The sequence below is a fragment of the Brachyistius frenatus genome, unplaced genomic scaffold (assembly GCF_029030835.1).
Source record: "Brachyistius frenatus isolate BFR_SWC_R1_liver_20210118 unplaced genomic scaffold, ASM2903083v1 Contig_34, whole genome shotgun sequence".
Classification (NCBI taxonomy): domain Eukaryota; kingdom Metazoa; phylum Chordata; class Actinopteri; family Embiotocidae; genus Brachyistius; species Brachyistius frenatus.
In genome coordinates this window covers 1,395,619-1,534,092 of record NW_027210633.1, presented here as the reverse complement: position 1 = coordinate 1,534,092, position 138,474 = coordinate 1,395,619, and the positions used below count along the sequence as shown (strand labels likewise).

At 39.9% G+C, this 138,474-nt stretch overlaps 1 protein-coding gene across 2 annotated transcripts; it reads left to right on the top strand.

Moving 5' to 3' along the window:
* The first annotated feature begins 55,552 nt into the window (after positions 1-55,552).
* LOC138622077 (roundabout homolog 2-like) lies at positions 55,553-131,838 on the top strand. 2 transcript variants are annotated; one of them, XM_069700562.1, is made up of 27 exons: positions 55,553-56,092; positions 59,646-59,972; positions 98,103-98,260; positions 98,423-98,543; positions 98,678-98,816; positions 101,367-101,503; positions 103,412-103,536; positions 104,690-104,855; positions 107,873-108,078; positions 109,858-109,939; positions 110,062-110,227; positions 110,710-110,876; positions 110,959-111,080; positions 112,393-112,624; positions 117,511-117,635; positions 117,728-117,899; positions 118,976-119,152; positions 120,353-120,379; positions 120,548-120,587; positions 122,152-122,279; positions 122,965-123,219; positions 124,132-124,294; positions 125,388-125,645; positions 126,394-126,593; positions 128,962-129,123; positions 129,266-129,520; positions 130,296-131,838. In XM_069700562.1, coding segments are annotated over exons 1-27 (4,167 nt in total). In that variant the 5' UTR covers positions 55,553-56,037; the 3' UTR covers positions 130,298-131,838. The 2 variants fall into 2 exon arrangements, with proteins under 2 accessions (XP_069556663.1, XP_069556662.1); XM_069700561.1 differs by having other exon boundaries at positions 122,947-123,219.
* The last annotated feature ends 6,636 nt before the right edge of the window (positions 131,839-138,474 follow it).

Genomic DNA, 138,474 nt, shown 5'->3' with positions numbered 1-138,474 from the left:
TCTTTGTCCATTTTTGTAATTTTTTTTTTTTGTCTGTAATTTATCTCTTTTATTTATTTATTTATTTATTTATATCTTAATTCCGTTTGGCCGGAAATAAAGTTCCAGTTCAGACCTCCTGGTAAGTCCACTGACCGAAAACATATGCATCAGCAAGGAAATGGAGAACTTGGGATTTATCTTTCAGTCCTTCAAGAAGAGCAACACCTGGCGGATCAGAATCAACACCTGACTGAGCCCGACGGCCCGGAAATGCTAACTAACAGCAGCACGTGCAGTGGAAAAGCAATTTGGCGAACTGTTTTGCCATCAAGATCAGCTGGAGCTAACTGTATCTGTCTGGAGGAGCTCCCCGCAAACAACACCCACATGCAACAAGGAGGCAATGAGGATGTCACTCACACGTCAAGGTAAGTTTATTTGTGTAGCACATTATACACGATCAAGCTGCTTACACAGGGCATACATGGACATTTAACCCCCCGGAGACCCCCAGTCGATATTGCTGAGTTTCAGAGGCTGCAGCTGCCTCTGTTTTAAAGCCAGACTGAAGTTACTGGTACCAACCAGGTCACGCTAACTTGTCGCTAAGGGGGCTAAATAACTTGACAAGCAGTGCCGAGTTGCATCTAAAATTAATCTTCAGGTTTCCAGCTTTCACATGATGTATCCCACCTGTACGTGGCATTTACTGTTGAGCTGCTGTCTCCCTCTAAAACAGAAACTGGTAAATGGTGGGTCTCTAAGGGATGAAGGTATAAAAATAAATAACAAATATAAACTAAATAGCTATAAATATGCACAGGATGCCACCTTACATGCACATTAGCCCAGCTGTTTGATGATCTGATGCTCTTGCTTTGCCTGTGAATACTAAGTCTGTCAGCGGCCGATGCTCTCACCATCAAGATATCTTGTAAATCTGGCTTTCATAACAGTCAGCGCAGAGCTGCTGTTGTATGATATTTGTGTTTACTTTGTGTTTGCTCACTATCAGATCATGGCCTGCTTTGTGAGTAAATAACAGTGTTTCAGTTTTATCATCAACGTTTATTGTGTAAATCTGGCTTTCTGTGAGCCAGTGCAGCTGCTGTTGTATTTATGTGTTTAATCTGTAATTTGTGTATGTTTTCTTGCATGATCATAAATCCTTACATTCGGAAAATATTGTATGTTGAAGGTATTCAACATTTTTAAGGGCCATAATCATGTACTATATGATACCATCCTGCACAGCCAGTGTACATTTTACAGCATTATTTATACAAATGCTTCATATGTTGAGGTTTGTGCCCCATACTTCCCTGTCCCCTAACTCGCATATATTATGTCATACAGACAACATCCCCCACTTCTCGCAACCAGCAGGTAAACATTTTCAAAATGAAAACATATTTACATATTCATAGCTCCTTGACTTAATAATGAGGAAGAATGAGTAGATATCATTGTAATGTTTTCTGACTTTTTAGTTTACTTCATGAAAACCGCCATACGAGACAAATTATTATTCCAAAAAGAGTAATTCTTCATATCTTCAAATATCTCTGGAGGGAATCTTAAGTGAGCAAATTATAAAAATACTAATCTTTGATTAGACTTATAAGAGAAAATAAATGCTGAAGCAAAAGTTTAAAGGTCATTACATTTAGGTGATTTTAATGAAGATTTAACATGCCAGAGTTTAACAATACTTGTTCCTGGGGCTTGAACCTTGTCGCACAGAAAAACAGGGTTTGCTACATTTGAATCAGTGCAAACTTTAATAGCACCCATATAACCAATTGGGAGTGATGTCTGAGCGATGATGTAGCTAAAGAGTCAGAGTCAGCTGAGGGCATTTAAAACCTCAGTATATCTCTATTATCATCCACGGGACTTGTCAGTGGCAGGATTGGAACAATGAGACAAAGACAGGGATTGTAGTGACAATTGGTTGTGTGTGAAGACGCACAGAATGAGCAGAGGACAGAATAATCTTCCAGTAAATGATAATGGTAATGATGCCACATGCCAGGTCACTGCAGAAATGCTGGGACAAAAATTAAATTAATGTAAAATGGTTCATGCTTGTCAACACAGATGCGGCCTCAGGATAATTAAGCTGCCAACAGGTTCATCACGCCGGGCCATTAGTAAATTATTTTGGCCACTATGGTACAGGAATGAGATCCCAATGATTTTAACAGCAGGCTGCAGTCAAATTGCTAAAATCTGACAGAGAACAAAGGATCAACTGATGCTGCGTGAAAGGTTAAAAAACAAAACATAAAAACACTGTGCCAACTTTGGATAGAGGCACACATAACTTGCCTTTTTAACATGAGAATTGATTGAAAAAAAGATAAAACAAGACCAAGAAAGTACAAATCTGGCTCCCTACAAAAGTCGAAAAGACCTAAAGCATGCTCTGAAGCGCCACATTAAACAGCTACAGTTCAGCTGTCTCCGATGGCTTGACCTACCTTTGCTCTCGCATTCAAGCGAAGCAAACTTTTGTTCACTTTTTCCCGTTTGAGGCTCTTTTAAACTATTCCTGTTTACTTTGACATCTAAGCTCTAAGAAGCAGTTACTGTATTGGCTTTAGTTGAAACATGTCCAGCTGTTCTCATCGCTGTTCCTTCAGCAATAAACGGATTATGTCACTGTGGTTTCCATTCAGCCGCAGCCGGTGACCCTGGCAGCAGATCTATAACGGGTCATTTGGTAAGATCAAGGGTGAGATCAGCCAATGATCAATAGTTTGCTTTATGGCTTATGATTCACCAAGGCAGTCCAATTACCAGTAAAATATGGAGAGCCTTTGGGTCCCCTTGTTGGTTCTGGTGCAAATGTAAAATATATTTTTCATCTCGCGTAAACCAATCATATTATTTGATATTTGCTGAGTGAACTGGCATGTAGGTTCCTCTGTGGATAGCATAAGGGAAGTCTATGTACCAGAGCCATATTGTGCAGTACATTACAAGCTGCTATTTCATTTTGCAGAATTCCTTTTCCCGGTGCTGCGCCAAGACACTTTTGACTTGCCTTCAGTCATTGCTGCGGTCTATGATGGACCATATCAATGCATTTTTTTCCCCCACTAAAGGGCAGCTCCCTGGGTGATAAGGTTGGTGAATAGGGTCATCAAGCCACAGCTTCAGTGGGTAACCTCTGTCCCCTAAGGACAGCATTAATGCAATGAAAAGTTGACAGCACACAGGTACGGAGTTACGAGATGTCAAACGTATTGCCTACTAATAAGACATGTATTCTTGAGCCTTATTTCCCAAATGGCCGTTGGATTTGATTTCATCCAGTTTATAGTATTTACTCCACTTAACCTATGTCCAGTTGGAGTAATGTATCACTTAATTGCATATTTCAGAATTTTTTACTTCTGTTAATTCACTCAAAGCTAATGTAATTCAAATATATATGCTTTATTCACCTGACAGTGGCTTTTTTTTTTTTTTTTTTTTTTTCAATTTAACAGTTATTGTATAGCTTCATCCCTTATGACAGCTTTTGCAGAACAGTCACAATAAGCTCTCTATAAAGTGTGGCAGGTAATCTGTAGAAGTCAGTTTAAGTATGGTCTAATTGTGATAGATCTGATTTATGATTCTTGATTAGTGAAATTATTATTTGTAATTTGCTTTAAAAAGTAAGGATACAGGAAATGTGTGAGTTAAAATGTTAACGATAAGGAAAAATAGTAATAGTTATGTTCTCGAATTACTTGATATTCATATTTTGTGGCTGCTTAAAGGTTACCCTATTTGACTAATAGTGTTTGTTTCAAGTCAATAGTTGATTACTTGACTCATGTTTTGGATATTCATGTTTTAAATATATTTTTGGAGCATCAGAAACATGTTTAGGTTCGAGGGCTGACACGAATGTTAACACTGCTACATTAGAGAAATACAAAACTGTAATAATGAAATTTCAAACTATAACTTTTACAAGCACACGCATGAATTGAGCTACCTGTTAACAACAACGGTAATGGCAAAAGCCGTAGTGATTCTGAATATGTCTGAAACAACCAGCAAGAAGACTTAACGTTTGGTTAATTCATGTCAAAACAGTTTTGTATCATAGTTTAATAGTGCCTGTGTACAGGATACTTACAGATTATTGACAGCCGGGGCATAAGAGGACCTGCACCCTCTGGTATGTTTGTGTGTGTTTGGTGTTGGTCTGCAGTGATGAGTAAAGACAAAGACGCTGTCATAATGTAACAAAAACTGGGCTTTTATTTTCTTTTCTGGAGCAGTGAACATGGTGCACAATATTTGGTTAGCTGTTATACTGGAATTTTAGCTTATCTGGACACTTTATGGCTCATTAGAGGAACTTAATCATCACTGTCACCATGCGCTTCACAGTGGCTGCAGCTACATGCTGCTCATGTTACGTCTCACATGTGAGAGTCGCTTACTTCCCACAACAAGGACCCACTGAATACGTCACCTCCAGGTTACCCACAAGGCCACCTTCTTAAAGGTAAAGGGTCGGCTGGTAACAAATGTTTCATCATTTGTGTTTCAGTTTTGGATTTTGATAAGAATCTGAGTAATGATGCTTTGAATAAATATTCCAAGATGCATCTGAGATGTGGAATTATTCATTGTATGGTTGATGTTGTGGAAATGAGTCTCCCTAACAACATAAGTGGCATTTTCAAAAATTAATATAGAAAACTTGTCCTTTGATGATCTATTACAATTATTTTAATTAAATTAATTGTAGCCGAGTTTAAAATACAAATTGAATAATTGAATTAGACTTTTTCCTAACTGCAAACACTTAATGAGTTGTGTTAATATTTCTGATCACTAAACCTTCTTATTGATTTATATGAGAAATTACTTATTGTAAGTCGCTTTGGATAAAAGCGTCAGCTAAATATTTTTTTTTTTTTTTTTATTTCAAGCAAGTAAGTAACTTAATAAAAATGGTTTGATGATTGATTTTTGTCTTTGTTTGAGTTCCACCTACTTAAGATTACAATTAAACAATGACAGTGCACATATACGGATCTACTTATCTCCTCTAGATGCTCAAAAAGGTTTACACTATATTACACTTTATATTCAATGTACTCCTTTTTGGGAGTTAAATTGGAGAGTGTAGTCTGAGGCTGTAAAGCCAAATACGCTTCCATTACGTATTCCATGATACAGATTGTTCATGTAACACTCAAACCTGTCTTTGAATGTGTTCTACAAGGCAATAAAGGAGTTTGAGGGAGCACTTGATATAAAGGTGATGAAAAGCCAAAGTCCTGGAGGGAATTATTGTCCCAAGGTGTTGTACTGTGCTGATAGGCACAATATATGCTCTCAATCTACGAACTCCCAAAGTACTAAAATGTACTTTATGTACTTTAGAAACATTTTGAATGCTGTAAATGTAAGTTCAGGGGAAAGACTTATAGAAGACTTGTTTAAGTGTGGAGATCCAAGTTGTAAACTGTTAAATGAAAAAGTGGCAGATTATTGAGAAGACAAGGGGATGATGTACTTGTAAATGTTGCTTGCATTCCATGTTTGTATGCATGCGGTGTTTGTAATTTTGTCAAATTTTGTTTCCGTAACTTTATCTTGAAAGGTCAATTTACTGAAAACTGGTTGTCAACTTAAAAACATTACAATAAGAAAGTAAGCAGCATATGTCTGAAATACATACATTCTTCTTCGTGGTTTGCTTTTTTTAAATGTTCATCTGTTAGAGGACAATCTGACTCCTTTGAGACACGTGTATAAATAGACAGTCCCTTTGGTTTTGTTTTTTTGTTTTTTTCATGTGATTAAAAAAAGACAGTTTCAGGGGAATTTTAACATTACTGCAATCCATGCTGGGAAGCATCAATCCCTTGGACATTTAGTCAATTGTTCTCACGATTTATATTTCTCAAATTAATCATTAAATAATTTTAATCTGAAGCAGTAAAATCTACTGTATCTTAAGTTTTTACAGTTCAGCGTTACAAAACTAAACAATACTTGTTGTAGAATTTATAGCCTGTAAGTTGCTTTGTTGCTATTATGAGGAAAAGTCCATTTTGCCCTGTTTGCCATTACAAAAAGTTCTGGTTGTAGATATTATCACTAATGTTAAGGGATGTAGCTGATCTCCACGATTGCTATGGTGACTGGTCAAGGGATTAACTGATTGCTATCAGCTATACTGAGTTATATTTAGCCTGATCCTTTGGTTTACGGTCAACTGTTGCACGGGTGTCATACATGGAGAGCCCATTTTGTTGCATGATGCAGAAGTGTACTTTGGTATGTGGCATATGTGCGGCTAAAACATGGGCAGTGGGAAAAATATTTTTAAATTGGAAAATAGAGCAGCACCACAGCCATTTGTAATGACTTTAAGGTGGTAGTAACAGAGCTGCGTTCAGTACTATTAATTTCATACAGCACCTTAAAACGTAAACACACAATGAAATCCAGGGAGATCAATCAGGTGACGATGATAAAGCGTAATTGTGTTAAACTATTACACCGATTCCATTTGAAATTCTGATTATAATAGTTATCTTGAGTATGTTCTTTCAAAAGTGTAATTGTGATTAAAAAATGTTTTTTTACATTTTATTTCGTAAACAAAATATAAATAAAAAAAAAACAGACAAAAATAACAACCTTATAGATTTATTCAAATGTCACGCATTTACATTGGATTGGTTTTAATCATTTTAATTAAACTTAAAGTGTGCACTCTGCAGCTTTATTGTGTAGGAAAACATTGTAACTATTATAATGATGCTCGGCATTGGTAGATATTCAATATTAAATTACTCAGCTCGGGGTCGAGAAAAAAAAGCTTGATTGGGACATTCTTGTTAAAAGCATATGATCACAATTGTGTCATACCTCTCCACTGTATATATCCCCATTTGTACAGCGAGCAAGTTTCTCCTCTCCACTTCAAACTTTTAAATATCTCAACCATATTAAAATGTAAAGAACTGATAAAAAATGCTCACTGTGTGTTTTAGTCACTTAGAGCTCATGAAAAATTTCCCAGAGTGCAATGAAGCGACCAAATGAGGCGAGTGGATGACTTCTTCCAGGCCTGGCCACAGCTCTTGCATTAGACAGCCCATCAACAGCCACATTTGCACAGGGGTAGGGGCACTAATGGTGTGATTAGGCTGGAGGTGAATCTCAAGGCTTTAGACAGCAGTTTACATCTTGGCGTCCAAAGACCATAGAAAAATGTATTATAGTGTCCAGCTTACTATTACACTGACTTTTATAATAAACACACCGACGGCAAGTCAGTATTTGATTAAAAAAACAAAAAAAAACCTAATGTCTGAAATCACATTCATGCCAACATTAGAGTGTCAGGAATATTTACAAGATAAGATCTTGAAAGAAGGCCACATGGCAAATCTTTTAATCCTTCACAATCTGGACTGCAACGTAAACCAGGGACAAAAGGATGAAGATGCAGTGTCTATCCATCTGGGTTCAAAGATCCAGTGCAGCTGTGCACAATACATTTACAATTTGTGCCTGATGGTATTAAGGTAGAAAAAGAGAATTATCAATAATAATAACAATAATAATACCAGCTCAGGAAAATTATCTTGCCTTAACCTTGCTTTTTACAAGAGGAGTTACAGTAATATAATTTTTATTGAATTGATTCAGCTACGCGAGTACCACAGCAGGTCAGCTTTATTAGGGAATATTGCTGAGTGTGTTCTCATTACCGAGCCAATAACCAGTATTGTTTCATGGTGAACCGCCCTGCTCTCTATCAATTCCAGTCAATGTGAACCATGTCCAGGTTGATAAATCTGAAATACTTAATGGAATCTGACAGAAAATGTGTAGGATTACTTATAGTTTATAGCTTAAAGGTTAAAGCCTTGTAAAAAAAAAAAAATCAACAACCATTTTGTAAAAATAATCAAGCATTCCTCTGCTCCTGCTTCTAAATTGAATGCTTTTGTGTTTAATTTCATTGTAATATCTTTGAAACAGCTTGTTTGGGCCAAACAAGCTGTTTAAACCTTTGCTGTGTCTTAGTTTGCATACTTCTGTTACATGTTAGTAGACGTACTTGAGTAGTATATGAATTTCGACAGGGTGGTGTTGTCTTAAATCCCACTCTTCCGTTCTGCACTTACCGGAAATGGCCGCCACGTTTGAGCGCATCACCTGCCAACACATCGGCCAGACTCGTGTTTTCTTCCTTTTCGTTTAACACAATTGAAATACTGATAGCTTTTATCCAACAACAGTATTTTGGTACTTCATGATTAACACTTGTGTGGACGTATACAACTTGTGTAGAGTGATGTTCGCCGCAGCTCCCTCGGGCACCACAGTTTGAAAATAGGTCAGTGGTCCATCTCTTTCCGCGACGTGGTGGTCTAGGCTGAAAAGTGTTCAACGTTTCACACTCAATTTATTTATGAGAACACCATCTGGGTGCTCATGGCGCACTGCATGTTTCCATACTTGACATTGTAAATGCACTTACACACTAAAAATTGCAAGTGTAAGTATCTGCGTGCACAATTTCCGATCTCTTGGCTCTGGTAACTTGTGATAAGCATGCTGGTTATTTAACTTTATTGTCTTATTATTATTATTATTATTACCATTATTCATTAACTTTATTGGCTTAGCATGTGAAGGCATTTAAGGATTGCATCATCCCACATGAAAAATTGCACAAAACAAAGTGCCTGAGGACATATTGCCTCTAAGTCATGATACAGTCTTAAAGTCCTTGTGTCCTAAAGTGTGAAATGATAAAAGTGAATTTCAAGATCTAAGGGAATCTTTCATTCCTATTCCTTGCTGATCTAGATCTTTCCTCTTATTTTGCATCACTATTTCCATGTGGGAAAAAAAAGCAGGTAAGTTACCCATTGTTTGAGAATTCATGGTGCAGTGCAAAAGCTGTCGACAGCACTTTCATACAATAATAGCTGCGGGGAAGAGAAGAAATGGATGTAAGGTGCCACACATGCCTTTGTCCATTGTACTCACTTTTCACTCCCCCACAGGCCCTTCAGCAGTCTCTGGCATGTGGCACACAAAGTCCTGGCTGGAGACAGAGACTAACTGGTGGAGAGCACTTTGATGATAATCCAAATACTCTTAGAGAGGAATCAATGTTTGAATATTGTTTACTAAACATCTCTTTTCACATCGAAGAGTAACATGTTGTATTTTGGGAAAACAAATTGTGTAAAAGCATGTAGTATGAGTCATAGAAAGACTTAAAGCCACGCATTGCAAAGCAAAGCAGTGGTCAGCGTTAAAAATCTGAGATTGTGCTTTAAAAAAAAAAAAATAAAGCCGCTTCAGCAGCGGCAAATATGGCCAGGAACCTGATAGAGGGGAGACCTGCCCGTTGTCATCCACCATAGCTGAAATGCCCCTGAGCGGGGCATTAAACAAGGCATGGAGAAACTGCAGTAGTAGATCTGCTTTGAGGCCAACAAAACAAAGGCTGTAGTATTTGTACATGGAGGCTTCCAGCTGTGACTGTGTGGGTACACATAGCCTATAACTTGCCCCCACAGCTATTGCTGTAAATAGTGATGTATTTTTTGTAAACATGCTCTATTAAATCAGGTCTAAGAATTCACATCTTTTGAACATTTCCTCTGCAGTGACAGTAGAGTCAGTAAAGTTCTACAGTATCTGAAAGGTGTATGGTTCTCTGCACCCCAGGCAGTATATTTTTCTGTGTATGTAAGCCATAAGCACAAGTTTAGTCAGCAGTCTTGTAAATTTTGCATAATGGAGAGTGTCACCATCCCAACATCTTGTGCTCAGCAGGAAGTAACTCGGCTCCCTGGTGCTGGTCTTGTTTAGTTTCCATGCTGGCATGCAATATAATGACTGATATGCTTGTAGTTTTTCCTTATGAGCTGGAATAAATCGAAAGCATATATTTGTGCAGTGAAATACTTCTACTGAGACTGTGTGGGAGGAAGAGATGGAGAGGAATGGGAGATGGGGGTAATTGTTTGAGAGCTTGTTATATCATCACTGGGTAATAATTGCTGTAATTAGTGAGAACATAGATCTATCTCCTTCAGATCGGCGCTTGGAAAAAGGGGATAAATCTGACAATAGGGCAAACAGATTGTTTTGTTGCAAAAGATTATTTAGAGTTTAAAATCATATCAGATGTGGGGCAAATCTCCTCTGTATTCAAGCAGTAAGTGATAAGGGTCTCTGGCGATCCATAATGTTTGTCTGCAGTAATTAACTCGAGGTGAAGATTATGGGAGATTTCTTCTTTGGTGTGTACACATCATGCAGAATTCATATTCTGACCTAAGCCCAAAACAACGAGCCTCGTTTATAGCTGCTGCTCCAGCTGACGAAGGATGGGTTTGACAGCGATCAAAACTGCACACTAATCTACCCAGCTGGCATTTGTCATTGATACGCATTTATGGCAGCTGCACCATGCATTTTAAAGCACTTTTCCACGAGTCGCGGTGGAACAAAGAGAGATTTGCATTGCTACTGCCAGAAGCAGGTTAACAGAAGTGCATATTGCTGGCTGCCTATATTGAGGTTATCACAGTGTGTCAAGGTGTCAAGGCTGTCGCTTCTATGTTGTTTGTTTGCTCATTGTCACAGCTCCATCTTGTCTGTCATGTGACTGACTCAGCAGTTCAAATGTTTGTCAAAAAACATCGATGCAGACCACAGTTTGGTGTGTTTTTGTGCCTGAGAATTTCCAGCCCGGTAATCATGTCCTATAATGGACTGACGATGCATTACATACTTTGGTGTGATACTGTGTTGAAATTTCAATAAAATAAACAATAACATTTAAACAACAAAAGAAAAAAAACACCTAGCCAAAAAAACTAAGAAAAAATATTTGCATGTTTTTATTCTGTATTATATTATTCTGAAAAGTATTTAATTTACAATAATTTACTGGTCTATAAACCCAAAGGAGACATCGTAAGTGATATCTCACTATATCATTTTGACTTGTCAAAAAAAAAAAAAAAAGCTTCTGATGTTAATAGTGCTATGCTGGAAGAGATGCACTCATTGCCGGAGTGCAGTAGTGTTGTTGAATAGCGTTTGGATTTAAATATGAACAGCCAAGTCCTTTTATGATTACACATTAGCAGCTTGGAGAACAACTGTAAGTTGTATGTGCCACTTTCCAGTTAATCCATTTTACATCCATCACCCATCTTACCGAAGCCACCTCTCTCGCTCTCTGAGCTCTGCCCAAGCCAGCGAAAAGGTTTGACTGTAGAAGCTCCTGCTATTAACAGAATTAACTCCAGCCAGGAGCACAGCTCGGGGAGAACACACCAATTCCATTATCTCAGCTGGACGGAGGCCATTCTCTCTCCACCACTCCGCAGCCAAAGTGCTCCAAGCATGGAGTCCACCAAAACCCATTGTACAGAGACACAACATGCACCGACTCTCAAATGCACTCTATCAAAGCCTTTCTGCTTGAAATATTCATCTAGCTAGAAAACCACATTTGAATCTTTTGGAAAAAAAAAAAAAAAAAGGTACAAATATTTAATTCGTTTTTGCTTTTACCGAGTGAGTCATTTGAACTACAGTGAAGCCAGTAATATTTGGTACACTTTAGTTTACATCAATACCCTTTCCCAGGACACTCTAAAAACATTTTTCTCCTCAGCTGTCCTTTCTGATGAATAAATATGAGGAGCAGTCTAAACAGACAGTAGTTTGAAAAGTCAGGTTATATAAAGGAGGAAATATTGTGGAAAGTAATTATTAACACTTTACTGTATTGCTCAGTAATAATGCAGTAATAGGGTAGTAATTTGACAATGAGATAATATGCTAATTATAATAATAATTATAATGGAAATACATTGGTAGTTGAAGGTTTTTGATGGGGTAATAATGGGGCAAAAACTGAAGGGTAATAATATAAAAAGCTAAATATGGGGGAGAACATCAGACAAACTGTAACAATGGGCAGTGATATTGTAATGAGCTCATAATAATGTTAAATTCAAATCATTTTTCCACTATATGCATGGCATAATATTACCTTAAGGAATATATTTGGCCTCCCACCTGGCACATGCTGCTAACAAAAACCTAATTTACACTCTGTCTCTCTACTGTTCAGTGCCCAACCTAGTGAGCATCACGTACTGCTGATAATATGTTTGCTGTAGGTCTGAGTGTGAGATATCTTCAATTATTTTAACTGTATAAGGTTCAGAGACAATTATTTTTGTGCAGGAAATGAGTGCAGTAATGCGCATACAGCAGGGCAAGTGCTTTTGTCACCACTGGTCCAACTGCAATTTTACCATGGGCCTAAAAGTCCAGTGAGTAGGGGGTGTTGGGAGCGACGATTGTGTTGTTGCGGGCCAGAAACTCGCACGTTTTCGACACACGTAGTGCATGCCATAGTTCAGATCGTTTACACTGAATGTTTCCCTCTGATGGCTCAGGACGTCGAAGTAGAGCGCGCTGTTGACGAATTCCCCGTGTACACCCCTGCGAATGTAAAAGAAAAGCACCTATTTGCGCTTGGCCTTGTTAGGTCTTGGACCAAAATGTTCTGCCCCTCTTGAAATGCAAATGCCACTCAAAACCCCTCTTGAGGCTTTTACAAGGCTGTATTGTTGTAGGCTTTCTGAAGCAGTGCAAACGTCTCTGTTGCCGATTTTCTGACTCTGACACAAGGTTTGATGTGCGCTCTCTGCTCATGTCCATGGTGAAATTGCAAATGCACATCTACTTGTGGTCACAAAAAAACTTGCGTAACACAGGTGCTGATGTTGATCAAGCGGCATGAAATAGAATACTGACTCATGGAGGTTTTTCCTCCCCCTGCTCCATTCACATCACTGCTGTTCTCCATTCATGTGCAATAGGATTGTGATCGCACCTCACATCTATAAAAGAATAACGGGACTTTTCAATTGAACCCGAGGCGGGGGAAGGAATTGTTTGTACTTCATAGTCAATAGATATTGAAGACACTGAAGTGTGTAATTATTCTGATTACTACTTTGGACAAATTGTGCAGTTCATACTGTAGCAAGCAGTAATTCCTAATGAGGGTGTTCATAATTTAATTTGTTTAGGTCTAGTCCTAGTGGTTTCCTCTATGGCAGAGGTGGTTGGGCTCATATAATTTACAAAGCAGTTCCAAGTGAGACGGAGGAACAGACATTTTCAAACACATTTTTATGACTGGGGTGAATGAAAAAGCTGCCAGCACTTTCATTTTATTTGGAGAAAGCTGGCCAGCTGTTTGTGAGGGCACTGGCTCTTCCATTTACAGAACAATAATTATTGGAATTAATGGATTTTGCTTTCATACTTAAAGGGATGTGATACCTTCTCAAAAATATCCCCAAAGACTGTGTGAGCAGGCTCTGAGCGCCTACAATCTGTTACATAAAGTCACAAAACAAGATCACTAGCTGTGCATGGTACAGTGACTGCATTTAGATCTATTGTACCTTTCATATTATTTGTAATGGCAACTGTAAAAGTGTCAAAAATCAACTCTGTATATTTTAAATTTACACGACTGCATCAAGGCCAAAGAAAACCTATTGTTGGTTGCTCCGTCTGTTTTAGTTGCCTGTTTTCGCTGCCACAAATGCTTGTCAGTTCAGACTAGACCTGCCCCACTTTCCCGCCGGTTGCATCACCGGCTCCTCCTTGCCCCCCCGACTCACCTGCTTCCCCTTCCCTCATTAGTTCCCTCATTACATACAGTATACTGACGTTTCACTGCATTCTTGGTCAGATTTACTTTGTGCTGGAGCTTTCCAGCTTTCTATAGCCTATTTTGTTCTTGCTTGTTTTTCTTTTTTTCTTTTTACCTCTGGCAAAAATCTAGATCCAGAATTATAGGCAAACAGGTTTTGCCTCTGCCTGTCTTGTACTTGAACATAACAGTACATTACCAGTTTACTTTCACCTGCCTGTACACCTGAACTAGGAATATCACTCTAGAGACATGGGAGCTTTTTGAGACCCTTGAGAAGTACGTTGGAAGTCACTCGACACGGGATCATTCCTGGTGAAAAAAGAAATATGCTTGCTCCGAAGATAAGGTGAAATAGCCCAAGTTGGTTAGCCTTGCCAACGTTTTGTTATATCAAAATGTGTAGAAAAGTAGTGTACAAATAATATTGAGCTCCATTTCTTCTTCGTGATGGTTTATACGAATGATGATGAGCTTAGTTGTCACTGTGTGTATTCTGACAGCAGAAATACAGCAGGTTGTCTGGGGGTGGCCATGCTGCCTGTTTGTTCTCCTCATGTGAGCGCTCTCAACTCGGAAGTGGGATGCTCCCACATGGGATCTTTCCGAATTCCCAACTGCCTGAATGCACAATAACAGATGATGGTGGGGTTTTTGCAGCTCATGCCACAGTAAGCTAAGGATGGACACTTACTGTTACGAGTTGCTCATATATTCCTTATGTTTTGTCACTGCAACTTATTCTTGATTTGAGTTACTGCTGCTAGACAAGAAAATAAAAGATAGCTGTTAATTGCGTGTGATTGTCCATGCCGGTGAAGTCGCTTAAATGGCGTAATTTTCATTTGTTGTTCATATATTGTTCAGTTTTACCACAGTTGAACACTTCAAGCCAAGACAGCTATAATGAAAATTATAAATTATAGCAATTATAAATGAAAAAAAACAAGAACATTCATTGTGATTTATTGAAGGCTATATTTGCACTCATTTTTTGCCATCTGATTAGAAGTACTATGAAGCAAACCTTTGTGGATGTTGTCTAAATATTTCTATTAACTGCCCGCGGCTGTGTTTATTAGGGTTGCTTTATCATTTCTTTGTCATTTTGCATTCTCCATTTTATGAATATCCTTGAATGCAAATGTCACATTTAAAAGTGAGGTAGACTCTGTTGAGACAAGAAAGTTGCAGCATTTTACCTCTGATGGTGGTTTACTAATGGAACCCACCGCCCGCCCACCTTTTAAAGGCAAGCCATTTGTCAGCCAAATAGCTTACTTTTGCACTTTTATAAACAGCCCATTGTGTCCTTGTAGGCATGCAACAGCCATTAGCATACTTTAATAAGTAATATTTATGTTCAATCTTAATGTTTGAATTTAGAACAAATACAGACTTGTTTGCTTTTGCTCCTGGCTGTTGTTAAAACAGGATCAGATAGAGTTTGAAAGAATGATGGAGCCTGCAGGCGAGGCAGGGAGAATGTAGAGAAGACCAGGTGAGGAATAGGAATCTGGGCTATAATGAAGCATTATCACATAGAACATGCCATTAGTATTTGTGGATTGTTTTACACAAATGTGCCTGCTGGCAAAGAATGAATGTGTAGTTGTCTCCCCCACAGTTAGCCATTTGCAGGAAGGAGAAAAGCTCTCTGTGTGCAGTGGTAAAGCTGGAGAAACATCGGAAGCAGCTCAGTGTTACTGTTGCACTATGACTTGTTTACAATACCCAGTAATAAGCCACAAATTTATTACCATTTGTTTGACACATAACAACTGTTGTTCTTTCCGAGACGGAGAGGAAAATAAGCATTCTGGTACATTCTGTGAACACCCCCCTCCGTCCCCCACCACCACCACCCCGACTCTTTCAATGCTCAGAAACAGAACAAATTTATGTCTTAGTGTTTTTCAATGCAGGCATCAAAGATAGAAGCAGACACAACGAGAGAGCCAGGCAACAAGAGGAGAAAACAGCTAAGACTGCACACTGCGAACTGCATTGTTATTTCATACAGCACACTCCGGTGACATTTTCTGCAACATACATGGGTAATTCATAGCAAGTGCAAGATCAAAACAATAAAATAAATTGTCGGAGAATCATATTGGGGTTGTCAATACAGGGATCCCAGGGGAAGGCAGAGGAAAATACAGAGAGAGAGAGAGAGAGAGAGAGAGAGAGAGAGAGAGAGAGAGAGAGAGAGATGGAGAGAGCGGTGGTGGTAAAAAAAACAGAGCGTTACAGAGAAAATAAGTGACCAGGTATCTTATATTGTCAAATGGAGCATGTCATTGGTGTTTATACAGTATTTCTGTAACTACCTCCCACAGGAAGTCCATTCTGAATGACAGAAAATGCAGACAGATGACAAAATGCATTACAAATAAATTATTTGGAAGTGTGTATCCACTGTAGACTCAATAAAAACCTAAAAATCTATTATTCTTCAATGAGAATATTGATAATATTTTTTTTCTGCTCATTTTAATGCATTCAACCTATTTTGAACCAATTTTCCTGATATTGTTAAACACTTGAATGGGAAATTTGACTAAAAAAATTGTCTTTATTGAAGCATAATTCAAAAGTCAGCCCATTAATTCATTTTTCAGATCAGTAAAGTCGTTTACTGTTGAAAACCTGATTTCAAAGACTTTCATGTTCAAGCATTCAAACAGTAAAATGAGTCGCTGACTGTTGAAACGTTCCCTGCCTCAAAGCAATTGTGATATATTTAAGATTTAGTTCGATTTACCTATCTGTGTGGTGCTTTCTCTTTAATTTCAAAATAGAGGTCTGAAATGAAGAAATTGGACACCAGTCTGCTGCATCAGTCTTTGCTTTGTCCTCTGATTGATGATGATGATGATGAAAGTTGCTTTTCTTTTTCTCTAAAATTCCAGCGACTGGAATTAGAGTGAGAATAATATTCTTTTAATTCTTGCAAGCTGTCCAACTGCAGTGAATACACCCAGGACCGGTTCATTTGATTCATGATTAATTCCTGTGAATGTGGCTGCTCAACCACATGCTTTTTGGAAAGCAGCCAGACAGAATTGAAGTAATTCCCAAAGGTAGGCAGAAAATAATTGTTTGCTCTGAACGCTTGTATTGTGTTAGCAAACTTGTCGACAGACTTAGATCTGTATAGAGCAGGACGTGGTACAACCACCGGACATTGATCTATTTGCAGTGTCAGCTGAGCTGAGCTGAGCCATGATGTTAATGTTTTGAGTCTGAGTAAAAATTTGCCTACATACCTGCACGAATTTAGTATTTCATATAGAGCACTCGTGTAAATGTATACCCCAACATGAAGAGTACAATGTTAAAGTAATTTGAGATTTAGTATATACAAAAAAAAAGTGACAAACTCCTCTTGTGATTTGAATTAAAGCTGAAGGGATTATGATTTTTGGCTCTGTGTTCTGGCAAAACCTTACATTTAAGTACCTGATGGGGATGTAATTTTTCAAGGTCAAAATTTAAAACTTTGCTCTTATTATAACTTAAAATCTACTGGTTTGACTTTGATCAAACCAGGAGGGATGGTGCAGTGAATTATTTAGATGGTTTTTTTTATATATTTCATTTTCCATCTCCTATGTAGCTTTCACCTCTCATTCTACTATGTTTTCATAACACACTTTCTTACACATGCCAACGACTATTATATCTTTACCCGAGCTCTACATGCACATAAGCCATTTCCCATACATATTCACATTTTGTGCTTTCTCTTTTAATGCCCTTCATATCTTAATCCTCTATATACACCTATATTTCTTGTTTTTCCTTTGTAATTTTGTTTCTGTAAATCAGCATGAAAGTCTGTTGTTTTTCATGTAAAACCACCATTTAACTTTGATATAAAAATATCACAGTGTGCGCTCTTTACAAAATATCCCCTAATTACATCACATTTAAATTAAACCTCTGTCCATCAGTGTGGAGCACCGGCCTGGTCACATATTAATTCATCTTCCTGCTGGCTCAGCATTTACAGCTCAGTTACAGCATTTATGTGTTAAACGTTCATTTACTCATCTTTCTCACTCAAACCTGTTGGTATCAATAATTTAGAGGGACTATAATCTTTCAAATAAGTTATTCAAAAGCAGAAATAGGTAATAATGAATAAATAAGTTCATGAAATGTCTTGAACTTGCAGCAGAAGGCCGAGGAAGATAAAACGATTTTTAATGTATACATCTAAACAAAGAAACAAATAAGGATAGACGGTTAAAAAGCCTTTAGTTCACAGTCATATCAACCTTCATGCTTTTTATTTAATCAACACTGAGTCCAGGTCACGAGCATCATGAGGACAAACCAGATTTCAGGAGCAACAAAGACCAATAACAGAGAGTGCACAGCATTAACAGGAAAAAAAAACACGCTTCTACAACCTCTCAATTATACTCCTCATTTTCTAATAATGCTGAAGTAGTCGGACACGCTACTGTATTTAATATGCCATTCAAACAAATGTTCAGTAATGCTAGAGTTTACATTTGCAGTCAAGTAACTCTGCCATAATCACCACATTTTCAGCCCTCTTATCATTAGAGAGAGGACAAAGCATCCTCCTGCTATTGTCAGCACACTTCTGATTTCCTTTAAATTAGTTTAAAATGATTCTGTAAAACTTGTGGACAAGAGTTTGGGAGTGCAGTGTTCTGTGTACGCTCATTTCCTGTCTGTCTCTATAAAAGCATCCAATAAAAGGCAGAAAGCAAGACCGACCAGTGTGAAATAAGTGTTAAGTATATCACAAATGAAAACTCTGCGCCCTGTATTATATATCGTATCGTAGATTTGACTTTCACGACACAGCATCAGGTTATGTGATTGTCTGCTGCACTACAAAGAGACCATCACATTAGTCATTAAAAACCATGTTGATTAAACGCGCCCTATATGTCATCCAAATCATGTGATAGACTGTAATGTACTCCAGCAAGTACAAGGAAGTGTTACACTTATTTCCATAATTTTTTTTCACAGAATGCCTCTTCTTTTTCTTTTTTTTTATCGGTCTTTAAGAGTTACTCCCTCTTGGCAGATGAATATGGGCACATCCCTGTTCTTTAAATATCTCCCTGAGAATGGAAGCTGCACAGTTTTTAGGGCGTATCTTCAGTGTATACAAGCTTTATAAATGAGCCCTCAGAGATCCACGTCTGTGATCTGCTGATGTCACATTGATGTACAGCCCGGAGCTGTTCTTCTACTTCAATGGATGGGAAACTGACTGGGTGGATTTTTTTAACCATTATTTATCCAGTGAAACCTGGATGAGCATGCAAGCTGCTGCTCAGCAGTGATTGTGCTTGACTCCCACAGCTGTCTAGTGCAACTGGAGCATGGTTTCTATTGATCAGCCAACCCCTGCACTTCACTGCTGTCTTATTTCCAATGCACAATTTGTGATTCAAATGTTAGCAACAGGATTGACCCATTACTAAATGTCAAAACCTCAGAATCGGATATCTCTGTTAGGTTCATTGAATACTTTTAATACTGCTAGACTGCAACCACATCTAAACTATTATTGCCTGGCGGTATGTAGTGATATTATTAAGACTGTTTGCATCAGTAAAAGTGTAAATAATGCGGAAAACAGACTTGATATTTATATTTTTATTTAATAGTCAAACATTGCAATCATCAATCTGAACTTCTTTTCAGTATTATCTTTGTGAAATCTGTTCCGACCAGTAAGCCCTTAAACATCTAAACACGGTTCTGGTTATGTCACTGTTTCCTTTTCTGTCCTTTTCCAGATCAATTATGCAGCAGTGTGGCATCACAGATTGGGGCTAAAACAAACTCTTCTCTTTCTTTTTTTCGGCTACACAGGAGGAGACAGTGGTGAGCGTTCACTAATGCTGAATAAACTGTCCAAGGGCAAAAGGGACTGTTTCTCAAAAATTCACAGGTGTTCCCGTGGAAAAAAATGTGTTTCATGGAGCAGGATTTAGGTTGTTTAATAGACTTCAGGAATCCTATGAGGCTTTGCTGATTTACCTATAAAAGCTAGAAATTATCTGTCCGGAAAGAAAAGAGAAATATGCAAGTTAAATGTCACAGAATGAATTCTGCTCTTATGATGACCAAAAGGTTAAAGGCTTTTCATCCATGAGGAAAAATGCTCTCGCCATGCATTTATTTATACTCTGGCTGTTATGGCTTTTTCAAGTGTCCCTACAGGGCTGTCTGCACTTCCAGCACCTCTCCACTCTGATGCAGTTCCCCTGGTGGGGCTTGACTGCACTGGTGAGCATGTAGCGCTCGTCTCAGAGCACTCTGCCTTCTGCCTGGGGAACGACACCCTCAGAAAACACCTACATGAAAATGCAATTAAAAGCTTCTTCTCTGAATAGTACAGTCTGTTTTAGGGGACAGTGGCAGGAAATGTAGTGTGAGAGCAACATGGTGCGCGATGGACACAGAATGAGGGACTGAGGTGGGGAAGAGTGGGGCCATCTGCATTCTCCATTTAAAGCACTCATCTTACATCCATCCTTTCAGCACTCAGTCTTAATTTAACCTTTTTTTTTTTTTTCCTGATGAAATACACTCACAACCGTACACACCCACTTATTTATAGCAGAAATAAACAGAGCCAATATTCCACCACATCCAGCAGTATGACATATAACAGAACTTGTTCATTACAAGGTATTAAATATATTTTTAAATGATTTTATATGAAAACTGACGAGGCCAGTAAAATGCATGGCAACTTATATTTAAAGATATATCACAACTGTTTGTAATACTTACACTTGAATCTGTATTCTGAGTCCTCTAAAAGCTGTAGACATTATTTTTTGGGGTATAGTCCTACCTTTGAAAACCAGCAGTGAGTGCAGAGTATCAAAGCAAAGCCGAGTATGTGAGCCAAATGTTTAATTGTGCAAGCGTTTCTGTGCGGGATTAGTTTCTCTCTTAAGGATTCTTGGAAGGACACTTCAACCATGTGCATTTCAATCTGTGCTGTAGTTATGGATTTCCAGCAGTATCTGATGTTCCCACAGAGAACTTGACTATAGTAAAAGCAGACAATTACAGCACCTACTGGTTACATTAATTCTGATTTGAAGAACTTGTCCACTCAAAATACTTCATAGCCTTTAGACAATGATTGAGTTGCTTTCCATAATTTTTACCTCCACTGTGACTGTTTCTCAGGTAATCTGCAAAATTAGTTACAAACTGTCTAAAAAAAGAATTGTGTGAAGGCAATCCAGTATCTTGCCAAAGTGTGAAATACACCCGCCAGTCAAGTGGAGGACAGCCTGTCAGTGTCACAGGTTTGCCTTGCCTAGACGTGCAAAAATTTGTGGTTAGGCTTAGGGGAATATAAAAATAAAACGTATTATGTTAGGTTATGTTGAGGAAAACAAAACCATGTGGTTAAGACTCGACACAAATGGTACTCGGTTACGGTTAGAGCACAATTTCTGTAAAGAAATCCATGTTGCTTTCTCTCAGAATTCGAACTCTGGTCTCCAGGTCATGTGATGTGTCCATAGACTACATAGAAGTGGAAGTACCTTCCAGGTCTAAAAAGTGTGGTCAATGTGGAAGTGCCTTAAACTGCAATATCAATGAGGGCCACTAGAGAATGCCACCAAAAAGCCTCCAATAGACTCCCATTCACCTTCTCTCATTAAATACAAAGTCGCTATTTTTTTCCCACAAGTCAAAATGGTGTCATTAGCTAAAGTCACTCCTTCTGATTAGTTTTCTGGCAATCCATCTGGAAATAATCACGTCATAATTTAGATTTTAAGCCTCAAAAAGTTGTATGTTTGCGGGTGTGTCTGTTTAATTGACCTATGGTGCAGTTAGGTTTCCACTATACGTGGGCAGGCGTAGTATCTTTGGGTACCCAGTCAGATCGAGTCAGATTCACCGATCGCTCCTCTCCAGCTCATCCAAATATGATCACTTCTTACTCAAAAAATATCAACATGGTGAGGGCCAAAATACAGAACTCGAGGCTGGAGAACAGCAGTTCACAAACCAATTGGTGATGTCACTATTGGTTGCCACTTGGACTACTTTTCATGTCAAAGCAAGGCCGACGGTCACACTGACTAAACTAAAGCAAACATCAATGGAGAACGGAAAGTAGAAATCAGAAATGCTAACCAATGGTAGCAGGGCGTAGATGCACTCCATGTGTGGAGGTATTGAAGGGTCGAAAGCAAAAAAGAAGGGGATTCACAGTGAGCACTTGTGCCACCTTTTATAACCTGTAAGGAACCAGGTGAACAAAATCAGCTGACAACTCTCCAATGCCAGCGTGTTTCATGCAGAGCTTGGCCTGGACACCATCCAAAACAAAGGCAGGGTAGGTGGAGGTGGAGGGACATCACAAAAAAGCCTTATAGCGACAAGGGACCAAGCTGAATATTCTTCACTAGTATTTATGTATCCTTGAAATCATGTATGGAGATGGAAATACATTTGCTGCATATGGAACACGTGTGGCCACAGTATAGCATTTAACAAAATGCTGTGGGTGAAGTCCTCTCTTCAGATGAGTCTTGGTATAGAGGGGTCCTTGTCCATTATATAAGCCCATCCAGGAGGGATGCTTTAATGGGGATTAAACGGGGCGCTTAGAGAAAATGTACAGCACAAGTGTCTTTGGGGCACTGATGCCGCAGATACACAAATTGAAAAAGAATTACATATTTGATGCTCCTTCTGTATGGCCTTCCAAGACTTTCATTTCAACTTTGAGGCAGTGTTGGGGAAATCTTCAGTTTAAAAGGCTGTTGTGACTTTAGGCGAAAGACACACCCAAGGTGCTGTATCAGCATTTTAACAAGCTGGTTAAGAAATCGCAGTGTCGTCGTAGTAACAGCCAGGTCATTGGTCAAGTGTTATCTGTTAGAGCAAAGAACTGGGATTCACATGTACTTATCTGTGTTTCCTGAAATCTGTGTTTCTGCCATGCTTTGCCTTTTCAATCAAAACAACAACAACAGCAATTTCTCATTTAGTTACAACAACATGTGTTTGCTTTGCTTTGCTATGGACTATTTGTGCGCTGCTGGAACACTATCAAAAAAGTAATTATGAAGAAACCTCATGAAATTTGGTTTTAGCTTGCAGTGTGGGAAACCATAAAAAAGTTATAATTATTTAGAAATTATCATTACTGTAATCTATCCCTCTCGTAGCAGTAACATTGTTATGAAGATGCCATACGTTTTGTGGGTGCTTAATTTTATTCAATCAATAACACTGTATAATGTAGACATTCATTGCAGCCATTATATTGTTTTTCAACATAAAAGCAGTGGTGACATAGTGTTGCTATGAAATGTATAAAAGTGCTGCTGCTTTTGTTGTGGCTTTGTTTCTTCTCTCCTGCACAATTTTAAGTGCACATTATGTACAGTACACACAATTTAATGTTGTCTTATTTGCAGGGTATGTTTTGAGTCCAGGCTAAGTTCACTTTAAACCTTATTATGCTACTAAAACAATGTCAAAGAAAATGACAAAGCTACTATTACACGAGGAATAAAATCAAAAGTATGTTGGAGAACTGGATGAAGAATACAGGGTTGTTTTTTTCTCTGACCACTATATTCCATTTGGCACATCTCCCATATTTGCCTTGAACAAGACACTCAGTGTACAATATTGACAAAGACGTTTGCTTGAATAATATTTTTCAGTGGAACCATTCTCCAGGATTAGATTGCCGTATTTTTTTTGGTTGCATATTTGCTCTCTTGTTGCAAGCATTCATCTGCACAGTATGCTTTAACCCTCAGTTCAAATATCCTGTAGTGGAAATTACCATGGGCTTCCTCTCTACTCTAATTGCTTAAGATGCTAATTGGACTGCGGAAATGGGCTCCCGAGTTTCATTTAGGAATCCCACAACCTGAATTCAGAAATAAGAAGCAAAAAGGTCTTCCAATTGCCACAAGACATCTGGATGGCCTTGCCCTAAAAGCATATTCATAATTAATACACAAAGTCTGGTGGAAGGTGGCTTTTTTTTGATTGAAAGGTCTTTCTGCATTACCCGAGCTAAATATGAAAAAAAGATGTAAATTTAGCATGCAAGAATATGACATTTGAATTAGAGCATGCAGAATGCCTCATTAAAATTTTAAATATAGAGTCCAGATGTAATTTTTCCGTGCACAGTCTTGGCACTAAATGTAAAGGACTGAAAGTTCTTTATAGTACATGATCATAAAACGTAATTGCAAAAGTCAGGTTTTGTCTGCCTCTCGATAACCTGTGACCACTCATCTCACGTCAACTGCCTTTAAACATGAATGTTATTTAAACCTGCAGAAAATAAGTAACCTATAGGTTGGCCAGTGTTTTAATACCTTGATAATAGGCTTACTGGAATAAGAATGCTCTAGATTCACTTAGCAATTACTAAGCTTTAAATGCTGAAATCATAATTATCAACGTATGTTGTCTGTGTTTGAAGCCTCCGTCCTTGACATTATAAAGAACGATGAAGGAAAGAAGGAATGGATCATTGGGGAGGTGTTACATTCGTAAGTGGGAAGCTGTGCAGACTCAGACATAAAAGGTCATATATTGTTGTGCTGCCATCGATGTGATTTAAAAAGTGCGGCAGTCTGAAAGTGATGGCTGCCTTGAATGACTACGTTACAGAAAGGCAAGGCAGCTAATGGAGACAAGCTCTTCCATTACAACACCATCTGTTCCTCTGAACAGGACTGCTGGCAGCTGCACACATGTTGGAGCTAGACCGAGGAACCAGACAGAAAGGTCTGAGGCCCTGTGCTCTGTGCAGACCTGACAGACAGTCATTTTACAATAAAGATTTTAATTAGCTTCACTGATCAGTCAAAGTCCTTTCATCACTCTGTTCGATGCATTTTGTGACGCAGCATGATGATTGACTTTTCTTTTTTACATGGTCTAATGTTGATCCACGGAGAAGTGGTAACGAAGGCAGCAATCAGTTACATTGTTCATATTTGTTCTTCCATGATAATTTGATTAACCAAAGTAAATGGATGATTTTATTCAAGCGAATTACAAATACACAAAATTTCGACTGATCTAATCCAACAATGTGTTTTAATGTACACGCGAGAGTGTTCCGTACAGTATGTCATTCTCACTGCTATTCTATAGAATAAATGAAATCCAAAAACTGAGGCTGTTGATTTGGTCAGAGGGATTCACCGTGAGCCATCCTTCTCCATGAAACATTTATTTCTCCTAATTCTCCTTGCAGAACCTTTGAGTGGTAATAACATGTTTCTTTCCGCTTGGTCGTGCCAGACGAGCGACAGGAAGACTGTAGGCCATAATTATCCTGTTTGTTCAGAGGCCCAGTGCTTTTTATTATTTAAATCTCCTAGGGCTGTGAAAGTGCTGGGAGGCAATTCTTTCTCCCATTTTTCGCCATGCTGTGTTAGTCAGTGTTAATGCCGCTCTGTAATTTTTTTGATGTTCTGTTTGCACAGTGTTCATCAAGAATGTGAAAGATGCCTTAAACAAGAAAAAGAAGTGGCATGACTGTAAACAAATAACTCGAACAAATTGCTTTATGCAGGCATAAGTACGGATGATAAACGCCATCAAATACCCCTATTATTATGTTGAATCAACTTTTGCACTAGATGTAAAATGAACAGATTTCTTTTCCACACTGCAAACACTAAAGCCCTTACAACGGTGGCGGTATTTTTCTTCTGCCCCCACAGACCATCTACGTGTTTTTCCTCGTGCAACATTTATTAATTCTTACGATCAAAAAAGTCTTCACGTGTTGGTATGAAAGTTTCATGTGTTGGCAACATGTCATATAATAATTGCTGAATGTCTCATTATAATTAATTGGACAGGAGAAATGGTTGTCTTTTTTTGTAGTTATTTCGTTCTCCACCAGCTGCCATGAAAATATATATTTACTGGCACTAAATTAATGACTTGCAAGTCTTCCAAATGAAGAGACAAAACCTTGTGTCCCATGCCCTCTAAATGTGATGGTGGTGTGTAGGGTTTATAAATCATCAATTCATCAAACCTTTTTTATACAGCAGCTTTCAAACAAACCAAATGTAAGTCAAAAGGCTTTACAAGCAATTGAAGAAAGGCAGAGTATTATAAATTGGAGACTAATGCACACCAAAACAACAACAACCACCCAAAAAAAGGGTTGTAAAGATAAAAAAAAAAAAAAAAAAGAAATATAATACTAAGGCAATACAAATAACTTGACGATAGTAAATTAGTCAAAAGGTAATGAAATAAGAATGGATGGAATATATAATTAAACTAATATATGGACAATAAGATCGAATAACTTGGATAATACTGATAATCATATAAACAAATAGTAAAACCATAAATTCATCAAATGCTACATAAATGCTTGGAATCAGTAGATGGCATTTTAGTTTAAATATTTAAATATTTTCAGCTCCTCTCAGATCCTCTTGAAGGCTCCTCCAGTGGCTTGAAGCCTAATGACTGAAGGCAGCATCCCCAAATGTTTTTGTTCTGCTTCGGGGAACAGCTAAAAGAAAAGAACCGCAGGATCTCGGGGGCCTTCCTGGTTCATAAGCCAAATGCATTTTCTAAGAGGTAGTCTCGTGCGAGGCCATGTAGTGCCTTTTAAACTGATAAAAGAACTTCAAAAATAAATAGGAAAACTAACAAGTAACCAGTATGAGGGCTTTAAAAAGGGCATCATTTGTGCTTTCCGTTTGATCTTAGTCAGGACTCGTGCTGCAGAAGTTTGAATTAATTGTACCTGATGTTGTTACTTCTTCCACAGTTTAACAATGCACAACACTGTGGCAGGTAGTCAAAGCAAAGGGGAGTTTTACAAAGCAAAACTCAAGCAAAAACCAGGAACAGACAAAAGTCATCCACGTGGAAAACTAATGCGAAACAAAACCGCCTGGAAAGCTCTGACCTCACGGTGATGAACACACACAATGTGGCAACTGAGACTGGGAAAGGTTGAACTAAATACACAGAGTACTGATGAGCTAATGAAACACGGGGGAGCCCAAGAACTGAAGGAAGAAAACACAAGGGTAAGAAGGGAAACGGATACATGAGATGAGGGATTTCAAAATAAAACAGGACACCTAACAAACTAAAAGGCAGAACCATGACAGATGTATTTTGTTCTTTGGTGGACCAAGGATTTCAGTCGTCTTTCCTGCTGGTTATAAAAATTTCAGTCTCTCTCTGTTGCTCAGATTTAGGTTGAGAAATGACTTGGTTAAGGTTAACCTCAAGTTTAGGGAAATATAGTTATTTAGATTATAGTAAGTACATTGTTAAGTTCAGAGAACCATTGTGCGTTGAGTTGAACTACACTGCTCAAAAAAATAAAAGGGAACACTTAACACATCCTAGATCTCAATGAATGAAATATTCCAGTTGAAACTCTTTATTCATTACATAGTGGAATGTGTTGAGAACAAAATAACATAAGAATGATCAATGGAAATCAAAATCATTATCCCATGGAGGTCTGGATTCAGAATCATACTCAAAATAAAAGTGGAAAAATCAGATCACAGGCTGATCCAACTTCTATGGAAATTCCTCAAGTCAAGTCAAAATGAGGGTCAGTAGTGTGTGTGGCCTCCACGTGCCTGTGTGCACTCCCTACAATGCCTGGGCATGCTCCTGATGAGACGACGGATGTTCTCCTGAGGGATCTCCTCCCAGACCTGGATCAAAGCATCAGTCAACTCCTGGACAGTCTGTGGTGCGACGTGGCGTCGGTGGATGGAACGAGACACAATGTCCCAGATGTGCTGGATTGGATTCAGGTCTGGGGAACGGGCAGGCCGGTCCATAGCATCGATGCCTTCATCATGCAGGAACTGCTGACACACTCCAGCCACATGAGGCCGAGCATTGTCATGCATCAGAAGGAACCCAGGGCCCACTGCACCAGCATATGGTCTTACAATGGGTCTGAGGATCTCATCCCGGTACCTAATGGCAGTCAGGGTACCTCTGGCTAGCACATGGAGGGCTGTGCGGCTCTCCAAAGAAATGACCCCCCAGACCATCGCTGACCCACCGCCAAACCGGTCACGCTGGAGAATGTTGCAGGCAGCAGGACGTTCTCCACGGCATCTCCAGACTCTGTCACATCTGTCACATGTGCTCAGTGTGAACCTGCTCTCATCCGTGAAGATCACAGGGCGCCGACGGAGAAGCTGCCAATCTTGGTGTTCTCTGGCAAATGCCAATCGCCCTGCACGGTGTTGGGCTGTAAGCACAGGCCCCACTTGTGGACGTCGGGCCCTCGTACCACCCTCATGGAGTCTGTTTCTGACAGTTTGAGCAGAAACATGCACATTAGTGGCCTGCTGGAGGTCATTTTGTAGGGCTCTGGCAGTGCTCCTCCTGTTCCTCCTTGCACAAAGGAGCAGATAGCAGTCCTGCTGCTGGGTTGTTGTCCTCCTACGGCCCCCTCCACGTCTCCTGGTGTACCGGCCTGTCTCCTGGTATGTCCTCCGTGCTCTTGACACTGTGCTGACAGACACAGCAAACCTTCTTGCCACAGCGTACATTGATGTGTCATCCTGGATGAGCTGCACGACCTGAGCAACTTCTGTGGGTTGTAGACACCGCCTCATGCTACCTCTAGTGGTGAGCGCACTGGCAAAATGCAAAAGTGACCAAAAATCATCCAGAAAGGACGAGGACAGAGAAATGGTCTGTGGTCACCACCTGCAGAACCGTTCCTTTATAGTGGTTGTCTTGCTAATTGCCTCATTTTCACCTGTTGTCTGTTCCATTTGCACAACAGCAGGTGAAATTGGTTCACAATCAGTGTTGCTTCCTAACTGGACAGGTTGTTTTCCCAGAAGTGTGATTGACTTGGAGTTACATTGTGTTGTTTAAGTGTTCCCTTTATTTTTTTGAGCAGTATATAATAACTACTTTGTTCAGGTTAGGGGACACTCCTCAAGGTTATAAGAATACAATAAAAGCAAATGCCTTTCCAGTGCCAAAATCTGTGTTTAAGTGTGATCTTTTATTCTTTTATCCCATCCATTCCAACCTCTATCATTCACAGATTTAGAAGTAGCTCTAACTTCACCTGACTTCCTCCTGGTCTTGTCAATTACTATGGTCACTGGAGGGCTTTGCCACTTGAGCGTAAACCAATATTGTTTTGTGGCTCTGGCTGAAATGACAGATGTTCGCATTTCTCTGAAGAGGACTGCCTTTAAATGCACATTACCACAACCAAAGGGAACGTGATTCAGTTAGTTGTGCCACATGTTTTGTTGTACATTTTTGCAATAATAATGAAAATATTAACAATGACCATAACTAACATCAGAATATAGGATCATATTGTTTACCTTGCCACTTCTCTTTTTTCTCATTTAAATGGGTTTATTTGAGAGATGCCACTTTGGAAAGTAATTTAAGAAATGTACTTCAGTACAAGGATTGCACTAAATATTTTCTATCTACTTTAAGCTTCTACTCCAAAACATTTCAGCTATTTACTTCACTGCCAACTCTTTTAGAATAACATTTTGAAATAAATAAATCAATGAATAACCTGACCTTGTAGAAGGCATTAACTTTATACAGCTTCACAACCCTTTTTGGCTTAATATTTTGACTCCAATTTTTTTGATGTGTATGAGTTGTTAGTAGTTCTAATCGAGTTCCCTTTAAACTTTTAAGATGTGTTTAATTTATTCTGTATTTTTGTGAGTTTCCTTCCTCTTGTGTCATTTGTTCCTTTTACTTCCCGACATTGTTCATTTTCTTGCAATTTCTGGACACACCTGTGCCGTGTCATTTAATCAGTTCAGTGTGAGTATAAGTCCTGCATTCAAGTGGAACTTGAGAGCTCGTGGTTACAACAAAAGAAGTCACGTGCACCGTATGTTTGCCGTTTAAGTGGTTAAGTCGTAAAAACACTGTCGCTGGGCAACAGCAACGTGAACAGTGTCCAGAAGCCACACAGGCTAATTTAGCAAGCTAACAGCTGGGTAATGCAATTTAGGAAATGCAAAGGCAGAGAGGAAAAAGATAGGCGGTTTTCCAAGTTATGAAGAGAAACCAAAGTTACAATTTAAGATCTTAAAATCCAACGGAAAATTATTTCCATGGCCTCTGCCATTTCCGTAAGTCAGCAAAGACGTCACAACTCGGGAACTCGGGGCTTATAGAAAATGTTGAGTTCCGACGTTGTGAATATGTTCATATGGACTCTTCCCATGCATACGCTAAATACGACCCCATTTGAATGCAGCAAAATAAAGCTGAGCTTTTCCACCTGCAGCCTCTGGTTTGTCTTCGTACTCCTTGCTGTCAAGCACTCCTGCAATTCCCGCCTAGTTTGTTTGTTCCTCTTGTATGGCCTTTCTGTCTGTTCCTGGATTTTTGTCTTTTGGCTAATTCATGCCATCATGGTTTACTATGTTGATTACCTTACTGTGTATCACTTCTGAACAGTTTTTGGACTTTTACTTGCTCTCTGGTGTGGTCCTCGACTCCTAGCTCTCAGCTTCAGTTTTTGCTGTGATAATAGTCTGGAAACCCCGTTTCAGCCAGTCTGATGCGCAAACCGACCAGCAGCCGGTGGGGGTGTGTTAGTGCGATGACATTGAAGTCAAGCATTTGTTTGGAAATGTAGTTCCAACAATGTGAGCGATGATAGAAGCGAGATGAAGTTTGTCTGTTGTCGCAACGTTAACAAATGTCGAGGAATGATAGCTAAAGCAAGATCAATTCCTAAAATCTCAGTTAAAAATAATCTACAGTGTTCGTTTACAGACATGGTCACATTGTTGGCGGGTGTCGGTTGTTTTCAGCTTGGTGAGTTTTGCCACACAACGTATGTCACGTGGTGATGAATGTTCATTGGTTTAAGGCCGCTCCAATAGTTTAAAAATGAACCCTAGGTCGACAAAACAATCCCCTTTAGAGCTTACTCGGACCCAATTATTCACACTGAATTTGGGTATTACAAGTCTAGTGTGGTCTGGGTTTCAATAATAACTGCATAAAAGAGTTGAAATTATTTAAAAAATTAAAAAAAATGTAGCTTAGATAGTTAAATAAAAACTATATATTTGCGTACCAGAGATGTATTTTTCTCTTTTCTGCCTTTAATCATCTAACGACCCCTCAGATGTATCTTGTGACCTTCTAGATGGGCACCACCCCAGGGGTGGGGACCAGAGGACTACACCACTGTATATCATATATTTAAAATTACTTTTCTAGGACACTTCCAGTACATTTTGCTAATACCTTCTACCTGTACTAAAGTCTTTTTACATTGCTCTATTCATACTTTTACTTAAAGGTTCAATGTATAGAATTTAGAGGATATATTGCCCAAAATGAAACATGCTATTCATGATTATGTTTTCATTATTGTATAATCACCTTAAACTAAGAATAGTTGTGTTTTTGTTACCTTAGAATGAGCCGTTAATATGTACATAGGGAGCGGTTTGTCTTCGACAGAGCCTGCCATGTTTCTAGCCCAGAAAGGACAAGCCAAACACGAGCTCGAGAAAGGGACTTTCACAGTTTTACATTACTTTAAGGCCACCTTTAAGCCCCTACAATAAGTTCAGAAAAGTATAATACAATCCCACACTCGTACGTCCAATATGATAAAAAAAAAAATCTCGTGGCTCATGTTTCTAATTTTAACATTCAATTATCTCTTAGACAAATTGTATGTATTCCTGCTGCTGCCGTTCATAAACAGACACCCTGTATTGACACTACTAAGTAATATTTTATTGGAAATTTCCAATTGTTGTGTGACAATATTTACTACACGCCATTAAAATCTTTCACTCTGAAAATCCCCCACAGGCTTTCTTTGAAAATTACTTTCGAGCTGATAGTGGGCAGTCGCGCTCAGCACACAAGCTCATGCAAGACAATTGCATGCAAGACAACTGGAAGAGAAAGAAGCCAGAGCCTGGGAGAGGAGGGATATTTGAGTCAGCCTGAATAAAGCCTTGGTGTAGCTTATGGTGCTTGGAATGAGACCCCAGCAGGGCAGTACTGTATCCTCTGTTAACTCGAGTGTATACCAGTCAGGGAGTACGACATAAAAGGTGCATTGGTTAAACTCTCCCTGTCGTTTTCAGTCATGTGTGTCTTTCATCGCTCGACGTGCGCTTTTAGTCCTCTCCAGACGACACTTTGGTTAAGTTTTCAACAAACTGATTTCAGTACTTGCTCAGCTGTGAAAGGAATTCATGCTTTGTTGCTCCTCATTAAGGGCTATTCTACTGTCTCTTGTCTATACAGGAGTCTCACCAGTACCAGCATTTTATTACACATCAGTCAATTAGTTTTGCTGAGGTTCCCCAACGGACAAAAATAATAAAAACTTGTAATTAAATTGCTGTTTATCACATCAAAGAATCTTAAGTTATGGCTTCTTTGTGCTCCATGTTTCCATGTAGCTGGAAAACAGTTTGGAGATAATTTATTATTTTTTTTCAAATGTGAGAAGAGCTTATGATCATTTATGAAACACCATGATTAACCAATTTTGAACCAAGTATGTTTTTTGTTTGTGTTTAATTTGTATAATATACAAATTGGGGGTTTGTATATTTTGTTTGAAGATTAATTTACAGTTTTTACTTATGTTATTCTTTTAGAAAATATATGTAAGCAAAAAAAAAAAAAATGCTGTGAGCTGCCACCTAGTGGTTGTACGCTGCACCGCATGGTATTACGCAATCAGACATTATCACAGTGGGTGTGTTCACAAGTAAAATATATTCTCAACCTCACCACTAGCATAATATGTTTCAACCTACGGGCCCTCCAGTGAAAATATTAGCTAATTTATCATAGCAAACCAGAACTAAGAGGCTGGACTTAATGAATGGGCCAACTTGAAATTCTCAACAAAAGATGCCCTTCTGTCTTCTTGACCCTTTTTCTTCACCCGATCTGTGAAGTTGTCGCCAACATGATACCGGCCTGATATTTACAGTCCTTAAAAGCCATTTGACAGCCCACCATAAATTAACGAATCATGTTTAACAGTGGCACCAAACTTCACCTGGCATATTAAATATATAATCCTCACTTAGATACAGTATTATTTGCTACAAGACTGTGCTTTAATCATTTGTATGCACAGTGTACAGTTAAACTAAAAAAAAAAAACGGTTTATTTGCACAATGACATCCATGCAACTATAACATTGTTGAAACCATCATGACGTAAAAGATGAAATCTGATTTCAGTTTGTCACTGAGATATCTGTAGGAGCATAATTCTAAGTCCTAAGACACTAACTTACAGTATGACATTAAAGTATGAGACCTGAGGGTAGCACTGTCCTTTGGTAAATGCTGAGAAGGCACAATAGCATCTCTTTCCCTTCACTTCTGGTTGTTTACAGTGGGCTGAGTAACAGAGTTTTGGATTTATAGGCAGTTGTGATATGAGCCAACACAAAGACATGAAAATGTCAGTTTGTCAAATGGCTTATGACCTGAAAAAAAAAAGAGTGCCATTTACAGAGCACTATGAGCCTGTACAGTATAACATGTGACCACCGCTAATTATTACACATTTTCAAATTCAGATATATATGTCAGGGATGTTGATTTTCTTTGACGTTGTTATAATTTAGGACACGGAAAAATGTTGCTTGGTAGATGAAGAAAAAAATATCACACATGCACATCTAAATGTATTAAAAACATATAATTCTGCATTAAAATAGGAAAATAATTTAGTCAACTGAATGCAAGTCACGTGAGCAGCGGCTCATGTATTCTTCCACGCAAATGACACTGACTGGATGTCTGCAGACATTCATACATTTATTTTAAATGTTTACATTGCAAACATACAACAATGAGATTAAAATTTAACCAAAAAAGCTAATGGCCTGTGACAAATGGCTTGTTGTGGCACCTATTAGCCTTTTAAAGAACAGGAGATGTGTCAGATTTCCTGCATAGTATGTTGACATTGGCTGTTTATAAGTTTTGATGCAGTTTTTGAGCCTCATTATAAACTCTCTGTCTGCAACTTTCTTCCCATTATGCTATATGTAATTAGTTCAGCACTGACTGAATTACTCTCTGATCATGAACACCTGTTCCCTCACCTTAAAGAGATCTATTTTATTTGATTTTATTTTCATTTTATTTTTTAACTCCACCTTGAGAGACCTCGTTGCCTCTTCACTCCACTTTGGCCAGAGTGTGTTGAGTTTGTTTTTGTATCAACATGTTAAGTTCAGCTCAGTGACATTCACATCACTCATCTAACTACTCATAACACAATGAAATGGGGAACACTGCTCACAGATTGGAATCTACACCTACTTGCTGAGTAAGAAAATGTATTCATGTATTGGTGCAAGAGTATATTTCTGGAGTTACGAAGAGATCAGAATCTTTACTGCAGCTGGAAAGAAATTCCTCAAAGCTGAATGTTTCGGTACGAAGACTCTGCACAGAGTGATTTCTTCAGTACAACTTATGTCTAATCTGTCTTTTCCTTAACACTGCCCACAAGAGAGAAAATTTAAAATAGTGTCATGCATGATTACTAACAATTTTAATTTCAACACAAAGTGATAAAAGAACCCATTATCAAGAAAACTTTCATTTAACTGATAACCTCACATCAGTGTCCCAAATGTTCTGGCACATTTCTTAATTTGCTTGTTGTGATCCAATATGGTTCATGGATCTTGCTGAGTGGGCTGTGGGACTTAATGGGAGCCAGCTGTGCAAATCTCCAGTTTTAATAGCTGATTGTTCAGATGATTGTTTGCTTACTTGAAAGCATGTCACTATTATTATTATTATTGTTGTGTGATGCAAATATTCAATTTAATACGTTCTTTAATTGATTTGAATTGCATTTTACAAAAAGTAATTGTTTCAAGTTAGCTCTTGGATGAAATACTGGAGTTGCATGTCACATTAACACCTCGAGGACAAGGACTTTGATTGGAAAGTAACAATTACTAGCTCTAAACAGTGCTATGGTGGATCTTAGCGTTTGAATGCCAGTTGGCGGCATTTGTCAACTACATAAAGGGGCTGCCAAACAGCACTTTGATATACATTTTCAAAGCAGCAGGAGCCAACAGATAACGTGAAGGAGAACTGGTCCACCTGTAGTGCTTTTCATGAAGTGTTCACGATATTTCGTCTACCTCCACTGGCCTAACATTTTTAATAGGGCAGTATTTTTCAGTTGTCAGTTCCAATTGCTCCCCCTCCTCCTCCATCCCCGTGTCCTTACAGCTAAACCAATTACCTTTCGAGTCCCACTTGAGTTTAAAGGCAATTAAACGTCAAGAAATGTACACAAAACAACAATCAACCTCCTAGTTATGAACGCTGCCCTCTGGGGAACCCCCAGCTGCATGTTTTGCAGAATTCGTTCCTGCTTGTCAACAGCTTTTACCAGACATGTCTCCTGCAGTGACGCAGTATTAAAAGATATGAAAAGATCAGAGTTAAAAGTTCAAAGCTATATGACTGAGACTAATACGAATTTAAATCCAAGGGTCCTACAGACGGTCAGCAGCGCACATTCTGCATGTGAAAAAAAATAAAATCAGTTTTGCTGATTTTTTATTTTTTTAAAAATGCATTTGTTGGCTACAAACAGTGTGTGAACCAGCTCACAGCTGTTTCAGGCACAGAGTAACATATGTAACATGAAATAATTTCTCTTCAATGTCTTGTCATATTTTTGCTGAAGAAAACAGCAGTTATTTTTGAATTTGGCTAAAATGCTTACTCTCCTGTTTGCCTTGGTCAGCTGCAGTCTCACTGGGCATGGTTTGCAATTTCCAAATCAGAGGCAGGAAGTGTAAAAGTTCAAATAATTTTAAATCTGTAGGCAGAGGAAGTGTAAATTTCAACATGTGCTTAAGGTAGCACTGCTGCAAGGTTTTGGCAACACGGTTCTCTTCAGAGTTAAACAATGGCTCAAGCTGGTTCACAGTGAAAGTGTGTATCCGGCCATACTGTAAGTGGGACTGTAAATATTAAGTGTTAGGCTGTGATGTGGTTTGAGAATGGGATGAGAACAGTTTACAGTTAATTTGGATATACAAACACTGATACTGACCAAGTAAAAGATATGGATGTTGAGTAAAGGTTTTTTTTGTGTAGTTATTATAATATATCTACTATTCTCCTAACCCTAAAGTTAAGCCAGTCACTGTTGCTTATTTACTCATTTCAGCCACCTCAGCTGAAGGACTATTCAAGTGAATTGTGCAAGTAAAGTGCACCATTTTTCAGAAGTAGAACAAAGAAGTATGGATTTGGCTGTTTAATGTTGCTTAACAGAGCTCATTTGTGAGAGCAAAGTCAATAATGTATTACATGTGGCAGATGTGTTATAGTTATTGCAATGACATGTTGTTACCAGAAGATGGCAGCAAAACTCATTCATACGTCATATCAAAATCATTTTCCATCACTTCCTTTAACTGGTTTGTGATGAGAGATTGGCATGCCCATTGTTTATCTGTTTACTGTTAACTTAATAAATTGCCACAACACAGTGTTTTAGACTTGAAGGTATTGCACAGGCTTTGTACAGATGTTTACATCGCAACATATTTAAACCACACCTACTAAAAATGCTAAATGCCTCAAATTCCACTCTACATTTTACCCAGTCCTTCATTGACAGTATCCCAGTTTAACCTTATACCTACACAATCTTCCTCCTCGTATTCAAGCATATAGTCCTACTATATCTACTTTTTTCTTTAGTGGAATATATTTTCCAGCTTCCCTAAACCTCCCTCTCTGCTTTGACTTCCAGGCCTGGAGTCATTTGTCAGCTGTGTCTACTGGAAGAATGGTGTCTGAGAAGGGTGAGTACTGAGTCAAGGCTGCAAGAACAATGCTTTTGTCTCGTGGAGTGGTTCTCATTCTAACTGGAAAATGATTGCTTTTCACCACTTGGTGGCAGTGTAACTGTGGACATCTGCATTTGCTTAGGGATGATCAAAGCAAACTGGCTTTGCTGTGGAAAATACTGCCCAGGTTATATGAAGGCAATCAGTGGAAGTGAGGGGGAGGGAGGTACTGTCTGCATTGTGGAGATGAGATAATCCCACAAACATCATCACAAATGAGAAAATGGAGTCTAAGAGCACCTCAGGAGGCCTGCATCTACTGTCCATTGGCCAACAAAAAAGAAAATTGAGGAGAAAAATAAATCAGCAAAAGTGTCAGCATGAGGGGTTCTGGCTTTCTAAAACCTAAAGCACACACCATTCTTTTAAAACTAGAAAAACTAAAAGACAAAGTGGAGAAAGTAGCAGATTTCTAGGTGTTTGTATGTTTGCTCAATGTGTCACAGAATGCGCCTGCCAAGTTTCTTATTTCATGGCAAATAAGAGTGTCAAACAAAACCCAATTGCTTTAAAAGATGTCAGAATCTGATATATAGCAGCGTGCTATACTACATCCAGTCTTTCTTATTCAGTGGAGCAGGAAGAAGTCCAGCTGGCAGCACTGTTTGAATTGGTAAACAGCATGTTGTGAGAGAGTCACCATCAGTGTTAGGAAAACTAGAGGCAGCCTGCTGGCAAAGTTTTAATGTTAAACAAAGCACTGTGGACTGTGCTAAGATGAATATTTCATTATGAATGTCATAGCATGCATATGACCCCTGCACTGTATAAAAGGACCAAGTGGTTGTGCTACTGTCTGGCCAGTGCTTTGGCAGGGATAATTAGATTAATCTATGCCCTGAAGTTGTTGGGCTGTTCGGTGGGCAAAGTGGTGTCCAATCTGGTGCAAGATGAATAATGTAATTATGTACCTAGTATGCAACCCAGTGAGTGTTTTTGAGCTCAGGACATCTCTAAGTAGGCAACCTGTGGGCATTTTTAAGGCCACCAACTTCTCAGCCATGTCCCCACACTATGCCAGAATACATGTCCTTCACAGTGAGGGTCAGTTTTTGGTTCCTTTAGCCATTTTTAGAATGAAAACAACAAGAAGACAAAGCAAAGCAAGCAATTTTCCCTAAATGTTTTATTTAATCTTTATGCAAATTAAAGTACTTTGGATTCCATTTTATATTTCTTGTATTTTGACACTTTCAGATCCCTGATTCCAGTTTTGTCAACATTATCTGCGCAAATTAAACTTTTGTCAAACTCTCCTTGTCAGTCCAAGTTAGGCGCTGCGGCTGTCATTCAACGTGGAAAGCGGGGAAGTCGTACAAGGTGTGTCAGCGAGATACAGCGGAGTCAAAAGCCGGGGGCGCAGTGTGTATTAAGGTTAATTTGAACTGATTAGATTAAGCAGTGGGGCTGTCGCTGTGGGGAGCGCGAGCATTGTGGTGTGTCCTGCTGTGAAGGGTGCATAGTGTGCTTTATCTCTTGCTTCTCGGTGAGCTTGTAAGGGTGATACTTCATGCTAAGGGATAGCAGGTCACACAAGTTCAACCCTTTGATAGCATGTATCCAGCAGCTCGTCACGCATGATGGGAGAGTCAAATTGGCAGCGTCTGCAACAAGGAAAGCAGTCAGGTTTTTGTTAATAGTTCAACCCTCCACACTACTTTCCTTTTACTGTTGTATTTGATGCTTATTATATTCAGTTGAATTCACTTTGAACTGTATAGTGTCTTGATATCATGTGGTTTGACCCAGGTGTGGTCAAATGATTTCATCTGAAGGGAATCCTTTTGTCAATTCTGTTCTGCTGTCCGAATTGCTGGGATCAGAGCATGCACATTTTGCCCAATTTTGACACAGTTGATAACAAATTTCCAGTGTCCTGCTCGAATATGAACACTAGGAATGACAAACGGGCTTTAGCTTTAATTTTTTTTTTTTAAGCCCTGTTGTTTCTACCTGGACTTCTTGGAAGCCCCGTTTTCACTGTACGGTATTTAAGACACTCAACAAAGCTGCAACAAAATCACTTATGTGAAAATGGCCATTGGCCTAAACAGATGGCCCCCGAAAATCAGAGTTGGTTTTGTTAGGCCTTGAGATTTTCAAGGTAAAATGTGTCCAAAAATGACTCGGAGTCTAAAACCATGCTCGGAGTTGTATGTACTTAGGCAGCAGTGCTCTAAGCCCACACTTTGACAATATTAACACACTGATTTTAAGCAGATATAAAGTCTACCATGTTCAGTGCCAGCTAACGTTTAAACATAAAGTGCAGCTGAAGCTCTTGGTGATGTCATCAGTTTTACATGTATCTGGCCAAAAAACTAAATTAGACTTTCCACCTGCTGGTGTTGCTAAACAAAGAGTCAGAGGAAGACTCCTGTGCAGAACATGAATATATATATATATATATATATATATATATATATACCATATTTTATGGCAATCCATCCAGTGGTTCTGAAGACATTTCACTCAATGTAGCAAGGTGGACAACCAACCTAAAGATTGGCCAAGAAAAAATACCTCTCATACAGTATTCAGTGACATAGCAAGTATGCTTTGCATCAAATAACTTAATATCAAAACTGTTAATTAGAGCAAAGAGAGGCAAGAATGAGTAAAACAATGTTACAACTCTGATTGACATACAAGTAGTTTAAGATTACGTTCCACAAGTATTCATGACTGCATTTAACTCATTAAGAGAGGAAACATGAAATACTCATGTGCCTATTAAAACACTTCTTTGAGGCAAATTGAAAATACAATAAATTAAGGAAAATAAATCAAAATTGATGCAGATAGGAACATCTGTGGGAAGTTATAGTGCTGGGGGAAGAGGAAAGTTAAAATGTACCTGGTTAACAAAGATGCACTCTGAGGAGAAAAAAAAAAAGAGCAGCTTGGTCAAATTGACAGGTTTAGATATGCAGATTTATGGGTTATGAGGATGTGGAAAAATACCAACAACCTGGCAGATTAAAATGATGTAAACAGCTGGCAGTAGAGAAAGGAGTTGCAACTAAGACATCCAGATGTCATGCAAACAGTATAAACTGTCTGCATTTTTGTTAACTTAATCACAAGTCCTACTTTTGCTTGCTTCAGGTTGGGATGAGAAGATTAAGGATTTTGATCAGTTAATTCTGTCGAGGCATAATATTAAATATTTATAGCACACTTTTTGATTTACCATAGTGTATAATGACTATAACAGCAGTGTAAGATCCTGGTGAACCAATGACTACATGACGAGCAAATGGAAGAAACCTCATTGAGATATTCATGTCCTGCATAAGACAGAACATGCTATCGATTAAACCCACCTGGAAATATAATTAAAAAAATATTTGTATGAGCCGTACTTGATGTTACACAACTTCGACATCATTTCCTGTTGCTATGATGGGACTTTTTTTTTTTTTTTTTATGAGCAATCTGCAGGCACACGCCAAGCTGTGTGCCACCTTCAGTCCGAATTCAAATATATATATATATCACCAAGGGAAAATTAAATCTCATAAAGACATGGCCGGATATGGATGGTACACTTGCATTAATGTTAACATTGTGTAAAATGATATCAGCCAGGAATGAAAGTGTCTACATCTCCTTCCCAATTAAGCTCCCTTTTACTACATATTAAGTACTCAACGTAAGCTGCGGGCAGCGAAGGATGCATTTCAGCAGGGCTGGATTTCCTTTCATTCTGTCTGGCATACTGTACATGTGAAGAAATTACTAAGCCTCACAAGATTTTAGTTTTTTGGACTAAAATAAATACTGCAGCCAAATTGAGACTCTCTTCATCTGTAAGCTGCTTTAAGCCTCACTAACGGCTTAGCTTCTACTTATTAGAATTGGCTGCTGTGTATATTGAGCAGACTACCGTCTTTCCCTCTCTCTGCCACCCATTTATTTACCTTTGATGCAACCTTGTACACTGACAGCTTCAAGCAAACAGCGTAAACACATGCCTCCTGTCATTGAGCTGCATGCTAAGTTCAGAGCATGGTGGTTATATGATTATGACAAGTATATTTTAATGTTTGTCCAGCATCTATGTTCTCCCAATACAGCTTCCAATCTCAAAGAGTCCTTTGAAGCTGAATGTATTTTATTTTAATTACATGAGTAGTCTAATTAAGGAGAAATATTTTCAGTTTGAGACATTACAGTGGCTGAGGATTTTTTGTTCCACCGTATTTTATGTATGTGAAAGGCACCTTTTTTCCCCCGGAATAATCTAAGAATAGGCAGATTTTTTTTCTTCCAGCTAGATGAGCAGTGAGCAGCACCTCTCCTGGGAATGAATGCAAATGCACGGGATACATTGCTTTGTATCTTTGCAGTCTTGAGAGTGCCATCTATTGTATGTTATGTATTGGCTTTTCTCCCGTCTGTTTGACACCCAAAACAACAGCACTGAATGAACAAGTGTCTAGAGGCTGCTAGAGACACTGACAGCTTCTGTCATTTGTACTTCTGTACATTGTTTGGAATAGAAAAGATGATTTTTCGTGGAGATGTCTGCAGTCTTGGATATTTAAAAACTGCAAACACAGTCTATTAACTATTTTGTTCAACTTAGTGAACATTGGGGTGGCGGCAAATGTGTAGCTTTAGAGAAACGGATGTTTTTCTCACCTACTGCACTCAGGAAAAAAAGCTGTCAGGTTCCTTCTATAGGCTATTTGGTTACCACAGCCTATAAGTAGGGGGCAGCAATGCAGCACAGATTGTTGTTAATTGATGCACTGGAAAGGTGATGAGGCAGACAAGGCAGAGGTTGGATACACCTACTGTTTGTTTCTGCAACAAATGTAAATAGCTCGTAAATTTGCAGCCAAACTAACTAAATTCCTGTCATTTTAAAAATTGGCCAACAGAGGAGATGTTAGGCTTTGATTATAAATATATGGCACTTTTGAAATCCACTAGCAGATTAGGAGGAAATATGATTTGGTCCCTTCTCCGAAGAAAAACGAACAGTAAGCCAATGGTGGCCACAAATATTTAGAATAAGTACTTCAACAGCTGCCAAGCACCCACAGCTGTGCCACAATCTCTTTGATTGCCTCCTATAATCCTCTGTGTCACACAAACATGCTTCCAGTGCAATAAACATCCCGCAGGTTGTAAAAATCCTCTCCATACACGTTCTAACTTTAACTGACTACTGTCATTTCAACTTCACTGATGATGCAGAACAGCAGTGAACACACCGACACAGAATAAACATGAAAACCTAAATGCTTTTATTTTATTGGATACATCATTAATATGGCCAGCTGAAACTGCACATTTACTGTGGTTCCACATTCTTTCTGTTGTCCACCATTGGAGTGATTTGGTTCGTCATTGTGCACCTGCACAGTTGGCAATGCCAGTTCCACCAACCTTTATCACACTGAGACAGAGACATTTCACAAATGTAGCGAAGAAGTGGGGATTCAACTAATATCACTATTTTCTTAATTGATGAATCTGCTTTTTAGGTTCTTGATTCATTGATTATTTGGTGTCAGAAAAAAATGCTCATCATGATTCAATTTTGGCTGTAGGTTGCAAAAGGAGGACTTCACAAGTGCCAGTAGGTTTTCTAAACAGGCACTTTCCAACAGGCTCAGCATTCTGTTGAACGGAACCATATTTATTAGATATGGGTGTCAGATGCAGAGAAACTTCAGGTCCATTGGTGTTTCTGTATCTATTTTGGTGACCTAATGGTCCTGTGAAGATTCATCCATAAAGTTTAAAACTCAAAGAGTAGCTCCAAAACTTGGACTTGATGATGTCCAATAACTTTTCCTATGCGGTAGAAGAGAGTTGTAAGTTGTTGATGGTTGATTGGCAGAGCTGGGGTCACAGAGATTGCGGAGAGGCAGGTGGACGATGAACTCTGCCATTACAGTGGATAAATGTGTTAATATACTTGTTTTAACTGAAGAGAACAAGTTTTAACGAGGCAAGAGACCCGGGGTACCATTTTTGTATCCGTTCGACAGTCATAGTTAATGGTGTCAAACAGGAGGGTCAGCAATGTCAAGAGCTGCTCCTAAATAGTCGACAAGAAAAGTGTTAGTCAACCAAGTTTTTATTTGACATTAGAAGAAAAAAAACAAACAACCTCAAACTGCGCCTTGTCAGAGACATTAAAAATAACTTGTAATAACAACTGTTATCGTCAAGCCTTCTCCTTTAGGAAATGTACCTGTTGGGTAACCTGAGGGTGACGTGCGTTCAGTCAACTTTGTGAAAGGTAATATTAGCCACACACAGCTGCAGTCACTGTGAAGTGCCAGCCCAAAAAACCCAAGTATCAGCATAACAGCTATCCAAATGTCGTGCACCGTGTTCGCTGCCCCAGAAAATACAATAAAGACTCGGTTCATGCAACGTTACAACTATGTCTCCTCTTCGCCTCATCACTGCAGACTTGGTGCGAACGGTAAATGCTTTACCCTCTACAAACCAGGCTTGCGTAAAGACACTACCACATTGTATGCAATAGGCCTTGTGTTGTAAGTTTTCAGAATTGCGTGCCCCTTCCACCTTCACTTCCTCTCTCTTTCACTCTCTCTCAAACATACACACACACACATAGATGCACATACACAGGAGGGTGAAGTTCCTCTTATGTCCCGACTGTTAATAATCTGTTCGTAGCCTAGAGTATTTTATTAGGCTAAAATACAATATACGGTGTTGCCATGAATTAACTAAATGTTCATTTTTCCCGTTGGTGGTTTGGACACATTCAGAATCATTTCTGCTTTTTCCATTAGCATTGATTGTTAACAGACAGCTCGCTTTTGTGTGAACACTTGTAAAAGTTTAATTTTCAAGGCTCATCATTACATTGTCATATTTCTCTGTAATGTTACACAGAGTTACACAATTTTACTTCATTCGTCGTCAGCCCTGGAACTTAAGCTGCCCCCAAAAACATGTATTCAAATCATGTTATTACAAACAAGATATTATCTAATAAAGTAATCTTATATATGTGCAATGACCAGTCAACTATGGGCTTGAACTAACAAGTATTAGTCAAATAGCACAATCTTGTAGGTAGTCTTAATGACCTCTCATTCGCAACATAACAAAACAATGCTGAAATTATTGATGCCACATATCAAACTCGCCACAACAAATGTCTCCCCTTATAGTTCCCCTCTGAGTAACCTTTGGGTTGTTAGAAACATCTTAATCCACAGTGTCACCTCTCCATTCATGACACAAGTGAAACTTCACCATAATTCAGGCTGACACAACTGATATCTTTGAAAACTTTGGAGTCTCTATTTGAATATAAAATTAATTTCTGTGGGTTTTAGCAATTATACACAGTGTTAGTGACAAAGGCACTGCTCCTGGGGTGCAGCTATTAAGGAAAACAGACATTTAGGTATCTTAGTATTGGATTAGCTAGTAGATGCAAATAAGGAGAATTCCACAGAGTTTTACATGATCACACCAAAAACTCAACACAACATATTAAACTGGAGTACATTCATGGCCATAGATGGGATGAAAACTACCTTCACCATATGAGGGTACTTATTATTGATAAAGAACTCCTGTAAAGTTATCAGACAGTGTTGGGTAGCCAGCATTGCTAAAACTTTAAGTCTAGTTTGAACCTTAAAATACATATTTGATCCCCAAAATCAGCCTCCACAGATTGGTGACTTATTCACGAAAACCACGTGGAGTATTACTAAAGAGCGACTTCAAAATATAAAAAAGTACATTGACTAACATGGAGACTGCAGCCAGTCATAATACCATCATGTGCAAAACAGGATGGATCCAAACTATGTGACTGAATAATTGGATAATTTATTTTGGAAAACATAAATTATGACTTGAAAACATAAATTATGACGTGATAACAAGGCGCTGTCCACACTTATACTGTATGTAGTGGAAACACACAAGCACTCAAAGTCACCAAACAATTTTCAGAACAATAGAAGAGCGATATCTACAGTTGGTTATGTTTTTCTAGACTTAAAAAAAAAAAAAATGGGCCACCAATCTGTGTGTGTAGCATTTGAGTCTTAAGAGTACCAGCTGTCATCATAAATCTGCATAAGGCCGATTTCCAACACATACAAATGCTCTTCAAAACATTGGAATTCAGCCCAGCATGCCAGCACCTGGAAATTGGTATGATTGCAGGGTGCAAGTTTTCTCCACTACTCTTCACTGGAGTGATAGGCGTGATCACTGCGGCGTCGGAGTGGGTTGTGGGTATTAAGGGCCACAGGAAGGGGCACTCTCACTTCTCAGGGTGAAATGACAAGTCCAACACTTTTCTACAAAGTTACCTATATCATGTTCTTACTTTGATTTATTACGTTTTAGCCATTTTTAATACACACACTAGGGATATATAGTACAATATATTTCTAGCAGAGATTTATAGTAATTGCCTAGACAGGTTTATCTTTTTTGGCTAATACAAAATTACCACTGTTCATTGTTGTGCGACCAAGAGATATTAAAGAGATTGCTGCAAAAGTATTACAAAATTTCTACTTGAAATGAATAAATCTACATTTTCTCCATTGTGGTATCACTGATTAATCAATAATAATAATTATTAAAAGTACAGAATTTGAGTACTTTCTCTGTCATACTACAAAGCCATATAGCTTGTGCTGTTGTCATTATGCACAATTAATCACTGCTCTAAAATGTGATTTAAAATAAGAGTATTCCTCAGGATTAAGAAAAAGTATCGTTGAAGCAGAGGTCGTTCCTTTGTTCTCAGTTTTGCGTTTTCTGAATTTAACCCAGCTACAGAACATTAGGCCTAAACGACAGCAGCAGAAATAATCTATCTGCCTGCTCATTTTATCATCATTTCTCATAAAAATACCCCTACAAAAATATCTCTCACCATACAAATTAACAATCTTCTGTATGGAAGCTCTCGTTTAGTACCAGAATTCACTGAGCCAATATTTAATCCTGTGTACAGTATTAGGGATGGCGTGTAACATTAACAGTACTTGACAGTGCTTTCCATCACCAAAGCCAGCCGTAGGAGCTGTCTCTGCCTTTCACTCCTGGGACATCACAATAGCTAAGTCTACTATTAAAGTTGACAAACGAAGTTCTAACATTAGCCACGTTCAGCAGCTGAGATTTCACAGAGGCAGTTCCCCCATACCAGCAGCAACACTTTCTTATTAAATGTCTAACATTTACATGTTCGTTCTCAGTCAGACAGCTTCACAAGCACCTTCCTTTTTTTTTTCCGAAACCAAATCATTCTCCGGTCAATCTAAGTTTATTACCCGATTTGGCCACAAATAATGAGCTTCTCCTTGGACATTGATCTCTTTAATGAACATCTACCAAGACCTGTCTAATCCCCTCTGGCTTTTCACCATCCTCAAGGTGGACCACACACCGTCCCGATTAGGCTCCATTCATACACATTGTACACACGGGCAGAAAAACAATCCATGGACAAAAGGGAAAGGAAATTATTTTAAGACAATGTGCAATAAGAAGCATTACTGTAAGCTACAGTCATGTTGATACAACGACAAAATGACAAACAAGAGAAAGATTCAAGGATGAGAATAGTTCTTAATGCTGGTTTCTTCAAATTTAACGACAATGCTGTAGCTGTCCCCTTCCTCCCAGCCCCTGATCTTCTCAAATTTATGCAGTGTGGTGGGAGTCAAGAATCCTGTACAGTATGGTGATGCGTTCAGTGACATAGATAGAAAAGCTGAAGCATAATATTGAGTGCTTGCAGTTGTACAGGGGTTTTTAACCATCTTTTGAATTTCAAGGAAATACCACAAAATTAAGCTTCAGCCCTTTTATTATGTTGAAAAAAAAATACAGCCATTATGTTGGGGGGGGGGGCAAATTGACATCCAATATAATTGGAGGCATAATTGTGCAGTGTGTTTCAATAAAATAATTTACACTTGAAACATGTTATACAAGGTAAAGAGTAGCTATATTCAGTACTGACTTCAGATTGTGTGGTTGCTCCAAATAAACAATGCACATTTTAAAATCAAGACCCGGTATTGCATCAAAGCATGTGATGCACTCATCCACGAGAGGATACGTGACACACTTTGCCTTGCCTAGGTTTGAGAAGCACATGTATAAGCAGCTCTTTCAAAGAGTGATAAAGCCAAAGTCATAGTATGTTTCTTTTATACAACTTAAGTGTAAGTTATGTTACTTACATAACATAACGCGTTTAACATAACGCATTTAACATACACAACATACTGTAAGTAGCTTTTTTAAGTGCAACATATTATTTGCATAAAATATGGTATTTTTACCCAAGCCATGATCTTTTTCTGAACCTAATCACATGGTTTTTGGTGCCTAAAGCTAAGGCACCTTACTTTTCACACCTAAGTAGGGAAAACGTGACACTGTCACGGCAACCTGTAGTGGACTGACAAGTGTACTACACACTTTGGTGTGATAACGGGTTGTAAAATCCACGGTAACCCTATAAACGGGGACAACCGCCTTCTGGATCACTTCATTTGATGACAGTAACCCAACTATGCCTTCTGCGAATCATTTTTATTTCAGTACTTGCTTTCAAGAAGATCAAAACGTGCTGTAGTGATGAACATACCACCTGTGTCGGCTCCAACTCATTTCAATTTCAAAACCCAGCAGCTGATTTCAAATGTTGGGCATGTTTCACTGGATATGTATCATCATACAGCATATGAAAAAAAGTCTCAGTTACAGTTGTACATTAGCATGAAAAGTCATATGTCATCCTCTCTCCTGGAAACCCAATCTTTTATTTTGTTAGGGCCAATGGTGAGATCAGAAATGACTAGGTTTAATGTTGAGGCAATGCACGTGTTTGATGTGGGACTGCTACCATTTGTCTCACAGACAGCAACACTGTACAACACAGTGTCCTTGGCTGTGTTTCTCATCATTTTTTTTCCAAGGTTGAGAGTCAGGAGTATTGAATTTTTCACACCAAGTGTGTCACCTGCAAGCTAAGCTCCACCTCACTTCTTGTTCATGTCATCACTGGGGATACAATTTTGAATGTAATTCTTCATCTCCACGTATGACAGAGCAAGATACCATCTGTAATAGCAGTAAAACAAGATGTAGCAAAACAATACTTTTGCTGATAAGTCATTCCAGTTGAGCCGGCCATGGCTTCTGTTTACATATGAGAACTTGCCTTTACATCATCAAGTAAACCTTTGATGTACCATACTTTTACGTCAGCAAATTAATCTCGGTGCCCCCTCACCACTCCACCCCTTACCCTTTGTTTGCACTAATAAATCTTATTTTGACAGTACTGCAGGTGAAGGTGCAGCCAAAGTGTGTAATATGCCTGTCAGTCCGCTAGAGGATACCATGTCAGTGTTTTACCTAACCGTGAAAAGTACACATGTACAACCAGGGTTGAAAAGGGAGATCATGTGATGGAGGTCACGTGAGTACAAAGAGTTATAAAGTCCAAGTAGTGAGGATATAGGGGTGGCCGGACAAATTAAAGACAGAACTTTCACCCAGATAACCAGTGACTTCGTAAGAAAGCAAAAGTCAACATTGATATATTTTAATTAACATTAGTTAAGTCCATCCATTATCTATACCCGCTTTATCCTGAACAAGGTCATGAGGAGGGGGGGGGGGGGGGGGAGCTGGAGCCTATCCCAGCTCACTTTGGGTGTTACACACTTTGGCGTTGGAAGACTAATCCGTTGATAGGACCTTGGTCCTAATACTGTATATTGGAAACTATAATGTAGTCTATCATGGACTAAATCATGTTTTAAAAAAAGTATAGTTTATTTTTAGCTCATGTTAATTAATAGTCAGTTGTCCAATGCCCAATAAACCAATGCCCAGGAACTCAGCGAAATATAAAAACAATAGTCCTGAAGGTGTCATTTAAACACCAAGCCAAGCAATAGTCCAGCACATAACCCTTCATAAACTGTGTGTGTGTGTGTGTGTGTGTGTGTGTGTGTGTGTGTGTGTGTGTGTGTGTGTGTGTGTGTGTGTGTGTGTGTGTGTGTGTGTGTGTGTGTGTGTGTGTGTGTGTTTAATCATTATTTTCTTATACAGATTAAACTAAGATAAATCATGGCAATTATTGAGCTTTAGAAGTACTGTTAAGCAGAATTTGTTATCCATGGGCAGAGCCAGGGTAGCTGCTTCCACTTTGTTTCCCAACCTTGTTCAAAGCTATGCAAACCACATGCATGCTATGTGATATTTACTGATATCTACTGTATACACATTAAAGTGGCATGAGTCTTCTCAACCACTTCTTTGCAAGAAAGAAAAACAAAAAGAAAATCAAAATATTTTGAAATGTTCCTTTAAGGAAGTAAGTAAGTCTGATTAATAACAAGAGACTACGAAGAAGCCATGCTTTTTATTAGAGAATAAAGTTTTCTCACTACATTTCCTCCTGGACTTGGTGATGCCCCCTGGGGTGGACTAGCTTAGTAGTTTCTGCCAATGTGAAGAAACAACATCACTACCAAGGTCCTTTTGGATCACTAAATCCTTCACCCTGTCACGCAGAGTGAGGCCATAAACCCTCAGTCACTTGTATCCACAAGCTCAAACTCATTCTTTCGGTCACTACCCAGAACCATCATGACTGTAGGTCAATGACAGACGGAAAACAGAAAGCTTCAATTCGTGCACAAAATCGCCGAACATACTGTTCCTCATACTCCCACTTCCTGACACACCTGACCCCTTCTGCTTGGATCATGTGACCCCCATTAATGGAGCAGTCCACCATTTATCAAAGAGAGACACGTCCTCACAAATGGACGTGCTGCTTGAGCCTGACGGTCTAAAATTAATGTATTTCTACTCACAGAAATGCAAATTTATGCGGCAAAAGTCCTCTAAAATCTAATCAGATCATCTGTGGCAGAGGTGTACACGACAGGTTTCTAAGGGAAACCTGTGGTGTAAGTATTACATTTCTGGCATGTATTGTTCTTGAGTTATTATGTTCTCAAAACTGTGCCCACACAGACAAGATGCCAAAATGATGTAAAAAAGTCATGCACTTCCAGTGTTGCACTGAAACCAGACACAATGTACGGCAATGATTCCACACATTATTACTCCACATCTGTCATCAGCTTTTGCTCTGCTCTCCTTAGCAATTGGAATCCGTGGGCTATATTTTTCAATAAAAAAATCAGAACACCGCTGTTAGGATTTAATCAAAAACACAAACTTGATATGGCTTATTGTACTAATAAGAAGAAATGTCCATTATATTTGCTCATCAAATAATATAAAACCTAATCATTTATATATAATACAGCCTCATCTATGTAGTTTTGTAAGATACGCTAAGTAACAATAAAACACCTCCATATGATGACCCAATATTTGGCCATAGATGCACTCAAATGGATTATCTGTTTATATTGTTCACACAAAAGCAGGAGAAGCTTGTGACTGACTCTTCCTGGATATCACTTTTAATGTTACATATCTACATATGTTTTATTAACTGATAACTAATGCTTATTACTGTATTTGCCCACGCCAGTAGCACTCTAATACCTTAGTTAACACGAACACAGTTAATAAATAAACCATCAGCTAACTGTTAATTAACTGTTAGTTAATGCTTATCATAGCCTTAACTAAGGTTAATTATTGTACCCTTATTGTAAAGTGTTACCAAAGAGTTCAATATTATTATAACACAAATGCAATGCTTTTTAAGAGAATCAGAGGCAAGATTACAGGACAATTATAGAATAGGTTCTGTAGATAACTTGTGTAATGTGAAATGTTGGATTTTCAGTGTAAGTATATGTAAACTTGAGATCAATTGTCTTGTTTCATCTTCTTAATGATAAATTGACTCCATATTGTGACAATTTCCATAATAAAACAGAAGAAAATATGTTGAAATAAAAGGAAGCGATTTGCACATGCCATCTGGGCTGGCTGTCACTTTTATCAACAGAACATTTATATTGAAATAAATTCTATTATTGATTTACTGTAACGTTTGAAGCAGAATTCAAGGTGCCACCACTGACACATGCTGTCTGTCTTCCTGCATTCCCCCCCTCTCTCGTTTTTTAACCAGAGCACCAGTACCATTTTAGAAACATCTAACAAGATTAAGAGGTGAGTGCCACATAACTCTCTCACCCATGACTACCCGTTTGAAACACAGAAAGAGGCCATTTCTATGGAAATGCAATGTTTACACGCATGGGAGAAGTCTATTATCTGCCATTTTGAAAATGTTATGTGCACAGTGCTTCCTGGGGTTTCTACCTTATATTGCTCTCAGCATTTTCTTTCTTGTTTTTCAGTTTTTTTTTTCTCCCCTGTGCTCATCCAGAGGAAAAACAAATGGTGTAAATGTCCTTGCGCCTGATTAAGCACAAACCCTTTCTTTCTCCTTCACGTCTATATATTGCTAGAGAGATAGCTGACTAGTGTCCCCCAAAGTACCTCTTTCAGAAGCTGAATGGGTCCTTTTTCACCTTGAAAGCATTTAAATGGAGTTGGTAGGATTGGGCCCTTCTCTCTCCACTTTAGCAAGGTGTGTCAGGAGTTCAATGGTGTTTTGTGGAGCATGAAGTTGTACAGAGGAAGAAATGTGTCCACTGCAAAAAGAATAAAGTGATAGTAATGCATTGACAACACCACTCATCTCCAAGAAAGAAAACTATGTCTCTTGAGAATAGACACCTTTGTTTTGCTTTGATTTGAAGAGTCCTTAAAAAGTTTCCCAAGAGATATGGTCCACTTTGAGATTTAAAGAACAGTTTTGATCCAGAAAAGCACAGCAACACAGGAGCTCGAAGGAACTCACAATCGTTCTTACGGTTCTTGTTTTGCACTTAATATGTGCACAGCCTGTAGGGTAGAAAGGTGACGGCCTGCCTTTTCAAACTCGGAGAGAAGTGGGGCACCGAGGGCGCAATACTTTCCACCCTAAAACAGGTGGGATGGCTTAGTGATCCCTCTACACATGTGGTAGATGACATTCAAACTGTATGTAGTTGTAAACAAATTCTAAAGCCTACTTCATGTACTTACTTCTACTCTCTTTTGAATACTCAAAATACCTATAGCATTGATGAATTCAGTAGATAATCAATAATAAATTGGATGAAGTGCCAGTGCCAACGGTCTCTTCTTTTAAAGCAGGTTTTCTTTACAGACACACAAAGGTTTTCCATTAATGGAACCTCTGATAAGAAACTAAAACAATGTAAGTCAAAGTTTTTATGCTTATGAACCAAGCAAATGCCATGTAATGGTAAACAATATTCAGTTTTTAGTGAACGACAGCTTCTTTATTGCACCAGATGACATTTGGATACGGTGAGCTAACTTGTGTTGCTCTCCATAAGGCTTGTAAGTATTACAGCAATGCTGTCTACTATTTGACCATCAGTTCTCGTGACTTGATTCAAAGTCTGCTGTGGTGTGGTGTGTTGTGTTGGCAGCATTCAAGCAGGAAGTTCCCCAAAGGGATTTATTCTTTGAACAGTCAGCTGGACCGTCACATCATCTGCAGTCAGCTTTCACTATCTCTCCTTCGTCAGGCCTGGACTATATACCCCGTGCTGTGTTTGTAAGGAAGCCCAGATCATGTTTCCCTGACATCCATGAAAACAAACCCACACAAGATTCTAATAATTCATGGAACTGAGGCAAGACAAACAATAGGGGGAAATGAGCAAAGCAGAAACGAACCACAGCCACCAAAAGTTACTACTGCTAATGGATGTTGCAATACAATGGAACTGATTTCAATTCCAGTTAAATTATATTAAACTGGAATTGAAATCAATTCCATTGTATTGCAACATCCATTAGTAGTATGTATTATGTGAAGCAATCGGAGAGCCAAAATGACTCTGATCTTTAATCTGAAATAGTGAGCTGAAACCAGTTGGGGATGTTGATGGTAGTATTATCAATCCTTAACTTTAGTGGTTTTAAAGTTTACGTGAAAAGTATTGCTTAATACTTACAGTCACAACTGAGGAGGTTCTCCTGATGGCTTTATTTGCTGAAACAATATATTGGAATAGGATAAAAAGTATATATTCTTTTGAATTTAAACACTGTTGAAAAACAAGTTATTTTTCTTGGCAACAGAAAAAGGCCAATGTTCTTTGAAGATATATAATCACTAAATTGGATACATGACTCTGTATGTTATTGGCTAGCAAGGTATTCAGACCTTTTATTAATCTGTTATTTAACTAAGCACAGTGCTGCTGGTATTTGAAAAGCCAAAATTGCTTCAACAAACAGCAAAAAGCTACTCTTATAGCTCTTATTTTACACATTCCAATTTTTAGCTTGAAAATAATTAAAATACTCAGATCATTGGTTTGAATTTCAAGGCATTGCCACTGAACTGAGCACCCTGTGCTGTTAGACTGAGGTTTGGCACTTGTATGCAGGTTTGGACTTGGTGCTCAGGACACATGTCTACTCTGTCTACTCTCAGTTAGGCTGGACATGCCTGGTGTAGAACACACTGTCACACACACCATCTGTTACCTCCAACACTCGTGGCTTGGACAAACACAGCTATGAGTAGGTAATGGTGCGGACAAAACTTCTGACCTTGACACTGTCTCCTATGTGTGATCAGTGCGGGGAGAGAGAGGTAGATTGATGAGAGTCGCTAGTCCTTTTGATTTTGCTTTGTGTAAGAAAGGCAGCAGAATCCCACGTTGCCTGGAAACCCGTCTATCTTAGTGAGGGATGAGAGATGGGGTCTTTCTCTGCCTACCTTATCTTATTCAACTTCGGAGATAAACATCAAATCACCTCACGCAATAAATGTATTTCTTTTGCGACCTTATGCTAGGCTTCAAATGCCATTACACAATTACCTATGCCACATGCCCTTTTCTAATGTGCTTCTCCATTTTGATGCTATTTTCACCCTCACATATAGGTACCTTTCCCAGAGCTATTATACCTATTTTCAGATGGTAATTTGTGTTATAGAACTCAGTACTGAAATACTATTCAGTACAGAGCTATGAAATTTTACAAATACCACTTCATTGATATACAGTATATTAATATTACTGTTTTCAGTGCAACATATAATTTTACTTATAATGTTTGTGACTTCTAAATCGAGCTTTGTGTAATCCATTTAGAGTGCTTCCCATCACAATAACACAAAATAGGTTATATTAGCTTTGCATGCTTTCCTAATTTTCTGTGGTAAGAGATATGAAATTGATACTAACTGTAGGTGTTCATGATGAATGGCAGCATTACTGTGTATCAAGTCATTTGGTAATTAGCAGCGTTCTTGAAGATTCCTCCTCACGTCATTAAAGTTCACCTTGATGGATCTTGTGAGGTTATTAATTTCTTGAAAAGCCCATTTATTATCTCCTGTTTGCACTTCTGAGGGAGAGGACTTGGGTTGAGGTCACATTCGGCATAAAACTGAAAACCAGTCATTTGGTGTCAAGTTACTTACCGATGCATTGTGATTTTTCAGGAATGGAAAAATAGCACTCTTTTCCCACCGAAAGGCCTCTAATCTATTAATGCACCAGTTTTAAAGGCTTATCACACTATTGAAGTTATTGAGAGGAAAGAGATCTTTACAACACCATGAACAGAGCTGCTGCTATAGGAAATTTTTGACAGGAAAATCCTCCTGAAAACATAATTGTCTGATTGATGAGATTTATCCAATTTAAACGATTGTGTTCACTTTACCTTTCCTTCATACAGACTCAATTTAGTCATTGTCCACAATTATTATTCGATCTACTGCTGCGAACACAGAGCCAAAAATGGTTTAATTTCACCCTTTGGATCAATAGTACCTGATACAGCCTATCTCGTTCTCATCTCACGGTGAGGCGCCGCATTTATAATGCCATTGACAATATTGATCAGTATTGACAACAAGGCAGGATAAGCACCTCAGGCAGTGGGCAGGAATGAAGAGCCATTTCTTTACAACTCTCCACCTTTTGTAATAGCTTTTTCAACCATGAACATGAAAATAAAATACCGGCTAGTAAATCTGGAAGGCTTTGTTTAGATCACTTTACTCAACCTGTTGTGGTTTTGGCAGGATGGTGGAGACCTGTTCATACAATTTCAAGGATTAAGGAGGAAATGATCACGCAGAAACGATGCATCAGCTTTCCGACAGCAAATCTGCAAGATAGAGGAGGAATGTTTGCGTGTTGGACAAACAAAATGGCTTTAGTATTTGTAGTCACTGCAGGTGCAATGTTGCATACCAGAGCATTATCTGGGGGATGTAAATTGTCTTTTTATTAGATTGTACTGATTTATGTGTAAAAGCAAACCTGGCAGGCTGTCTGTAATGTGTGTATGGTACAGTGTCCCAGTGCTGCATTTTAATAAGATGTTTCAAAGAGATTAGAAAAACACTTCTGTAAAATCAAAGGACATTTAATGAGCTTTCTGTAAATTGCCAAGGATATATATGCAATTCAGTGCGATTGAATTGCACTGAATCGGCAATCTAACATCTAATCTGTCAAAGATGGATGAAAGAAAATAAAAGTGACCAAAAAATGGCTAAAGCAGCACACTTTCTACATACAAATTGATTAAGCCGCAAAGACAATGCTCAGCGACTGTATCAGCTGCCTGCGTTAAACTGTCTCCGTGCTAAAACGAAAGAAAACACCAATAAGTGTCATTATCACCACCCAAATGTCCAGAATCTAAATTGCTCCGGAGTTTTAGTGTTCCGATTTATTATGCATGTTAAATTCGCGGGGTAGTTTCTCCCAGAGCAGCGGAGTGAAGTGGAGAGGAGGGGCTGAGCTGTGCTGCACCGTTCAGCTCCTCACCTCTGACTGAATCCCATCTCCACCCTTCATCCCTCAACTTGTCCCGCGCGAGGATGGATGCGTTTCACCGCCGTCGGACGCGGTAAAAAAAAAAAAAAAAAAGTGTGTGAAGAATGCGGTCGGACGCGGGGACCGCCAGGAACTGGAGTGTCTTCGGGCGTCGGTGATGTTTGCAATTGGTGGCTGCAGAATATTGCCAACGTGCCGGCGAGTCGACAACAGACCACAGCTTTACTGGTGCGCTCTTGGAGAAGAAGAATGGACATGTGAATGAGAACGATCTCCTTCCGCGGCTCAGATAACTGTTTTGGCTGTTTTAGTTCACTAACTTCAACCAGTAAATTGTCACAAAGTCGCACAAGTGAAAACGGGATTGATTGGTTAATTGATTGGGTGTTTTTTTTTCTGCTTGAGGAGGAATTCATGCGCCAATAGCTCACGAGGCCAATATGCCAGAATGGGTCCTCTACAGTATTTATTTCTCTGTGGACTTCTGTACACCCAAGCCGACGGTACGTTTATGAATACATCTATTACTTAACCTCGTGGTTTAAATGCTGTCTTTCACCACATGAAGCTGTAGAAAACACGTTTTATGTGACCTGAAGCGTCTTCCAGCTCAAGTGCACCAAAAAGATATCGAATATATGATTTACAGGAAATGTGTTTCTCTTGATATGTTTCTCTAATGCCAGTCCATATTTGGTTGATTTAGTGTTGGTGTGAGATTGTTCAAGGCCAGTGGCTTATGGGTAGACCAAAGTTGCTCATTTATTCATGAGGGTTGCCCTAATTGAAGACATTTCGCACTAGACTTAAATATTTGACAGCTTTTAAATGAGCAATGTTACTGTTTGAAATTTGTGCTGGCAAAAAAAAAAAAAAAAAAAACTTTTTGTATATTCTCTAAAAGAAAGATGCTTTAAGTAATTATTTCTTGAATTAATTATGCCCTCATAATATTATTTTTTGTTTGTCTTCTGTTGTCATCCAAAAGAGTTGTACACCTATAATTGTGCTTATGTGACTTGTATACATAAGATGTCTAATGTGCCGTTGAGATTATATTTACTCATGTACTCTGGAAAGCTTCCCGTATCTGTCTGTATGTCTGCAAGTTAAATGTAATACATAATGTATATGAATGCGGCTGCAGCCATGGTTGGAAGCTTCTGGATAGGAAGTGTCCTCATCACAAAGTGTTTTGTTCTACTCTGTCCCCGGCAGCCCATAAAACACAAATATGTGTCAGTGGAGTAAACGTAGTGCAGGTGGAGGTACTACACAGCAGATAATGTGGGTGTGGATTTGGTGTGTTTGCTGGACACTAGTACTGAGTTATACAGTTTATGTGGTACAGTGTCAATGAAGTCGAAACAAAGCAAGGTGATGAATCTGCTATTTATCCCATTTTTATGAAGTTCATATTGGTCAGTTTTTGTTGACATAATGCCAGATATGTCAATTGAACTCTAAGGTCATTTGGGATGAATCAGCATAGTTCAGACTGTTAACCGAAAGTGAATGTTTGAAGCTTAGCAAACGCAGGGTTAATTGCTGGTCTGTTGCATTATTGGTCAACGTCATATTTTGCAGATATATGTAATAAACTAGTTCTCGGTATATATTTCAGCATATTCAATTTCATGGTAGAAATTGAATGGAACATTTGTGTGAAGGAGGCACAAGTACTCCCTCAATTCTGTCATCTGACTGACTTCCGTACATAGTATGTGATCTATTAGAGGGCATAATGATGAGACTGCGCAACGTGAGCCATATTTTTGACACAGACAGGTGCCCATCTCAACTACTTTTATCCATCGTAACTCTGGCTGATTTCAAATTTTCCAAGTTTGGACTGACGGACTCATTTCAAACATGATTTAAATGACAGAAAACACCTGACTGACAAGTGCCCTTTGCTTTGCAGTCAAAGGAATATTTCAGTTGTGAGCCCAAACTGTTTTCTTCTGAACTCTACTGATAGAAAGTTTTCACCTTAAATTGACTCTTGTTAGAGTGGCCCTTGTTTATAAGCCCTCAAATGACCAGTGTTTTTCTGCAGGACCCTGAGTTTCTGTTTCAGCACCACTGACAGCTCCACATAAAGAGACTTTCTTAAGGAAACAAAATATGACAGCTTGATGCTGAGGCATTCCTAGACTAGATCAGCCACATTTTAACCACAAAGGTATTCAAAATGTATCTAAATATATTCGTAATCTTTACTGTAAGACTCTAGCCAAATAACCATTGACTCTATAACCCTAGCAGGTGTCGGCACAGGACTGTTCAGCTGTTAAAACGTCCATATCTTATTTCACAAGTTACATAAAAAAATTCAAATGTATCATTTCTGTCCCCACTCATTTACATTCTGGGTCATGGGGCGCATCCAGCATGCATTGAGCAGAAAGCATGCAGGCAAACCCCCTGGATGGGATGCCAGTCCATCACAGGGCCAACAGACTGACAGGACCCCACAGGACCTTTCTTGCTGTTAAATGACAGTACCAACCACTGAGCCTGTGTGCCAACCATAACATAAATCATCTCATTTAAATTCTGTTGTCTGACAGCACTTGTCTCATACTCTATATTAGCAACAATGGAGGCTGGGTAATGGAACAGCCAATTAGAAGAAGTCAGTAGTCAACAAACTGTTCGTTTGTTTGCGTGTCATTATGGATCCACACAAATGTTATCAGTCAAGAGGCATATGTATAGACTTTTAAAAGCATTTTTAAAACACAATGTATCACCATGGTTTGCTTCGTTGGTGCCGGCTAATGGAATACTTTTTGTCAACAAACCTCTTAACATTATAGACTGTCACATCAATTTTACTCACATTTGCGACTTTATTTTAGTGACTGCGCAGCACCCAGTCATCACGGTTGCCTTTGCAATTTGTGTGATTTGTCACCATCAAAGGCAAAAAGACAAGACACTGTGTAACATCGTTTTCATTTATTTATATCTTATTTGTTTGTGACAGTCCAAAAAAAGTCTGTTTTAGCAACTCAAAACATCATACTCGGTTTGTTCGCAAGCACCCAACAGAAAAAGGGAGACCTTTTAACACAGATATTATAATGTGCTCATACACCATGAAACAGATGAGAGTTGTGATGCTGTCATGTCTGTAAACAAACACAGTGCCACTACATTCAGGTCATTCCTGTGTGACATTTCGAGGTGGGACTTATGAAACGGCATTGATATGAGCTAAGGTCCTCACACGGCCAAAAAAATAGAAAGAGAGAGTGAGTAGAGTAAAGGTTGCTAGTTGGGTGGTGGTTACACAAATTATGACATTATTCTTATCACGGTAGTCAGGATTAGGCATCCTCGTGACATTTTGCTGAAGATTGACTATCAAATACTGAGGTTAAAATTGAAATGTTATGCATTGCAATAGAACACAGCCTTTAGGGAGGGAAGAGAATTGTAAACTTTGCATATCCTCAGTATTACAGTAGCCAGTGAAAAATCCAACGCTGCTGTTATCCACCCACTGAGACAAAATGTTTGATGATGTCAGTGTTTGATGGAACGTGTTAATGAAAAAGCTAATGAGATGTAATGGCTCTTCAGCTCCTTTCTGTGAAAGTAAATATGGACGCTTCAGTAGTAACACAGGATGTAGTGCAGTTTTCCTGAAATAATACTTAGAATAATAGTTATACTTCTTTTTAAACAGTAAAACAATCTTATCTTCAGATATATGTCTTAACATTTCTGTTATCATATTCTAAACAGCCGCAGAGTGGTATTCAACACTTCCCTTTCAGTTGTTATTATTTATTAATTAGAATTTGTTTGTATTTTGCTGACACTCAAGTTGGTTTGCTTTACTGTTGTTGCATTGCACTTTCTAGAGGTTGTTCAGCCATAGTTTCTATTGCTGCATGGTTACCAAGCAGTTAACAGCACTTATCTAAAACACACCGCTGTTGCTGCCTCAGCAAAACTAAAATACATTTATTTATGTGCATTATGATTATTACTTCAACAAGACTTTTTTTTGTTTGTTTGTTTTACTTTCTTCTTCCCCTTTAGGGTCTCGTCTTCGCCAGGAAGACTCCCCTCCCCGCATCGCGGAACACCCCTCTGACCTTATTGTGTCCAAGGGGGAGCCAGCCACTCTCAACTGTAAGGCAGAGGGCCGTCCGACCCCCACGGTGGAATGGTACAAAGATGGGGAGCGCGTCGAGACGGACCGCGACAACCCCCGCTCCCACCGTATGCTGCTGCCCAGTGGGTCCCTCTTCTTCCTGCGCATCGTCCACGGACGACGGAGCAAGCCGGACGACGGCAGCTACGTGTGCGTGGCCCAAAACTATCTGGGAGAGGCCGTAAGCCGGAACGCATCTCTAGAAGTAGCATGTAAGTCTGACTTGTTATCATGTTCCTCTGGGTAATGCCATGGTCAGAGAGATCTGCGTTGCATGACAGAAACAAAATTGCTCTGGAGTATGTGTTGAGGTTGGTAACCTTTTGTGGACTGTATGAAAACGTGTAAATGTTGCATTTGAAAAGGTAAAGTTTATGTTAAATTAAGCATAAGATTTTGGGGCTGTTGTGCTATGAGATCCACATGTAAGATGTCATCTGTCATAATATGTGCAATGTCACCTTTTCACTGAACCTACAAGTGTGCGTGTGTGTGTGCATGCGTGCCTCAGCCGTGTGCATAGCAAGTGTGCACATATTTATGTGAATGTGTTTTCAGACTGTTAGTGAGACCTGCTTGGATGACCTGTTTGAGTAATGTATGGGCAAAGCTGTGAATCGCTCCGGGGAGGGAGAGGGAAAGGGAGCAGTATTTTAACCTAGCTAACTCCCTTTCACTGCTTGGATTTGGAAAGATGCAGCCTGCTCCCAGCCAGCTCTCTCCCTGTGTGGGAGAGGCGCTCTGGGCTATTCACATTTCCATTATGTGCTAAACTGAGCTGATTTCTTGCCATGAACAAGATGCACACGCGCTCGGACGCACACACAGATAGACATGCATGCACATACACAAACACCCACACTGTCTCTCCCAGCTCTCTGTTTATCATTCTCACTGATAGGGAATTCCAGGTAAAGATATTGCAATTTAATTATAAATTTACAAAATATTTATCCACCATTGTCTATATTCTTTCTGATTATAAAATAAGTAAGTGTGAGAAATGTTGGATCTAATGATGTACTATGTAGTGTAAGTTTGAGAAGGAACTTTCCCAGTTAGAATTATGGTCTTTATGGTGCTGTAGTGATTTGTCACCCACTCTGGATCTGTATTTGGCTTCATGGGGAAATCATGGAACAGGAAGGGGGGAAACGGGGGGGAGATAAGAACCATGATCCTAATAGCGACTCTGCCGAGACATTATCTGAGATCTCTGTGCCTTTTTGTGCACCACATCATCTCTTCGTCTTATTGCTGTTTCCACATTAGGCACTTGTATTTATGCCATCTTCTTCGACCGGTGATTCCTCTCCTTTGTTTCCAATCAAAGGCAGTGAGCAGTCCTGGAAATACTAACGCTTAAGGAGATGTTGGGCATGTGAGAGGACATACAAATACAAAGAGTGTGTGTGTGTGTGTGTGTGTGTGTGTGTGTGTGTGTGTGTGTGTGTGTGTGTGTGTGTGTGTGTGTGTGTGTGTGTGTGTGTGTGTGTGTGTGTGTGTGTGTGTGTGTGTGTGTGTGAGAGGATACAGTGCTGGCTTTCACATTTAAAAAGACACACTGCAGTGTTTGATATTATAGAAGATGACGATCTAGTGCTAAAGCGGCTGTAACAGTATCCCAGTAATATCAAAAGTCACACATTTACATTGTACGTCTTAGGCTGTACAGTTGTGTTTGAAGACAGTGAATTATTCTCTATCAGAAGGAAACTAGAGACCTAAAACTGTCGCTATATTGTCAAGAGACAAATGTTATGGCTGCATCACTGATTCCCTTGACTGAATAGAGGCCGACTTTGTGAACACAATGACTGTGTCAGAGTGATTTTGTGGGGATTTTCTGGTTCTCCTTAAATACAATAAAGCTCATTTGTATTTGGTAGCTCAAACAGCCATTCTGAATTCATTTTCTGAGTTAATTGGCACATTATTTGTCAGCGTAGGAGCTGCGATTGTTAATGCCAAATTGCTTTTTTCCCCCCCAATTGTTGGAAGAAAAGTATGCTATATAGTATGTATCAGCAACACATATGGAAGGAGAAAGAACAAACACAATATATTGTTCTAAATGTAAAAGAACCAAACATACAGGAGCTAAATCTAAGTATCAGGAAGTAAATGTGCTTTAATCTTCGCACCAGTGCAGCTTTAATGTTCCTTGAAATGCTGTCATGTGAGTCTTGGATGATGTATTGCAGCATACTGGATAATTCCTGAAGCCATTCCTGAATACAAACCCATTGATTTTTGCTATATCTGAATATATGTGAGAATAGTACCATCTTGGTGTATGAAGACATCCTGAGGCATCAATGTTTACACCGTGGACTACACCTCCATATGTATAGCTTTGAATTATGTGGCTGTTATATGAACCATGCAGACCCACTACAGGACCTAAATACTGCCATTTCCATTATTTAAAATCTGATATCTGACTACTGTGAGATTTTCAGTAGCCTGATTGTCAGGTCTGTTTTAAAGCTGAATATCCTGCCCACAACCTTACCCACAAATGAAGTTATTTCAGTATTGATCTTGTTTTCTTGTATGAATACCAACCTCCAACCTATTTTATTCTGTGTTGTCTCCTTGTGTGCAGACGGTGTCAATAGGTTGATTTTTCTGGAGCTTCTCTTACATAAAGGACAGTATAACCAAGGCAGCCTGATAGTCTTCTTTTTGTAATTCAGAATATCATGGCTACAGGGATGCATAATCGCTTGACTCCTCCAGGGGCTGCAGGTTCCTGCCAGTATTGCAGCAGCCAAAGTTGTCATGCAATGCTCCGGGTGGGAGCAAGTGGGTAGATGAAAAGTGCTGTGGGGATGATCTGACAGCGAGCCGAGCTCAAAAGTGGTCTGTTTCTTTAGGAGTCCGCACACATCCTCAAATTTTCTAATGGGCTGTAACATTGCATCTCAGCCAGTGGCTTAGAAAATATAGCTAAGTAGAGGGGTGCTGCTCCCTCGGGTACATTTGTGCTGTACAAGCTCAATTTTGGTGGTTCGTCAGGCATTTTGTGAGCTCCAGTCTGACTGAAATTTGAAGAGGCATTATTCATTCCATGCGATGCAAAACACTTCGACTGTTTAAGATGGCAGCAAAGCTTGAAATATGTAAATTATGCAGATCTGCCAGACAGATCTACAGCTGGCAGCCTGGCAAGAACAAATAATATACCTCATATCATTAGTTTGTCTTTTAAATGAACTGCTCTTCACCAAAACATTTATTTCTACGCATGTATATGGTTAAGATGGTAAAAATACAAAACTAGACATGAAACATGTACCCAAAATATCCCTTTTCGTTAAATATTTAAACATAATTCGATCTACCTCACAATGTATTTTTCTCCTCTCTTATTTTTTTACAGCTTTGGCCTTTTTGAGTTTCCATCTTGTGTTTAATCATATCGCTTCAGGCTTAATTCAATACAACTGTGATGTCTACAGGGACGATATTACCATATTTTTATTCTGTCTGCATGGTTATTTCATCTTTGTTAAAACCAGAATGGTGGATTTACAGTGTAAACCAACAAAGCTTGCTTTAGTTGTAAATGAATGAAGCTACCCTGTTTTTCTGTGACTGGAAATAAGAAAGGCAAAAGGAAGACGAATCAAATTTGGGCCAATTGGGGAACATGTACTGCATCAGCTCTTCGACCGTCACAAGGCACAAATGTGAAGCATTTTCACCCTTGTTGAAATTCTATTTCCTGAACAGTCTTGTTGGGTGCATATTTGACACAAATGATAACATCAGCCATTTCACCGAGAAATGAGGCCATGTCTGTTTTTTATTATTAGAAGGTCTTGTATTTTTGCATGATAAACAAGACTCATTGTGTTTCTTGTACTGATGCAGCATGTCACTTGATTCTCACATCCCAGTATGCAATTTAAATAATCAACAGTCACCTGCTGTCGATGTGTACAATCACACTTGGCCAACCACTGAGGCAGCTTTTCACATCTTCAGCCTGTTAAGTCGGGCGCTGCAGCTGAGCACTACTTCTGAGCAACGTCAACAAACAACTGTGCAACCTCCAGGCCACCAGTGGACTGGCACTAATCATCAGCGTGAGTGGCTGTTGATGGAATTAGAACAGCTTCCTCAAACTATTAAGAACGGACAGAAAGACATAAACAGTGATGTGTTGAAAGGGAGGTGTGGGCGGAGGGGAGACGGATGCAAGGGTGTTCATTAGCACAAAAACTCAAGAACAAGATGAGTCCCCTGTCTGACTGTGCTAAGAGAATTAAAAGTGTAGTCACTCAGCCAGACAATCATCAATTAAATCCTCCCAGTCTTTGACAACCAGCAACCTAAGCAGCCACAATGCCACATAAATCCAGTGCCTGGACTGGGTTTCTTAGAGCACCATGGTAATAATTTTTTATGAAAGTTTAAACGCAGTGGGCATTTATTTGGATTTTTAAGAGCAGAATGAATGCTTGTAATTCATTCTTTGAGAACAGTTGTGGATTCTGAGCCAAGATCTACAAAACAGTAGTCTGGCTCCGCCCACCTATTGGTCACAGCTTCAGACTTCGCTGTTATTATAGTTTGGAAACCATATTTGCTCAGCCGCTCTGAAGGGCAGACAAATCAGTGACTAGTGGGGGTGTCTTAGTTCAAAGACATAGACGTCCCTCAACCATATCGGCAGTAATAGAGTGTTGGCGAACAACATACATGTTTATAGTGGTCACTGCTGATTGGTTAAAGGCTGCTCCAATATTGTCAGAATTAACTCAAGGTCTATTACCATTAGGATGCAACAACTGGAAACAATCCCCAATGGGGTTCCCTGAACTGTATATTTGGGTAATTTGGGTCTGGTGTAGGCTAACAAAAAAGACCATGGTATGTTTAACACAACTTGAAGATCAGAATAAATGTGGTCTGAAATTAAATATCTAAAATCTGACCAAATAACACCCAACAAGACTAAGCCTATAGCCATCCATACTAGTGGCTCTGTTAGGTTGTACTTAGGCACTGTTGCCTTGAGCTAAATGCAAACATCAAAACGCTGCCATACTCACACATACAATGATAACATGATTATTTTCAACAGTCAGGTCTTTACCTGGTTTAACGTAGTTTAGCATGTTAGCATGCTAATATTTTTTTTACACTACATATGGAACTAAATGGATGTCTCTACCAAATAGCTCACCAATCTATCTAGTAGCGATGCCACTACCATGGCTGAACATACAAACATGGCAAGATAACAGTTGTGATAAATGAAAATTATATTTTGTTTTGTTTTGTTTAAAACCAGACCTTTTCCAAGTCCAAATCCTTGCTCGAGTTTTATTTTGATCATTGGAGAAGTCACTAACAAGATTTATGTTAATTAGCCACGTGATATATATTCTGCTACCAGCAATATCTATAACTGCATTTGGCAAAGGTCAGCTCCAGCTGAAAATAACATATCTGGCACCTGACTATGTTATGTGTGCCCGTTTTCCAATAAAACAGAAATTACAGATAAACATTTTGAGAATTAGTAAATAGCTAATTACTTACAGTAGATTAGCTGATGTTGTGTACTGATAGCAGAAGCAAAACTACATATTTTCCCCCAATTGACCAGCGGCCTGTTTCACCAACATGCACTTGCAAAATATAACTCATTTTCATACCATTTACCAATCAGAACACAGTCTTAATTATGACCCATGCATGAGCATGAATTGTGAAACATGAGCATTTGCAATCTCTTGGAAGCAATGTTTGTAAAATGTACGTGTGAAAAGGGCCCCAGGATCTAAAATGTAAAAAGCTACCAAAATTCAACCTTTGGCAAATGTCAGGTAAACATCAGACTCAACAGTGGATTTCTCATTCTTATACCTATACGAGCATCTTTGAGTGGCCAGTATTTTGAAATGTGTGGAAAAACTTGAGCACCCACTTATGAACAGTACAGTGAAATGGGCAGGAATGCCATTGTTTCATCTTTCCTGGGCTTATAGTTTTGTGTACTGAAATGAAAACTAATAAACAGTTCAGGTCACCATATACAAAATACCTGTGCAAAACATTGATTGAGAGGTGTTACTTTAGGGCATTAAAATTGGAAATGATCTAAATTTGACTTCTGCTTGTGTTGTGTCTCTGTTCCATCCTCGGTCTCTTCCTCCTTGTCTCTGTGTCCTCTTGATGGGCATCCCTTTGAGCCATTCAGCACTGTTTATGCAGTAAACAACAGCCTAGCTGCCATGATTTGATAGTCGCAGCCATGCTTTCTCCAGGCATGAAATAGTATTTTTTTTTCACAAACTGTGCCACATGGAAGGAATCATTTATCCCCACCTCCATATTTGTGCTTTACAACTTGGCAGATGCCACATGGGTAGTTGATTAGAAGGTAGCTCTGTTTGTTCAAGCATCCAACAGATCTAGGCATGAGTTCTGGGTGAGGTTTTGTGTTGCGATACCAGAAATGAGGTTGTGGTCAGCCATTGCTATTAGCATGTAGTTAGTGCTGGTGGAGGAAATTAAAATATACTACATGGTTCAGTTGCCTTTCCATTGGGAGGCTTTCTCCTGTGTTTTAAAAAGTGGCAAGTTGCCATTAATCATGCATTTCACTTTTACCTACTGACAACATCTAAAGTTAGTGCCTGCCAGCCCTGTGTTTTCCCAGGCAGACTTTCAATGTTTTGTATGAGTAAATAGCTTGGCTGCTTTTCACAATCTGTTGCCAGTCCAGCAGCCCCCATGTGTATCCTTCCCGTTAGCCTTCCTCTGCTTTGCTCTCGTTAAGCCAGTATCAGGTACAGGTTTCCCTGCAGTCGGCTGATCAGAAGTGAACTCTCTCGGCTGTTGAGGTTAAGTTTGTCTTTTAGTTATTCATATTAGCATATGTCTTCAGCAAAAAGTGCTGTAAGTGCAGTTATCTTCACATGCATAGCCCCCTTTGGCCAAATCGGAGAATTTTTTTGTATAGATGGTGCAATAAAAACACTATCTTCCATCATCCTTCCATGCTTTATCATAATTCAATCAGTAGTATCTGATCTGAGCAAATGTACAGAGAAAGATCTAATCTGCAACCTTGATTTTGAGTTGAAGCATACAGTATAGGTATTAGAGTAGAAAAGACAAAAGAGCTATCATCAAGAATAGACACACAAGATGTGTAAAGCTGTCAGTATATCAGCGAGATGAGAGTATAATTCCTTAAATCCTTTGGGGGGTGATTACACTGAAAAAAAGCGATGTTTCCCCCTACATTAGTGATCTCAATCACACCGATGCTGTTTTTTTTTTTTTTTGCAGTGGGTTAATCTAGCTGTTGCCAGGCAGCCTGTAATCAACCATTAAATGCTTGTGTGCCAGCGAGCTACGTGTTTACAGCAGCCACGTTAAGGCAATCAAAAACAAAGCAGTAACTGAAACACAAATATAGAAATTAACCAAGAAGGGCTCAACTAATATTCTTTCTAAGTGTTATGTTAGGGCATTTTTTTGCTCATTAAATCAGATACTGTTGCTCTGGGAGCTCAGTACTACTCGCCCTCTACCCCCTTGCTGTTGTTGACGGAGCAGTTGGGAAAGCCAAACCCTTCTTTAGAGTTACATAAAACACAGCAGATATGCACACAAAAAACAAATAATAAATACATTTGCCGTTAAAGCCTAAACTTAAAAGCAAATAAATTAATAGTAATAAGGCCTGTAGTTTTCATTTTTTACAAGTTAGCCTGTTGTATTCACAAGAGCTTTAACTTTATTCTTATTTATAGATGATCGATGGTGATCCATGTTACAGAAGTGGGATCCCAATTAATGTGATAGCATATTTCATTATGATCTTTTCAATATGTTGCATCATTTCTTATTTTTAATGTTTGATAAAACACCTATGTTTCATCCAGCCAATGAAAATATATAGAATTGTTTGCTTCTGTTCAAGCTGATCTCATTTCATAACAGTACAAATGTAGAGGTGGCCAGATCATGCAAGTGGAACTAATTTATGGGTATTTTTTGGCTGAAGACAGTGAGATAAGGGGCTAGCATCTGGTGCTAACTGGACCATGCTCACTCCTTGGAGGTCTGTGGATTATGAGGTTTGGTAAGTTAGCTAAGGGCTAGCATCTGGTGTTAATTGGACCGTGCAAACACCTTTAAGAGCTCTGGTGCACTTTCTTACAGTTGGTTGGAAGAAACATATGCCTGGCGTGAAGAAGCACGCTAACTCGATTTACTCTGTTGAAGCTTGTTTTAGCTGTTTTAATTTATTTTTAACAAGCTGCTGATAGAATTCAACATGTTACATTATCAATAGTGTGCTTCTGATTAATATACTCCATGATTTAATTGTTTTTTTACATGGAATTAGATTGTTTTACCCTGTGTATACACTTCTAAAAATATAAATAAATGCTTTTATGTGGTTGCCATTATACTTGGGCAACTCAACCTAATTAGATTTTAACTTTAATAGTCCGCCACTTTTTATATCGCTGTTATAATTGTATTCAATTCAGGTCTCCATTTCTGTTGATGTACATATTTTATGTTGCTTTAAACAATGCGCCATCTCATTAATACATCTGCCCCCCAAGAGCAATTATAATTTTGTCAAGGAAAATCATGACATTTTTTTGTTGAGAATCATTTTTCAAATACACGAGTCAGTGACATACAAGAGTTTTCACTAAATAGAGCCTATCTTTAGATGCAAGAAATTGTGATTAAATGAAGGATGTAATTTGGTTAAGTTTTTGTCATTTGATTTGTTTTTGTTTGGCCTGAATAAACAGTTTTATTAGATGCATAGTCAAATTAAGGGCCATTGTCTGTGCTCCTTGGAGGGAATAGGCGTGACTAACACGACAGTATCTTGGTGCTTGATGAAAGGTACCGTAAAAGAGTTAATAAAATAGTGCTTCAAAATTATGATAATAATATAACACAAACATTTGTCAAGCTATCAGTTAAGAATTGGTTGCTACAATATATTAGGTTCTACGTTTCCTGGTTCATACATGCTGTATTAGTCTAAGTTATTGTGTGGAGGAAGTCACTGGTAAAGGTCATTGGGTCAAACTACTCACATGCACCTGTCAGAGCCCATGATGGAGGATAACTGTATGAATAAACCAAATATTCCTATCTACCTGAGGTGTCCTGCCTACAGATTGAAAACCTGCCAGCATAACTGTGTGGAAGGGTTCAGCTGCCAGCTACAGATTTTTTTTACAGAATTTTTTTTTTTTTTTACTGTCAAAGTAGCCTTGAGTTTTAATGCTTAAGTTGCACTATAGTCCAAGAGAAGCCTGTGTAGAGAAAAAATGAATTCAGATATTTCTTTCTTAAATCAAATAACGTGCATCTGACAGGCTTTGCCAGGAGAATTGAGCCCTGCTGCACTGACAGAGACGTTGGATAGTATGATTTGCACATGTTTGGGATGGATTTAGCAAAGACCAAACCTCAAAATCCATTTTCAATATGACGGCTCACAAAATGATTCATTACACGCCACTGTCAACTTTTCAAGGTAGTATATTGTGATGCCATACACAGTACATTATTGGTTATAATTTAATGCGGTCGTGTTCCAACATTTGAATGTGAAATATGGCTATACATCTCCTTTTAGATGAGTTGGCGCTGGCTTAAGCTACTCCATTAGCAGACCTTGAATGAGGCCTTCACACTATTACAGATACAGCTGTAACTTATTGCCGCTGTCATCTGTGGAAGCTGCAGCTGGGTGTAGTCTTCTGTTTTCAGAAAGCTGCATCCAGCTATGTTTTATAACAACTATATAAAGCCACGTATCAATTTTAGGGGATTACAACCAGGGACAAAGTAAAGTAAGTTCAATTAAATTAGGTATATTTCTCCCCAGCATGCTCATGTGTTCACACTAGCGGATTTTTGTGTCTGTGTGGGCTCGAGTATCTTTACTCATGTGTGATTGTGTGCATCTGAGTGTGACAAAGCTAAGGCGTGTCTCTCAGCAAAATGATAATGGTTCATAATTGTTGCTGTGCAGTGATTGATGTACAATCTCTGCATAAAGTCTTGATGTGTTTAAGAGGGCATCTTCAGGCATAGAGGATACACATTTTTTTTTTTTTTTTTAAACACCCAGGGACTGTGGAAAATTCACAAGCAGTAATATTAAAATGTATTAAGTCAGTCTTTCTTTTTTTGTTGTTATATTAAGCAGGACTGGGAGCTACTCATCCTGTTAAAATATCTGTCTTTTCATGGTGTAATACTGCTAATTTGCATTCGCCTATCTACTCCCCTTAGTGGTCTCCAGTCTGGCAGGGGTGATGAGACTGAGGAACATCACCAACCACCCAGAGGGGCCCTGTCATTGCTTTATTATTCATGTGGCCTACCCAACATTGCACCCAATCTAGGCCAAAGCGCTGTTATAACTGCTAAGTGTCACATCCAAGACTTTCCTTTGGCCCATTCATTCACCTCCATCGCATCAGTCCACCCAGGAAGCATCAACAACCACCGTCCACCCCCTCATCTGATTCACAAGAAGTGGAGAGTGCCAAGACCCGGGCAGCAAATAAAGGGACATCAGACTTCCCCCCGCAGTACACACCTCAGTGAGTAAAATGGGAAGAGAATATCCGGAAGCTTGATTAATTCATGAAATCCGTTGAACGTAGTATCTTTCTTTTGTCCAACCCCCAAACCCCACGCACTCAAGCATCTGTTTCCTCATGTTTTTTTTACCTGGGTTCGGTCATGTCATAAATAAATGCTCCATACCATCACAGCGAGTACCTTTATAATTTTCACTGCTTTTTATATGTTGGCAAAGTGCTGCACCCCGATGTGTGTCAATTCATTTTCCACTGTTTTAAAGGGTGTAATTGCAACAAGGCAGCAAATAACATTTCATCCCGTCTGACACATGTCTGTTTGTGTAAAGCAAGTACTGGTGGTGTTGCGTGGGCACAGGTGGGTGGGCTGGATGGCAGACTCAGTGCCAGTGTGTCAGAGGTCCAAGTGGGGTTTCTGATCATCAAACAGCTGCTAACCGCCTTGCACTGCAAGCCTTATTAATCAGAGCCTCAGTTTACTTTACTTTCAGTTCTTTTACTCTGAACACTCTTCATTCACTTACATAATCCTGACTTTTCTGACTTCACACTCTTCTCAAGTAATACATTGAATCTTCGCTCGTCGTTCGACTCTCTTGATTACTCTCTCAACTCCAACATCCAGCACATCGCTTCCTTTGTTGTACTTCATTTATTTAACCCACAGAGCTGGTAGACTGTGATCTTTTAGCTAGCATGTTTATTCCCTTTTTTTGCAGAATTTACAAACCCATTTAACTTCAAGGTTGTTGGATGAATCCGGTGGTTTCTGCTTCGTGGATTTGTGTGCGCTGCCACTAGGCTCCATTTACTGAGGACTGTGAGGACTCTTAAGTCCTCAACTGCAGCTGTAAAAATCCCTTATTTGAATTAAAAGTAGTGATAGGAAACACATGTCGTGAGCTACAGGCTCTATGATGGCTTAACTTCATACTTAAAGACACTTTACACTAGCTCACAATGAGGGATGGCATGCCGTGTAATTGCATTTTCTGTGGAAGTGAAACATTTTATTGCCAAAGGCTCTCAGACAAGCAGTGTTTTTTTATTTTTATTTTAATTCTCATGCAAGAGACCGGCCTGGCTGCTATATAAGGTAGGGGAAAGTGTTGTTGCAGGCTGAATTGAGTTTAAATTTGAAGCAGACACAACAAGGCTAAGTGGAGATTGCACAAAAGCAGCATTTCCATGGGAGCCACAACACTTTCCTCAATTTCCTCTTATTACCTTTTTCTTTGCAGAAACCGTTTTACACCCCATCCGAGTAGCAGGAAGGGGACACTTACTGTTATTAGATTAGATTTGACTTTATTCATCCCACAGTGGGGAAATTTACCTGTCACAGCAGCATGACATATGCATATGCATGACAAGGAAAAAAAATCTAAACACTACAGAAGGAATCAAGACAAAATTAAAGACATAAGACAATAGGTAGTGTTTATTTTGAATTTTTTTTTTTAGAAAGCTTGGTTTTTATAAAGAAATTCTCCTCCTGTGTAAAGGACGACGCTCCCGCGGTTAGAGGGTTAGCTTGGTCTCATGCTCCAGTAGTTAATGTGCACTAGTCCATCGCTGCAGATGTCGTCCGCATGGGGACTGCAACTGAAGAGTGACCAACAGAGCTCAGCATGGGGAGGGATGGACAGTGTGTTCCAGAACAGATGTTTCCAGCCTTTGTACGTTTGTCATTTGGGCTTTTAATCTGGTCAGTGAAGGGCATTAGAGTATATAGAAGGCAAAAGGGGATAGATGCTGCATGCATGGGGACCCCAGCTGTCAGCACCCTTGAGAAGACCCCCAACCCCCACCTTCCTCCCCTTTACCCGTCCTCCCTCTGCAAATCCTAAATTCACTCACACATTCGAGGTCACCCCAGTCGAATCCACACCCGCTTGTACGCACGCAAACCAAACGCCACACACTTTGTAATTGGCCTCAGAATTAGGGCACATGGTGTATTGTTAAACCTGTGGAGATTATGCACTATGCTTGAATCTGCGGAGATTATGCAGCGCCGGGATATTATGCCTCCATTTTCTCTGATTGCCTCGCTGTATTATTTCCCTGCCTGTGCTGTGGTGAATATCTCACTCATTTAATCCTTCTTTTTTTTTATTCCCCACTCTTTCCTTAATATTGTATCTTATTCTCTCTTCACTTTCCTCTCAATTCCCTTCTGTTGTATACCCTCTATTCGTATTCTCTTTTATTCTCTCCTCTTCACCCCTCCTCACCCTCCTCCTCTCCCTCCTCCTCTTCCTCCTCCTCTGCTTCTCCTCCTTTGGGCCTCTGGCTGTCTCCCCACAAGTGATGTTCTCCTGGCCAGATGATGCATGCATATCTCTTGTGTCTTCTTGATGCTAACTCACGTCGACATTTGCACGGCATTGTGGGATTCTGCTCTCGGTCATATTTCATGTAATGATGAAAATGATGATGGTGATGAGGATTCGGGGAGGGCCGGGGTGGTGTTTCTATTTTCTGCCCTTGTCTTTTCTTCAATATCAATCAGTGCAGTGAGATAAGATGGAAGATAATGGGTTGTCGCACAAAAAAAGTGTCGCAGGGACGACAAGTTTTGGTTTGAGTTTGGAGGAGTTTCTTTGGCACTTTCTGTGTCTCATGAGCCGAACACCCAGTAGTTATTACGCACAAACAACCAGCTCTCATTATTATTGGTGTTGTGCATCAATTTAGAATTTTAAATTGCACCACTTTCGCAGCAGCTAATCCCCAGGTCAACCGTTTGTTTCTCTCTCTGGCTGTTTTTTTTTTTTTGCTCCCTCTGTGGGCAACTCTGTTTACTCGAACATTGAGAAAGAGACGGGAAGTGAAAATCATCCCTAATAGAATAGCGTTTTCCTTGCAAGTGCGCTAACAAGGGTAAATGTGTTCTAAGCAAAAGCAGAGTGAGAGGAAAACAGGGAGGATAAACACATTCAGGGAGGGAGGGAGGGAGGGAGGGGAGGGGGGTATCATTATGGGATGAGTCGGGGCCATGGCAGACTTTTGGCCCTCCTGGAGTGTCTTCGCTCTGTGTAAGTGCAGTATCTTTGTGTGTGTTGGAGAGATAGACAGAGATGCTGGTGGTTTGTGTGCACATTTTAGGGGACCTGCCGGTATGCAAAGCTGTGTCAGTGGATATAGCATCTATGGAAGAGAGATTTCTTCACAGTCCTCGCTACACCCTAATTAATCTGCTTAAACCTGCTAGGCCTGTCTCAGGCACTCTTACACATCAGAAAAAGCCAGGCAGCTCTGAATCCAACCAGGATTTTCTCCATGGATGCCGGTGGAAAATCACTCCAGCCTCACAGCTGACAGCTCTCTGTCAGAGTGTGCAGAAATGCATATAAAACAGAGGCAAACATACACCTCTTCACTTCCCAATGATGGATATTGGATGGCGAGGCATCACAAGAGGTCACGCCGCCCCTGAAACAGTCAGGCTGCTGGTTTATATTGCCTACCTGCCTCCGCTTCCTTTTAAATGACAGGCACTTCCATAGCCGACAGATGAAGCAATTTATGGTCAGTAGAGTTCTTTTAGCCTTGCCCCTGGCTATGGCTGTGCTCTGGATATTACAAAAACACCAATGACTGAAGGCTGACAGTCATTTTATTTAATTTTTTTCAAACACTGTTACAGCCGCGGTTGTTGTAAACAACTCTCCTATAATATCTCAGTAAATTCAGATCATGCAGTCTCATGTTTGTGAAAGCTGTTGTGAAGAACGTAACCTAAATCCATCTTCTTCATTCAAGTCTGCTAAGCAGCATTCCCTCAAAGAGTTGTTGAATTGTTTCTACAACTCTTGCTCGGCGCGATAGAAACAGAATCACACCCTGAATATCAAATCAGAGCTGGAGATGAGGTTTCAGGGTTTTGGTTGCACTTAAGCAGATTACAGTGTAACGATTGGTGAATAAAAGGACTCATCACTGAAGCAAAAGATGAAATGTCCAATAATTTCTTGGCAATATATCTACAGCATATGGACTAATATAGTGGAGTGCATGCACCCCTGTGATTTAGCAAATGAAAGCTAATTGTAATTCTGAGAGTTAACAAAAATATTTATATTACTGAAGACTGTTCAATTATTTAAACCTGCAATGCAGTAATTTCCTCTGGAGATGTGCTTAATCATTGTTGTTCTAGATGCTCATCCAGTCAATCAAGATAAAAGGTAACAATTCCTCTTAGCAGGAATATTTCACTTTAACTAGCCACTCAGATTTTGGACCTATGTGGTGTTACTTTAAATATGTCACTTATTTGGCTACTCCATATCTTGATATTATGTTTTCAATATGAGATGTGAAACTGAATCCAATACTGTACATATAACAAAGCCTCTTATGGCTCAATGCACAGCCTTATTTGAGGGGCTCAAGACTTACATTGATAGATTATTTGTTAAAAAGCTTTTCAGCTCATTCAGAAAATTTGAACTGTTCTTATAAGTAAGGGCTTCTGTGTTTTGGATATCAAACCTTTTCCCTTTAAATCACAAGGCAATTAACATTTGTGCTGATTTAACGTCTATTTTGATCTCGGAATGATAAAAAGCACTTGCTGTCATACTTATTCTAGTTAGACAGGGCGCTTGAGCTTGATGAACTAATATCAGAGTCAGACGTCGAAGTGCTTTTTAGTGTTTTGTGACATGAAGAATATATTTTAGCATTCATGTGTAGAAACAATTTTTTTGTATCTATTATTAGGAAGAAACACAGATGTCGTCCTTTTTGGGTTCTTAACATAATTTTATTTCTATTTTGAGGTATGCCACTTGTTGAGCGCAAAATGCACAAGAAGATTAACAAAATGACTCCATTCACATAATTTGCTAAGCCAAAAAACATTGTTTGAGTGGATTTAAGTGATGCATTTAGCAACCTGCTTGCTGACTGTGTGGTAAAACAATGCTGGCTAAGGGGAAGGAATGGGAGAATTATAGAAAAGGAACTTTTCTCTGCTTATGAGTTTGTGTTTGTGGCTTATAAAGTACAAACCTAAAATGTCTGTTCTAACTGTAGAGAACCTGATGAGTTTTTATGTTTAAATCAGATAAAAATGGGACATTTCCATATACTGACACGATATCCACATCATTTTTATAATACTTTTTTTTTATCTTGTCATCTTTGTTTTATTCCACCAAATTGCAAAATAGCACACACCTATTACACACACATAGTATGTTAAAGTGAAAAAATAAGTTTTTTCCTAGAGAGAAAAAACAAACATTTGTTTATATAACTACAGATCTGCTACAGATCGTGACACATGAGCAGTAGTTGTTACAGCAGGCATGTTGCTGTCTTTTATTCCATTTTATTCATGTGCTGAATAGATTTCAGTCAAAATCCATCCAAGTTTGAAATAGTGCTTGGATACAGATGACATCATTCGATGAGTGGGCACTATATTTTTTTTTACCCATGTAATCTCATTCAATGTTTACCTTCCGGACTAGAGTTGGGCTTTAAGGAGTAACTAAAAGTGTCAATGTGAAGTCCTTTGTTAGCAGCTCACTTGCTCACTTTGCCGACTCTTCTGTCCAAAGTTAAGATGATGAGGAAGGTCACGACACACAGATCACCATTCTCTAAATGTTCTTTGGAGATTAACCATAATTATAGCCTACAGATGAATTGAAATGACTGGATATTAAAATTCTCAGAATGTCCAGGACAAAAAAACTGGCTTTAGTGTTACAGACTAAACTCAGACTCCTTTTCTCTGCCAGCTCGGGGCAGTTTGCCTCAGATAACCAGCTTCTGTCATGACTCAGCTAACAGCACAAGTCTATCCTTGTGCACTCATCCATATGATATTTTTTTCTTACCATTAAAATATGAACTTTTTTTTTCTTGTTTGTTTTGCATTTATTATTGAATTAATTCATGTCCTCATTATGTATTTACAACATTAGATTTTTTTTGTGTGACATGATTATACTTTGTTAAGCGGCCTGTGCCACACTGCCACACACACACACACACAAAAAAAAGAATTATGTAAATATTCAGTTCTGTTCTTAAAATAGATTCATTTACAGTCAGGCTAAGTGGGACAAGGGACTATTAAAAATAACCAAAATAATTTTTTTTCGCTTGACAAATTTTGTGTCACCTCAGTGACACAAAATTCATTTGTGTCACTTCGTTAGCATTTTAATTCATTATTTCTTGTGCAGAAGAGTGGATTATTAAGATAATTTATGTCATTTGATGTGACCTAATTCTACTGAGAATTTTTAAAGCTTGGATAAGTTCGTCTAGTAAATATTTCTCACATTTGAAAATCAAAGCAGCCTCATTTCATCAGGCAACAGCTCTGTTGTCCATTCTGTAGTCTGGTTTAAAGACCAGAGGTGATCAGGTCTGCACCATCAGTATCCTTCAGGAATACCATGCCCGCAGGCAGTGTTAGTTATTCTTACTTTGACCCACTAAACATCCCTGATTTTAAATACTGGCTGACATATATATATATATATATCATACCTACTACTTTGTTTGCTCAAAATCTTCTTTTGTGTCATTTAATATCTGACATTATTGTGTCTATTCTTTCAGCTGCTCTCAAGAGCAAATATAAGTCAATACCAGAAAAGAAGGACAGCAACTGCGAACACATAACCTTGTTCGAATTCCTGACCTTGAAAACAGTAGTTGGCAACTGCAGGTCCTCCTGCTTGTTTTCTCTGAAGCGTTCTGCAACATCACAAATGTGGTGACAGTCCTGATCTGCAGTTTTCTCTGTTTTATGGAACTTTAGATGTTTACATGATGATAGTATGTAGCGCAACCACATAAAAAACATACATGCTCATGCACGCAAATGCACACGCAATCAATTGAATTATGTTTTGGTTGGACTTTAGGACAAATGCTAAAGTAGAACAATTCCAAAAGCGTCCTTCTCCCTCTGTGTTAGCTCAGTTAATCCCTGATTGGAGCTAATTGCTTGTGCAAAGTCTATTTGAACTAACGGTGGATATAAAGTAGACTGAGCGAGCCTGGCGGCGTCTCCTTCACTCTTTAATGCAGCCTTCCTGCCAAACAAACCAAATATTTGATGACAGAGTTTCTAATTGTCTCCTTTCCTACCTCGCTTCCTCCCTGCATTTGATTAACAAGCGCAGACAGGTGCATACAATGCTGATGTGTGTGTGGCTTAGATTTACATTTGCACAGTATGGTTTATATATTGACACTGCGATAGTCAATCACTAAATCACCATCCACCAGTCCGATAGTCATAGTCGCTGTTTGGGAGCCATTATAACACTCCGGTCTGGCGCCGGCTTCACTCAGGCTATTAGAAGCTGTTAAGCAGGCTGAATAAACTGTGAGCTAATGATGAGAATGCATCTGCGAAATCTGAACTCCATAGCACCACATTTAGCGACACTTAATTAATCTTAATGGATTCTGAAATAAGCCAGCCAAATAAATATCTTATCCATAAATTACTTTTCTCTGTTCCGTACCGCGTATTGCCACAAAGCTCTCCCCAGGGACGCTTTAACTCTCACAAATTAATGTATATGTGTGTGGTATACGCATGCAAGCACAAACGCTTACAGTAGACACCAGCTGAAACACACGTCCTCTCCCCCAGAAGAGAATTTTGTTTACCACAATATTAGCTCCTTCAATCAACCTCTCTCTCTCCCCTCCATTTTCCCTTTCTCATCATTTTCATTCTGCTCTTACATTTTTTTCTTTTCCTACACCGTAATTCTCTGTCTGTCTTCTTACAACGCGAGGCAACAGAGAAAGAGCCTGCAACAGTTATTTGAAGGGATGCCATTTAAATTTACTGTTGCAAGTTGAATGAACAATTTCAGTCGGTGGCATTTTGCAGGAGTATGTTTGTTTGTTTGTTTGTTTGCATGTATGTGTGTGCGTACGTGTGCGCAGTGGCTGCCTCAATGTTCTTATCACCTCCTCACACACCTGCTTCCCTCCAAGACTGAGCCTCCCCTCTTCTCATGCTTCCTCATCAAAGCCAGATCCAGCCACAGTTGTTGCCCCCCCCATCCCCCTCCCCCCGCATGCCTGCCCTCCCCCATCTAGCTGCTTTGGCTTGCGTTCAGCAGCCACCACCACTCCCCTTGTATCGCCGTGTTGTCCAGGCAGTCAGACCTCGCTGGTATCATACCTTCCCTGCAAGGAAAATTCATGTGGCTTGGCGGACGTGCTCACAGGTGCTGGAACTCTTGCAAGGATATTAAGGATTAGGAAGGATGACAAACTGCTTATAGCGCAAAGCATTAAGTTGCTGGCACTGGAGTGAAGGACATTTTACTGCAAAGTACAGGTGTAAATCAGATGTTTTAGCCACCATAGTCACTGTCAGTTACTGTGCAATACCTTCAATGAAGAAACACCGTGCATGTGTGAGACAATGACTGAAGAACTAGCTTAAAAGGGCAGCATTTTGCTCCTATTTATGGACATCTTTCTTGAAATGTATTTTTTCCCTGAAACGGAACAAAAACAGCCACATTTTCAGAACTATCTAATTAAAGGGCATCTGTGTAGGTGGCGAAAATTTAATTTGCTTTCCAGTTGACCTTTTGTCCTCTGTTGTAAACAAAGCCTCATAAAAAGCAGAGCAATTTAGAGGTACTGCATTGTTTAAATAACCTCAAATCTAAAGCAAATCATTTGACCCTGTAAATGGCACAAATGTGTTTAAATGTATGTAAATGCATTTGTTTTTAAATCTTCTCCCATAAACAATGCAGAATTTGTGATGTTAGTGTTCAGTGTAACTTCAGCATGTGCTGGTCGGTTGAATCTATAAAATAGAGATCAAGTTGTGAGGATAGTAGCCTTCACAAACACAGAACGGCTGTGTTCACGCGATTCGGCGACTACTTTTTACCTCTGCACCTGATGAACCATCTATTTTGCTGAGTTTTATGGACACTTGACAATGGAAATAATGCAAATTCATCTCAGTTGTTAAACATGGCAACATATGTATTTTTCTTTTTTTTGTGTCTTTAACAGAACTTCCAGACTTTCTAATTGCCTTCCTGCTGTACATGCTGTACTTGCTCCTCTCTTACTCTTCTGTTTATCTCTACTTCGTAGTAGTGGTAATTGTGCTCATTCCTAATTAACTCTGCTAAATTAACAGATGCTGAGGTTTGAGTATATTGTAAAAGTAAAATGAGAGCCTCAATTTCTTTGTCTCCCCTGAGGCTAGGATTTTAGGAGCAATTCTGTTATGTCTCATCAAGCATCTATAGCGCTGGGTGATTGTATCCAGGTACTCTCCATCCTCCTGATTGATTTGATAATAATGTGTCTTTCAAAGGATTACCTTTCGCTCATTTTTTTTCTTTTTATAGTACATTTGTCTGACTTGCAGAAGCTGCAATGTTCTAGTCACTGAAATAATGCAAACCTCATCCATGCATGTAATGTAAACAATCCTACCTCTAGTCAAAGCTTTTATGCCAACATCTGTATGTGTGTGTGTGTGTGTGTGTGTGTGTGTGTGTGTGTGTGTGTGTGTGTGTGTGTGTGTGTGTGTGTGTGTGTGTGTGTGTGTGTGTGTGTGTGTGTGTGTGTGTCTGTGTCTGCCCCCCTCCTCCCCCGCCTGCTCTGTCCTCCCTAGAGAGCCGCAGCATTAATAACTCTAAGTGGATAATGCCTGAGCTCGAATTCCGATCAAGGTTTAATAAGAGCATGATTCAGTTGGCCACTGGCAGCAGGAGGCACTTTGTGGGTGTGTGGTGTGCATTTGCAGACATGTGCGTGTGCGTGTGTGCGCCTTTACGTAAAGTAAAAGTGCATTACTGCCCGTGTGTCCAAGAGTTTTGGGGGTCATTTTCTGACCTCTTGCCTCACTTTGAAGCAAATGAAAGACATAAATGTGCGTCGCATGTCTGCATCAGTGTCAGACTGTGGCCAGTAAAAAATAAGAAAGCCATATCACGATTGAGCCATCATGAGCCATTAATAATATCATCAGAAGGGGAGGGATAGATTTGCACTCATGCATCTGCCCTCTTTGTGGTTACAAAACCACTGCAGGATCTCCAATCTACATTCTTGTCTAGTGCATCAATAGATGACTAAGATGATTCTGTCAGGGCTTGTTCTAGTGTCTACACACAACTGCCTTCATGCTCGTAGGTGGAGCCTCCCTGCGACACTGTCGAACACCATAGATAATCAACCGCTGTGCAACTCTGCATATACAGCTTCCAGTGAAGTATAAATGCAGCTCAACAGAGTTAATTGGAGCGTTGCATGGATTCTATATGGGCATCCCTTCAACAGTCAGTTATCTAATAGAAACAGGCTGGTAGGCACAGCAACACTGAATAACATAATACATTACAGCAAGAAGAACACTGAAGTCAAAATGTTCTTCAGCGTCACATGGAAACACTTTAGAATTATTAATGTTTTGATGTATTATGTAATATTAAGTTCCCCTTCGGAAGCCATGGGACAATACAGAGTGAACATTATTCATGTTGAGAAGAGGCGTGTTTTGCTGAAAGCCATTAAACATGCTATCTGTTCATTGCCATTAGCTCCAAATGCTCAGAGAGAAAACCTGCCTTTGACATCTAATCCTCTTACTTGGAAGAGGACTAATGTACACAGGGTATATATATATATATAGTGCATCTGACAAACATATCCTTATTTATATGTGCATACGTTGAATGGCACAGTATCGATGAGAGTCCTGTTTTTGTTGTCTCCCCAACCTCCTTTGACTTCCCGTCTCTGTTCCCCACCCGTCTCCCCTCCACCCAACCAGATGGCCTCCCTCTAACGGAGCATTGACACCAGATGTGCAGTTCCAGTGTCGACTCAGGGACCAGCTGGGCTGAGTGTGCCAGTGGTTCTGTTAATGAAAATGGTTATGCTGTGTGTGTGTGTGTGTGTGTGTGTGTGTGTGTGTGTGTGTGTGTGTGTGTGTGTGTGTGTGTGTGTGTGTGTGTGTGTGTGTGTGTGTGTGTGTGTGTGTGTGTGTGTGTGTACGTGTGTGTACGTCTGTGTTGTTTACTGTGCTTCAGTGGCATGTGACAGTTGGGGGGAACTCTCGGTGGATGAGGGCTTTTTCAGAGGGAGCCACAGCAAGTAGCACTGCAGCTCAACTCAGCCATGTAGTACTCAACAGCACACCCACCAAGGTTGGAACTATACAGCTGCCCAACCAGAATAAACCCTCTCTATCTCTCTCTACATCTTCCTATCTGGCTTACTATTTTTTTTTGTTCATCTTTAGATCGGTCTGTCACAACCTCCCTCTTCCCTCATACAAAATTATATATTCTTTCCTCCTACCTATTTAGCAGCAAGGGGATCACTGGGCTTATTATTAATTCATACACACTCCTCAAACCAAGAAATAAAAGTACGCTCTGTCTCGTGTAGAATTTGTCCATCTGTAAGTGCTCACCATGAATTACGTTCATTTTTGTGAAGGATGGCTTTAATTTTGATTGGTCGCAGATAGAATTTGAGGTAACGCTGCCGTATAATGAAGGTTTCATTCTGATAAAACCACCAAGCCCCGACTAATGAAGTTGTTACTACAAGCCGCGCTCCGTCATTTATGCATTTGTTCAGAAACAATTCATTATTACAGATCGTTCTGCTGATCAATTAAATGATAAGGAAACAAAGAAATAGTGTTTGCTTGGCAATATTTCTGGCAGCGTCCATATAGGATGGAGACAAATCGGCTAATTGAAAAATTATGGTGAAAAAAGTGTGCCTTTTTTAAAGATGTAACTCAAAAATGGTAGATATGGAAGCCTACAGTTGATAGCCAACTGATTATGCTTTACCCCTATCCCTCATCACACAAAGTCTGAAAGCAGGTAGTTTAATACCGACACCAAATGGCTGACAAGGTGGAAGAGATTCCTCCAGCCTCTGCACGCTCTGGAAGACATTTTACAAGACAAATCATAGCCTTTAGAATTTTTTTTGAAAGAGTCCACTCACCTTTATACAGTAATATTTTTGAGCCAGAAGTGGTGCAGCATAGTGACACGACAGTGAAGGCTTCCAAAGGACACAGTCCATTAAACCGATGGGGCCAGAGATGTGACTCCAGATATTGGAGACTCTCCGGTAATCTATCTGTCTGCTCCCCAGAATATCTGTGAATAGTTCTTAGCTGACTTTTCCTGATGAAATTTACCCAATTTCCGCAGGCCTCATCCTTTCACCCAGTCAATTAATGGATAGGATGTTCATGTGTCAATCGCATTACCAGCCACAGCTGTGAAACAGTTTAGATACATGATCTATACATATTTGCCCCCAGTCTGAGTTTCATTTTTTTCCATGTTTAGACATTATGTTCCCGCAGAAAGCTCATATATTTATTTACCAAGTTACAAGACTTAATACCTTCGGACTTATTAGGCATTTAACAACCCTCACACACATTAACAGTTATACTCACTATCTTACTATTTTCATTGTTAAAACTGGTGTAATTGGCCAAGTGGCAACCAACCATGACGTCACCCATTGGTGCGTGAACTGCCTTTCTGAAGTGTCGAGTTCTGCATTTTGGCCGTCACCATCTTGTTATTTTGGAGCCAGAAGTGACCATATTCGGACAATCTGATTGGGAACCAGAGGAAATTATGCCCGCCCACCTATAGCGGAAACCTGACTGCAACGCAGGCCTGTCAATCAAACAGACATGCCCCCAAACATACTGCTTTTTAAGGGCTAATATGTAATTAATGATGGGATTATTTTCAGATGAACCCCCAAAAAGTAACAAGTAGTGGCTTTAGCTAATGATACCATTATGACTTGTGGAAAAATTTATTTCATGAGAGAAGTTGGAAGAGAGTCTATGGAGATAGAGCCTTTCTGGAGCCAGCCTATAGCGGCCCTCGGTGGTATTGCACTTTTTTATTCAGGCTGTTTGCATTAACCTCACTTTTCACACCTGTAAGGTACGTCCACTTTTATACAAGGTTTGTGGTTTTGGCTTTTGGCAGTCATCTGAGTCATGAAAATCAAATTAAAAGAGGAGCATTATGTCAACAACAGCTGCTCTGTGAGGCATTACAGAGGTAATGTGAGCTAAATGCTAATGTCGGCATGTTAACGTGCTCAGTGACAATGTTACAGTTATGATGATTATTATGTTCACCACCTTAGTTTTGCATTTTTACCCTGCTGAGATTTGCTTATTAATAGTAAGAAACTACATCTGAGACATATATCAGTCGCCTCGGGTGTCAGTTTGGCAACATAATAAATGTGACCTGGTGATGGTGATCGATGAAAGGCCCACCAAAGTTGTTACAGTTCATTCTGAGAGCGGCTTGATATCCTGCAAAATTTCATGGCATCCATCCAGTAGTTGTTGAGATATTGCTGTGGCGGACCAACAAAAGAACTGATCAATCCTCAGTTATATTGCTAGAGGCAAAAAAAACAAAAAAACAATGCAGTCAAAATGAGTGCATTTGCAGAGCAGACCAAACATAAAAGGCGCGTTTTAAAAGTAAGATTTCTCTAAATTGGTTGGAATCTATCCCAGCAAATGTTTTGTGTGAAGCACGGTTCACTCTGAACAGGTTGTCAGGCTTTCACTGGATTACCACACATACACAGACGTACAAATACATTCACACCTACAGGCAATTTAGTGTTTCCAAATCACCTAACCTGAATGTCTTTGGACTGTGGAGGGAAGGCAAAGAGCCCAAAGGAGACACACACAGACCCAGGGAAAACATACAAACTCACTTGGAGCCTCAGATCGTCCTGCTGTTTGGTGACAGTGTTTACCACTTAGCGCGCTCGCTGCCCTAATAGTCTTTTCTTTTTTTTAGCAAAGTACTCTTTTCACACATTGCTCGCCCTGTGGCTTTCATTCAGACATAAACTTCAACAAACATCAATATTTTAAGACAGAAAAAGGTTATTTACATGTAGCCTTTGATTCAAAGAGTTTGGGGAAAAAAAAGCATTAGTGATGTAAGGCTGCCCGAGACCCAATGTGTCAGTCTGAAAGATGACTCCTCTGCTGCTGTGAGGATTAGACTGTCTCCTGAGCACACTTTGAATGCAGCTGTGTTTACGCACATCACTGCCTCTAGGAAAAATGAAATGCTGAAATGCACAAACATTAATTTCCACTCCAAAAGTTTTAATTATTACAATGAAAATTGAGCACAATTTAATGTTTTTACACAAAAAGAAAACGGGTTTCATTTTGTTATTGCTGATTTTGTTCACACTGTATTTATTCAACATTTATGATTCATAGTATACAATGACAGCCTGTTATGCTATAGTCAGGCACCAAATATCACAAAAACAGCAACCAGGTAGACTCCACATGTACTGTAAGCCAAGTCATAATTTGCTGAGGGACTGGATGCTCCAGTGGGTGTGTTGTTCCACGGTGTCTCATCAATTACATTCCCTGAGAGAAAACACCCGGCTGCTTTCTGTTTTCTTCGGATGCCGGGGTTAATGGTGCTTTTCTCAAATGCCTTCGCCAGCCAGTAATTGCAGCAACTTAACAATCATAAGTGCAGTCTTTGTAGTGTCGGGAGCACAGAATGAATGCAGCTTTATTAACTATACAAAGCCGTCTCATATTGATTGACCCCTTCTTCATTCCTCCATTTCTTCCCATTTTGACATCTCTTTTACCTTCTTTGTTTTTTTGCACTCCAGATTTACACACCACCAACCAGAGGTCGTAATAAAGTCCTTCTTATCCTTCCTTTTCAATGTACATTGGAAAGCATCTGATTGCTTACCTATAAGATGTGAAGATTTAATTATCATCAGGTTCCAGAAAATCTTGTAAAAATGAAATTCAGGACATTGTCTCCTAAATTCAACCTTAGGTTAATTAGCATCCCACGTTTCAGATTTGCTGACTTCCATTTAAATTTCAGCATAATCCCTGTGCAGTGAAATTAAAGGTAACTCGAGGTAAACACAGCAGACAAAGAGTTTACAGGATTTTCTTCCATTGAGTTTTAAAGCCGTGATTGTACGATTTTAGAAAATAGTTTCAGTTTAATGATTAATCTTTGGATTTCAGGTCTAACAGTCCCACATTGTGTTTGCACTTGCTACTGTAGATGATCATAGATTTAGATTGATATTATGATAAAGAAATAGTGTTTCTCTTAAAATCAAGACCAAAACTCTCCAAAAAGGAGTAACATCTCAATAAATAATTAATCAAATAAATGGTCAACTGATCATCAGAAGTCGCTGCCGCAAACTCAGGTCGCGCCGCCGCATCTGAGGGAGGTGTTGGTTAATATTCTTTATCCACAACATTGAGACAGGACTGTCAGTTTCCTTACACCTCGCACCGAGAGAATATGGGTTGGCGTCCATGTCTGTGCCTCCATCTGTCCGTCATTTATTGCATGTCTTACACTTATGACCTTTCTACTTACTGATACGTGACACAGATGTTGTCTCGTCTCTTCCCCTCCCTGCTTCATCTGACCACCGACAACCGGGTTTGGCACCCGGCATCGTATGCAGATCAGACAGTAAAGTCAGAGCAGACTGGCTCCAGTGTGTCAGCAAGAGAGAAGTGCAGCACTTCATACTGCAGAGTCAGCCTCTCACGGCAGTCATTTTCGCCATGATTTAAAGGGTTATTACATAGCCGGCAGGAAGAGAGCCATCCCTGTGTTGTGCGCTGTATTTCATCAGAGGGAGCGCTCTGTTATAGATGATAGTGTGTCAGTTAGAACTCTGATTGACAGATTATGAAAGCATCAACAAATACGATTTGAAAAAAAAAAAAAAAAAGTCAGATAAAACACGGGACTAGAAAATCAGATGGGTGTGATCCTTCTTTAGATGGAAGAGCATCTGAGCTAACAGCACGTCATATGTAGTGTGTGTTTACTTGTAGAGCTACGTGCTGCCTCTGTCAGTCTCAGAAGGATTTTCTCTGTCTTCGCAATATAAAGAGAAAAAGAAAAGCCGCTGATAATTTACAACAATAGTTTAAATTAGCTTAAACTATTTTTTTATTTTTTTATTGAAAAACTTTTATTAAAAGTTACAAACATTTTAAGCAAATTTTCAAAAATATATATATATATTTTTTTTTACCCATCCTGGTTTTCCTTTGGCCACCTGTCAGGACAGACATTTTGAATGATTGTGATAAAAGAATAAAGCTTAAAAAAAGAGCTATGGCGTGAGATTGCAGCAGCGCTGGGTATATATTTAGTCAAAAGGCTGCCTGATGCGCCACAAAGACTGTGCTGTTTTGGAGCTGCTCTTCAGGACCCACAGATTCACAGCTTATCATGTCTAAAAGTGAGCACCCGGCCAGTCTGCTGCCTTTAGCCCACTTGGCAGCCTGGTGGCTGTTGCTCATCTGTCCCCGAGCCAGTGTGAGCACATCACCGATCTGGACCAGGATTAAAGGACCTAATACTAACAGCTGTGCTGAGATTAGCCATGTCAGTATTTACAGTTATTTTGTCAACCAGCGCACCACACACACTGCTCAAATAACGAATGGAGATATTTGAATTGCCTCGTCTGATTTGTTTGAAATCAGATTCATTCTGAAAAGTATTACGATATTTTTGTGTTTAAGGAAAGGATGGACAGGTTCGGTTGCTATGGAGGAGTTGGAAGGAGTCACCTCCTTTGTTTCACAATAAATGTATCAGAAATTGGTAAAAAAAAAAAAAAAAAAAATGACAGGATGAAGAGAGAGATTATTAACTTCAACGTCTGTTGATGGATTGAGCAGTTTTATCGTGTGTGTGTGTGTGTGTGTGTGTGTGTGTGTGTGTGTGTGTGTGTGTGTGTGTGTGTGTGTGTGTGTGTGTGTGTGTGTGTGTGTGTAAGAGAGAGAGGGAGAGCGGGAGATGTTAGGTGTGATTGTGTTTGCACACGTACCTCCCTGTGTGTGTACCCTCACCAGCATGAATATGCACGCATGTTTTCACACAGGGAATGTCGTTCTCTCTCCGCGGAGACTGATCACCCCATGATGGGCGATCGCTGGAAGATTGGACTGATTCTCCATACCTGTCTCTGTATGGAAATGTCATGTATGAAAAATTGATGCCATTTTCTGAAGTGGTACCGCAGTTTTTCTTCTGATAGATACCACATTTCAATCTACTTAGATGCTTTATATGATGGAGGACGTAGAAAGTGATCACGGGAAGGTGTTGGAGGCAGCAGGTCGGTGTCAGCCACCAACAGCTGCTCCTTTCCAGTGCCTGTGCACATACAGGATCTGTGCAGGGTGGCCTTGGGCTTACCAGGTGGTGTGCATGAACGTGATTAACGGAGATTTGGGGTGAATAATCTTCTAAGCTGCTCAGTGGAGCATTGGTGTTGGGGGCTGGGGTGGAGATGGGAGGAGTTTAGGGTTATAGAAAGATACCTGGATCCCTATCCTTCCTTATGGAATGCGACTCTTGACTTGTGAATGCTTGACGAGGTCCTGGTCGATACATCAGCTTTGTGAATCGACAGTTTTAGCTCATCAGATATTCAATCTGTAAATCCCAATCAAAAAGTAACAAGAACTTGTGTTTGAAATTTGTCCACCACAGTTTAGTTTTCAACTTTTCAACAGCCATCTCAGTCAAAAATGCGTAGCAGCTATTAAGCAAACGTAAGCATACATGTTTAGACATATACAAGTTGGGTGGGAGGCCTTGATACGTGCATGTGCATATTAATTTTTAGAACCACAAAAGCTGTGGTGCATTTTTTTTGGCTGAGGATATTTAGTTCTGTAACAAGCTCATCTGCATACAAACATACAGGCTTAACTCCAATGGGTTTGTATGGTGTGAGGTTTTATTCAAACAATGTGTCATGTTTGTTTCAAATACTGAATGTCCATTGAATTAATACCAATACATGTCGTTCCTTTGCAGTTTTTAGGTGGATGGTGGTGGTGGTGGGGGAGGGGGCGAGGCTGTGCATCACATCACGTCACCTTCGGGCTACGTGAACCTTATGTACTACACTCATATTTGATCATTTCAGGTCATTTTCTCATTTAGAGATCAAAGGTCAAATCAGTGCAATCAAAGCAACAAAGCCTCCCATATATTATCAGTTAATGTGGTGGCATGACATTACCATATTAATTAGTTTCCTTTTGTGCTGAATGGCAGCAGTAGCAAGGGAGAGCAGTGCCCTGCTTCATAGCTCCAAGCAGTTATTCAAATGTATTCATACATATCTATATACCATCCAAACATGCACATATTGTGGCCCATCTGTAAGTACCCATGCAAAGAAGGATACAGCCAGGATGGTGTGCTACACACAGCTACGTGCCACCATCTCTGGTGGCCGTCGTGAGATGTGTTTGATCATGTTAGATGGTGCAGTTGCACAGATTATCTCAGCCGATCTTTGCTTTTCTCCAGCATCACTTTCTTCCATTATATCCCACAAGAGCCAATGCAATGGAGGAATATTATAGCCTACTATAGTATATATAGAGTGAAGATTCCCATACAGCATCCCTGAAGGGCTCTGTGAGCAGAGCAAAAGTGCGTGCTAGAATTACAGGGGAGGCGTAGAAAAACAGATTAAACGTTTTTATCGTTTGAAGGTCTGTGAGAGAACACATTTAGCCTTTTTTCTTTTCATACTGTTTCTCATTGTGATGGTGTGATGATGATGATGGCTGTGAAACTCGGCAGCATGCATAATTTCAGTTGAAGAAGATGAGGGCCTGTAAGAGAGCTCTTTCCCTCGGTGACCACTGCTTTAGTGAAACAAGGCGGATAAAATGCTAGATTCTGATCCCTGACTCATTTTCCAGCTCATGTTGTACATCTCCACAATATTGCTGTGAGGGTCTATGATATCCGTGGTTTTTGAAGAAAAAATAATGTGATCGACCTTTTCAATATTTTGCTTTCTCCCCTTGTATTCTTCCAATAACTGCCAGAGCAATATCGAGGTTTATGAAAACTGTTTGTATGTGCCTCACAGCCCCAGATGTGGGGAAAAAAGGTTTGTTTAAAGACTCAAGAAGATAGTAAGATGGAACACTGCAGGTAATGAGGAGGAATATAGCATCCATGATTACACAATTACAAACTAAGGCCATGTACAAATGTTTGCATAAAGCCGTGCACACAACAGTGCCACTGGAATTTACAGGTGTATAGAAATGGAGATTGAGCCTGAGAGTCTGGGGATCAGGGAGAAGCAGATTACCATAGGTTAGTCTGAGACATAGAGGGATGTGTTCTTGTGAAGAAATGCATGGAGACAGGAGTAATTAATTATAGATGTGTAAATGTGGTCTGAGGGAATGCTGTTACAGTAACCAGAGGCGAGGCAAGGCAAGGGAGAGATGAGGGGGAGGAGGAGAGCCCCCTACTATACCATCCACAACTTCAATTTACATTACATGACAGGAGAATGGAGGTTAATTAAACACGACAATGCTCGGGCGGTTATTGTTAACTCTTGGTGGTGGCTGACTCCCTCCTAATTCAAAGGCCAAAGAATTCATAACTAATATGTTTATGCAGAAGGATAAAGTGTAAAATTAATATTCAAACATCGCTCAGAAAGAGAGGTTCAAATTATAGATGTGGGTAAAATGTGGTTGTGGGCGGAAGGAATTTTGGGTAAAAAGTAAAACCATAAACGCTATTTCCAGGTTTTAAGACTGAAGTCGGAGGATCATTTTAAGAAGGAAACAATGAGGAAAAACAGCGTTCCCTATTAAATTCTGCCTGTGCCAGCTATAGTCACCGTAGAAACTAAAACGCATCCAAAACTCTGCTAAATGTTGTGTTGCTGGAGGCGTGCTCACATTTCAACACGCATCTATTTCCAACCGTCATCTTGACGCTAATTGGACTTGACACTAATGATGCCAAAAAAGCAAAGCAAAGCGGGGCTATAGGTTTGTGAGCTGTCCGGTTACACTTTTGGAGACTGCTGACTGCTTAGGTTACCATGGACTTCGTGATCTTACACTGCATTTTACATTTGTGCCAGGTTTCAAAAAATGGAGATGAACTCGGGTCATGATCAGTTTTAATGGTGCCCCAACCAAGTTCTAGACATCCACACACTCAAGCAGAGGTCAGTTATACAAATTAGAGTTGAAAATTATGTGTCTAGAACCATTGAGTTGTTATAGTGTGACTTTAATAATGACTAAGAGGATCAGTTTACGCCTCATTCCAAACCAATGCAGATTGTCGTTTCACACCATAAATAAATGCCCACAATTGAAATGTCTCTGTTTTTCTATTTGCAGGGTTCCATTTTTTGTTTTTGTTTGTTTGGTTAAAGTCGGCCTTGATTCACTCATCTCGTGTCCCTGCTGTTGAAAAGGCAGAATTATAATAGGTAATGTACGTCTGTGCCGGGCTCTTAGCCTCCGGGGACATTGTGTAAATGCTCCTCATCTCCCTGCTGATCGTAGTCCTGACTGATTGCTGATGACTTTTTTAGGGCACAGACATGTTAAGTTGTTTATTTATTAAAAAAAATAAAAATATCCCTCTCCACTCTAGATTCTTTCCTTCCCTTCTCTCCCCTCCCATCCCCCGATTGTGTGTCGGCATATCTGTCTTGGTTTCAGCTTCTGTCTCTTTGAACGGTGATGATGTGTTGTGGTCATCAGCAAAGTTTGTGATATAGGGACAGGGCAGCTGTTTTTTTGTTTTGTTTGTATGTGTGTGTGTGTGTGTGTCTGTGTGTGTGTGTGTGTGTGTATGTGTCAGAGTGCATTTTATGCATGTGACAGATATGGGACATCCTTGACTGCTGTTGAGAAAGTGACACACCCCTACAGGCGATCGTGTTCAAAAGGGATCTTCAGCAAACTCCAAACCACAATTTAGCAGACCACTGTCATAAGAAATCACTTAGCTGTAATGCATTTTCTGACACTGGATCACTGACTGTAAAAACCTACACAATACTGTTATGGTTATACTTGCATCACGATTTTTGATGTTAGGCTAAAACGCGGTGTATTCATAGCTGGATAGGGTTGATGGTTTAATAATTTCTACAAAATAAAGCTGCCTGATTGCTCTTTAAATATGTATGTTGCTTGTACGTGGCAAGCTAAATCTACATGCAGAACCTCACTTCTTCGCTGCATCTGTGATTCCCAAAAGGAAACACAGCCATCTGTTACGCACAACAACTCACAAGGCATCCTCGTCTGTCCTCTCATATACAATTCTTTTTCTTTTTGCCTCTGCAGTATATCTCCACCATCACAACAGTTTTTGGGGTTTTTTTGGGGTGGGTTTGTAAAGTATGAAGTAACTGTATATATGGACTCACTGGACCACTAGCTGACTTGCGCAGGCATAAGGCACACTCAAGGATGCACAAGTAAACAAGCAGATCACTACAAAGCAAACAGAATGCTGCCTGAGTTAATTTTGCAGTCATTTTGTCACCCATCACCATCTGTCTGTCACACCTTGTTTATTTACCACTTTGTATAATGAAGCGAACGAATGTCTCATTTGATTAATTAATGCTCTGAACTGACTCAATTAGTGCAAAATTAATATTTCAAAAATGATTAGAAAATGTAACTATTTATTTGCATCACAGTTAGCAGCTCTCTGTCTTTGCAGTTCTTTTTTTTTTTTACTGATGCATAATATGCATAGGAAATTACTACCTGTCTAATTTATGCTGCATTACACTGCACTTATTGATTATCTAAGCTTACTTGGCCATATTGTAGTGACTTAGCATTATAATGTTTCACTTACAAAGTCAGTACATAGATACAATGCCAATGCATACTATGTGTGGTTTGTAATGGCCACTTGCATCCTTGTAATGTACATTATAAACCAGTCAACAAAGTTGTTTGAGGAAATCATAATGGGGAAACAATGTCCAATAATTCATGTTAGAAACTTCACCTCACTCAATCTTTATTTGACTGTACTGAGGTACAGAAGCACTTTGAGCTAATTGCGTGTTAGCGTGCTAATGAACGGCATCCTAACACTGCAGGTAAATGTCATGGGAATGTCACTAGTTTTTCAAAAGTGGGGCAAATTGAAATTCTGACCTGAATGTGGTGTTGGAGGAAAAAAAAAAAAAAAACAGGGAAACCACACTTATTATAATTCTTCCTCAGGAGGATGTTGGCATCAAATGTCAAACAGTCCATCCAACCGTTGTTAAGACCAACCAAAAATGTCAACATGGTGCCGCGAGAGGAAAAGTAAGATCATGAAATTGATCCCCACAGGCAACACTGTGTGCATGTACCAAATGTTGTGCTAATTCATGTGGCACGTGTTGGCACATCTAAGCAACACTGTAACATTAGGGTATGATCACGCTAAAAGTCAGAAGGGTTCATCCTCTGGGAAACATATGGATATTGGTACCAAATTTAATTGCATGCCAAGACGTGCCACTAAAAGGGAAATAATGTCAACCTTCTGGTGACGGTAGAAGGAAGGTCTGTAAAATCTGTAGGATTAAGGACTATCAATGTCTGTGCAAAATTTCATTTTAACCAATCCATCGCTTGTGGCGCTAAATCTGGTTTCAAGTGATGGCCCCCAAACGACCAACCGAACAGACCAACGCTGACACCTTTAGCCACCTTTTCATTTGCCAGTGTGGCCTAAAAACAAAGGTAATGTCAGTGCCAGGGACCAAGAGAGGTGCAACAAAATCTTCCACCATCATAACCGTCTTTGTCACCAGAAGTTTCCTGACAACTAATTGTAAGTGTCTAGTTAGTCAGACTTTGACAGCCTCAAGTAAACAGCATCTGTCTCAGCTTACAAAGTTGCTGATGCTGCAGTTCTTTAGCATGTTGGTGTTAATAGCTGATATTAACATTCTGGCATGTTAACGTAGATTGTTTGTTCATTGAGATGTTACGTTATTACAAAGTACAGCTGAAGCTAATTCTGCAATTAGTTTTAGGAGCATACGTGACTAAAATACAAAAATATTCCAAATCATTGCCACTTCATTTTTTTTTTCTTGCTCGGGCTGCATTAAAGCAAACACTGAGCTGACCTGCATGCCTGAAGATAGACAGTCTAGTGAATGTGTGCAAGCTAAATGGATACACAAGACATTAATTGTACCCGATAATGCATTGTCTGATAAATGCCCTGTCTGTGCGGAGTGGGGGCATGTTTTCAAACATCACCTACTGCATAGGCTGCTTTAAATCCACGTATTTGTTACCAAATGGAGAAGATTTTCTACTTTTGAGGCGTCTGGGGAGCTTGCGAGCAGAACAACACGCATCGAGATCTCAAGTGGGATCTTCATGGATTTGATCTGGCGGTGGAATGATGAAATGAAATGCAGTTGTAGAGTGCTGCTGTGGCGAGTCTCAAGAAATCAGGATAGGAAGATGGAATATCGAACAAATTCAAAACAACCACACAACCTCCTTCTCCTGTCATATAATGAGTTCCTGTATCGTTATTTGTATTCAGATACCTCCTCCTTGTCACATATTTTTTAACACCCATTGTGCCATGAAATGAAGCCCATTTACAAATCATTCTCCTTCTGATTTGATAAATGTAACTGGCAAATGGGTGAGTCCCCTGAATGCCTTGTTTGAATAATTGAGCAGTACTCAATCAGACAACATTAGTCTGTGGTGGCGTCCCCGCCATCTGAAACAATTACCACGACAACAGACTACACGTGGATGCAGCCACCACGGGGATTCGACATTTGAGACCAACAGATTAGAATAACACCACCTCTGCTCCGTGTCGCACATGCCTTCACGTGCACCGCCCACAGAAGCCTGCGTAGGCCTCTCAGTGAGAGCAGCAGAGGAAGGGGGGGACAAACACAGAAGTGTTGAGGGGGGTATAGGACAAGTGCAGTGGGGTAATTCATACTGTCAGGATTGAATAAATCACAGCCACAGTACCAACAGTTTTCATATAATTGACCCGACCCCCTTAGCCTTTCAAATTTGCACTGGCCTATTACCAAGAGATTGTATGTAATAGGTTATTCACTTCCAATTTATTTAGACATGATTCATCATGTACACCATCAATCATTATTCTAAAAAAAATGAATAGAGAAAAATAAAACACCCTACATTTGAGTAATTTCTGTGTGTGTGTGTGTGGGGGGGGGGGGCGGTGCAGAGAGAGGGGTGTGTTGGAAATATGCCAGAAGTAGTGACAACAAGTAAAGCATATAAGAGAAAGGAGGAATTTGGGGATTTTTAAATGATTTAATTGCAAAAGGCTGAGGTTTAATTACTATCTTTAGTAGACAACAGATTATAATTTGTTTCCTTTATTTGCGTAGTTAAACAGAACAGTGGAGTTTATAACTGTGGCACTTGTCGAAAAACACTATCATCCCCATTTAAGACACAACACCTTTTCTCTGCCTCACGTTTCTGTAATTGGGTTTTCCCTCCACCTCTTCAGATATCAGTGTTTCCTCTGTGTCTCCTGAGAGAAGCTTTACTGTTTTAGAAGCATGTTCAATGTGACAACATAAGCACAGAAATTCACTTGTGTGACTGGATGAGTGCTGTTGTTGCCTTCATGGAATGGGTCACTAAACGTACAGTACAACGTGACAGCCGACCAGGCATATGTCTGTGCCAAAGTAGTGTCTGCAACTGAGACTCATTTGCTCCAGCTACTGAATGTGATTGACAGCTGGACCAAAGGGCCGTTGGGTCCTTCCTGATTTCTTTTTTCACTACAGGTTGTCCTCTGGGACGTGGAATTCATGCTGCGGTATATCAGCAGCATGGCTGGCGGTAATGAGGATGAAAAGCAAACTGAACACCGAGCCGGTTTACTTAGTTTACTAGTTTTATAAACTCTCATCTGGTGTGAGATATAATTAAGATCACAATTTTTGTTATCAATTAATCACACACAAAATCAGAAATGACACTTAGAAACTAATATTTATTCATAAGCATAAAGTTCTTGGACAACAAAAGTAGGAGGAAGAAAAATCTCTTGTTTTAATTATTTAACTTCAACTTTTGTATTTTATTTTCAGTCATGGTTGTTGTCATACAGTTCACTTTATTATTTAAAATGGGCCTACAGCAAGACTTCTGCAAAAACAACATATCATAAGCTATTAATGCAAAGCGGCAACAACGCATTGCAGGATCCAAATCATGATCTCTATTTTTTAACCATAATTCCAGTGATGGCTTGCATTACAGTCATTCCTGGAACTACTTAAAGCAGCAGCTTTTGAACTGATATTTGGGATAAGAGTTGTGACAGAACTGGGAAGTTTTGAAGCGCTCACCTTTTAACTTGGCGGCAGCTAGCACATACATCTCTTCAAAATGCACGAGTGTGGCTTTTACAGGCATTGCTTGACAAATCTTGACATTCTCGTTCCTTTGAACACACAAAATCCAACGCAGATATCCCTGCCGTGGATACATTAACATGTTGACAGCAGTGGGAGAATGGAAAAACTGCTCATAAATGGAATTTTAATGAGCTAAAGTTGTGTAGATGTAACAAAAAAAATAATTAATTGTGGCATATTTCGCCCACTATATTTCATGCAGCTGTCATAGTTTAAGGCTATTGTTTTTGCATCATATCGTAGTGGAACACCTTACTACAGGATTAATTAATTTCAAGAAAGCTTTAACACTACAAGCCCATACCAGGAACCTGCGGCTTAACAACATTGTGATTGACCCCCTCGCAAATATGCTCCAAACACAAGCGCATGCAGTGTTGCACACATAAACAACATTTAGCTTATGCTGCTAACTGTTCGTCCATTTAGTGAGGAGCTTCTTGCTAAAAAGTTGAACTGTTGAGAAAAAAAAAAAATCCTGCAAGTAATCACAAATGACAGGGAGCAAGGTCATTGGACAAACACATCAGCATTTCCCAGCATGCCTTCTTCCTTTGCAACTTCTGAGAATGAAGCATCCACAATAAAAGTGATGGGTAGAGATAAAAAAGCTTTTTAGTTTTGATAAAATGTGTAGTTTTGGAACATTTCAAGAGAAAAATACATAAAATGGGCTATGACTTAAAACCATAAGTGTTATACACAAGGTTAAAAGTTAGTATATACAGCCACCACTATCAAGAGTTTATCCAGTAATGTCGATGTATAGTTGCTTAGAGGACTAGGTGAAAGGTTTTGTGCACAATAGAGTTGCAGCATTGGCCCCTGACAGACTCTGATTCCTGGTTAACTGCACGGATTACATCATGGACAGTTGTGCCATTGCCAGATACATGAACTTTGTTGGTGTCTGTGAGGCATTTAGAAACAGTTCTACCATTGCTCCTAACTGAAACTTGCACCTGTTTGTTTCATAAAGCCTCATGAAGGAGTCCTTAATCACGTCAATATCCTTGATAACTTGTAAACATGCAATGAGAAACCAAGGTCTGACCGTGTGTCTGCTGCAAAGAACAGACCCGTCATCCAAGGTTTCAGAAAGAAAAAAAACATGTCACAGCCAAACTGGTAAAATCAGAACATTGAAACATGTATCTGATTAAAGTGAATTTTACAGCACATTGACCCTCATTTACCTCCTTCAAATGTCCAATAAATGTTTGAATTCTTAAAGAGCCCACAAAGCAGCCTTTGGTACTTAGTGTGTATTTTATGAAGTCTGAAGAAATGGCTTGGACTCACTTCGTTATTGCTTCCCATTTTACCTGTAATAAATGTTTTTCACTCATCACAAGCTGCTTATCTTCACTGTAGCAGAGATTCCATGCAAGACTCTTCATTTTTACTCCTCACATGCGCATCCAATTTCATTCTTCACTATTTGTATGACTAATGAGACAGCAAACAACAATATTTTTTTTTTAGCTATTAACCTCATGAAGGTACTCATACTGAGTCTTTACTCTTATTTTCTTTTGTTATGTTTCATTTGTGATATTGTGTTGCAGAGTTTTCTGTGGCTATTCATGTTTCCCAAAAGATTAATTTCAAGAATTTGGCGAATAATCAGGGCCAGTAATTGTTTATTATACTACTAATAATTGTTATTAATAATAGTTTCTTCTTTCATAAGATTCAAGTCAAATTGAAATGTGGATTGCTGCCATAGCTGTGTGGAAAAAAACAACTATAAGTACTAGTGTTGTATCAGATGTGTGTCAGATACCACCTGTGTGTTTTGGACTTAATAATTTGTTCTAGTCACTCCTTTCACGTTGTGGGACATAGCCTCAAGGAAGCTTTCAGTCGGGCTTCATAGATTTAATGTAGTTTGAATTTTTAATGCATGATCTTTCACTTATTGTCAACCTGTGTTGCTTCTGTACTTTTACTTTGCTTTTATGTCTCTTGCCCTCCTTTAAAGTGCCTTTCCTTTGCACACCGTACCGTGAATCCTACCTGGATTTATACACCGTTCCATGTATGTCCTGAGATCAAAGAGCCCATCCCCATTCCTTCAGGGGGGACAACTGTATTATTGAAGACCCATAAATTGCTGAGTGTCCTGTGAGGCAGCCTACCTGCCAGAATTATCTTGGACTCTTGAAGTAGAAAAAAATATGGTAGACTTCAGTTAACCCATGACAGCTCAGTCCTTTTCTGGTTCACATAATGGAACAGCAATGACAACACAAACTAATCACCCGAATGACATAATGTTACTGCTATGGTAACAACCTCTTTTCCCCTTTCTCTTTTGTCTCCTAGTGTTGCGTGATGACTTCAGGCAGAACCCACAGGACGTGGTGGTGGCGGTGGGAGAGACGGCCAGTTTTGAGTGTCAGCCACCACGAGGGCATCCTGAACCCAACACCTTCTGGAGGAAAGATAAGACTCGCCTTGACCTCAAGGATGACAGAATCACGGTGGGTTAATCCCTCTGGAGGGGTTGGGGGGCACTCCTTCGCTTCTTACACGACCCCTACTCCAAATCACATGCTCAACTGCTCACATTTACCTGGAGCTGTCAGAGGTAAAGGACTTGGGCCAGTTCATTTAATTCACAAGTGTTTCTTCTTCTTCCTCAGGTCCGTGGAGGAAAACTGACGCTCTCGAATACAAAGAAGAGCGATGCAGGGATTTATGTGTGTGTGGCGGCCAACATGGTCGGGGAGAGGGAGAGTGAAAAAGCTCAGCTCTCTGTGTTTGGTAAGAAGTCTGTCATACACTCTTTGCTTGCTTCAAAAAGTTATTTGAGTACACCATTTACTGCACAGCATCACATGAAGCACTCTGTCAAAAGCATCTTTAGCATCTATATCATGTGTACTGCCCACATCCAGAAAGACCAGTGTTTGTGCAGCGCCCTGTGAACCAGGTGGTCTTGGTGGACGAGAGCGTAGAGCTCAGGTGTCAGGTCCACGGCGACCCACCACCCACGCTGCGATGGAAAAAGGAGGACGTGGATATTCCCCGCGGCAGGTATGGTATAGTGATAACAGATAAATGTTTAAGCAGAGGTAATGAGTCCCATTAGAAAAGAAGATTTAACATACTGTATTACTCATGGAGGACTTGAATCAGTGTGGCAAAAATCCTTTATTAGCTGCAGAGAATCTCATTATTTGCTTTTTGAACTACTTTTCTGGATGAAAGAGTGTCCTTGCTTGCTTTTGACTGATGCTGACTTTCAAGTACTATGGTATTTCATGTGTAGTACATAAAAGGTTCAGATGCTGACACAATACAGAACCATATAGAATATGATATAGAATATAAAGACATAAAATGCATTAGCTCTGCACGGACACGTAATTGTTTGAAGTCTATAATGTCCAATCAGCTGTAAAGTTGCTGACTCAGTTCTGTAGTGATTTCTGAAGCCAGTTGTTAGTGCTCTTGCACTGGACTGCAGCATATCAAAAGGTCATACACACATCATAGAAATGGGCTAACCGCTTGTATTCCATCACAACACTTATTTTTATTTTTTATTATTATCAGCCTGTTATGTGAGATTTACACTCTTTGTAATAACTGACCAGTAATATACTTCAAATGTAGTGTGTCTCTTTGAAACCTAGCCATCATTTTGAATTCATTACTACATAAATAGTTGTTTTATTTGATGTTTGAAATCTGGAAATTAAATGATAAACATGTCACACTGTCAGTCCTTACTCATTAACTCACATTAAGTCATAACCCCTTCATCTTTCAAGCAAGGATTTAGATTTATGTAATAATTTGAAACCAACAATTAAATGAATTTACATGCAAAACATAGGCAAACACTCTTTCTTAGTTTGCTAATTTAGCAATAATGCACACATGATGAAAAATAATCTCTACACACGTATTGTGAATTTGATGTCATGTTCAGAATAACCTAAATTTCAATTCAATTTCATTTATATTACGCCAAATCATAACATGATTTATGACAGAGTAAGGTTAAGACTTTACTAAACCAAATTAAATTGTAAGATGCATCACTTAATTTGACAGTAAATATCTGACTTGCAAAAGGATATAATGCAGAACTGTATGCAATAGCAGTATATAGTTATGCAATATTTTTGACTAGTTGTTAATTGTGCTGTAAAAGTCATTATCGAGCTAAAAAGCAAATTATAGATTTTATTCATCGAAATGTTTTAAATTACTATTGGAATTTCTATAAAGTAAATTAAATATGTCAAATAATTAAACCATAAACAGTAACTATAGTATGAAACCATCAAAACCTTGTAAATCAGCTCTCTTAGAATAAATTATTCTGATGTGAAAAGGAATACTGAAAACTGCATTCCTTAACACATTTTACTTTACAAGTGTAATACTTCTTACAAGCCATTACTGCGGTAACAAAGCAGACTGGTGCTACAGTGTGACACTGCGTTAGAATATATTGTGAGGTTGACTATAATAACTACCTGTCTGCCCGTCTGTCTGCCTACGTCGTGCCCTCTACCTCAGTACCCCTTGACTCCAGAAACATGTCCTACTTTCAGACGTGCTTCGCCTCACTTCCCTCCTTCCACTTCTTTCATTCTTTTCCTGAAACCGTCCGCCTCCTGGGAAGTCTGTATCTGGGTCAGAGATATGCTGTGAATGGAGTCCTCACCAGACTCTGGACAGACCCCCACAACCCGCATCGATATTCTGCCCACACCCTTTGGAACATCTATTTCAAATGTGACTTTTTCTCACCCCTTGTGCCATTTCTCTGCCTGACTTGCCTCCCATCTCTGAATCGGTATGGCTGGCTAGACAATTTCACAAGATCTCTCACGCCAAAAGAGACCCCAGAGAGGGAGAGCCCGACTCCTTGCTCCTCTCCTCATTCCATCTGTAGCCCCTCTGAGGCGCTTATCTAAACTCTACTAGCTGAGATCTTTCTCTCTCTCCCAACTGCACCACTGCTGCCTTACAGTATGGTGCACTGGTGGATACACACTGATGCATGGAACATCTCCATGAATTAGTCATTTCTTACTGCTCGACTCATTCATCAAATTCAGTTTGTCAGACTGTGCCACTCCCTTAGTCTCAGACTGTTTGTCTATCTCTCCCTTTCTCTCTGCCGTCCTCTATTTTCCTTGCTCTCTCTCATACGCATACGCACACACACACACACACACACACACACACACATAAAGCATAGTATACTGCACAGCCCGCACCACAGTGGGTGGCTCGTCTTTATAAATATTGAAATAGTGGAAACGGTGAGGGTTCCAGCTGAAAGCACCTTTCATTTTGCCATGCCTTCATCTCTGTATAATTGCTCCCCTTTTTCTACCACTGTAGCAATTGCTTTAGAAAGTCTGTCTTTATTCTATCAAATATGACAGAGCCTTTACAAAGTGTCACATCACACGCAAGTTTATACAACCTTGATTTTTGTGTGTTTTTTTGTTTTGTGTATTTACTTCATTTAAAGTTAGCATTTTAATTTGCATACGACTGTTATCAAACGTCAGGTTTTATTAAATCATCCTTGATGTCACTGTTTCTGTCTGTCGCCAGGTATGACATCAGATATGAAAAAGAGGACTTCCTGCTGAGGATAAAGAAAGCATCAGTCAGTGATCAAGGAACCTTCACCTGCCTGGCAGAGAACCGTGTGGGTAAAGCGGAGGCCTCTGCCTACCTGACGATCAGAGGTGGGTAACTGCTGCTGGACCCATTCGTGGCAAATCTCATAAACCCAGCCGTGATATTTTTTTTTGTATCTCCCAAAGCAGGCCACAGGACAATCAGACCTTTATTGCCCACTTTATGAGCATTATTGGCCCCCTGCTGAAAGGCTGGGTCTGGCCTCAGCTTTTCTTTCATATAGCGGGCTGATGTAGTTGATTGCTGCAGATCTCCAGCTAGGCTCCAGATATGAACAATTTAACCAGCTTTAAGTGAACTTTTATGACCTCTCCTGGGGGGCTCATTCTCCAGCCGGCCCATTCACCCCATATTTACACCACATCAGCGAGGGGATGTTATTTTACAGTAAAGGCTGATGTGAAAATAATAAAATATGTATATTGCACTTGCAACTCAGATTCTCTCTGCTTTCTATATTGTCATTATAACTGTTTACATAACTTAAGATATGTAACAGTTAACTTGGTATCAACTAATATCATGTACTTAACACTTATGTACTCACATAATACATCATCATACATACTGTACGTCACAGATCTCATAACATTCACATTTCATTCCATATTTATCATACTTTTATAGAATATTTTTACTCTTTTTCCTATTATTTGTGTATATATTAATGCACATTTATACCTTAAATATATAACATAACCAATCTCAAAATTGGTGCTGCCGTGTTATTAAAGTGTATTTCAAATAATGTATATTATGTTAAGCTGAATTTTTGCTTGAAAAATTTATATTGTCAACAGATAACACAAATGGCTAATACACAACCTGCTGTAAGATAGTAAACACTACTTGATATTTTAAAAGAATACAACAATTATCAATAATCGTAAATAAATAGAACTTAATTGAACGTCCCTTTAGATGTTGTATTTAGTATTTGTGATATGTTTTACATATTTTCACTGATTACATTTTAAATTAGGCTGATATTGACTGAATATAGAGGCAACAAAGATAACAGTTATTAATCTAAGCGTTACAATTTCCATTTATCAGTCTAATGTAATCTATAAGCCTCTCCTTGCCAAACATCAGCTTCATTTACATAAAACTAGAATACAAACAGACATTTTAACTGTGTGTATGAGTTATTTTTATGGCATAAATGAAGTGATAGAGATGAATCTGTTCAATTGTTCTTGGCATCGGTTTCCCTCCTCCCTCTTAATGTTGCCAAGGTGCCATTTCCTTGAGGCCCGTGCCATCACCTGCCTTGGTGACTGAGCATTTTACCCCCTCTTGTCCCTCGAACTTCCATGGATGGAAACCCAACTCCATCTCATTCATTTCTGATTTTCATTTTTCTTTTTTTCTTTCCCTCTGTCCTACTCCTCTGCTTTCCTTCTCTTTGTGTTGTGTGTCAATCTCACCCACACCATTGTTGTGTCACCAGCTCGCCCCGTCGGTAAGTAAGAGCTGATCCCATTGTGCATGCGTTGCTCTCTTTCTGTTTTTGATCACGCACATGTGCAGTATGCATGTACTGTTGTGGCATTCCACAAACACTATCATCAAACTAATATTGGACATGCATATCTACGTTGTTCCTATCTACCCATGACTTCCCCTGGTGGTCTGTAGTAGAAACTGTAGATTTACCACCTCACTTCTTTCAAAATTGGGTTCCAGCAATGGCTAATGTGCCTTGGTTAAAAAACCTGAATAAAGATGGACATTACAGCACTCTAATTAGTTGATATCATTCATTCTGATGTCCTGGCAGCTGGATGAATGGCTTGTGTGACTGGAATAGAAAAGAAATAGTTCTTCAAAGAATAGCAAAGACCCACTGCATGAAGTCCTTTAGTTTGCAGCTGGTAGTCCCACTAAAAAAAACACACTTCTGTGCAAATGTGTTGCTATTGTGTTATGGTTTATTTTACCCTTAAACTCAGAGGCACCTCAGTTTGTGGTACGACCCCGTGACCAGATTGTGGCTCAAGGAAGAACAGCTACCTTTCCCTGTGAGACCAGGGGAAAACCTCAGCCCACTGTCTTCTGGCAACGAGAGGGTAGCCAGGTGAGGATGCTGAATTTGAAAAAATTGACTTCTTCATATGTGCCTTAGCTCTCTATCAAGCCCACCATATAAATTCTGCAACCACATACAAATGATCTAAAATACAGCTATTAAAAATGGACACGAATCTGACTAAAAGCATCAAACCCGAGAACGGCAGAATGTGGTTCTGTTCCACATACGTATAATGAAGTGGTCATTTATCATCAATCTAGTCTGACTAGCCAATTCACTTAGCAAGAGACAATGTCATGTGCTGCATTAGAGTCATTAAACATAATGAAAGCAGGCTAATGTCCTTTCCTGCCCATCAGCTTGTCTGCCTGGGGTGCAGAAATGGACAACGCTGATGCCTCAATTTTACGACCATGACTGCAGGTTATCAAAGCAGGATTATCACTCTGGTGGTAAACTGCTATTCAGACCTTGTACGGAGCGAAACTGATCCACTATTTTACCTAAAGTGTACATAACTGTGAGAATATGTCAGTATATTTAAGGCATGTCTGTACACAACAGTGATTATTTTAGTTTTAAATTGTTTGTGTCCAAAAAATACAACAAAGTCAGTCTTTCCCTAATGTAATTTAGCAAAGTAATTATTCAGATTAGTTTAAGTCAGTGTTAGTGGAAGGAAGATGTCAGTGTCATCGACATAAAATTGATCTACTATACATGACTTTTTTTAGGTGACCAAACATAGACATGTAATTTAAGAAAAACAGGGGTCCCACAATTGACCCTTGAGGTGCACCACAGATGAGTTTAGTGCAGCCTTGTTAGAAATATATATTTTCAACTACTCAAAACCAATCAATCCCATAGTCATTCACTGATAATGTAAAGGATATATGCAATAATAGTCCCAGTAATCAATTTAAAGCAGTTGAGAAGTTTGCGTGGGACACACTATCTAGGCTAGGCTTTGATCAATTCAATACTGGAGTATACAATATTCAGAGAGGTGCAGCTGAAAGAGGTGATTTTTGTTCACATTTAAGTAGAATTATGCTTGTTAATGCAAATAATTAAAGATTAAAAAACATCATCTTTCTCAAATGAGGTGCTCGTTTGTAGATTTTATGCTTTTGTGCTACCTGCACATATGGTAGCCCATTTTATTCACCTATTTTCCCACTTTCGCTTCCTGCAGGATCTCCTGTTCCCCAATCAGCCAACACAGGGGGACAGTCGGGTGTCTGTGAATGGAGAGCTGACCATCTCGTCTGTACAGCGTTCGGATGCAGGTTACTATATCTGCCAAGCCCTCACTGTGGCGGGAAGCATCATGGCCAAGGCCCAGCTTGAGGTAGCAGACGGTAAGGCAGGATGCAAAAGCACATCCACACTCTATCCTCACATACGGGGACAGAAAAGGTTTACTCACAGCATGTGAAAATATGAGAACTACTTTTTCTAGTTTCATTCTAATTTAAGAACCTTGGCAATAGTAATCTTTATTTAATGTTGGTCTATTTTTCTATTTTGATGCAAACTGGGCTTTACAGTTTTACAGAACACACACACATAAGCTTGCAGCATTATCCACACAGTGAATGCCAGCGTTTCAAAAACTATTAATCTGCCCACACTTAGTATTTACTCGCGAAGATGCATCCGTATGTTCTAAAAGCTTGTCGTCAATCATCCTTTTTTATTTTTACCCTACTACGGCAAAGACTGAAAAGACTGAAGCTGTGTGAAACAAAACTGCCTTCTTGATGGAGAGACACTTTACACTTTTTTTTTTCTCTGACAAAGCTTTAATGTCAGTATTAAGTGCTCCACCGCTGCCAGCTGGGAGCTGTTTATGCCCTTCTCTCCATTTGTTTCTTGGCTATTTCTCCCACACATTATTAAATTAACATCTGTTGAAGTGTTTTTTGGAGGGGAAATGACTCCTGTTCTGTCACTCAGAGGAGATGGATCAATATCAAAATGTGAGGTGTAGAGCACGAGGGATGGAATAAATGCCTTTGACTGATGGCTGTAAACAAAGATGGGGAGAGAATTGGCATGATGCCTGGGGGAGTTTTGCTTGTAGGTTGTATAGCAGCATATTTAGCATTCCTTAAGATGGGAAGATTCAGCTCTCTTAAGGGTGTCTAAGAAGGTCCTCCTCCTACTGGATGAAAACTTTGTGATGTTCCAATATGGACTAGTGCTCCACCTTAACATTACCTTGGATTTATTAGATATGTATTCATTATCCTGTTAGACAAGAAAGGATGGTGCTTGTTGCAGCTTGGAGTTGAAGCTATAGTTCTTGTGTAGAGTCAGCAATGCGAGGGCCAGGTGTAAGGTGTAGTTACAGATAGAATTCAAGATGCCGCAGAAGTTGCATGACTGTTTTCTATGGATATAGGAAACTGGATCACCCTAACATCCACTGTAACGGCACTGAATCCCAGCTGACCATAGCTACTGCCCTCCACATTAGTGAAGCTACACATTTTTTTTAAAGCCATATTTCAAGCCGTGAGTGTTGGATACCAGATAGACTTGGTATACTTTAACCCATCTCTGACTGATGCCTAATGACACTAAAGATGCCTTAATGATGGACTCTGCTTTGATAGTTGATCATAAACTGTTTATAAAAGTGGACATGGTCTCAGCGTCTGAAAGCTGAAGCCAGTGTGGAAGTGCCATAAAGTGCAATCTGAGAACTGGAGCTAAGTGATGCCCTTTTTTGACAGCATGTCTGGTTTGATTGACAGACCTGGGGTGCAGTCAGGTTGGCGGTATAGGTGGGCGAGCATAGTGTCCCTGGTTTCTCAGTCCAATCCACCCCTCCCCAGATTGTCCAAATATGGTCACTTCTGGCTCCAAACAATCAAGATGGAGAAAGCCAAAATGCCAGACTCAAATTACCAGTTCACAAACCAAAGAGTGGGCTGCCACCTGTGCTTAATCAAAGACTACAAACCAGGATCTGGGCCAGTACCGTACAACTCTAGTGTTCTAGCTATGATGTAGTAGTTTCCGTTGAAATAGATGCTGTGATTATGTACAATCATCCAATCAATATTTTATAAAACTCACTCAGTAGCAGGCACAATACTCGTGATTGTTCTCCCACCATGCCTTCAATAACTTCAGAAAGGAACATTTCATTATTACCTTTGTCACTAAAGCAGCAGGATATGATTTCATTTCTACAGAGCTACATATAAATCAGAAACACCAATGTAATGTTTTTGTTTGCTACCTAATCATTTGGGATAATTCTAGTTTACTGTACAGTAGGTGTAATACTTTCCTGAACATGCTATGCCACTCTTTATTTTTAGCCAATACATGAACTAATTTAATGTTCACCTGGAAAACAAGTAATAAAGTCAGATCCCTATGAAAGACTGATTGGTGACACTTTATTTTCATGTTCATAACATTTTCACATATCAGTTAAATCCCAGGAGCTGCAAGAGGATGTTTGTATCGCCACGTAAATGCAAACAATTCTGCCTCTATAATAAGTGGCATATCACACGTGGTTCTTCTTACTGTACGCTTTGCTGCACCTAGTTGCACCTGATTTCGCTGCTTTTCTGCTTGACTTGCTGTATTGCTCATTGTGCTGAAGGAGGTGCGATGGAAGATAAGTTAGGGGGAGCGTGCTGTAAACACTTGTGCGAGCAGAGACAGACCTGATAACAGTGGAGAGCAGCGGTGAGGAAATTGGAAGCGAGGGGTAGTTACAGGGCCTAGAGAGATTCAACACTCCAGAAATTACTGTTTCAGAGTGCACAGGCTGTTTTCTGGATGATATAACATGCTCTAAAAAGCTTTAAAAGAGATGTATTGTTGTTCTGCTTGGCATGCTAATTCAGAGTTTAGTTTTGTGTGTGTTTACGGGGAGGTGAGGAGGGGAACAGGGGGTTGCCAGGAGGGAGGAGATGCATCCATGAGTCACAGAAGGAAGAGAGGGGACAGGCATGAATGTGTTGAGAGGTGTTATAAAGAAGGTATGGTAATTAGCACCACGGGTGAAGCATCGTTAATCCTCACCTAGTAATTAAAGCTCAAAGGTGTGATGCAGTGCCATGAGCACACTGTCCTACTGCGGGAAAGGCTCACAAAACATTCACTTCCTCTCACAACAAATCCATCAGATTGAATCTTAACATCTTGGGCCTGCAACCACTAATGTAATTATTGCAATCACAAATTAACACCTTGTGATAAGGTCACCTTTAATTTTTTTTCACGAATCTAGCAACTACTTTTGTCAGACAAAAGTCGTTGTGTCATGCTAAGACAGTGACATCAAAATTACAGTCCTAGGAATGCATTCAAAGAGTAATAACACCTTTTTCCTGATTGTTATCTTCAGCCCTCAAAGACCGCCCACCCCCTATCATCCGGCAGGGTCCGTCCAACCAAACACAGGCGCTGGGAGGTGTGTCCTTACTGAGGTGTCAGGCGTCGGGGGACCCGGAGCCCACAGTCACCTGGCGTAAAAATGGGGTCAATCTGCTCGGAAAGGACCCCAGGTTTTCCCTACTGGAGCATGGCAGCCTTCAGATCCAGGGTACCAGGGTGAGTATAGCGGAGTAAAAAGAAATACATACAGTAGACGCAGGAGTAAGCGTTGTGCATGTAGCATAGCATTAAGTCGGGTTACTTAGAGAGGACATTTAAATATGACAAATGCTGTTCAAAGTGATTTACAAAAAGATGATAAACAAATAAATAAGATGGCCCACTGTTCTAGACCTTTAAAGAATAATTCTAGTTAATTTTTATTTGATTTTTATTTTCATTTTTGGCCACTATTTGCAGTACTTTTGGTAAAATTGTACTGAAGTGACTGCTGAGCCACAGCACAGTCTGGTTGGGAAAGATAACATGCAGGAGTGTTTACTGCTCAGGCTCCTTAATAGCAGGTTTAAGCTGCTGTGTTCCCAGATCTCAGTAATTAACTTAGAATACCAATGCAAATGATGGCCAAAACCACAAATGATATGAAGTTGCAATAAACCAGATTTATCTTTTAATCTGGGTTAAACTGTATCGCAACAAGCATTCCGCTGAGGAGCAGAGTGTTTGACCAAGCTTCTCTTCCTCGTTGTCATACCTGAAGTGGTAGACATAAATGCAGCAATCAGGTTTCACTTGCAATGATCCCGAGGATTAATTAATATGAACAAAGGATAGTTAATTAATCTTTTAGATAAGGTTTTACCTACAAATTAAAGTATAGTTATCTACTCCACATCATATCAGTTGAATCTCCTGCAGAGAATCGTACTGCACACATTTCACATCCTACTGACCTGCTAGTTATCCAAACACAGTGCAGTGGAATGTGTCTTCTTCAGTGGGGACCTATAAATAAAATCGAACTACACAAACACACAAAAGCAAAACCTCAAACACACATGTCTGGTGCTTCACATCCTGTGTTGCATGTGAAAGAAAAGAAAGAGAAATTTGCTCATATGCCAGATGATGTCAGCTGAACGTAATTCAAATGGACCAGTGCAGTCAGGTTGTTTTTAAAAGATGAATAGTGAGTATTGATTTTTATAAGTCGTTAAACGCTGCTCTTTAGTTTGAATCTCTGAAGCAGAAGTTGGACTCAAGGACTCAAGGACAGGAACCAGTTAGAGGAGTCCAAAGGGGGTAATATAATGGAGCATCTGCAATATACAGTGTCCTGTCATGGTGTCAAAGTGCTCCTCCTATGTCACTCTCCCTCCTTGTCTCGAGAGATAGCGTATAGTGGCTCCTATATAATATAGGTTGTCATATCTCCTACTTCCTGTGTCAGCACCGGTGGTGATAATGCTGATGGCTCTGGGAATGGCGGATGACCATTATTGGAGGAAATCAATTAAGAAAATTAATGTAAGCTTTTACTGGGATCTGTTTTTTTTTTTCATTGGCCGGTGTTAAAAGTTTCCTCTCATCCACTCTTCGGCTTTTCTCGAGCCAAGTGGAGGTTAATGCATTTTTACTGTACTACTAGCTGCGAACCTCCTTTGAAAGCCCAGACTGACGTAAGAGCTTGTAGAAACCATCTGGGATCAAAGCTACAAAGGCTATTGGATTGAGTTGAACACAGCAACACAGAGAGAGAGAGAGAGAGAGAGAGAGAGAGAGAGAGAGAGAGAGAGAGAGAAAACACAGCACAGAAGCTGTTATTTGTGAAATGGATGAGCAGAGAAACTCTTCATGGGTCACTTTAATAGATGCAGCATCTTTTGACTTTTCTGGTGCTGAATTTGGTTTCTATTCTTACATCCGCCTGATTGTTGTCATGATATGGGAGCTTGTTTAAATCTGAATGATAATATATTAATCTGTCTTCCTCAGCTGTCTGACTTGGGCTTGTACACCTGTGTTGCTACCAGCTCCAGTGGAGAAACATCGTGGAGTGCCTACTTGGATGTCAGAGGTCTGCTTCAGTAGAAAGAGTTCATATGAAGAGTTACCACACATTTATGCATATCAAGCATAACACTGCTTGATACTCTTAGCTTTTAGGGGATATTTATTTTCCCTCTCTTGTTTCCTCAGACTCCACTGACCTCGTCGACTTCATGTCTCACAATGCAACCGCCCTCCCAGGGCCTCCCTCCAAGCCAGAGGTCACCGATGTTACCAAGAGCAGTATCTCGTTGTCATGGGAACCGGGGCCAGAGGCGGGCTCCCCAGTGTCCTCCTATGTCATCGAAGCTTTCGGGTACGTCTGTGACCTATGGCCTCGGGCAACATTTAGTGACCCCGAACTTTCATTGCAATAACAGATGTGGATGTTTTTTGTTTGCATTCAAGCAAGCCGGGCAGATTCAAGCAGAAACTTCCAAAATTGCTCCTTTTTTTTTGTCTTGTAAATTAATTTTAGTGAAAAATGGTCTGGTACAAAAAAATGTATAATAATTATTTGGTAAATAAAAAGCAGAATTTGATTGACACACAGGATTTAGCCTTTTTTTGTTTTTGTTTTTTTGCTTAATTTCCCTTTTGTCTCATGATTGTTACACAGATTACTCTTTTTTTTATGATGACAAGAAGTTTATCAAAAAAATGTCATTAGTGATTTTGGTATGTCATTACTGCATCATTTTGACTCAGCACAGCTAGTTTTCCCCAAGTACACTGCCTAGATTTCTTCTATAGTAATAAAAATATTTCCCTAGCTAATTACACGTATTCTTTTTACAGTCAGTCAGTGAGTAACAGCTGGCAGACTGTGGCAGACCATGTGAAGACCACTGATTTCACAGTCAAGGACCTCAGACCCAACACTGTGTACCTATTCATCATCAGGGCGGTCAATACTCAAGGGCTCGGGGACCCAAGCCCAATGTCTGAGCCTGTCCGGACTCAAGGTATAATAAGAATGGATTATACTGCCTCATTTAATGATAAGCAGCAATTTTCCGGTGTACACCATTTCTTTCTATCTCCCAGACATCAGTCCCACAGCCCAGGGAGTGGACCACCGCCGTGTGCAGAAGGAGCTGGGGGACGTGGTGGTCAACATGCATAACCCTGTAGTTCTTAGCTCCATGTCAGTGCAGGTCACATGGACTGTGAGTACTCACAAACTCTGAAACATATATTTTACTGTAGCTCGTAGTGGTTGTGCTACTATTGCCTTCAGAGGAGTGAAACAAATCTGGCCTAAGCTTGTTTGAGAACTTTCTACTTGGCACGTCACTGTGTTTTGGATTAGTTGGCACACACACAGAGTAAACATGATGGGATGGATACACATTCATAGTCTGAACAGCTGCTGCCGCATCAATTTAGATTGGTTTGAGGTGATGCGGGAATCAAGACTAATGTTTCTATTCAGGACAAATACATCACCATTAGGTGCTACATGTGTCACTTCTGGAAGCACTTTGCAGTCGGTGCTTTATCTGGGAAATGTTATTTCTGTCTGTTGGCAAGGTGTCCCTGCTGCCTGCCTGCTGCTGTAGGTTAATAACACACCTAGGATGGGCTTACACTAGTCTGCTATTTCATGCTTGTCAGTATGACAACCATGTGCTGTAATACAGCTTTTAGAGTGACACGGCAACAGGATAAACTGTGTTTGTGGTCGATCTGGATGGGTTATTTGACCTCAAAAAGTCTGTGTGTCCTGTGGGACAGGTGCACAAATTTACATTTCCCATTTTGTATTTTGTATTTCAGTCAACTTTAATTGGGCAATCTGTTACTCAGCGAGATGGAGGTGTCATCGGCGTCGTTTAGTTGTTACTATGCCACCCCAGGATTCATATCAAACTCAGACCTCATCCTGGCCTGTGTACTCAATATCTGTAGGGTAATTCTGAGACTATATTCACTAGGTGGGCAGTTATATATGTCTTATGTCCTGTGAGAGAACAAAGAAAGATACCAACTCAAATTTATGATGAATCATACATATGTCCAGTTGCTACAAGGAACTTTGTATAATAACATCTGGGAATGGAGTGCAGGTGTGAAGTAACTACTCTGTAGGTCGTGATTCATTTTGCAGCCATTTTTGAAGCAGTCGGAAAATAAGCACAAAGGACAGGCATTTACTTTGATTCGTACCTCCAACCACATAAATTTGATTATTTATGTATGAAGGGCAAACAAGAGGATAAAGCTACTTCCACCGTTCATGAGGCTTTTAGATGCACAGATCATTTTGTTAAGGACATACAAACTACATACAAATTTGTTGCTTCTCTCTGCTGCTAACTGTATGACTAACTAAGCATGCACTATCACTGACAGAGGGCACAAGCTGAATGCTGATCCACAGCAGTTTACACAGATGTATGACACCTCCCACATCATCACCACACAGCGCACACAATCACAGTCTTTTTCCCACTCTATGTCTTTCTCCTCTCCTTTCAGGTGGAGAATCCATCCCAGTTTATTCAAGGCTACCGCGTTTTGTACCGGCAAACTTCAGGGCTGCCCTCCCCGGGGCCATGGCAGATTCAAGACCTGAAGGTTGCCTCGGAGAGGGACATTACTCTCTCTGATCTGAAGAAAGGCATTGTCTATGAAATAAAAGTGCGCCCGTACTTCAATGAGTTCCAGGGCGCCGACAGTGAATCTATGACAGCACGCACCATGGAGGAAGGTAAGCAACAAATGATTTCCCATTTCTGACGAAAATCTATTTCTCTGCCGACTTACTGTTGAAGAGAACATAAGATATAGTTACTAATGCGTGAGCTGACGCTCTTGTGTAAATGTTTCTACCTACTTTTATATTTAGTTGCCGCTGGTAACGGCTCCGTGGCTAGATAGTAATGGATAATGGCATTTCAAGTACACTCACCCACACACGCATACCGCTGCAGTGCCATGTCCCCTGTGTGTGAAAACAGGTCTCCCAGACGGCGCAGTGGGGTTCTGTGACAACCCGGGGCCTCGGTGGGCTGGGGGGAGGGCAGAAACTGTCTCCCTTGACATGAGCTCAGCTCTCCCTCAGTGCTCCTCTGTGGACCCCTGCTGCCATGTCTGTGTCCACACTTGCATGATATGCCACCCACCCACCCCAACCTCTCTCTCTCTCCCCCCTCCCCCACCCCTCATATGTCTAACAACACACACATGCACACACCGATGAGCTTTATGGGTGGTAACCCTTCTTGATGTCCTCCTATTGTGCAGGTCAATTGATCAGCGACTGAGTCTTCCTTGGTAACTGCGGCACAAAAGTATTTAACATTGCATCCACAGATTGTATATAAAAGCGGACATAGCTTTCAGGTCTGTAAAATGGGGCCGATGCGGAAGTGCCTTAAGCTGCAATATCACCAAGTGCCACTTGAGGTTGCCTCCACCTCCATAGACTCCCATTCAGCTTCTCTCGTGAAATTAAAAGTCACTACATTTTCTCCAGGAGTTATTTCGGTTTTGCTAGCTAAAGTCACTCCTTATTAGTATTCTCACGGTCCATACAAATAATATTGTCAATAATAAGGAAATAAGGCTCAAAAAGCTGGGTTTTTGGGGGCATGTCTGTTTGCTTGACAGGCCTGTGGTGCAGTCAGGTTGCACCTATCGGTGGGCGGGACTCTGTATAATTGGATTTCCAATCAGACCAAGTCAGATCCACCGCTCACTGCCCCCCAGCTCGTCCAAATTGCAGTGGTCTTAGTTTTGGCCGGCTTCGACGCATTTGATTGGTTGAAGGCTGCTCCAATTGTTGCAAATTGAGCCCAGAAGGATGCAACGACTGGAAATTATTCTATATCTCCATAAGAACAGAGAAAATTCAATCTACTGATAATCTACTGATGTTTTCTCTTGCCAGTTCTTTTTTTCAAACTGCATTTTATAAGGTAAATAATAAAGTATCACTACTATGATTCATGCACATAAGCCATTGCATTCAGGTGCTGCATCATTTGGGCTGCATAGAACATGGTCTGCACTGCATGTCATGACAATGCAAGAGAAAGCTTTAGTCCAAATCATCTGTGTTTGATGATGAGAGGATCACAGCTCTGCATCTTCCTCCTCCCAGGAGAATAAGGACTGGCTAAGAACAGGGGTAAAATTCTGGACTAACAGAAAATTCACCTCACTGGGGCCCAATTAAAATGGCCACACAGGATCATTGGAGGTCTACGCAGACTGAGGAACATACTCTAGTCAGTTGGGATCCTGGAAACAAGCCATCATGGTACTGGAAAAATTGGATTGATCTCACTCTGCGGCCCGAAAATGTGCTACTCTGCAGAGTCATATGAGACAAAAAACACTTGTTATCATTCAAGGCAGATTGGGAATGTGCTACTGCTTCTGTGAAAGCCTACTGGAGGGTGTCTTGGGGGTTATAGATGTCCAAACATATAATGCAGCCGACTGCATGAAGAGAGAATTGTATATTAGGACTAATGATCCTTACAAGCCTGTAGTGAGAGGCGTTAGGTTCTGTCATCTATAAGAACCCCAATAACCTTCCACCACTGTTGATGGCAAAACAAAAGAAATGATATGGCGAGGTCAGGAAGAGCTGCTAACATCAGAATATACTGGTTTCACTGTGTGAGTTTAGGGTTAGAGTGAAGAGAAAAGACGAAACCATCCTGTATGGAATAAATCCTACTTTACATTACACATGTGCAGACATACAGTAGAAATGTTTGGAAAAAAAAAAAATCACAACTTAATTAGCCTAATTTATGTACTTGTTTGCATAACAGGTTATGTTTAGTGCCTCATATCCTGTACAGCAGAACATTAAGCAGCTTAAGTGCCTTTTGTTTAATTGCACAGCTGTGAGTAAAAACCGAACGGTTCCGTCAGACATTGGAAGCATTAATTGTTTTAAATTACTCTCTGGCTACGGTGTTCATCAGTCTTAATATCAGTATTAGTCATATTAATAAGAACACAATCTTTGACCTTTTCTGCTGTTGTGGCCACTCATAGTAATGTTATCCCGAGTCATTACTGGTATTCCAGCTGATATGTATCCGCGGGGATTGTTCTCGTACATATGGAAATTGCAGAACACTTAATGGTTCCTGTCTTCTCTTAATGTAAACCTTGGACTGTCTGGGAAGGCTCCACGTCTTTGCTGTAACAGCAGCAGCAAAATCCGATCTGCAGAACTGGAGGTTACTTGCGTCATGGTGCACTCACATCAGCTAATTAGAAATACATACAGTTTTAAGTTAATGTCTTTTCTGTGGTTTAATGGCAGTGGGAAAACTGTATACAACTGAAATCAATGTCTATGCTTATGCAAGTATTATATCCAGAATGACAGACATACAGTGACAGAACTAACTAAATAACATTTGAAATACACCTTTAAGTTCTGTTTGGCCACAAATTATTATGAGATTTTTAATGCCAGTTGTAACTTTTGAATTTATTTCCAAAAACTGACAGACAACTAGACATGGCTATTATTCTGTCATCATGTGCAAATGTAAAAGTCCAACATCTGCATATTCCAGCTGTGCTCACCCACTCAACAGCTTCATATTCATATACTCCCCCTCCCCCCCCCCACACACACACAAAATCAAATCTAAAAGACAAATAATCAAAAGAGATAAACACTGTTCCTGGCTGTGGGTTTATGAACTCAAAAATCTTCAAGCAACGGATTGAAGTCTATTTTCTAAGGGATGTTTGTGTTTGTCTGTTTGTTTTTCTTTCAGCAGAAATATAATTATGATTTGATTTTTGTGAAACTTGCTCCAAAAAGATGATAGACTGCCTGAGGAATGATGAGGGCCGAGAGCCACGCAGGAAGAGTCGTGTTTGTTCACCATGCTGGTTCAAATGATCCGTAAAGGTGGACTTCGTTCCACTGCAGTCTACCTGCTGGTTCATACCTGTTTTAAGCAAAGAGTTAAGATTATTTACATCTGTGTCAGATGATATTTCAACATTAATAGATCTTACTATGATAGTTTGGGTTTTATATTTGGCTGCCGTGTCATCAGATAAGTCATTTTGCTTCGTGAACAGACGAGTCATCTCAATATTGGGACAGTACATCTGTGCGAGTCTGTTAAACAGTAATTGCTTTGGAAAGTCAATACTGTCCAAATGGCTGAATATAGATATCCCAAAACTGGGTTGAGTTAATTTGTTAAATGTAATAAAAATAAACTGCATCTCATATGGCTGATTTAATTCCTTTGTACTGCCAGGCTGTCAAATATTTTGCAGACATGCCATATCTGTTTAAAGCCTCTCTTTTAAGTACACGTGAAATCATGCAGGGAGATTTGTTTCATCTCTGTAGCTCAAAAGAAAACTATTGTTTCAACAACTTTTACTACGTGAAATTTTTTTTAGCCAGATGTTGAGATTTCCAGATGTTAGACTGCTGGCAGAGGTCAGTGTCAGGACTGTCACTCTTCTTCTAATATGGCTTCATTAGGTTAAATCTGCCAATACGTACACTATTTATATGGCCTGCTGTTGCCTCGGTGAGACACTCTGCACGTGTTTGCTCTTCTCGCCGGCTATTTACAGAACCAAGCCCATCTGGAGGATGTAACTCACAGTACCCATGTTGCACTCTGGCCAAGACAATGGCCCACCTGCTTTGGCTTCTCGCACAGCTTTGGAATTCAATGCCTTGCTTACATGGACGCGCCGCAGTCCGCATTATTATTTTGCAGCTCCTTAATTGGGTTCGGAGTAGTTATTTCATCCACTCAGTCAGAACGTAATGATAGTTTTAATGGGAATCATGTGGCCGCGGCTCGTCTATTCAGCCAGAGATGATGATTTGCTCCGTTGCATAGACGTGGTGTTTGCCTCCTGCTGCCTGCAGTCTCTTTGAATATTTGATCTGTCCGTGAAGGTTATCGGGTCAGTTCGGTAAATTAAAAAAAAATGACCTATTAAAGAGGGGAGTTTTGAATTTGGCCCCCCCGAGGCCCCACATTTGTGATGACAAGCCATCTCAAAGCCCTCATTATGGGATGTGGTGATGGACCATTTTCATTCAAATTAAATATGCAAAATGGAACTTTGGAATCATTTATTTACACGTGATGGAAGTGACGTTAGTAACTGGCCTTTTTTTTTTTTCTTGGCGGTGGAACTTTCCTGCTGATCTGCTTGGAGTGGTTATCAGTTGAGCAAATGGAAAAGCACAATTTGGAAATGTTTGGTGTGTGTGTGTGTATATGATGCCAGTAGCATATTGGAATCTTAAACTAAAAAGGGAAGAAGTATGTGTGTGGGTTTTTTTTTTTGGTCCCAGTGCATCCCAGCTATGCAAAAAGAATCTCCCCATTAAGATAAGAAATTGAGATGAAGTGCTCTGCTAGCCATCTGCCAGGCTGTCTTAGAAAATACCTTCTTGTATGGCTTGCTGTATGAATATGAATTGAGGTAGAGGGTGAGACAAATCCGTCTTTGACATGATAAAAAAAACATGAGACCCCTCCCTGCTCTGTAAAAACAATATGCTAAGTCATTTAATTCTTATGTATATCCTTTGTTTCTTTAATCTTTTTTACCCCCTTGACCCATCAGCACCCAGCGCGCCTCCACAACAAGTGACAGTGTTGACGGTGGGAAACCATAACAGCACATCCATCAGCGTGTCATGGGACCCTCCTCCCTCTGACCAGCAGAATGGCATCATCCAGGAGTACAAGGTAGGTTCTTCAGCCTCCTCCACACTGAATATATTAGTCATGTGCTACTCACCCTTACACTGAAATATGTCTGCTGTGTCTGTCTCTGTCAGATCTGGTGTTTGGCCAACGAAACCCGCTTTCATGTCAATAAGTCTGTGGACGCAACCATCCGTTCAGTGGTAGTCGGGGGTCTGCAGACCGGAGTGCAGTACCGTGTGGAGGTGGCTGCAGGCACCAGCGCAGGGGTGGGGGTCAAGAGCAAACCCCAACTCATCATCTTGGGTAATCCACTCATACACACACACACACACACACACACCAGACCTGGAGTCAAATGGAATGACCTCAAAATGGGGGACCGAGGTCTCCATCACCGATTGGGGGTCTGGAAAAATGATTTATCAATTTATCGCACTTGAAGAAAAGAAGATTGCGCTTTACAACGCAGACGTCTACAGAGAAATCAATAGTGGTTCATTAAGTGTAGTGTCTGGTAACACTGTGCCAAGTACTGTTAGCCATATCAATAATCCTCTTCAATATGTGGGCAGCTGGTGCTAACAAAGTAGACAGTGTTTTTGTAGGAGCTTATCAGCCTATCACATCTTATGAAATAGCTAAAGGATGCCCAGAGTATATAAACCCAGAATCAATATGGGAGCCCAGGCCAGATGCTCTTCATCTGTGACTTTTGACTGATATATAATAACACCCTTAACGCCCAGAGAAAGGGAAACAGGCCTGTGGACTGAAGCTTAATGATGGGAGGGGGGGGGATTCCTGCTGGAGACTGTGAATCTAATTTCACAGCACAGTAGCCGCAACAGAAAATCAAACTCTGTCAGAGCTGCTCTGTCAATCTTGTGTCTTGCAGCTCAAGTTGATAAGTGCACTGCTGAATTGATTAACTCTATATTGGATGCACTGATGCTGGGGTCTTTTTTGCTTTTTTTTTTGTTTTGTTTTTTGCTTTCACGAGTGTTTTTTTCCCCCTCCCATTTATTCATGGCCTCATCTGTTGGCTGTCCCAGTAGTCCATGTCTCCTGATGTTTGATATACAGTATGTTTCATGCTTATTGTTTTTATTAAAAGCCCTGCATGCAATTTTACATTTTAATATAATTTCATATAATTTGACTGCAGTCTTCATTGTTTTTGTACATTGTTTTTGGTCTCATTTGAGACATGCTTTGCTCTATGTCGAGGACCATGATGGCAATGAGTTTTTATTTAATCCCAAAAGATTTTCATACACAACACTTGAAACACAATTATTTGTCCGTTCACATTAAATTGACTTTCAAACATCGTTTGTGTGTGTGTGTGTGTGTGTGTGTGTGTGTATTCGTGCCTCCAGGCGCAGAGCTGAGGGACGTGATGACAGGATCGGAGGGCAACAATAGCATCTCCGACGTCGTGAAGCAGCCGGCCTTCATCGCTGGTTTGGGAGGGGCCTGCTGGATTGTCCTCATGGGCTTCAGTGCCTGGCTGTACTGGAGGAGAAAAAAGAGGAAGGGACTCAGCAACTATGCAGGTAAAAGAAAAAGAGAAAAATCATTTGACATGGTTTTGCATCAACACAGGATCTCAAAGCGCAGTTGGTCTCTTTCTCGAGTGAAAGCTGATGTCATCGCAGATGTGACTCCATTTGAGCTGGCTAAAATGCAGAACAAAAGGAAATATATTCAGCGCAGATGGAAATAGGCCCTATTTACTTTAATTCACTGTGCACTGATGTGCATCAACTGTGCTGAGTTCCATCAGCACCACACCTCAACACTCTAATACATTCATACGAGATAAGTAATTTAACATCCCCTTCCATTATCAGAGCACGGCTGGTGTTGTTTGCACATTAACATGAGGTACGTCGAGGTTTAGGTATGGAATGTTCTTTCATCCCGCTGCGAGTCAAGCATATAGCTGTTTGCAATTATCATAATGTGCATTGCAGCTTTCACAATGACTTGGGGAAAGAGAGAGAGCGAGAGAGAGAGAGAGAGAGAGAGAGAGAGAGAGAGAGAGAGAGAGAGAGAGAGAGAGAGAGAGAAAAAGCACTGTGATTTCCTAATTCAACAGGGATTTAGATGATTGAGTGCTGCTTCTCTGATCCCTTCTCTCACAACAAACTGAGGAGTTTAATTCCAAAACATCACATTTCCATTTTGAAAATACTGTTTCTTTTTTAAAGAAGCATTCACATAAAATATTCTGTGATTTCTTTTTTAATGTTAAATATCTTTCAAATAACTTAATTTTAAATAATGAAGAGATTGCAGAATGAATTGCTTGTTTTGTTGTGTTTTGAGGTGTCACATTTGCAAAATGATTTCACAATGAACCTCCTATTCCTCGTACTTCTTGATACAAACCTCTTTCCCCAAAATGTGATTTAGAAGAATTCCATAGATAGATGAAATTATGATGAGGATGCAGATGCCCCAGTGCAAATAAAGGGTTAAACGTGTCACCTTCAGTTAACCTTTAACCCTGAGGGCAATTGGTGCAATTCAGAAAATGCTGGAATGTAATGGTTAGATGCATCTAAATCTGATCGGCGCTGACACATCATCAGTAATGGATGAACAAACAAAGCATAAATGAACGGACTCCATCCACATTTCTACACCCAGTTTCATGAATTGTTTTGGCATGAGAATATGACTTCATCTTTTTGATATTTGCGCTTGTGATTCGTGACACTATGTGTACTCTCTGTCTTTTTGAATTGCAGTTCAGTCATTCACCTTTACTCGAGCAGGTATGTTTTTACATTGTGTTCTTACATATAAAAATGCCACAGTAATTTAGCTGCCTGCATTCTGGACAGCAATAATTTATCAGTCATTTAAATTGACAGTGCTGCTGTACGTCATTGGACAAAAATGCAGTTTACTTCCTTCTCTCTCGCCCTTCTTTTCTCTGCAAGTCACGTTCCAACGAGACAGAGGCCTCATCAGGAATGGAAGGTGAGAATTTAACTTCTAAAAACCAAGAAACCGCACAGCGAGAGTCCCCCCGCTGACATCTCCGTGCTACACACTCTGCCTTCTCAATGACACGAGCCCATTGTAAAAGCTGAAATGAAGAGTTCCCCTGTGATGAATGGAATTTGCATACATGTTCCCCTCTGCTTATTCATACTGTATCAGTGGGTGATTTGCACCGGTGTTCACTTGATGAAACCATTAATCACCCCTTTGAAGTGAGTGCTAGCAATTAATGCAGGTGGGCAGCTGTTTTATTCACGGGCTGGCTCTCGGTTCATGTGAGGTGGCTGGAAGTGTGAGAGGTCGCAGGAGAGGGGGAGAGGTGATGAATGTTCTGTTTAATAAGCTTGGCGGAGTGCACACAGTCATGGGTCGTATGTGGGGGGGAACAAAGTGTTGGACCTTGAGACTCCCCTCGGCCACCAAGAGAATTTCCTGCCAGCTCAAATCGCCCAAAGTTAAGCCTACCTTTCTCTGCTGTTGTTTCAGTAACTCCTTCATATGAATACAGAGGTGAATTTGCTTTGCAGAAAGTGGATTTCCTCTGCTTCCTCTTTCCTTTTTGTCACACCTTAGCAAGCAGATAAGCCCACAGCCAGAGCAAATGTGGCAAGTAATAAACTAAAAATAAACTGATTCTTGCCAAACCCCTTTTTGCACGAGTGTGTTTCTCCACACTGACTGTGCACGCACACATTATTGTATGTGGTGTTGGCGTGTTTCTCAGAGAAAATGTATGTAAATGTATATATATGCTCGTGAAGTTTAAAATGGAAATTATTGACGTAATTGTTTGAACACCTTTGAGCCATCACCAAGTCAGCTGTGAACAATTCCCTTGGCACTTGGCACATCAGGCTCAGTGGGAAATTCACTGTGTAGTTGCATATTAAGTAAATATATGCGAGCAGAATGTGTTCCCTTAATGTGCTGGCATGTGAATGTTTAGCCATTTTTACAGCTGCTGATACGAAGGCGGCTGGGTTTTTTTTTTCTTCTTCTTTATTTCCTCCGTGAATTGCTGCCCACAACTTTCCTACCTTGAAGTCGGAGCCTGTATTCATGACTGTTGTATTTCACAAAGACAAAATGACATGGTAGCTCTTCCTAAACCACCTAATGGGCTTTTGCTGTCTCTGTTGCCATGGAGACAGTGCAGCAGTGTAGCTGATCTGCCAGAGGCTGTCCATGATTCTCAATTTAAAATGTAAATTTCTGTTGTGCTAAGGCTCTAAAGTGGATTTAGTGTGTATTTAGGCCTGCCTTGTTTCTCCGGGGAGAGTAAGGGGTGGTAGAGTTAAGGGGAGGCAGAAGTCTGATTTATAGACTTGCCATTTTATGTCTCTCTGTTGTTTATTGTTGTCCGTGTGCTGGGCTTGCTCCACAGGCGAGAATATGCTGAATGAGTTTTCACATCAATTTGTTGTTGATGCAGCAGGAAGAAAATGAGCAATACAGTTACCAGGGGTAGGCTGAATATTTAACAATGTCACTGCTTCTCTGTCTCCCTCCTCTCTGTCCGACTTCAAATATCCTCTCACAGCCGTCCGGGGCTGCTGAAAGCGGGTGACCAAGGCCTGCCCTGGTTGGCCGACTCATGGCCTTCCACAAGCCTCCCGGCTAATGGCGGCTTGGGAAGTCCGAAGGGCGGCGGCAACTTTGGCCGAGGAGGTAAGAAACGTAAACAGGCAGGGGTGATGAAGGATACGGTTTCAGCAATGCCTGGCTGGACAGCTTTGACACTCATCCTTTTGGAAGCATAGTGACAGAATATCACAAATAAGCACGCACACACAAACAGGCTGAGCACACGCACACAAATTAAAAGCTCCTCTGAGGGCTATATTTTGCTAATTTGATTTGACAAGCTTGATATTTGGCTTAAATTTCTGGTATTTGGATATACTTCTTCCCTGTCATTCTTTGCCATGCCTTGCCGTTATGCATTTCTTGAGGTTGTACAAGATTGATAATCCAAATATACGGGTTTGCATTGTGTATTTGTACGTTTGCATGTGCTCAAAGCTCAGTGGAACCCGGTGAGCCTCAGGCTTTATGTGTGCGAGACAGTAGAGCTGAAGGTTAGCTCTGTTTGAGTATCCCTCATGTGAAAACTCCACCCGTCTCCCACAGAGTGTTGCATGCTAATTACGGTTGTTGATAATCACTTTCATTTATATCAAGTCCATCTGAGACCTGTATTTAACTAATAGAGAGTGCCAGAGCAGCAGGGAGTGTTAATGACCTTAAAGATCGTTAACTTCATGTCAACTCATCTCTCCATGATATTTTTTCTCCATTCCCCTCCTCGCTCCGTCTTCACCCCTCTTCATCTCAGATGTTTTGCCGTCTGCAGCCGTGGAGAAAACGGGCACCATGCTGTCTGACGGTGCCATCTACAGCAGTATCGACTTCATGGGGAAGGCAGGGTACAGCAGCCCGGCCCGAGGCAGTCAGCCCACCCCCTACGCCACCACTCAGATACTCCAGTCCAACAGCTTCCACGAGCTGGCTGTGGACAGGCCAGATCCCCGCTGGAAGGCTTCTCTCCAGGCCCAGCAGGAAATAGCAAACCTGGGCTACTCGCTAACTGACAGACGCCCTGGCACTGGTAAGAGCCGTGATGAAACGAGCACGATCTCAATTCCTTTCTCTTTGTCTTGTGGTCCGCCGTTTGCACCCTTGTGTCTGTAACTTTAGTCTCCGTGTGCTGCAGCACTGCAACATTTTTACATAAAATCACGGGCAATGTGGGTTTTTTTCGTCATTGAAATTACTACAAACTTAATCAGGGAAAGAGCCAAATGGACAGGGGGGAATTTATTTACATATTCACTAAAAATGGACCCTAAGGATAATGTTCTTAATTACTCTTCTGTCTTCATCACAATTGTACCCTGGGAGCTTATCTAGCCCAGAAATGTCACACAATCATGACGCATTTCTTTGGGTTAATTTGATTAGTGATGGCAGAAAATGCCTCGGTGTTCGGAGTTATTTATTTAGTTTATATACGTTTAGTAAAGTCACGGAGGCGTTTCTGTCTGTACTTTTGTAGTTTTGCACAATAGGCTGTGTGCTCAGCTAAATGTCAGCCTTACCAGAGATAAAATAGAGCAAGTGGGAAGAGGCTGTATGGAGGCAACTTTAAGTGGTTTGCCGCAGGTTTTGATGCCTCTTTAAGAAATGTCAACATTTAGAAAAAGTCCTAATGTGCTGTCAGCACACAAAAAAGAGACATAATGAACACCGGGTGGGAGACAGGCTTGAAAAAGTTCAGATAGCGAAGAAAAAATAGAAGATAGCTTTCAAAGCAGCGCTGGATGTGTGTGTGTGTGTGTGTGTGTGTGTGTGTGTGTGTGTGTGTGTGTGTGTGTGTGTGTGTGTGTGTGTGTGTGTGTGTGTGTGTGTGTGTGTGTGTGTGTGTGTGTGTGTGTGAACTCAGTGTGGAGTATTGGTGTAGAGATTTCTTGATATTGTGTAAGAGAAGGCTAAACATTCTTTCCTCTTTACCTACCCCCAGGTGCAAAGGTTGGGAAGAAAAAGAAGGTGAAGGGTGGAACAAAAACCTCTAAATCAAATGGGACATGTTGGGCGAACATGCCCCTGCCTCCGCCACCCATGCACCCTCTCCCCGGGACCGAGGTTGACCTTGACCGTTACCCCCAGGAAAACCACGGAGGAGGGTAAGATGCATTCATATCTCATCAATCTCTGCCCTGAAACACACACAAAACATAGAAAGGCAGAGGAAACACATGCAAACACAGTAATGCACAATGTTGGACAACACTTGGACAGCACATGAATGTGCCTTGTGGAAGAATAAAAATGTTTAAAGCAGGGGTGTCAAACATACGGCCTGCCAGGGGGTCCAGCTCGGCCCGCCGGATGACTTTGCGAAGTGTGAAAATTACGGAAAGACATAAATTGCATTTCTATGAGAATATGGAGGTTTAGGAGTACAAACGTTTTGTAATTTGTTTTAATCGATCCAGTAATTGCTTCAAAAACAGCGTAAATGCGACGTCTGCTCCGGAGGCAGCAGCGCTCGCTGCTAGGGAATCTGCAGAGGAGAGCCCAGGCAGATAAACAGTGGGCTGATGTCTGAGTTTTTGGTTTTTATGTTTCTAGTTTATTGTAGAAAGACCTTAAAATAGGGTTCATCATCCAAAAACCTTCACCAATTATTTAAACATAGAGAAGTATTGTCGTTATTATGCTATGATTTTACTGGTCTGGCCCACTTGAGATCAAAGTGGGCAGTGTGTGGCCCCTTAACTAAAATGAGTTTGACACCCCTGGTTTAAAGGATTACATTTAGGTCAGTTTATGACGGGTTTGGGGGAAATAATCATAAAGTAGAGACTATTTCTAAGTGTTAAGAATATTTTCTGTGTCGTAAAATGTACATATTGTCTGTGTAACAGCTGAATAGTTGAAGACATCCTTACAGAAACAAACATGAGTTTCCCATGTTTTTCACATTGGACACATGATCGCACCTTTGACACATGTTTACCACATGTTGCAACATATGATAACAAAAATATGTGGAAAAGTTTTCACATGGGAATCTACATGGGCTACACACATTACACTATGGAAATGTTCCAAAACCACATGTTTCATATGTGCAAAATACACGTTTCTCATGTGCACAATCACATGTTTAGGCTATGTGGTCACATGAATGTTTGTACATGTGAAATTCATGTTTTTCTGTAAGGGCAAACTCAATATGATGATTAATAAAAAATGATTTTGTCCACATACCAGATATGACAGCAACAGCTGGGCCCCGCCCATGTCTGTCCAGACCTACTGCCACCAGAGTTTGGACAACGAAGTTGAGGAGGAGCGAGGTCCGACTCCTCCCCTGAGAGGAAGGTCCTCCTCGCCTGCAGCAGCTCCTTTCAGTCAGCCCTCATCTTCCTCTCTCACCTCCGCCCACCATGAAGAAATGCAGTCCATCTTGCAGGCCCACCTGGATGAGCTGACCAGAGCTTACCAGTACGAGGTGGCCAAGCAGGCGTGGTGAGGATCCTTTAGTCATTATTTTCTAAAATGACTTACATCTTCTCTGGTAAAACAAAAGACCTCATCTGAATCATTCAAAAGCCTCACACTGCCTGAAGGCATCGCAGCGTCATTTAAATGTTTGCTTTGCACAGTCGGTGAGATACCTATAATTTTATTCATTTCCTTCCGTTGATAGTTTGGGTTTTGCATATCAATGGCTGATGTTTGAGCATCTTATAATGCTGGTATTTACATGTGTCAGCCCAAACCTGCAGTCCATGTGTCTTGCGAGCGATAAAACCATCTCTCCATTGATTACACCTTTGATGGAGCATTGGAAAACTTGACAAGTCAGTGGTGACATGTGTTGGAGGGTAATGACAGGGTTTAGTCTTACATGCTGGTCTGACATGGGTAAATAGAGTTGGTAATTATGCATGCATCTCCTCTACGGTGGGATGTGAGCCATCATGGAGGACAGCTGTGCGGGAGATAACAGGCATGTTGGTGACAGCCCTGCCCATCCAGATATCCTTTATCCAGTCCAATTACAACTCCATTGTGTTAGCACAACGCACACCAGCGCTGAGAAAGTAATCAGTGAAATCACTGCAGGCATTCATGGTTTCTGCACATTGCATCCATACCCTTCTGAATATCCACTAATTCTGCATTCTACCACTTGTTTTGCAGCATTTTCATGGCAAATTGTTTGAAATTGACTTCGTTTATTCATATACTGTATTTTCCCATATTTAATTAGGCACATGAAGAGCAGTCCAAATGTGTCCAACACCCCAATGGACTTCATGTCCAGTACACTGGGCTCTGATTTGGGAGCCACACTCCTTTCTGAAGAAGACGAGGAGGAAGAGGAAGAGGAGAGATACGCTGTGGTGTCAAAGAATTTGTGTGGCTTTGAATACACTCCTGATCACAGTGTGGATAACCTTGAGGGCTCAGGTATGTCTTATAATTCATAGAAGTGATTGCTTTGAAACGGATGTAGGAGTTCATGCTCACAGCTAACTGTCCTGAAAGGAAACACATCACCACATTCGTTCAGTTCAAAATATCATCAAACACATGAGAAATGTGGCCAATGCCGTTTCAGATAATTGTCAATCATGCCATGGGGGATGGTGAAATACCATAACAAATTTGAATTCAACTTTATTTACAGACCATCTGCGATGCAAAATTCCAACAGAGGATGCTCAACAATAAAAGGAAAGTAAAAGAATACAAAAGTGATACATAAAGAAAATAAAAATAATAATAATAAATGACTATATAAAAAATATTAAGAATTCTAAGCTAAAAAGACTGTCTCAGGATTTATAAAAAAAAAAAAAAAAAAAAAAAAAAAGGTGTTTACAGCTCGTGATGCCCTTCGCTCATGTATACATCTATATTTTATGAATATAAATAATAAATTGAACAATTCATTATGAAAAACGGACTATTTTTTCACAATTATCTATTGGATGTATTCGTCTCATTAAAAGCACCCTGCGTTTAAGAATATGGATAGCTAAAGTCAAACTCATCACTTGCATGTATATGAATAGGAAATAAGCAGATTTTGACATACCTATTACTCCCTGTGCAGCTCAAATAGTTTTTTTGTTGTTATCATCACTAACAAACCAAGATAGTGTGCATGGAAATGTTTTTATTTGAAATTTTGAAATTGCAATTTTGATATGTAAAAGGGGGGACAATCCTTCTTTTACCTGTCATACAGTACATGTAGCTGAAGCGGCTACAGCCACTCAACCCACTGCTGCATTCATATTGGACAGTCTAAACTGTAACTCCATTGACAATGTTCAGTGCCGGTTCAGGGAGAAGTGTGTTCTTTGTGTGGGAAGCTAAAAAGTAGTTCCGTGACACATAAAGGGTGATGTTTGCGTGTGTCTGTGATGCACAGAAATTACAGAACAACATTAAAAACATGGCACTGGATGTTCAAAAAACATCAGCTTTTTGACTAATCCGGGGTTTAGCAGATTTGTCCAATATCAACATGCAGCCTGCCAACAGGGTTTGGGCCACTGAGGCTGAAATCACAGTGCAGTGTGTTGGCTCGCTGAACTATCGCCTATGGACACACTGCATAGAACAAAGACCAAAGCATACAATAGATGATTCAGTGCCACACATACAAACCCTCCCTTAACCCCCCTCCTCCCTCCCCATAGTGCTAAGTCTTTTAGGATATTACATAGTAGATTAGGAGCATGTTAGTGTAGCCAACAGGGACAGTGATTGACGCTCAAAAGGTGATGCAGGAACTGTAGTTGGTCAAAAGTAAAACGGATATCGTGGGTACCCTTTTAAAACTAACACTATTGTTTTTCAAACGGATATTCAGACAGCCTGTTAAAAGTTCCTTGAAGTCATCCTCGGACAGACATCGAAGCCATAACGTACAATATTTTTAACAACTTTATTAGCACTCTCACCGAGAAGTAACACATCTAACATTTAAGGTTTGATGCATTTATAAATAGGTTTCTGTCTGAAAGTTTCTTTAGAGAGAAACTTGATAGCCTCTCCCACAGGGACGCAACTGCACCATTTTTAGATTCCACTGTTTGATAGGTTAAGATTGACTTGTGCATTGAGAATATGTGTTCTTCAACACTTTTAATAAGCCGCTGCAGGGCAAAATATAGGTCAGCGTGACTAAAAATATTTACAAACATTAGCAATGCAAACAATTTATCAACTCATATTTTAGCTGTCACATATTGTGAGGCACTGTGTTAGAAGTGTGCCCACGCCCACTGAGAGAATGTCTTCAGTCCAGTAAATCAAACCATGAATGAAGTCACTGTGGCAGCAGTATTTCCACAGGGGGAGCCAGATTGCATTTGGGGAGTGTTGCTGTAAATGACATATTTGTTAACACATATTTCTGTGATGTCTGTTCCTTAATAGTTCCTCACATTGCTCCAAAGAAAGAAAAAAAACCAGCTCTTTAGGATATCTGATTAAAGCTTTTAGTAACACTATTGAAGAAGCAGAAGTATGAAGGAGTTATACTTATTTCCATAAATCCAGTGGGATGGAAACAGTGCGCGAATCCTCTTTACACCTCGTTTAAAGATACCACATTTAGACGAGAATGTTTCACAAAGGATTTGCATAACATATCCAGTAATTAATCTGACTTCTTTGTCTTTGTTGATTTCAATTTTGACACTAATCCTTCTGACTCTGTAGATCTGCATCACTCTTAAAATGTCTGGCTTGATCTGCTCTGTGTGAGCCAAATACTTGTTAGCTGAACCTTTATCTTCAATAGCAGTCTCGCTCGTTGTAGGTAAAGCCTCCCAGCAGTGTCACTCCGATAGCTTTGGCACGGCGGACCGCGGCGCACAGGGCACACATAGCCTTGGACACAAGAGGGCACCACTCACCGGCCACAAACCTCAGACAGACAAGGTTGGAACTCTTCCCAGACGAAGGGGCGCCAACACAGACGGTAAGTTTGGACTTCAATACTCTCAGCCATTATTTATCAAAAGAATCCTCTGTTATGGTAAATTCAGTGCAAAGGGCTTATATATCATGATATCGTATTTGTATCCTTTGCCAAACACCCTCATCGACCACCCACTCCGCAGCCCACACGCCGGCGATGAAGTCCCTGCACGGCATGGGTTCCCACATGCACGGCTCGTGGGCAGCTGCGGCATCAGACCCTTCTGAGGAGTGCATGGTGACCGTGTCGACGCTGGAGCGGCAGCATATGGCTTCCTGGAGTGGCACGGCATCATCCAACAGGGCCACCCTGAGCAGGGGCTCCCACAAGAGACCTGGCACAGACCCCTCCCACAACGGGCATCCTTCCACAAACGGCACAGAGAAAAGGGAGCACTGTAAGTGTCGATCCTCGTGGGGGCGCATCAGTGTGCACATCACACATGAGTGGGTGTATCAAATACTGCACAGAGAGCAATAACATGCAAGTTGTACTAAACCTTTTTACTCCCGTGTTTACTAAATCATGTAATAGTTTTCATTTGATTAACTCTGACAAAGAATAATAGACAAAACATTACATTTAATCGGCTTACTTGTTTACCTATTTGAATTATTAATATGATTTTGTAGAATTGCTTATAATAACCTAAGAGAAATTCCTATTATCTCGTATTATTATAGCCAGGTCTGAGAAATAGGAGTATTTGGTGGGAAATAATTGAAGTATTTCCACTTGAAAAATGAAGCAGCTAAACTGAAGAGAAATTCTGCTTGTAAGAAAGGTGTGAATATCATAATCAAATGTATAATTTTACACTTAGTTGTACTTTTGAGCTCATTTTTGTGCTTTCAATTTATTTACATGACTTTCTATTTTTAATTTGACTTCAATCCCGCATTTTGATTTTGTTAAATTATTTTAAGACTAATTTGATTCCATACACAAATTTAGAAACAACTAACACACACATTACTTAATGCGTAGCTACAGTGACATTTTTTTTTTTTTTTTTTTTTTATATGAAGAGGAAATAATGTATAAATATTTTAGATATCAGGATCAAATGTATCTTGAGGTAGTTTAATGGAAATGCAGATACTGAGAGTGGAGTATTCAGTGTCATCCAGAGTTCACAGTGTTGTTGCTGTGTCTTCCTGTCTCTCTTTCAGAGTCTATGTGAGGCATCATTCCCTGCAGTTGCTGCCTGTCCCAGGACACCTTGTTTATAAGCGCTATGAGATTTTTCTCTCTGCGAGTGACACAGAATGATGTTCAGAAGACGGAGAGGAGAGCGAATGATGACGAAGAAGCAAAATTGTGCGAGATGAAATGCAGAGCTGTAAATGTCATGTACAGACACCGACACCACTCTCACAGTGTTACTTTCACCCCCCTCCCCCTCCCACACACACACCCCCACCCCCACCCCCCCTCTTCAAAAGAGTATGTTATATGTCCGCTTCTATATTCTGTCACATGGTGTACAACCGTTCACACAGTGGAGATGAAGAAGAAAACACAACTAAATGACTAATTGAAATGAAAAAGGACTTGCATAATTTGTAAATATATTTTGTAATGTTTTTTCTCTTTCTTTTGCTTTGCTATGCAAGCCAAACCCAATGTTGTCTCTTTTGTGATTTATTACTGTGAATCATTTTTCATTAATGCTCAAACTGTTAGCTTATTTCGATGAAGCTACTGTATTGTTGTACTTTGCACAGAGCGTTTTTGGTGAAAATAAGCACAAACTCATTGTCAGCTGAGCTGAGGAGGAGAATCATAATGGCAAAGAGGGATGTCTATGATGAGCAGAACATAAAACAGAAGATATATTCTTGGCTGTGCTGTAGTTGTTTTGAGAAATACTCGCAGTATATTGAGAGATACAAGGGGGAAAAAAACACAGGTAAATACTTGGAACTAATATGCCAAAATAACTAACTTGTGTTTCATATTTCTTGCTGGGAATCCTATTATGCATTATACTAACAATGGTTCTCAGCAAATGGTTACCATAACATTTTTCAATGGTAACAAAGCAACACATCAGTTGTGATATCCAAAGCAAAGACATAAGAAAATGGATACTTCTCTGCCATTCCCAAAAAGAATATGTTCATAAATAATATATGTGTTTCCTTTCCAGTTACATCCAGTGACACAATCATGTGCAATATTCAAAAGATAACATGACAGTAAAGGGAAATGAGAAAGTGAAAGCCACGTGCATTATTACTTTATTACTTTAGTAGGGCAGAGAAAAATGAATTCAAGTGTCCCAATGTCACCTGCAGACAAATTGCGTAGATTGCAATTGCAAGATGGACTGAAAAAAATATGTGATGTTAAACATCAAAGAAATGATACCATTTTGATTTGTTGTTATGTACTGTAGTACACTGCTGAATGGTTATGAATCTACACCGTCAACTTACAAAAAGTTGTATAGAGTTAAATGACCGCCAAATTTGAAAGATGTTTTGCAAAGTTTTAGAATGCAAATGATTAGTATTTCTTGCCCAGGAGATTCAGGATGTCTTCACATGTTTGGATGGTTACTGTATGTTCTGATCATTGTTCTGGTAATGGCTCTCCCTTTTGAAGAATCTTTACATGCCAGATTGGTTTGCCCTCAGGAAATACACAGCCACACACAGTAGGGCCATTTTTCAATCCTTTGATGCAAAATAAAAAATGTGTATGTGAAAATGAACTGCTCACAATGCCTGAGTCTGAAACCCTGTTTGTACCCAGATTTTTGAATCGGTTAGATTTTAGACTGGAAAATGATGTATGGGCTTTTACTCGCATCTCATTTACAGTCAGTTTTACCTACGAGATGGACTGCACACTTGCAGCTAAAAAGGAAGAAAATAGTATTATATTTTCTCATTGCATACTACTTTGGTGAAGTACTAATTGCCATCTGTGACAAAAGTCATGAAATCATTGCGAAGAAAAGAAGAATTTAGCTCATTTTATTTTAACCAATGTCCCCTCTTTAGTTGCATTTCATACGTGTTTCCACATAACACTGTGTAGGGCATGCTTTAAATGTGATATTGCACATCCAGGCATACCCGTATATGTGAAAATGGTGCATCCATTTCGAGAACTGTCTGACACACTGCTTCAATATATGAACAGTTTGTCTAAATCGTCACCTAAACTTAAGCTGCCTGACGTTGGATCCTTTTTCAGAGTCCATCTCTGGACCACACGGCAGGTCCCTGTTGTTATGTGAAGGTAACTTTGTTACAGATCAGCACTGGGGAGGATGGCTTCAGGCGACGGGACAATAGGTGCTGTACACAGTGTGGTCACAGCCTGTCAGTGTTTGTATCTTGAAATGGATGGGCAAGGATTAGGGCAGTCTGCAGATACTGTGCAGACGGGGAGGACAATGTGCAATCCACCTCTAAAACTTTATATCCAATTAATTTGGTTTCCAGAAGTGCCACAAGGACAGAAGAATTAGTATTGTGTAGGCTGTTCTATATCACTTTGATGCAATTTGGATTCCCTGTTACAGGGACTACCCTCCTCCCAAACACACACACACACACACACACACACACACACACACACACACACACACACACACACACACACACACACACACACACACACACACACACACACACACACACCCCATCGCCAAGTGTTGTACAAGCCCTTCTTAACAGCTTGTAGTACATTTGAATTTAATGGAAGAGCAGAAACTCATAGCTGAGCCCACAGAGCCCAATTACAGGACTCTACCTGCGTTAATACAGCTACACTTCTGTCTCATAAAGATTTAGCTTGATGTACAGCTCTCGGAATGGTGTGCTGACTTTGTGGGATGTTGTGGTTTTGGTTTAATGAAAAATCAGTTTACTGTAACAAATTTATTGCTGAGATCCTATTTTCCAGCTCTCAGGGGAGCAATTTGGCCTCAAACTGCTTCACTTCTCCAGACACTGCTACAAACAACTGAAAAATGCTTGTAATGGAGGTCCTTTTTTTCTATGGAACGCACTAGTAGTTATAATGACAATAAAGCATCTAAAAGGATCGTGCATTTTTCTTTTTCCAAGAAAATAATTCATACACGCATCAACTCCTGTTTGCAAGCACTATTTGAATGATGGGACAGGAAGTCATCAACCTGGGAAAAATTAAAAGAAGGTGTTCAAGTGTTTGAGAGAGTTCTTGGTGGTTTGAACCTACGGTATGATGATGTAAGATGTTACCGGCTTCTGTGCCACATTTTCCTTTCCTTTTCAGTGTTAATATAAATGCATGCTGCATCTTTAAACTGGAACACCCGGGGTGAGCAGGGTGAGGAGCAGGAGTGCTAGTCTGCACCTGACCCCGACCTTTAACCTCTGTATGACTGAAGTGACAGGTTCACCTTTGAGGATGCAAATTTTACAGGTTGGGTGTTTTATTACATCTTATATCCATAATAGAAAGAAGACTATGAGCTTATTTCAGGAATATTTCTATTTGAAACAAGACATTTGCAAATTAACATATTTCACCCAAAAAGAGGACCCACTTCAAAATCAAGAGTTTTGCCCCTGTGCAGGTAAAAAAACAAACAAAAAAAACAGGGTGATGGAGAAAGAAATTGCTGTAATTTGAACTCAGATTGTCAGCGTGCACGACAAGAGCCTCATTATGGATTCAAATAAAATAAAAAGAAGACTATATGGGTAAATCTTCTTATCTAGGACAACATGAATGAAAAAATATGACAGGTTAGCCTCATACAATTCTTGTTATATTTATTCAACATGTAACACAATATTAGCATATTTACATACAAGATATTCAGGTGTGTAGTGCTTTCACCCCAGTGCAAAGCCAATTTTAGACACAAGTAGAGTCAGAATAATACCTAACCTTAACCCCATTATGAATTCAAAAATCAAGCCATCATATTTCACATTTTGAAGTTCAGGTAACTGAACTGCTTTTTCAGTTTAGTAATACTGCACTCAAGAGCTAGACTTTACATTGATTACACAGTAGGCCATATGACTGTAATAACTGAAATATTATATCCTGCAAATTATTATCATTGCTGGTTTAAGAGGAAAAGAAAGGCAACTATTCACTCCTGGGATTTTCTTGGATCTCAATTGAGAATGATTGGTGTCATTTCATGCAATTTTCCCAACATGTGGTGGACAACCTTTTCAGTATGATTATGAGTAACCTTGCCTCAAAAGGCTGATTTGTGACTCGTGACATTTGGCTAATTGCAGCATTGGAAGAGCGTGTTGGTTTACGTGCACCCCACCTGAGACCGCGAGTCCCGCTCTGTGGCTCAGCTACCCTGAGGGTAAGCTAAAGGCCAGTGGTCTCTCCCTCGGTGACCAATTTATTTTCGTCTTGTTCACCCACATGGTTCATCTACTTCTTTTATGTTGCCACTTCACATTGTGCCACTGACATGGAGCAGCAAAGCCTCTCCTGGAGGTCTCTGATAGAAGCTATTTAAGTAAATACAGATGCAAGCAAATATTGATATGTATCTTTGTCCTACTTTCTCTGAGTCACAGTCTCTAGGTTTCAGCCAGAGAAAAGTTCTGATGTTTAATCCCGGCACCAAAACACACCCCTAGTTACTGGCGGCTCCCCTGGAGAGCACATCTGTATTCAAGCCTTTCCAGTTATGACAGCTTGTCTCTGCAATATTCCCCCTTTTTTTTTTTCTTCCTCCTCCCCAGAAATCTTGACTTAAACATTGTCTACTCGTGTTGTCATGGGAATCTCATTGAGCCAGAGCGAGGCTGTTCTCACATTCATCTGCTGAAAGGGAGGAGATGAAGATGAAGATGTGTACATATAATTCACAACTAGATTGGAGGCCAATCTTTGTTCAATTTACATAAATGTGAAGGAAAACAGTACATTGGAGCATCTTTTGTCCAGTAAAGTTTTTACTTTAGGACCCCTGTATTACATTAAATATTAAAGTATAATTTCATGATTTCATTATTACAAACTAGTGGAGGTGATTTGTTCTCTATAGTCAAATAAAACTGTTGTTTTACTCCATAACAAAAAAATATGGCAATCGTCATATTTATGAATGTATGCATAATTTTCTGTTGCTGCAATCCAATCCTTGTATGCCCAAACACCCATAGGTTGCACGGTAAATGTTGTTTGCATTATGAGGTGAACAAACTGTATGGTTTTGGAGGCGATGGCAGCTGGTTAATTCTTCAAAGAAACTGGAAGATTTGGACATTTTACTAAACTTTTGTTCCATAATTTTTCAAGGGTAAACAGTATTTCCAAGTTCAATAAGTCTACCTATGGTCTGTCCTAGAGGCATTTATCCCCCCCCGTTCAGTGGGCATCCTTCCACAGTTACAGCACAAGCGCCTTTTGGAGATGAAGATGCATTAGAAAAATACGACGACAACGTTATGAGTAAGTACACTGGGGAGGTGAAATCTACGTAGCTTCAAGGTTCAAGACGTACAAAAACTGCTATTATGTTTCCTGCCTGTTATAAAGCAAGTGTTATTGCTGCAAATCAAGTGTGTAAGCCTATCGTTATAATAATTTAGTTTTTACAACTCTCGCCATTGCAAAATAAATAGGTAGGCCACAAGCTGGTCTGCAGATCATATTGATAACAGCAACTAGCATTACAGTTACAATTACGTGTAAATTGTAAACAACAACAAGCTATGGAGGTCAAGGGCATAACCATAATATTGACATTTGGGGGGGTCCAAATATATATATGTGTGTGTATATTAATATATATATATATTGTTTTCACATTTTGGATGACATGCTATAGTATGACCTTGTTTTTACCACTTTTTGGACAACATGCTTATAGTATGACGTTTTTTTCACATTCTGGATGACATTAAAGAAGTATGCTATTTATGACGACATCCTATAAGTATGACTTTTGTTCAAGTTTTGGAAGCCAGCATAGTGGTGCAGTTGTCAGCGTTGTCGTCTCAATCTAAAGCTCCCGGGTTTTATTCCCGCCTGGTATTTTCTATGTGGAATTTGCATGTTCCTGCAAAACTACAAACCTAAAAGTAAAGTTTGTCATCCATAATATGGATGACTAACTTATGCATGTAGTCCATAAAGTAAAACATTACATTCAAGCAAGAACATGCAATCCTCCACACATTAAGTTCCAGGCACCCTATCAAACCCAGAACCTCCTGATTGTGAGATGACAACGCTGGTTTGGAAGTGCACCATTTTGCTGCCTTTGTTGCATGCTTGTTTGACTTATATGACTTTTAAACATGTTATGGAAGAGCAATCAACAGTGCAGTGTTTGGCATTGTTGCCTTCCAGTCAGAAGGTTCTAGGTTCGAGACTCGTCCTGAAAAGGATGACATTAACATCTTAAATGAAGAGCCACGTCAAGGGCAAGAATCAAACCTGGAACCTTCTGACTGGGAGTCACCAATGCACCACCGTGCTATAAAATATGGAAAAAAAAGTCATACTGTAGCATGTCATCTAAAATATGGAAAAACAAGTCATACTGTAGCATGTCGTACAAAATATGATAAAAAAAAAAGTCATACTGTAGCATGTCATCCAAAATATGGAAAAACAAGTCATACTGTGGCATGTCGTCCTAAATATAAAAATAAAGTGATACTTGTGTGTCGTCCGAAATATGAAAAATAAGTCATACATGTCCAAATTATGAAAAAAAAAAAATCATATTTCGGACGATATTTTGGACATTTTTGTCATATTTTGGATGACTTTAAAAAAAAAAAAATTAAGTAGGTCCCGACCCGCTGGCTGCCCGACGTGCAGCATGCGAGGGCCCGCATATCGCTGCTTGCTGTTTTAATTTGACTTGTTTTTCCTATATTACATTATACTAATCCTGTTCCCTAAAATAAAAATGGAAGCAAAGTACTTTCTGCATTTACGAACACATTTCGTTCATTTTCATTTCTACTACTTTGTGGCATAATATACTTGTGATTGCTTTTAAAATCCGACAACTACTTTTGTTCATCCATTTTGTAACAGCCCTGTAATTCCTATTGTGTTCGAAAATCTCACTTTATAATCTTTATAACCGGCAGTCAGCGTGTGACTGTGCCCTGATACCAGACCTAATGCCCCCGAGGCCGGATGAAGCCGTGCTATCATCCTCTTTGACTTGAGTGCAGCTTTTTGACAACTTACCATTCCCTCCTCATCTGCTACAGTAAGTCCTCTCTTGGCACCACAGTCAACTTTTATAGCAGCAGACAGTGATATGGCTCCATAAGCAAATTTGCTGCACCTCGCCACCAGATTCATTATCTCTGACACCTCCTAATTCCTCACCAACTGCCTGCTTTAAGAGAAAGTAATCTCCCTCAAATACAACACGCAATGAATTTCACATCATAAATTCGCAGCCCGTTATCTGCACCCCTCTCCACTCATAACTTCCCACTTAACAGCGTGACTGCAATCCTCAACCTCTGCGCCCTGTTTGTCACTGGCAATAGAAAACACTGAGCTGAGAAATGCCACCTATCTCTGACACCACCTGTTTATTTCACTGCTGTGAAGCTAATCAATGTCTTCATCACCTCCAGACTTCTTTTCTGCAACAGTGCTCTCTGCACATCCTCAATAAACCTCATTATGCTGCAAATACCATTGCCTGAATGATTGCGTGTACCTGTTTAAGAGGCCATCTCCCAAATCTCCAATGACGATCACAGCAGATGCAAAATAATATTCTGGATTATGTTAAGATTCGACGACTGGTGTTTTGATAAGAGGAGAAAATTGAACACCTAAATCACATATGGTGCAGTTCAGCTGGTAGGTCAGAGAAGACGTTTTCACTTGCGGCACAGCACTCAGCCAGACTGCCTTTATAGATCTGTCACCTTACAAAGTGTTGTTCAGAGTTGACAGCCGTCAGTTCCATTTTTTTTCTGTCAGCCGCTGTGCAATTTTGCCACATTTGCCCTAGCTGTCATGGCTGCCTCTTTGTCAACAGATTGCAGAGAATCTGCTGGATAAACATGGCAAAATTGAAAATGAAACTTGGCAGCTCATGCACATACATGCACAAGAAGCACACAGACACACACCCACACACACACACACACACACACACACACACACACACACACACACACACACACACACACACACCCACACACACAGTATCTTGGAAACCAAGGCAAACACTTGAATAACCCACTGTAGACAGTTGTCCTTGAAAAGAAAAAGAAAAAGAAAAAGAAAAAGAAAAGGACAGGGGTGAAAGCAGCCATTCATGGTGCTGAGAAATAGTTTTCCTGGAGAAGAAAACAGCCTTTCTCACAAAAGCTA

What these genes read in the sequence shown, in the direction of transcription:
- LOC138622077 (XM_069700561.1), top strand. Translation starts at nt 56,038, where the DNA reads ATGGGTCCTCTACAGTATTTATTTCTCTGTGGACTTCTGTACACCCAA. An exon ending in GGCAACGAGAGGGTAGCCAG is followed by an intron (nt 103,537 to 104,689) that starts GTGAGGATGCTG and finishes CGCTTCCTGCAG; the next exon opens with GATCTCCTGTTCCCCAATCA. An exon ending in GGCCTCATCAGGAATGGAAG is followed by an intron (nt 120,588 to 122,151) that starts GTGAGAATTTAA and finishes ATCCTCTCACAG; the next exon opens with CCGTCCGGGGCTGCTGAAAG.